Source organism: Anomaloglossus baeobatrachus (genome assembly GCF_048569485.1).
Source record: "Anomaloglossus baeobatrachus isolate aAnoBae1 chromosome 3 unlocalized genomic scaffold, aAnoBae1.hap1 SUPER_3_unloc_1, whole genome shotgun sequence".
NCBI classification, from domain to species: Eukaryota; Metazoa; Chordata; class Amphibia; order Anura; family Aromobatidae; genus Anomaloglossus; species Anomaloglossus baeobatrachus.
Genome location: NW_027441780.1, coordinates 120,397 through 264,575, shown reverse-complemented (window position 1 = coordinate 264,575; position 144,179 = coordinate 120,397). Strand labels below are relative to the sequence as shown.

At 46.8% G+C, this 144,179-nt stretch overlaps 1 pseudogene; it reads right to left on the bottom strand.

Moving 5' to 3' along the window:
- Positions 1 to 44,379: 44,379 nt before the first annotated feature.
- LOC142258693 (uncharacterized) lies at positions 44,380 to 143,037 on the bottom strand (annotated as a pseudogene).
- Positions 143,038 to 144,179: the final 1,142 nt, after the last annotated feature.

The window sequence follows — 144,179 nt, the reverse complement described above, 5'->3', positions numbered from 1 at the left end:
GGGACTAGAATGGAGGTGATATTGTGAGGTGACTGCAGTCTCCAGTGTAGACGGCTCTGTACTGAGGAGACTAGAATGGAGGTGATATTGTGAGGTGACTGCAGTCTCCAGTGTAGACGGCTCTGTACTGAGGGGACTAGAATGGAGGTGATATTGTGAGGTGACTGCAGTCTCCAGTGTAGACGGCTCTGTACTGAGGGGACTAGAATGGAGGTGATATTGTGAGGTGACTGCAGTCTCCAGTGTAGACGGCTCTGTACTGAGGGGACTAGAATGGAGGTGATATTGTGAGGTGACTGCAGCCTCCAGTGTAGACGGCTCTGTACTGAGGAGACTAGAATGGAGGTGATATTGTGAGGTGACTGCAGTCTCCAGTGTAGACGGCTCTGTACTGAGGGGACTAGAATGGAGGTGATATTGTGAGGTGACTGCAGTCTCCAGTGTAGACGGCTCTGTACTGAGGGGACTAGAATGGAGGTGATATTGTGAGGTGACTGCAGCCTCCAGTGTAGACGGCTCTGTACTGAGGGGACTAGAATGGAGGTGATATTGTGAGGTGACTGCAGTCTCCAGTGTAGACGGCTCTGTACTGAGGGGACTAGAATGGAAGTGATATTGTGAGGTGACTGCAGCCTCCAGTGTAGACTGCTCTGTACTGAGGAGACTAGAATGGAGGTGATATTGTGAGGTGACTGCAGCCTCCAGTGTAGACGGCTCTGTACTGAGGGGACTAGAATGGAGGTGATATTGTGAGGTGACTGCAGTCTCCAGTGTAGACGGCTCTGTACTGAGGGGACTAGAATGGAGGTGATAGTGTGAGGTGACTGCAGCCTCCAGTGTAGACGGCTCTGTACTGAGGGGACTAGAATGGAGGTGATATTGTGAGGTGACTGCAGCCTCCAGTGTAGACGGCTCTGTACTGAGGGGACTAGAATGGAGGTGATATTGTGAGGTGACTGCAGCCTCCAGTGTAGACGGCTCTGTACTGAGGGGACTAGAATGGAGGTGATATTGTGAGGTGACTGCAGTCTCCAGTGTAGACGGCTCTGTACTGAGGGGACTAGAATGGAGGTGATATTGTAAGGTGACTGCAGTCTCCAGTGTAGACGGCTCTGTACTGAGGGGACTAGAATGGAGGTGATATTGTGAGGTGACTGCAGTCTCCAGTGTAGACGGCTCTGTACTGAGGGGACTAGAATGGAGGTGATATTGTGAGGTGACTGCAGCCTCCAGTGTAGACGGCTCTGTACTGAGGGGACTAGAATGGAGGTGATATTGTGAGGTGACTGCAGTCTCCAGTGTAGACGGCTCTGTACTGAGGGGACTAGAATGGAGGTGATATTGTGAGGTGACTGTAGTCTCCAGTGTAGACGGCTCTGTACTGAGGGGACTAGAATGGAGGTGATATTGTGAGGTGACTGCAGCCTCCAGTGTAGACGGATCTGTACTGAGGGGACTAGAATGGAGGTGATATTGTGAGGTGACTGCAGTCTCCAGTGTAGACGGCTCTGTACTGAGGGGACTAGAATGGAGGTGATATTGTGAGGTGACTGTAGTCTCCAGTGTAGACGGCTCTGTACTGAGGGGACTAGAATGGAGGTGATATTGTGAGGTGACTGCAGCCTCCAGTGTAGACGGCTCTGTACTGAGGGGACTAGAATGGAGGTGATATTGTGAGGTGACTGCAGCCTCCAGTGTAGACGGCTCTGTACTGAGGGGACTAGAATGGAGGTGATATTGTGAGGTGACTGCAGCCTCCAGTGTAGACGGCTCTGTACTGAGGGGACTAGAATGGAGGTGATATTGTGAGGTGACTGTAGTCTCCAGTGTAGACGGCTCTGTACTGAGGGGACTAGAATGGAGGTGATATTGTGAGGTGACTGCAGTCTCCAGTGTAGACGGCTCTGTACTGAGGGGACTAGAATGGAGGTGATATTGTGAGGAGACTGCAGCCTCCAGTGTAGACGGCTCTGTACTGAGGGGACTAGAATGGAGGTGATATTGTGAGGTGACTGCAGTCTCCAGTGTAGATGGCTCTGTACTGAGGGGACTAGAATGGAGGTGATATTGTGAGGTGACTGCAGTCTCTAGTGTAGACGGCTCTGTACTGAGGGGACTAGAATGGAGGTGATAGTGTGAGGTGACTGCAGTCTCCAGTGTAGACGGCTCTGTACTGAGGGGACTAGAATGGAGGTGATATTGTGAGGTGACTGCAGTCTCCAGTGTAGACGGCTCTGTACTGAGGGGACTAGAATGGAGGTGATATTGTGAGGTGACTGCAGCCTCCAGTGTAGACGGCTCTGTACTGAGGGGACTAGAATGGAGGTGATATATTGAGGATCTCCCTCCATCAAAGCATCACCTCCAATCTAGACAGCGCCTCATAGACACCACTAGAGTGGGGCTGAATTCAGGAGAGATATACACACATACATATATATTATATATATATATATATATATATATAATTGCCTTATTCTGTCTGTCTGTCTGTCTTGCTCCAAAATTGTGTCCTTACGATGACACAAAGCGGATTGGCCGCTGGGCTCGCCATGGCCCCGCTCCCCCGCACCGATTGGCTGCTCGCCCAGGCTCCACCCCCCACTCAGATTGGCCTCTCGCCCTGGCACCCTGCACGTATTGGCAACTCTGCCCCGCCCCCCGCACGCATTCCCCGAAGCGACACGGAGCCATGACTCCCAGGTGAGTACTGTACCCCCGGGAGCCCACATGAGCGTACGCCGCTAACCCAGCCGACACATACCCTCGCATTGCTGGGGTTGCCGCCGTATGCTGGTGTGGGCTCCCATGCGACCGGGGGACGGGATACGCTGGTAACCATGGTAGCATAGTTACCAGCGCATCAAGGTCCTGCAGCGGCGGAACATACACACACGCACACACATAACAGCACACACACACGCACACACATAACAGCACACACACACGCACACACATAACAGCGCGCACACACACACACATCAGATCAGATCACACTCACACACATCACATCGCATCCACACACTCACAACATCCTGGGATATCGCTTGCTTCTCGGCGGCGATACTGTGCAGTGAGCTTCCAGGACCTGCCGGAGGATCACATGGCCAGAAGCATGTGGTATCTCCGGATGTTGTGAGTGTGAGCGCATATGTGCAATATTGTCAGTGTGTGTGAGTGTATGCGATCGGGTGTGTGTGTGTGTGTGTGTGTGTGTGTATGCGATCGGATCTGTGAGTGTCGGCAGAGGAGCACGGCGTGCTGGAGGAGGCTGGGAGGAGAGAGGCTGATCCTGGGGAAGGCTGATGCTGGGGGAGGCTGGGAGTAGAGAGGCTGATGCTGGGGGAGGCTGATGCTGGGGGAGGCTGGGAGGAGAGAGGCTGATCCTGGGGAAGGCTGATGCTAAGGGAGGCTGGGAGGAGAGAGGCTGATGCTGGAGGAGGCTGGGAGGAGAGAGGCTTATGCTGGGGGAGGCTGGGAGGAGAGAGGCTGATGCTGGGGGAGGCTGGGAGGCGGAGGCTGATGCTGGGGGAGGCTGGGAGGCGGACGCTGATGCTAGGGGAGGCTGGGAGGGGGAGGCTGATGCTGGGGGAGGCTGGGAGGAGGGAGGCTGATGACGGGGACAGAGAGGCTGATGCTGGGGACAGAGAGGAGAGGCTGATGCTGGGAGGAGAGAGGCTGATGCTGGGAGGAGAGAGGCTGATGCTGGGAGGAGAGAGGCTGATGCTGGGGGCAGAGAGGCTGATGCTGGTGCAGCATGGGGGATGGAGCACGATGGGGGGGTGCGCAGCATGGGGGATGGAGCACGATGGGAAGTGCGCAGCATGGGGGATGGAGCACGTTTGGGAGTGCGCAGCATGGGGGATGGAGCACGATGGGGAATGCGCAGCATGGGGGATGGAGCACGATGGGGAGTGCGCAGCATGGGGGATGGAGCACGATGGGGGGTGCGCAGCATAGGGGATGGAGCACGTTTGGGAGTGCGCAGCTTGGGGGATGGAGCACGTTTGGGAGTGCGCAGCTTGGGGGATACAGCACGATGGGGAGTGCGCAGCATGGGGGATGGAGCACGATGGGGAGTGCGCAGCATGGGGGATGGAGCATGATGGGGAGTGCGCAGCATGGGGGATGGAGCACGTTTGGGAGTGCGCAGCATGGCGGATGGAGCACGATGGGGAATGCGCAGCATAGGGGATGGAGCACGATGGGGAGTGCGCAGCATGGGGGATGGAGCACGATGGGAGGTGCACACCTCCCCCCAACACACACACGCACGCACGCGCGCACTACACAACACAACACACCACACACACACTGGCAACCACAAACACCGCCCTACACAGACACCCACACACACAGACAACGCTGCACACACACAACACCCAACACACAAACACCGCGGCATACACAAATATACGCACATACCGCACAACACACACATTGCACAAAACATACCCCCCCAAAACACACACACGCACCCCACACCCACACAAACCGCGCAACACACACACAACGCTACAGACACACAGCGCTCCACAAACAACGCAACACACATACAACACCGCTCTAACCCCCCGCCACACCCAGACAACACCCAGAACATGTACAGCCCCTACACAAACACTTAGTAACTACACACAACAACATATATATATATATATATATATATATATATATATATAACAAAAATCATACATTAACTACACAATACGTAAATTCTAGAATACCCGATGCGTAGAATCGGGCCACCTTCTAGTGTATATATATATATATAGGGTGGGAAAGGCAATAGGGCAATTCGTGCAGATGCCAGATGGGCCGGTGCCTGTAGTGGCCGGGCAGCATTATCTGCCATGCGCACAGTAGCTGCAGCAGGACCAGGAGGCTGTGCTGTGCCGCCCCTGCTGTGTGATGGTGTGCCCGGCATGCACACACTGCAGAGGAGTGCGGCGGTGGCGGTGACCGCAGCTTCCTCCTTCCTATTCAAATGTATTTGCAGCTCTCTACATTAGAACAGTGTGTAGTGCCATGACTGGGCCCCGCCCCTGACATGCAGCAGCATGATGAGATCAGCACCTTTCTGACGTCATCATAGTGCTGCGGGAGACACAGACACATCAGGCAGTGGTAAGCGCTCCATGGAAGTGCCGAAGATGACAGGTTTAATTAATGGGGATGAGTGGGGAGAAGCCGAGGACACATAATGGGGGAGCATTTGTGAAGGAACACAGCTTTGTGACAGGCAGAGGGGGAGTACTGTATTAAGAGGGAGGGAGGAGGGTGTGTGTGTGTGGTGATGGGGGGTGCATTGTATGTGGGGTAATGGGGGGTATATTGTATTTGTGTGTGCTGATGGGGGGTGCATATTTTGTGTGTGTGTGGTGATGAGGGGTACATTGCATTGTGTGTGTGTGTGTGTGTGCGCGCGCATATGTGTGTAGGAGTGATGGGGGCTGCATTGGGTGTGTGGGTGGAGTGGGTGATGGGGGGGTGATTTGTAGTGTGTGTATGTGGCAAGAGGGGTGATGGGGGTGTATTGTGTGTGTTTGTGGAGGGGGTGATGGGGGGTGCATTGTATAGCGTGTGTGGAGGAGGTGATGGGGGTGCATTGTATTGTGTGTGGAGGGGTAATGGGGGGTGCATTATATTGTGTGTGTGTGTGTGTGTGTGTGTGTGTGTGTGTGTGTGTGTGTGTGGGGAGGGGGTGTATTGTATTGTGCATCTGTGTGGGGCTTACAAAAGAGCAGTTAGGGGGGAATATTTTGGAGAGGGGCAATATGGGGGAATATTATGGAGAGAAGCTGTGTATGGGGACATTCTGGAAAGAGGCAGCGTGGGGGTATATTAAGGAGAGAGGCAGTGTGGGAGGTATTTTGGATAAGGGCAGTGTGGGGGGATACTTTGTGAAGGAAGCACAGTGATTATTTATTCAGGGGCACAGCATGGGAGATATTTATATTTATGGCGCAGTATAATACTTTTATTTTTAGAGGTGCTGTGTGGGGAAGTGCTGCTGAAGAATAAAGAGGGAGATCTTCAGAGACGAGCGGTGGGCACGAAACCTCATCATGGCGTCTGTACTGCGTGGAGACAAAAGGGATGGGAATGAATTATCACCAGTGACAACAGCAGCTTCCCTGATCCCCTCTCTGTAGAATAGGTCATCAGTATTAGGTCAGGGGGATGTGATTGTGTATCCCTGCACATCAGCTATGTGACCGCAGCATTATGTGACCGCAGCATTATGTGACCGCAGCATTATGTGGAGCGCAGCGTCCTCTTCATTATCTGCGAGACCCTGCTCTGTATATACAGCACAGACCACCAGTGATGAGAATGCACGTGTGTGTGATGGAGCCTACAATGTATAGACTCCTGGTGGTCTGTGTGTGTGTGTGTGTGTATATATAATATATATATATACAGTACAGACCAAAAGTTTAGACACACCTCATTCAAAGAATTTCCTTCATTTTCATGACTCTGAAAATTGTAGATTCACATTGAAGGAATCAAAACTATGAATTAACACATGTGGAATGAAATACTTAACAAAAAAGTGTGAAACAACTGAAAATATGTCTTATATTCTAGGTTCTTCAAAGTAGCCACCATTTGCTTTGATTACTGCTTTGCACACTCTTGGCATTCTCACTCATCACTAGTTACGAGTACTGAGCACCCGAGCATGGTAGTGCCCGCTCATCACTAGTTACAAGTACCGAGCACCCGAGCATGGTAGTGCCCGCTCATCACTAGTTACGAGTACAGAGTACCCGAGCATGGTAGTGCCCGCTCATCACTAGTTACCAGTACTGAGCACCCGAGCATGGTAGTGCCCACTCATCACTAGTTACCAGTACTGAGCACCCGAGCATGGTAGTGCCCGCTCATCACTAGTTACCAGTACTGAGCACCCGAGCATGGTAGTGCCCGCTCATCACTAGTTACCAGTACTGAGCACCCGAGCATGGTAGTGCCCGCTCATCACTAGTTACCAGTACTGAGCACCCGAGCATGGTAGTGCCCGCTCATCACTAGTTACCAGTACTGAGCACCCGAGCATGGTAGTGCCCGCTCATCACTAGTTACCAGTACTGAGCACCCGAGCATGGTAGTGCCCACTCATCACTAGTTACCAGTACTGAGCACCCGAGCATGGTAGTGCCCGCTCATCACTAGTTACCAGTACTGAGCACCCGAGCATGGTAGTGCCCGCTCATCACTAGTTACCAGTACTGAGCACCTGAGCATGGTAGTGCCTGCTCATCACTAGTTACCAGTACTGAGCATGGTAGTGCCTGCTCATCACTAGTTACGAGTACTGAGCACCCGAGCATGGTAGTGCCCGCTCATCACTAGTTACGAGTACAGAGCACCCGAGCATGGTAGTGCCCGCTCATCACTAGTTACGAGTACAGAGCACCCGAGCATGGTAGTGCCCGCTCATCACTAGTTACCAGTACTGAGCACCCGAGCATGGTAGTGCCCGCTCATCACTAGTTACGAGTACTGAGCACCCGAGCATGGTAGTGCCCGCTCATCACTAGTTACGAGTACTGAGCACCCGAGCATGGTAGTGCCTGCTCATCACTAGTTACCAGTACAGAGCACCTGAGCATGGTAGTGCCCGCTCATCACTAGTTACGAGTACTGAGCACCCGAGCATGGTAGTGCCCGCTCATCACTAGTTACGAGTACCAATCACCAGAGCATGGTAGTGCCCGCTCATCACTAGTTAAAAATATCTAAAGACCACTTTTTTTTTTTTATTATTATTATTTCCCAATATGTAAAACATGGAATTGAAAGAAAGAGGGTGTACTTAGTTTTCTTATGAAAATATACAGTATATAAATTCCTCCATATCTTCATTAAAAGTCACTGCTAGGTGGCGCTATAGCGTAATATCTTCTTTATTAATAAATGTTCCTCTTGTAGGGAAGAAGTAAATAAAGCCTTTAAGGCAGTGGTGAATGCCCGGACAGCGTTATTAAAGAACATAAAATAGATATCGTCCTATCCCCTGACACACCCAGCACTAAAAGATTGTATCGGGGGTATGTGACACCCCCTTGTGGACAGTACACCGCCATATTTATGATACAGTATCGGCTGCATGCAGACACAGTGTGAACGCTTCCATGGTGACAGCTATGCACAGGCGGAGCCTGGATCGCTCCTCGGGGGCGGTTCTAGCCGTATAAGCACAATCAGGTTTCGTCGCCCCGATTTTACCTTCGTTATTTCCCTTTTGTTTTAGTCGTCGTGGAGGAAGGAGCAGAGTCAGGAGCGTAATCGGTGCAGATCGGATGAAGTTTATTGTGTTCATCCCCTATAGGACAGCATAATATCTAGAATGGACACCTATAGATTTTGGATTGTTTATTGCACTGGGGTATTCAGAGGCTTCTATAAGATCCCGAGAACTGCATGGAAAAATATACTGTGTGTAGAATATGGAGCGCCACTAGGTGTGGATGGACAGGAGCACCCAAAAAGAAAAATGTTGGTGTTTCACTTATTATATTTAAAGGGAATGTCCCATAAATAATAGATATCCACAGGATAGATGATAAATTCACCATCTCTGGGGGGTCTGACTGCTCGGATATTTAGGATGAGGCTCCCAAAGTGCCCTGTGTGAATGGAGCTGTACTGAGCATGTGCGACCACATATGTGTTTCCTGCCTTTAGGAGCGGTGGTCGCACAGACTCAGTGGCCTCTATAATGTATGGGGGCCTCCCGACTCTCCCCCTATTGAGGGAGCGATAAGGATCAGACAATTGAATAGCAACATACCTAATCCTTTTGTTCTTGGGGGAGATAAGTGGATGAAGAAGAAACGCATGCTCAATTGAGCTGAGCATGCACGTGTGAGGAGGGCGGGAGGGAAAGCTGTTGGCTTCACGAGTGTTCAGCCGTCATTGTGGGATCAATAATATACAAACCAGTATCATATTTAAAGAAGATAAAAGCACGGACCCCAGAGGCTTAGTTTTCGGGCTTCAGTTTGCCCCCCAGTAGGTTATATGCACAGGGGTAGACCAATATACATGATTGTCTCTACCCTCACCTGTCTACGGTTTATAGGTGGCAGTGAGGCTCAGCTTCTATTCTTTAATGGAGTTGAACTGTAATACCATTCATAACCTAAAGGCAAGGGTGGCGCTGTAGGTATCATTTACAACCCACTTTGACAAAGGCAGTTTTATGCATATTACTTCCTCTAGGGGGCACTAAATTGCTGACAAGGTTTATAGATTGCATGTCCTGCTTCTGTAACATTGAAGTTCTAGTATAGGAAACAGTCAGCATGACTGTCAGCAGACTCGCCCCTAATATCTCATCTCCCTGTGTCCCGCCTGCTCAGTGTCTGTATAGCGCTCACTCTGGTGATGTTATATTATGTGAAATGTTATCCTAGCTGTCCCCGCATTATAGGAGCTCATTTAAAGGGGTTGTCCACTACTTGGATGCCCTCTTTTGTTTTAATAACATCCCCCCCATTGCAAAATAAAAACATCCAGAGATGCCAGACCTCCTTTTATATCCCAAATTACTGGACCTAACACTGTACAGACCCTGAGCAAGGGGGACGCTGTGAGATTTCAGCTCTGAAGCCTGCAGAATTGTTAATTCAGCTCTGGAATATAACACTGGATTACTCAATAAGTATTTGGAGTGGGAGGGATCCCTATTCTGGGAACAACATTATCAGGACCCCCCCACTTCCCATCAGACTTCCTCGTTGTGCCAATCACAGATGTGGCCCCTGAGGACGTTCATTGAGCGTTTTGTTATATACAACCACTGGCAAAAATTATGCACTCACCTGGCTCTGAGGATGTCCATTCAGTTGTTTACTTTTGTTTAATAAAAGCCGATCACAGACGACACAAAACTAAAGTCATTTCAAATGGAACCTTTCTGGCTTTAAGAAACACTAAAAAAATCATGAAAACATAATTTGCAGCCAGTAACGGTTACTATTCATGACCAAACAGGGGGAAAAGTTATGGAATCACTCAATTATGAGGAAAAAATATTGGAATCACCCTGTAAATTTTCAGTCCCAAAACTAACACCTGCATCAAATAAGATCTGCTCGTTAATCTGCATCTAAAAAGGAGTGATCACACCTTGGAGAGCTGTTGCACCAAGTTTGACTGACATGAATCATGGCTCCAACACGAGAGATGTCAATTGAAACAAAGGAGAGGATTATCAAACTCTTAAAAGAGGGTAAATCATCACGCAATGTTGCAAAAGATGTTGGTTGTTCACAGTCATCTGTGTCTAAAATTTGGACCAAATACAAACAACATGGGAAGGTTGTTAAAGGCAAACATACTGGTAGACCAAGGAAGACATCAAAGCGTCGAGACAGAAAAGTTAAAGCAATAGATCTCCAAAACAGGAAATGCACAACAAAACAAATGAGGAATGAATGGGAGGAAACTGGAGTCAATGTCTGTGACTGAACTGTAAGAAACCGCCTAAAGGAAATGGGATTTACATACAGAAAAGCTAAACAATAAAAAAGATGACTGCCTTAAGAGAACATGTAAATCTCCACAGTCATTGATATGGGGCCGCATGTCAGGTAAAGGCACTGGGGAGATGGCTGTCATTACAACTTCAATAAATGCCCAAGTTTACATTGAAATTTTGGACACTTTTCTTATTTAATCAATTGAAAGGATGTTTGGGGATGATGAAATCATTTATCAAGATGATAATGCATCCTGCCATAGAGAAAAAACTGTGAAATCATTCCTTGAAAGAAGACATATAAGGTCAATGTCATGGCCTGCAAATAGTCAGGATTTCAATCCAATGGAAAATCTTTGGTGGAAGTTGAATAAAATGGTCCATGACAAGGCTCCAACCTGCAAAGCTGATCTGGCAACAGCAAATCAGAGAAAGTTGGAGCCAAATTGATGAAGAGTTCTGTTTGTCACTCATTAAGTCCATGCCTGCAAGCTGTTATAAAAGCCAGAAGTGGTGCAACAAAATACTAGTGATGTATTATAGGAGGGTTCTTTTGTTTGTTTTTCATGATTCCATAATTTTCGCCCCGGTTTGTTACTTTTCAAGACCAGTTACTGGCTGCACATTATGTTTTCATAATTTTTTTAGTGTTTCTTAAAGCCAGAAAGTTTCCATTTGAAATGACTTTAGTTTTGTGTCGTCTGTGATCGGCTTTTATTATACAAAAGTAAACAACTAAATGAACATCCTCAGAGCCAGGGGAGTCCAGAATTATTGTCAGGGGTCGTATAATGTATTGGATACTATATTGTGATATTTACCCCTCTGCACTTACACCTCACACGTCCTCATGAAATATAATGAGCTTTTGCCCTTTTTTCCCCATATCTTCTTATGTGGAAACCATCAGCAAGCAGGATATTCGCTTTCTTTTTACTCTGCTTTTGACTTGGATGAATGGACCCTGCAGCTCATTTTGTTGAATAATGTTTTATCTGACTTGCTTGAAATGTCAATTAAAGTCCTCCAGCAAAGGCCGGTGTGGGTGGGGATGGAGGGGTGGGGTGGTTGGTGGGGTGTGGGGTATCACCCACTATTGTTCTAAAAATCATCTTTTGCTGGAAAACCCCTGAAATTAGAATCACATCCCATTCACAGTATTAATCTCTACAATGAGGCCAAGTAAATGATCCTTCAGAATGAGCTGCCTACTTGTTGATGGTTTCCACACAGCAAAAAGATATTTCTTATTTTTAGATACCTGCAGATTCGTACAGCGATTCAATCGCACATACAGAAAATTGGAGTGAGGAAATGGATATCATCACTTCCTATGATAGGTATTCTAAAATCACAAGGACCTCGAGGCCTCATCTCAGCTATATATACTTACCTGTTGTCGGTGGGGGTGGAGTCGGACCCCTTGGCAGCCCAGGATAGATGGAAATCTCTAATTCCCTCTCTACAGGGAGAGGAATGGAAAACACCAATAAATGGGCAAAATCATATATTAGCTAACTCTAAAATAAGAACAATAACCTATAAAGAACAGAGTGAATAGCCAAAAGGTAGAATCAAATAATATCTTTATTGAAAAAATTAATCAGCAAGGTAAAAAAACTAACAAACAAAAAAAGGGGGAGGGGGAGGGGGATGAGCCATGAAAATTATTTCCATCCATAAGCAACCCAAAGGCACAATTGTATCACCAATACATAATGGATAAATATATATATATATGTATTTTGACCACTAGGGGTCCTCAATATAAGGTTAAATATTGCACTCCTCTCCAGTCAGTACATAAAGCAATAAATCAGATATGTGGGACAAATCCACCTGTGCAAATAAGGCAAGAAGTAGATAAAATGCACTATATGGGCTGTGTTGCAATAACGAACTAGAAAAGTATAAATGGCACTGCCAATGTATAATATATTGCACCAACCCAAAGATGATAAATAGCAGCAGAAAGATAATAGTTATTGCACTGACCCAAAGCACCGAAAACCAGCGGTTTTAGCAGCAACAGGACAAGTAATATTGCATTAGCCCGAGGTTCAAAGATGCAGCCATGAAAGCATGAGGAGGCCAAGGGATACAAAAGCAGCCATACGAACCAGTGTCAGGCTGCCAGAATAAAGTGCATGGAGCTTGGAGAAAATAAATACCCTAACGCACGTTTCGCCAGGTGCTTCTTCGTGAGGGTGAATATAGGGTGTATGTACTGGGTTTTTATAGTACTCACCATGCAGTGAAGTTAGCGCTGGCGTCCGTGACCCCAAACCGGAAGTTCATGACGCGGCGTCCAACGTCACTTCCCCCCGCTCTCAATGGAGAGGGGAGGGAGGTGAGTGTCAGGACGCGTTGTCATGGCAACCGGTACGTGAGTAACAAGACTCAGCGCACACTGCCGGATGTAACGGTGAACAATGATTCATAGCGTCCCTCCAAAGGGAGGGAGACAAGGAACCAGATATCACCAAGACAACCATATAAACAGTCAAAGATTACTTAAAGGAGGTTTAAAAAAAGTGGAGTCAAGCACTTAAAAAGAGGACAATGTACCAAGGAAAACATAACATTTAGATATCAATGCATAATATATATGACAAGTACATGTGAAAAATAATAATAACATAAACTAATAATACAAGGAGGTTTATATAAGGATATGGAAAGATAATAAAAAAATATATACATACACATACATATATATACACATATATGTATACATATACACACACACACATACACACACACACACACACACACACACACACATATATACACACGCATACATACATACTTAAAAAAACAAGTGTGTGAATAAATAAAAATAAATAGTGCAATAATAATATATGAGTGATAGTGTATAAATAATGAATTAATTATAATAGAAAAATATATCTTTAGTTTGAAATATATATTGAAAACCAACCAGTATAAAGTGAACAACTGGTGTGTGTGATTATAGATGCAAAAAAATCCAATAGTGAACAATTCTATTGTATCAATAAAAAGTGTATAAATATATGTGCATACATATGTATACACATATATCTGTATTTAGAGAACATATTTAATGTGTAAAAAATCGATACTATCCTAAATATTAGTGAAAATAAAATGTATCTATCCATACCTAAAGTGAAACAGAAAAATCACATAGTTTTTCAAATTGTATAAATAGGATCATATATCAAAAAAAAAAAATATATATATATATAGACATTGCTCCAAAAGTAGTTCTTCTTTTATTTCTCTCTTCTTTCTCATTCTTGGAAAAGTGCCTGGTCCTCCAACCGACAAATATTCCTCCTTGGAAAAAACATTTTCTAAGGGAAAAAAAGGTGAAATTGAATCCTAAAAAATTTTTTTTTAAAATTTTATTTTTAAAAAAAACTATAAAAGATATATAAAAAAATTAAAAAATGTAAAAACACACCCCTATAAGTGGTTTACAAGAAAGGGGCAAAGCTGAGTACTTCATTGAGGCCTTTAGGTTGAACACTATCAATAGTCATAATCCATCGTGATTCCAATTGTGATAACCTTTTCTTCATGTCACCGCCACGTTGATCTATAGGAATACAGTCGATCCCAAAAGCTTTCAAAAGATTCCCATTACATGCATGTGCTAATTTAAAATGCCTTGCCAAAGGTTTGAGAACTGAAATATCTGATATGTCAACAGCATGATTAATATCTCTGACATGTTCCCGTATGCGGACTTTGAGAGGTCGAGAAGTCAAACCCACATATACCTTGTTGCATGGACAATATGCGAAATAAACCACATGTGTGGTATTGCATGTTATATGCCTTGTGATCTTAAATTCCCGAAGGCCGTCCGTTGATGTAAACATAGTATTTTTCTCCATATTGGGACATGCAATGCACATACCGCATGGAAAGAAACCCCATTTGGGCCCTTTGGACCCAAATGTCAAAGAAGGTTTGGGTCCTGCATAATTGCTATGGGTCAGCAAATCCTTGAGGTTACTCGACCTCCTATATGTGATGGTAGGTCTACTTTTAATATATTTTGACAGAGTATTATCAGCTTGAATAATAGGCCAAAATTTATTGATAGCATTCGACACTTCCTTCCATCTACAATTAAAGGTGGAAATAAACCTCACCTCTTGTGTCGATTTCTCTCGTTGTCTAGGGCATAAAAGTTCTTCTCTTCTGCTCTTAACCGCCTATTGATATCCTCTTTTTATGCATCTTCCAGAGTATCCCCTTTCAGAAAAACGAGTGGCCAGCTCCGCAGCTTGTCTATGAAAAGTAGACCCGGAGGAACAAATCCGGCGTGTTCTCAGAAATTGACCTGTTGGGATATTCCGTATAAGTGCCTGTGGGTGAGAGGAAGACGCATGCAATAACGAATTTACTGCTGTGCTCTTTCTGAACACTTCCGTTTGTAGAATCCCATAGTCATCCTTGTCCACACGTACATCCAAAAAGTCAATGGTAGTTTGACTGTAGTGGGAAGTCAGCTTCACATTAATTTGATTATTATTAAGTTGTCCTATAAAGATCAACAAATCGTCTTCACTGCCTTGCCAAATCATGAATATATCATCGATATATCTTGTCCACATAAGGACACATTCAGCCAACTGTGTTGGATGGGACTGGAAAACTTCCCTTTCCCACAGCCCAAGGAACAAATTAGCATATGAGGGCGCAAAAGCTGCCCCCATAGCTGTTCCCTGGAGCTGTAGGTAGGGAACATCCTTGAACAAAAAGAAATTATGTCTGAGGGAGAAGTCAAGCAATGAAATCAGAAATGACTTGAAGGAAGATTCCATATTTGTGGTGTTCAAAAAGAACTGGACTGCTCCAATTCCATCATCATGACGAATTGACGTGTATAAGGATTCTACGTCCAGTACCACCAGCCACATACTATTATCTATTTGGATATTGGAAACTTTGTTCAAAAATTCATTTGTATCCTTCAAAAAAGAAGGTAAAGTTTCTACCAAGGGCTTTAAATGAAAGTCCGAGGAACTTACCCATAGTTTCACACAGACTGCCATTGCCAGAAACGATAGGCCGACCAGGAGGTGTCTTTGAATTCTTATGGATTTTAGGCAGTAAATACAGACACGCTGTCCGTGGACACTTGGGTAAAAGTCCTTCCTTGGTCTTCACATCGATTATTCCATCTTGAAGGGCAGTATCCAAAATTTCATGTAGTTCAATCTGAAAGGCAGAAGTGGGATTAAAAGTAAGCCTCCTATAGCAGTTCCCATCTTTTAGTTGTCTGAAGGCCTCTTTTTCGTAAAGATGGGTAGGCCACAAGACAACATTCCCACCTTTATCGGATGGTTTAATCACGACATTCTTAAGCTGTTTCAATTCTTTAAGGGCTTGTCTCTGGTCCAACGTAAGATTATCACCTCTGATTGATGTGGAAATTTTCTCCAATTCTTTAGTTACCAATTGGACAAACAGTTCTATATTAGGATACAATTTGAGAGGTGGGAATTTTTTAACCTTAGGAAAAATATATTTACCTGAAGGTGACACACTCTCTTGTTCGTCACATAGTTCTTCCAAAATATCTAAAGCCTCTTTTTCTTTTACAGTCCAAGTTAGGTCATCAGGTTTTTCATGAATCTTCTTTAGAACAAGCTTGCGGGCAAACAAATATAAGTCTTTCACTGTGGAGAAAAGGTTAAAACCAGAGGTTGGAGAAAAGGTAAGACCAAAACTGAGTACCTCAATCTGTGCAGGGGTTAGTTGGATATCAGAAAGATTAACCACCTGTAAGTTGGAATTAGGGGGGTTCCTTTTCTTCTTATAGGACCAATTATGATTTTTTGCCTTCCTCTTTCCAAGTCTGTTTGGATTGTCCGGTCTCCAATCCGAGGATTCTGAATCTTCCTCAGTGGAAGAGGCAGATGTAGGGATGTTATTTTTGTTATTGATCATATTTTTCTGTTGACGTGGTTGATGCCACCTATAAACACGTTGTTGTTCATAGTCTTGTATGTCCCTCTGGAATTTACCAGTTTTATGGTCTTTAAGTTCCTTTTCCCACACCCCATGTTGTAGTTCAATGTCATTCTTAAGAGTTTCCATAGAAGAAGTAGACAAACCTTCATTGAGTTTCCTTTTACTTTCCTCTATCTCAATTTCCACACTCTCAATTGTCTTAGTGTTAATTTCAATTAATAACTGTATTAGAGATCTGGAACAATTATTACAAACATCTTCCCACCTAGAGCGAAAAGTGGAATCTTCAACAGGAAAGGATGGTAAGATTTCGACACGTAAGCCTCTTGGGATTAAATTTTTGGCTAGATAGTTCTCAAGGAATGCTTTGCTCCACCAGATACGGAGCAGTTTCTTTAATAAGTACTTAAAAGTACTTTTGACCTCACCAATGCGTCCATTACCACTGATCGTATTCATGGCATTATCCCCATTAAAAATGGAGTCAATACTAGACTTCCATACATCTTCTCTGGACTTGATGTCCATACTGGCCTTGGATACTGTAAAAATACAGAAAACAGGAAAACACCAATAAATGGGCAAAATCATATATTAGCTAACTCTAAAATAAGAACAATAACCTATAAAGAACAGAGTGAATAGCCAAAAGGTAGAATCAAATAATATCTTTATTGAAAAAATTAATCAGCAAGGTAAAAAACACTAACAAACAAAAAAAGGGGGAGGGGGATGAGCCATGAAAATTATTTCCATCCATAAGCAACCCAAAGGCACAATTGTATCACCAATACATAATGGATAAATATATATATATATATATATATATATATATATATATATATATATGTATTTTGACCACTAGGGGTCCTCAATATAAGGTTAAATATTGCACTCCTCTCCAGTCAGTACATAAAGCAATAAATCAGATATGTGGGACAAATCCACCTGTGCAAATAAGGCAAGAAGTAGATAAAATGCACTATATGGGCTGTGTTGCAATAACGAACTAGAAAAGTATAAATGGCACTGCCAATGTATAATATATTGCACCAACCCAAAGATGATAAATAGCAGCAGAAAGATAATAGTTATTGCACTGACCCAAAGCACCGAAAACCAGCGGTTTTAGCAGCAACAGGACAAGTAATATTGCATTAGCCCGAGGTTCAAAGATGCAGCCATGAAAGCATGAGGAGGCCAAGGGATACAAAAGCAGCCATACGAACCAGTGTCAGGCTGCCAGAATAAAGTGCATGGAGCTTGGAAAAAATAAATACCCTAACGCGCGTTTCGCCAGGTGCTTCTTCGTGAGGGTGAATATAGGGTGTATGTACTGGGTTTTTATAGTACTCACCATGCAGTGAAGTTAGCGCTGGCGTCCGTGACCCCAAACCGGAAGTTCATGACGCAGCATCCAACGTCACTTCCCCCCGTTCTCAATGGAGAGGGGAGGGAGGTGAGTGTCAGGACGCGTTGTCATGGCAACCGGTACGTGACTTGGATGAATGGACCCTGCAGCTCATTTTGTTGAATAATGTTTTATCTGACTTGCTTGAAATGTCAATTAAAGTCCTCCAGCAAAGGCCGGTGTGGGTGGGGATGGAGGGGTGGGGTGGGGGGTGGGGTATCACCCACTATTGTTCTAAAAATCATCTTTTGCTGGAAAACCCCTGAAATTAGAATCACATCCCATTCACAGCATTAATCTCTACAATGAGGCCAAGTAAATGATCCTTCAGAATGAGCTGCCTACTTGTTGATGGTTTCCACACAGCAAAAAGATATTTCTTATTTTTAGATACCTGCAGATTCGTACAGCGATTCAATCCCACATACAGAAAATTGGAGTGAGGAAATTGATATCATCACTTCCTATGATAGGTATTCTAAAATCACAAGGACCTCGAGGCCTCATCTCAGCTATATATACTTGCCTGTTGTCGGTGGGGGTGGAGTCGGACCCCTTGGCAGCCCAGGATAGATGGAAATCTCTAATTCCCTCTCTCTACAGGGAGAGGAATGGGAAGAGATATTGCAATCTCCGACTGCGGTATCCCCGTCGGTTAATAATAAGTTGATTCAATGCTACATTGTCCACCAGGCATACCTTACTCCAACTCGATTATTTAGTATGGGCCGTTCTCGTACATCGGAGTGCCCGAGGTGTCATCTCTCAGGGGCAAATTTCATACATATGATCTGGAGCGGTCCTAATATATCCTCGTACTGGCGGGGAGTGACATCTCTGCTGACATCGATTGTGTCGATTCTTGTTTTGTGTGACCCTTTGATATGCCTGTTTGGGGTGGTGGAGGAAGAATCCTGGGATCATTACATGACAATATTCCTCAGAGAGGCATGGTTTCTGGCTAGGAAATTGCTAGCTCTGAGGTGGATGGGAGATTCGAATCCAACTGTGCGGTCCTGGGTTAAACTAGTCAATGCAACCATAGTCTATGAGCGGGTGGTATATTATAATAGGGGGTGCCCGGGAATATTTAACAAAATCTGGGGTTTGTGGAATTCTTCTCCAGACACACTTGCGGAGGTTTGAGGGAGATTATGTGGATAATGGTGGTTTCCGTTAGATGTTGGGATATGAAACACTGTCCAATGGTATATTGAGGTATAATAATGCAATGTGGCTGCTGTTCTTTCTTCCTTTTTCTATTCCTCTTTCTATCTTGTTTTCAAAATATGGTCATGCTGATAGTTAGAGCTGTTTTTATGCTCAATATAAAATTATATATATATATGCAAATGATAAGAAGTGTGGATAATAACATTGTTCTATCTTAAGTGCTAAAGATATTATGGACTTTATATGACTGTTCATTGTTATATTAAAATATTACTATCTATATACTGAGCTATCTTTATATGGCAAATGTCAGTTGTACCATGTTTGAAATTGTTAATAAAACGAAGTTAAAAAAAAATAATTCCAATGGTACACTAGGTAGAAAAAGAGCAAGCACTCACCGGTTTTTGCTGTGTGAATCAATGGACCTTTAATCGTGCATGGAAGTTACATGTGGCAAGCGGGGAGGGGGTGAGACAGGACAGCACATTTAGACGTCGGCCGTTTCTCACTCTATAGTAGTGCTTCAACGGGTCTAACAAATTCTGACATCACATCCTGCATATTTAAATCAGCGGTTCACGCTAACATCAGAAGGGAATTAAAAATCTTAATTAAAAACAACCATTACCAAAGCGGTGATGCATATCAAAAAAGAGTGCGATGTAGGGCGGGCAACGGATTTATATGTTCTGAATATGTTTTAATATATATTATATTACTAACCCAAAAAAAACAATTAGATCATTTTTATCATTAAAGCCGATTTGGCTCATAGCATTATATTTAATGATGTAATGGGCTTCTCTGCGTAACAGTAATCTATGTGTATCACCTCCTCCTGCTGGTGGTTCAACCAATTCCAGCCCAGCAAAGGTTAATAAATTACAGTCAGCATTGTGTGCCATTTTCATATGATTGATTAATTTATTGGCACCAATCCCTTAAGTTATGGATTTGCGATGTTCTCTGAATCGTATAAACAGTGGTTTAATTGTTTTACCGATGTAAAATAGCCCACATAGGCAAAAAACAATATAGACCACCATTTTGGTGCGGCATGTGATTAATTGTTTTGTTACATGCCATACATCGCCCACTTTGAAAGATTTTTCAGTATGAAACTTACAGAATGAACAAGATCCACATTTGTGGTGATATAGAAGGGTTAATAGTTTCTCTATTTCTTTATTAAAGATATTTTATTGTTCCATTAGTAAGTATATCTGATGGTAGTTCATAGTCATTATGGAGCCTTCGGAATTAGGGTACCTTCACACTTTAGCGACACAGCAGCGATCCCACCAGCGATCTGACCTGGTCAGGATCGCTGCTGCATCGCTACATGGTCGCTGGTGAGCTGTCAAACAGGCAGATCTCACCAGCGACCAGTGACCAGCCCCCAGCCAACAGCGACGTGCAAGCGACGCTGCGCTTGCACGGAGCCGGCGTCTGGAAGCTGCGGACACTGGTAACTAAGGTAAACATCGGGTATGGTTACCCGATGTTTACCTTAGTTACCAGCGCACACCGCTTAGCGTGTGCAGGGAGCCGGCACTGGCAGCGTGAGAGCTGCGGAGGCTGGTAACAAAGGTAAATATCGGGTAACCACTTTGGTTACCCGATGTTTACCTTGGTTACAGCTTACCGCAGGCTGTCAGACGCCGGCTCCTGGTCCCTGCACATTCAGGATTGTTGCTCTCTCGCTGTCACACACAGCGATGTGTGCTTATCAGCGGGAGAGCAACAATAAAAAAACGAACCAGGGCTGTGTGTAACGAGCAGCGATCTCACAGCAGGGGCCAGATCGCTGCTCAGTGTCACACACAGCGAGATCGCTAATTAGGTCACTGCTGCGTCACAAAAACCGTGACTCAACAGCGATCTCAGTAGCGATCTCGCTGTGTGTGAAGCACCCCTTAGAGACAAGCTCAAGGATTATTATTGTCTCTAAATGTTCTTCTTATCTTCTTCATATCTCATATGCATGACTCTACATTTCTGTTTTGCTAAAACTTAAAGGTCATATGAGCAACTTGTAAAGTCCAGCTAGAAGCCTTTTTTGCAATATCACATTGATCTGTAAATGGTATAAATAAACTGTACCTTAGCTGATTAAACGGAAAATTGATCATGCTCACATGAATGCAGGTCTTTTCTCCGAGCGCTCGATCTTGATTAGGTCTGAAGAGGCCTAATTCAGAGGACCTCACTGGTGATCCCATAAGCTGACTTGTGACAAAACAGAACAGCTACAACAGTGGTTACCCACAGGACCAAGATGATGAAGCCAGGTACGATGGGGGACATAGCGTTTTCTCACTAGAATATCTCCTATATTTTTGGTGCGCCTGTAAGTGATTAACGGTCTATTTTTAGCAATATCTGCTAGCTCTTTTTTCTTTTTCAATAATATGCCAGTTTTTATTTATGACTGATCTAATGATTCTGTCCATTGGACCATATTTAAAGTTAAATAGAAACCGTTCTGGCGCCTTTGTGTTTTTTCTGATCACTTTTGTTATATAGGCGTTTCTGTTCTCTGTTATCTAGAGAAGTTCTTTCCCTCGCCTGTTCCTGTGCCAACAAAATCTCTGCCTGTGGGTAGCCACGTTCCAGAAATCTTGGCTTTAGATCGACAATTTGTTCATCCAGTTTTTCTGGGTCATTGTTGATTCTGTATACCCGCAAAAACTGGCTGAATGGAATAGATTTAAGGACATGCATTGGATGAGCACTTTTGTGATGTAGCAGTGTATTTACCGCTGTGGGTTTTCTATATAATTCGCGCTTAATTGTTCCCTCCATAACAGATAACCTTACATCTAGGAATTCAATGCTTTGATCGCCTTTTGTATGAGTAAAAAACATATTATATTTGTTTTTATTCAAATAACTCACAAATGCTTCTAGATCACTACTGCTGCCATCCCATATAATTAATACATCATCCACAAATCGTAGGTATTTTTTGATGTATTTTATATAAGGATTTGTGATACTGTAAAGTTCTTCTTCTACTGTAGCTAGAAATAAATTCGCTAATGTACAGGCGACTGGTGTCCCCATAGCTACTCCGCTATGTTGGAGGAACCAGGAATTCCCGAATTTGAAGGCGTTATGAGCAAGTATAAACAGTAAAGCCTCTTCATTAAATTTGGTTTGAGCTGGATTTTTCCCTATTTTATTGAGTCTGTCTATGATTACCTCTACACCAAGTTGTTGTGGAATTCTGGTAAACAGGCTTTCAACATCCAGGGAGACCCATTTAAAGGAGGTTTGCCACTCAAAATGTTCCAATTGTTGCACTAAATGGCCTGTATCCCTTACAAAAGAGGGGTTACAGGCTAGAAGTGGGTGTAATAACCAATCTAGGTATTTTGATAGTGGTTCTGTGAGTGAGCCCACCCCCGAAACAATGGGTCTCCCTGGTGGTGTTGTTAAAGATTTATGTATTTTGGGGACTGAATACCAGTGAGGTTTGTTTGGGAACGGAGGCAGCAGTTTTTCTGCTCTATTCTTCGTTAGAAAACCTGATGAAACCTGTCTATTTAACATGGCACGCAGTTTTTCTTTAAATTTTATTGTGGGGTCGCTACTTAGAGCTCTATATACCGTATTTTTCGGACCATAAGACGCACTTTTTTCCCCCCAAATGTTGGGGGAAAGTGGGGGGTGCGTCTTATGGTCTGAATGTGGCTGCAGGGAATGTGGGTGCTGCAGTGGAGAGGGTCATCGGGGGTACGAGCAGGCTGTAGCAGCCTGCCGTGACCACGTGGACCCGCTCATTTAATATGCACGCCCATCCCCCGCCCATCATCCCTCAGCGCTGAAACAGGCACTGACAGGTGGGCCAGATGATGGTTGGGGGATCCGCGCATAACTAACAGCCGGCCCGCATGATCACCCCTGGCAACTACGGCCTAGAGTGATCATGTGCGGCTGTATTCACTGCTCCCCGCGCATCATCATCAGCGCAGGGAGCAGTGAATCAGTGTACAGTACTCACCGTTCCCCTGCAGCATCGCTTGTCCTCCCGTCTGTGCCAGCGGCAGCGCCGCTGAGTGGAGCCGTCCCCGTTACCCTGCTGCATTGCGATCATCTCCTGTGTCTGTGACGGCGGCTGGGTGGAGACTAGCGGTGCGCACAGCGATGACGTCATTGCTGTGCGCACGCGTCCACACGCACCCGCCGGCACAGACACAGGAGATGATCATGATGCAGCAGGGTAACGGGGACGGCTCCACTCAGCGGCGCTGACACAGACGGGAGGACGAGCGATGCTGCAGGGAGTGAGGTAAGGTGAGGTGAGTATGAACGTTTATTTTTTTTATATGCCACAGGATGCAGCCATACACCAGGATGGGGGTATATTATGAGCAGGATGGGGTCATGTGAGCAGGATGGGGTCATGTGAGCAGGATGGGGTCATGTGAGCAGGATGGGGTCATGTGAGCAGGATGGGGTCATGTGAGCAGGATGGGGTCATGTGAGCAGGATGGGGTCATGTGAGCAGGATGGAGTCATATAAGCAGGATGGAGTCATATAAGCAGGATGGGGTCATATAAGCAGGATGGAGTCATATAAGCAGGATGGGGTCATATGAGCAGGATGGGGTCATGTGAGCAGGATGGGGTCATATGAGCAGGATGGGGGTATATTGCAGGATTCGGCCATATGCCATGATGGGTTATATAGCAGGATGCGGCCATATGCCAGTATATAGCAGGATGCGGCCATATGGCAGGATGACGGTATATAGCAGGATGAGGGACATATACTGTATATACAAGGCAGGAGGATCATTACCAGGATGCGGCACCTTAGTAGAGAATTTGGGGACATTACCCCCATAATAGTGTCAACAGATCCTCGCCCCATAACAGTGTGTCATGACCACATTTTTTGCTTAAAATTTTATTTTCCTCCTCTAAAACCAGGGTGCGTCTTATGGTCCGCTGCGTCTTATAGTCCGAAAAATACGGTACATCTCTGTTTAACTGTGATAACGCTTCCTTCAGGTAACAATCTGTATTCAACAACACAGTAGCACCCCCTTTATCTGCTCTTCTGACCGTGAGGTTTTTTAGAGACTGTATTTTTTTAAGAGCATTTTTTTCAGCTGGTGACAAGTTATCTGGTAGGGAGGGATACTTAATAGAGCGAATTTCTCGTAGTACAATCTCCTGGAACAGGTCAATATTATTGCCCCTCCAGCAAAAAAAGAAGAAGAGGAAAGAGTCTCATTAGAAATTTCTGTGTCGGTGCGGTCAGTCGAAAGGTCTATGTTATCATCTGTTAAACTTAGCAATAAGGCTAGGTTCGCACACTGCGTCTTTTTGACGCTGCGTTTTTGGCCGCTAAAAACGCACAAAAACGCACCTGGGTCGAAAAAACGCATGAAAAAACGCATGCGTTTTTGCCGCGATTTGGTGCGTTTTTGGCTGCATTTTGCTGCGTTTTTGATCTCTGCGTTTTGCTGCGTTTTTCCAAGGCATTGCATGGGGGGAAAACGCAGAAAAACGCAGGAAAGAACTGACATATCCATTTTTTTTTTTTACTCAAAAACGCAGGTAAAAAAACCAGATGTGTGCGGACAGCAAAAATGAAAACTCATAGACTTTGCTGGGGAAGCCTGCAGTTTTGAGGCCAAAAACGCACCCGAAAAACGCCGCGAAAAACGCACTGTGCGCACATAGCCTTACATTGTTTCCGATTTTAAGATTTTTGATTCTGTATTAGGGTAAGTTCACACAGTGCGTTTTTCGCGGCGTTTTTGCGCAGTTTTCGGGTGCGTTTTTGCTCAGAAAACTGCATGACTTTGCTTCCCCAGCAAAGTCTATGAGTTTTCATTTTTGCTGTCTGCACACAGCGTTTTTTTTCAGCTGCGTTTTTGTGGTGCCACAAAAACGCAGCATGTCAATTATTCCCGCGTTTTTCACTGCGCTTTTCATCCATTGAGTGCAATGGGATGTTGAAAGACGCAATGAGAAACGCAAATAGCTGCGTTTTGGTGCGTTTCTAAGACCAAAAACGCAGCTATAAACGCAGGAGGTGGGTAGTAAAGTGACATGTACAGGAAGAGGATTCCTTCTGTCAGTAAACACAGAAGCGTGAATCCTCCCGGTACCGTCACCGCCGCGTCCACCTCCAGTCCTGTGCATGTATGCTGCCATGCGGCGCCATGTCTGGGCGGGAGGTGGAAGCGGCTGCGAAAACAAAAGTTAACAGTAGAAAAAAATAAAAAAGTTATACTCACCTGTCTGCAGACTCCCGGTGCCATGCCCGCTCCCATCTCCTCTTACGGTATCGCCGCCCCCGCTCCGGCTGTGTGCAGACGGCTGGGACACCTCCGATAGATGCAGGACCTGGCGATGGATCACCTGATGCAGTCACCTGACGCATCAGGTGATCATAAGTATCGCGGTGACGCGGGCACCCGGCCGGTTTAAGCTATCAGCGGATGCGTCAGGAGACTTCATCCCTGATTACCGGCAGCTGCTGCAGCGATCGGACAGGATCAGACTCCCACCCCATCGCTCCAGGAGCTGCCGGTAATCAGCACATAAGTGAGTATTTTTTTTTTGCACCGATGCATCTGCTGATTGTATAAACGGCTTTTATACAATCAGCTGATGTGTGATGTGCTTCAACCCCTAGAACCTGACACATCATCTGATCGCTTTGCCTTCCAGCAAACCGATCAGATGATATTGGATCCGGATTGGACGGCGCGGGACCCTTGACCCAGGATTACTGCGGAGGGGGGTTCTTTATTTCAATAAAGATGGAGTCACTAATTGTGTTGTGTTTTATTTCTAATAAAAATATTTTTCTGTGTTGTGTTTTTTTTATCTTTACTAGAAATTCATGGTGGCCATGTCTAATATTGGCGTGACACCATGAATTTCGGGCTTAGGGCCAGCTATACAGGTAGCCCTAACCCCATTATTACCCAGCGAGCCACCCGGCATCAGGGCAGCTGGAAGAGTTGGATACAGCGCCAGAAGATGGCGCTTCTATGAAAGCGCCATTTTTTGGGGTCGCTGCGGGACTGCAATTCACAGCGGGGGTGCCCAGAAAGCATGGGCACCCTGCACTGTGGATTCCAATCCCCAGCTGCCTAGTTGTACCCGGCTGGACTCAAAAATTGGGCGAAGCTCACATCATTTTTTTTTTAAAATTATTTCATGAAATTCATGAAATAATTTAAAAAAAAGGGCTTCCCTATATTTTTGGTTCCCAGCCGGGTACAAATAGGCAGCTGGGGGTTGGGGGCAGCCCGTACCTGCCTGCTGTACCCGGCTAGCATACAAAAATATGGCAAAGCCCACGTCATTCTTTTTGTTTGGGGGGGCAAAGAAATCCTGCATACAGTCCTGGAAGGAGGATGCTGAGCCTTGTAGTTCGACAGCTGCTGTCTGCTCTCCTGCATACGCTATTGGATGGAGGATGCTGAGCCTTGTAGTTCGACAGCTGCTGTCTGCTCTCCTGCATACACTATTGGATGGAGGATGCTGAGCCTTGTAGGTCTGCTCCCCCTGACTCTCCCTCAAGCATACAGTCTTGGGTGGAGCATGCTGAGCCTTGTAGTTCTGCAGCTGCTGTCTGCTCTCCTGCATACACTATTGGATGGAGGATGCTGAGCCTTGTAGTTCTGCAGCTGTCTGCTCTTCTGCATACACTAGTGGAGAATGAAGAACACATTGAAGAAGGAAATGACATCAGACCTTTTTTTTTTGTTCACTGATAAAAAACGCATAAAGACGCAGTGAGCAAAAACGCAGCAAAACGCAGCAAAAAAACGCACCAAATCACGGCAAAACGCGTGCGTTTTTTGCCGCGGGTGCGTTTTTGGGCGCAAAAAACGCAGCGTCAAAAAAACGCAGTGTGTGAACCTAGCCTTATTGTAACAGAAACCTATAGGGTCACTGCTACATTGCCTTTCTCTTGACCGCACTGGAATAACATCTCTTTTCCTTTCTGTTTCCTTGGAGGAAAAAAACTTTTTTAGATGGAGTTTACGACAAGCTTTATAAAGATCAATCTCGAAGTCCACCACATCGAAGGGTTCAGGGACGCAAAAATTGAGACCCTTTTCCAGTACCGCCATCATGTCATTGTCCAAGATATGGTTGGTTAGGTTGTAAACTTTGTTTTATCGGTACCGTCAGGCTCTCCAAGCCACTTTCTTTCTCTTCCCTGCCAAGGGGATGCTTGTGCTTGCCCTGGCATCTTCTCGTGCATTTTCTAAAGGGTGCATTTGTTCTTTAGTTGCGGCATCTTCACTGAATCTTTTTTTGCGGTGGTGGTTCATCAGGGCCACTTGAATCTGAGTCCGTTGTCCAAGCTGTTTTTTTGTAAGCATTTTTTTGTGGAAAATTTAGAAAACCTCTTCCTAGATTTATTTTTCCTCAGAAAAGATGCATTGTCCGGATTTCTATTCCAGGTAAAAATATTGTTGGTCTCAGTCGGCCTTATCTCGCAAAAAATTCTCCTTTTTGCGTTCTTTAACCACTGTTTGAAAGGGAATTAATTTTTTATCCTAGTTGCTCAGGAACAAGCTCCATTGTTCTTTTATAATTCTGGACTCTAGTTCCTGCCTGAGCCTATGAGCTCAGCTGTAACCGCTTCATGCTCATGTTCATTCTTCTGCAGGACTATATCCAGGAATTGTAAGGAGCTGTTTGCACTTGTTCCCAGAGCTTTTTAAAATTCATATCTTCCTGATAAAAAGAAATTGCCTTCATAACTCTCAGTCCCCGGGGCACTCGATTGCATTGATGAGCACTAAAGCTCTGGAACAGAAAATCACCAACCTTGCAGAAAAGGAAATTTCTTTATTCTGGTCAGCACAATCCCTCCGGGCATATAAAGAATGCAAATAAAATACCCCCGAGGGGGCGACTTCAGTTGTAATGTCAGCCCTTTTGCAATGATCCGTAGAATCCATGGGCTGGAGGAAATCTTTTCCCATGCAGGAAGGAAGAGGGAGAGCCTCCCCCCCCTTCACTGGGATGGTAGCGTCATTGAGGGCCTTGTGGCAGGGTAGAGGATGGTGGACCAAACATAATCCTGAGGACCTCTTCCCTCTATCCTTCCAGGAGTCCTGGTCTCTGGGAGGCTCCTTATGGAAAATTGCTTCCTCCGAAACTGACAACTACGAGGGAATGGAGTTCTTACATCTGGAAATCCTTGTTTCTTGTTAGCTGCTTTGGACAGAAGGTCATCCAGCTGTGATCCAAACAAAAAGTCTCCTTCACAAGGTATCCCGCATTGTCTGTTCCTGGACTGTATGTCTCCCTTCCAGCATTGCAACTAGAGGGCCCATCTGGCTGTATTGGAAAGAGCTGCTACCTTTGCAGATAATTTGAGCGAGTCGATGGAAGCATCCGCTAGAAGTCTGCCGCCCCCTGTATACGTGGAATTGAGTAAATAATGTCCTTACTAGACACGGTACCTTTAAGTTAGTCTTCTAATTGTTGGACCCAGACCATTATGGACCTTGTTACACATGTACCTGCCACCGCCGGGCGAAGAGCTCCTGCTGCAGCCTTCCAGGTACCACGGACCTGCAATCCAAGCCTCCAACATGAGGTCTTGTGTGGATTCAGGATCTTTATCATCCACCAGCCCCATAGTGGAGTGGACAGCTTTCACTAGGGGTGTCACCTCAGAGGATGGGAAGCATAGTCTGCCGTCCACGTCTGAGGAAGATGAGGAGTGCAAGGATGAGGAAGATGAGGCAGGTGACAATTTTCTGGAACCCCGTTCAGAGACGCCTGATTTATCTGAAGTTCCCCCATCTTACCTAGTAGATTGTTTATGTTTCCCTGACTTCAGCACGGATAATATATCTCAACTCAGCCCTGAGGCTTGGGGCGTCCGTACATAAACCAAGACCAGAGAAGAGGAATAGATGCAGTTTCCTTCTACTAAGATTACCCTGGGGGGGTTTTTTGCTCAGCTTGTATGGCTGATAATAGAGAACAATAGGTGTTAGTTTCCATATTACAATAGCTTCCTTCCTAGCCTGCTAAGGGTGACAATACAGAATAGTGGATGTGGTTCCCCCATATTATAACAGCCTTTTCTTGGTTAGAAATAGCTGACAACAGAGAATAAAAGCAGTAGTAATCCCACATTATAACAGTTATTCTATGACTTGTAAAGATTGACAACAAAGGATAGTAGTTGCAGCCTTTCTATACCAATAACAGTTGTTTATAATGGCTGACAACAGAGAACAATAGAAGCAGTCTTTCTGGTGCTGAGGGATTCGCTTATTTACACTTGACAACATCTGGAATGATATCATTATAAACTATGTATTTTTGTTCACACCTAGAGTGTCAAAATTGTATACTAAGCCCTTCGTGGTAAAATTTATTTTATTTTAATTTTATTTTTTTTTAACAGTGCCTGTAATTTGCTTTGGGATTGTTTGGCCAGGCACCCCCCATCCTCAGTCAGCTGCTTCCACTCAGCCTTTTGAAGAGGACGGTAACCACCTGATCCACACAGCCCAGTCTGGACCAGAACTGAGAATCACAAGTGATACAACAGTCCAAGCCTTCCACTATAGCCAGGGTTACAGGTGCACCACAACACCCAGCAGCCCCTTTTGTTTTTTTGCTCTGTCTTGTCTTAATGAACAATCAGTCTACAACAGATGTTCTCACTTGGACACTGATTCCCTGAGACATGTTCATGTTTCCTCTTATAAATTGAGCATACATATTTGTCCATGTTGCCTAAGAATAAGGACCCTGTTCTAGAGTCCGAAACATGTCAGGATTTGGTCATATTTTTTAATTTTGTATATAATTTCGACATTATGATCTAAATAAAACAGAACTATTTGATACAGGTGGGACAAGGCCCCCTTGGTAATCTGAGGATAGACTGTCCTTGTAAACCCCACAATTCCAATGATTCCTCTTAGAGGTACTTCCTGAAGAAAGAAGGGAACATAGGGGGGAGACTTTTAAAATAATGAAATGCTGCAGCACACACTCACCCCCCCAAGATGGCGGATCTGGTACCGGTTGCGGAGGCAGTTTATGACTTCCAGATTTGGATTTCTCAGACCCCCCGAAATGTCGACTTGCCGGACTGAACGGACTAGCCCTGCCGGAGGAGCGCTCCCCTTGCTGCCCTGGGATCTGTATGCTGGTCCAGCACATCCTGCTCTGGTGGAGAGTTATCTTCCATCCTGAATAGGGGAGAAGTCATAGTCACCAGAATGCAGCGAAGGTAACTCCTCATACCTCATTGGTTAAAATTTCCCGCCCGAAATCCGTTCACTGGGCGCCGCCATCTTGGAACACCTTGCGCATGCGAGGTGATGAACTTCCGGTGCCGCGTCGCTTCCTCTTCACTCCGGCGTTCCGTCAGCAGGGCGCCCATCTCGCACTCTCCGTGTGAGGATCACATAGCCTGGGGCGACGCAGAGCCGAGCTCCTGCTCCAGGCCCGCGCCCCACCACCGCAGACAGCCGAAGCCCTGGGGAGGTGCATCCAGGCCCGAATGCCGGCTTTTGGTAAGAAACCAAACTTCCACACCGGATCAGACCTGGGAGATTCCGTGGGTTGTCCCATCAGGACAGGAAACCAAACTGATGCAGAGGAGAGGTAGCCTTTTTATCAGTGGGTTTCCTGTACTGATGTGGGCGGAACCTATCTCTCAGGTGGTGCTGTCATAGGCGAAAGGGAAAATAGACCTTTTTGACAAAATAAAGAACAGTTTATTTACAGACAGCAAAATGAAGCTTAGAAGGAATAGAACACCCTACACCCTACCAACAGTAAAGCATGGTGGAGGATCAATAATGCTATGGGGTTGCTTTGCTGTGTTTGGTACTGGAGGCCTTGACCGTACCACAGGATCTTGAAATCAGATAATTATCAAGAGATTTTAAAGCAAAATTTACTACCCAGTGTAAGGGGTGCTTCACACACAGCGAGATCGCTGCTGAGATCGCTGCTGAGTCACGTTTTTTGTGACGCAGCAGTGACCTAATTAGCGATCTCGCTGTGTGTGACACTGAGCAGCGATCTGGCCCCTGCTGTGAGATCGCTGCTCGTTACACACAGCCCTGGTTCGTTTTTTTATTGTTGCTCTCCCGCTGATAAGCACACATCGCTGTGTGTGACAGCGAGAGAGCAACAATCCTGAATGTGCAGGGAGCAGGAGCCGGCATCTGACAGCCTGCGGTAAGCTGTAACCAAGGTAAACATCGGGTAACCAAGGTGGTTACCCGATATTTACCTTCGTTACCAGCCTCCGCCGCTCTCACGCTGCCAGTGCCGGCTCCCTGCTCATGTGGCTGCAGTACACATCGGGTAATTAACCCGATGTGTACTGTAGCTAGGAGAGCATGGAGCCAGCGCTCAGTGTGCGCGGCTTCCTGCTCTCTGCACATGTTGCAGCACAGCGACGCGTGTCGTTATGATCGCTGCTTCGGCTGCTGTGTTTGACAGCTAAGCAGCGATCATAACAGCGACTTACAAGGTCGCTGTTATGTCACAGAAAATGGTGATGTAACAGCAACGTCGTTGTCGCTGTCGCTTAGTGTGAACCCAGCTTAAGAAAACTTTGAGTTGAAGATCATGGGTAAGACAATCACCCAAAGCACACATCCAAAAGCACACAGGAATGGTTAAAAAAGAAAAACTGTACTGTTTTAAAATGGCCAGCAATGAGTCCTGACATCAATCCCATTAAAAATCCCTGGGGTGAGCTGAAACCTGCCATTGGGAAAAAGAACCCAGCTTCAACAAACTGCAAAGGAAGAGTGGGAGAAAATACCAGTGGACAAGTGCAAGAGGCTTATATATCGCTACAAAAAACATCTGGAGGCTGTCATCAATGGCAAAAGGTGTGCAACTAAGTCTTAATTAGGGGTACAACTAAGTGTTAATTAGGGGGGCCTTTATTCGGTTTCTTCTTTGAAATTGCAACATGTAAGTTGACGAAACAATGTTTTATTGTTGTATTACTTTGGACCACTAATTCTTATTATTTATTATTATAGCGCCATTTATTCCATGGCGTTTTACAAGTGAAAAGAGTATAAACATAAAAACAAGTACAACAATTATCAACAGTACAAAACACACTGGTATAGGAGGAGAGAAGACCCTGCCCTCGAGGGCTCACAGTCTACAGGGAATGGGTGAGGGTACAATAGGTGAGGACAGAGCTGGTTGCGCAGTGGTGTACTGGACTGAGGGCTATTGTAGGTTGTAGGCTTGTTGGAAGAGGTGGGTCTTCAGGTTCCTCTTCAAGCTTTTCATGGTAGGAGAGAATCTGATGTGCTGGGGTAGAGCGTACAATACCTGGAGAAGGTGCTTACAGAACTCAAGGTGGAATATTTCTGTTAGGCTGGAATGCCACCGTGACCAGTCTGGGTAAGCATGAGGGCCTCGGACTGCTCTGATGTACAGAAGGACCGGGGTGATGATGAAATGGAACATTTTAGCCAGACCCTCCCTAATAGCTTCAGATTATAGTTTCTTTTGGATGGCATAGAAGGTTTTGCAAGCCTTATCTTTCAGGGTCTCTATTGCTTGTTTGAAGCTCCCTGACTGGTGAATTTCCAGGCCCAGATAAGTATATTTGTCCATTCCTGTAAAGCTGGGTTTACACACTGAAACTTTCTAGCGATCCCACCAGCGATCCCAACCTGGCCGAGATCGCTACAAAGTCTCTGGTGAGCTGTCAAACAGGCAAACCTGGCCAACGACGCAACAGCGATCCGGACCTGCAGAGCGACCTAGCTGGTTGTTGGGGACGTTGTAAAGCAGCTTTTTGAAAGGGAAATCGCTGTAAAGTCCCCTTTACACACTGAAACTTTCTAGCGATCATGCTGCACAGCGGGAAACAAAGGACCTAAGAATGGTCCTGAACAATTTGTAGCGATCACAACTTCACAGCAGGAGCCAGGTCGCTGATAGGTTTCACACACTGCAATGTCGCTGGGGAGGTCGCCGTAACGTCACAAAACCGGTGACGTTACAGCGATGTCGTTTGCGATGTTGCAGTGTGTAAAGCCACCTTTCGAGCGCAGTTGTTTAAGACAAATAAAGGGTGCTGGTTCATTCTTCTCTTTCTCCTCTGGAACACCTTGATGTTGGTTTTCTTTAGGTTAATTGGTAGTGCCCATGTGGCGCGGAATTTCTCCTAGATTTGTAGGTTGTTTTGGAGGCCTTTCTGTTTTGGTGACAGTAGCAATAGGTCATCTGAATAAAGCAAAAATTTAACCTGGGTATCATGGAGTGCGAGACCTGGAGCTTTTGAAAATTTCAGTTCAGTGGCTGCTCATTGATGTAAATATTGAACAGCATTGGCTTTAGGCTGTAGCCACTTTTTGACTGGAGCTCTGTTAGAAATAAGCCGTTCATCTACCGTTCACACGAACTCTGCAAAGGTTCTGGGTGTAGGAGTGTCATGCGATCTTCGGCTCTGCACCTACTGGCATGACGTCATCTGACTGTGTTCACACCACAGAGTCTGACAAGCAACCTCAGGCTTCTGGATTGTTCAGCCAGAGTCGGGCGTCTGCTGGTTCATAGTCACAGGTCTTCAGCTCTGCAGTAGTTAATTCCTGCAGACTGTTGAGCAGGACCTAAGAGCTCATGTTGCTAGTTGCCACATGCAGCTGTCTCCTCTCTATTTCGAGCATGGCTTCCCTCCAGTTTGTGCCAATTATAGCTTCCGCATAAGTTCCAGTGATCCCGGTCTTGGTGGTTATCCTGCTATTGGTGATCCGTGTTGCGTTTTTGAGTGGTGCGAGTGTTCCCCTGTTGTGCATTACTTCCTTCCCTTATGCATTATTCCCCTGTACACATTGTCTCTCCTGTGTGTTTTGAGTGCAGTGTGTACAAATTTTCATTCTCCCTTTTCGGTGTCGTTTTGTGGGACTTTGTCATTGTGTTTTCTGGTCTGCCCCTTGGGTGTGGGAGAGAGGGAGTAAGATCAGGTCTCAACCAGGAGTCAGGGTCACGCTGGGGCCTCGGACCTGGCTACCATGAAGCCTACCTCCGAGATAAGGGACAGTGTAGGGAGGGTCTCGAGTTGAAGGACTAGCCTAGGGGCTAAACATGGATTAGTCCTTCTTTTGGGATGGCTTTGTAGAGGTCTCTAAAGAACTAGAGCCAGATGTTGCCTTTTTGGATTTGGATGTGGTGTTTCTTGCGGCCAACCAGCTAAATAGCCAGATAATTACTCAGAACAGGAGACACCTGGACGAAACTCAGCACACCCCTGCCCTGATTGGGCTACTGAACTGTCTCTCACATTACTGACAGATCAGCATGCAACAGTTAGGACAGTCGAGCTGTAACTAACAAAACTGACAGCTCGGCACAACTCTGAATCTGAAAGTATCTGAACATCGCCTGAGCTGTTACTCACTAAGTGGTGAAATCGTGACATGAAGAGGTACAATAGGGAAAATAAGTATTTGATACACTGCTGATATGAAACGTTTTCCAACCTACACAAATGGAGAAGTGAAATTTTTGTTGTAGGTAACTTCAACTGTGACAGAATAAAAACAATCCAGAAAATCACATTGTATGATTTTTAAATTAAGAATTTACATTTTATTGCATGAAATGGGTATTTAATCATCTACCAACCAGCAAGAATTCACGCTTACATAGACCTGCTATTTTTTCTATAAGAACACCTTGTACTCTGCACTCATTATCTGTTTTAATTGCACCTGTTTGAACATCTTACCTGTATAAAAGACACCTGTCCACACACTCAATCACACTCCAACCTCTCCACTACATCCAAGACCAAAGAGCTATCTAAGCACACCAGAGAAAAAAAAAATATACACCTTCACAAGCAGGCCCGGACTGACCATATGGCAATTCTAGCAAATGCCAGATGGGCCGGTGCCTGTAGTGGGCTGCTGTATCTGCAGTCACCGCCGCGCTCCTCAGCAGTATGTGCATATCGCGCACACTAGCTGCAGCAGGACCAGGAGGCAGCAGGCTGTGCCGGCTCTGCTGTGTGATAGTGTGCCCGGCCTGCACACACTGCTGAGGAGCGCGGCGGTGCCGATGCCAGTGACCGCAGTTTCCTCCTTCCTATTCAAATGTATTTACGTAAATACATTTGAACAGTGCGCCGGGACTAGGCCCCGTCCGACGTGCAGCAACGTGATGAGATCAGTACCTTGCTGACGTCATCACAGTACTACGGGCGCCACACAGGATACATCAGGCAGTGGTATGTGCTCCGTGGGGGAGATGAAGAGACAGGTTTAATTAATGGGAATGAGTGGGGAGGGGCTGAGGACACAACGGGGAACATTTGTGAAGGAACACAGCAGAGAGGGAATACGAGTGTGTAGTGATGGGGTAGTGTATTATGTCTGGGAGGGGTTAATGGAGGGTGCATTGTATTGTATGTGGGGGAGGGGTAATGGGGGGGTGCATTGTATTTGTGTGTAGGGGGTAATGGGGGGTGCATTGTATGTGTGTGTGTGTGTGTGGGAGGTAATGGGGGTGAATTGTATTGTGTGTGTGTGTATGGGTAATGGGGGTGCATTGTATTGTGTGGTGTGGGGGAGGGGTAATGGAGGGTGCATTGTATTGTATGTGGGGGAGGGGTAATGGGGGGTGCATTGTATTTGTGTGTAGGGGGGAATGGGGGGTGGATTGTATGGGTAATGGGGGTGCATTGTATTGTGTGTGTGTGGGGGGGAGGGGTAATGGAGGGTGCATTGTATTGTGTGTGGGGAGGGGTAATGGGGGTGCATTGTATTGTGTGTGGAGGGGGAGGGGAAATGGAGAGTGCATTGTATGTGTGTGGGGGGGTGGATTAAAAATAGCAGTTTGGGGGGAATATATAAATAAAGGGGCAATATGGGGGGATATTATGGAGAAAGGCAGTGTGGGGGTATATTATAAACAGTAGTGTGGAGGGGACATTATGGAGAGAAGCTGTGTATGGGGACACTATGGAAAGAGGAAGCATGGGGGTATATTAAGGAGAGAGACAGTGTAGGAGGTATTTTGGATAAGGGCAGTGTGGGGGGATATTTTCTGAAGGAAGCATAGCGATTATTTATTCAGGGGCACAGCATGTGAGATATTTATATTTATGGGGCACTATAATGATACTTTTATTTGTAAAGGTGCTGTGTAGAGAAGTGCTGCTGGAGAATAAATAGGGATGTCTTCAGAGACGAGCGGTGGGCACGAAACCTCATCATGGAGTCTGTACTGCGTGCAGACAAAAAGGATGGGAACAACTCAGAAGAGGTCACCTATAAAAAGTACCTGGATGTAGATGATTATTTATGATATTGCCTGCGTGTTATCAGTATTGTGGTTCCTGTATGGTCCGGAGTCTGATAAAAACAACTCCCAGCATCTCCTTACCATTGTTAAGGACAAGCTGGGAGTTGTAGATTCCGGCATCTTCTGAGCCTTCCCATTGATCTGCAGTGTAAAATACAGAATGTTTTCCGAGTGGAAAACACCAGAAAAATGGAGCGGTCACTTCTTTTCATTACTTGGTGGTTTTAGAAACCTGAAGTTGGTAAAAGATGCTGAAAATCCTGAACCTGTGCACAGCGAGGAGATGCAGATGGTCATTTGTGGATTTTTTCATAGTGCTTTTCATGGTGGGATCTGCCCCCAAAAAATGTCATTGCACATACCCTAAGTGGTATGTGTCCAAAAGACGAAATTACTTACCGGTAATGGGATTTTCCAGAGTCCACGACAGCACCCACGAGAGAGAGGGATACGCCCCCTTCAGGACAGGAAACCTACAGATAAAAAGGGGCGGTCCCCCTCCCCATCAGTTGGTTGCAGAGAACGCGAGAGGAACCGCCATGGATTAGTAACAAGAAAAAGAAAACCACCAATGACACCAAAGAGTGAAAACAAAAAGAAGGGTAGGGGTGTAAAGGGTGCTGTCGTGGACTCTGGAAAATCCCATTACCGGTAAGTAATTTAGTCTTTTCCTGTCGCCACAACAGCACCCACGAGAGACTTAGAGAGAATATACACTTAGGGTGGGACAACCGTTTGAAGGACCGATCTCCCGAACGTAAGGTCAGAGGAACAGGAGAGGTCCAGCCTGTAGTGTTTGTAAAAGGTAGAAAGGGAGGACCAGGTGGCAGCCTTACAAATACTGTCGATGGAGACATCCGCCATGGCAGCCCAAGAGGAGGCCATCGCCCTAGTAGAATGAGCCTGTACAGGGGAAGGCAGGGGTACTTGCTTCACCGTATATGCCATGGAAATAGCATCCTTCATCCATCGAGCTAAGGTATGCTTCGTCACTTGGTGACCTCGCCTGGAACCCTGAAAGGCAATAAACAAAGCCCTATCCTGTCTCCAAGGGGCCGTCCTAGCGATATAGGCGAGAACAGTTTCTCTGACGTCTAGGGTGTGAAAACTACTCTCTTCCGGTGTGGCATTGGCAGGAAAGAAGGAAGGGAGGATGATCTCTTGACTGCGGTGGAACTGTGACGCCACCTTAGGCAAATAAGCCGGGTCCGTCTTGAGAACGATCCTGTCCGGAAATATTCTAAGGAAGGGGGGGGATCTACGGACAGGGCCTGAAGGTCACTAACACGCCGGGCAGAAGTAAGGGCGACTAAAAGGCAGGTCTTTAGGGACAGTAATTTATCAGATGCTGAGGAGAGGGGTTCGAAGGGTGCAAGGGTCAGGGCATCCAGAACCAGAGAAAGATCCCAGGGAGGAGTACTGGTCATACGGACTGGCTGGCTGTGGTCACACGCTTTAATAAAACGCATGACCCACAGATTACCTGCAATATTGGAATTGCAGAGGGCGCCCAGGGCAGAAACATGGACCTTGAGGGTACTGACCGAGAGACCCATATCTCGTCCAGACTGGAGAAACTCCAGAATAGAGGAGATCAGGACCACCGCAGGCGAGGAACGAGGAAAAGAGGCAAGAAAGAGTTTCCAGATCCGACCATACTGTTGGGTGGTGATCGGTTTTCTACTCTGTAGCAGGGTATCGATAAGACGGCTGGAAAACCCGTGGGATTCTAGTAACGCCCTTTCAAATTCCACGCCGTCAAGTGGAGTCCCTTGACGCGGGGATGAAGGAAAGGACCCTGTGACAGGAGGTCTGGCCGGGATGGGAGAACCCAGGGGTCTGTGACCGACATGGGACACAGGAGGGAGAACCAGCGACGTCTGGGCCAGAAGGGAGCAATAAGGATTATCTGGGCCCCTTCCTCCCTGATCTTTCGGAGGACCGCAGACAGGAGAATCAGTGGAGGAAAGGCAAAGGCCAGACTGTACTGCCAAGGGACCTGAAGGGCATCTAGGATCGTTGGCCGATCCGTCCTGTTCAGGGAGCCAAACTGTTTCAACTGCCTGTTGCCTCTGGTAGCAAACAAGTCTATAACCGGTAGGCCCCAGCACTGGACTATCTGAGCGAAAACCTCCGGATGTAACACCCATTCCCCTTGACGGAGAGTGTGACGGCTGAGAAAGTCTGCCTTCACGTTGTCCACCCCCCGGATGTGCACGGCAGAGAGGGACAAAAGATGTGATTTGGTGAGTTCCAGGACTTTAACCGCCGTCTTCATGAGGGAACACGACCGCGTCCCCCCTTGGTGGTTGATGTAGGCGACCACCGTCCGATTGTCCGTACAGAGCCGTACATGAGTGCCCCTGAGGAGGGGAAGGAAGGACACTAGGGCCCGACTGACCGCCATGAGTTCTTTCAGGTTGGAGGAACTTTCCGTCTCCCGACTGGACCAGAGACCTTGGGCCATAGCATCCCCCAGGTGAGCCCCCCACCCCCAGGGGCTGGCGTCGGTCGTGATGAGACTGGTGGGGAGAACATGCCACTACTTTCCACAGGTCAGGTTTGTGTCCGACAGCCACCAGTTGAGGGAAGCACGGGTGGCGCTTGTCAAGGTCAGAGGATAATCGAGCGACCCGTGATGGGACCTCGCAGCCGCAAGGACCTTCAACTGTAGTTGCGTGGTGTGCAGTTGGGCCCACGGTACAGCGGGGATACAGGAAGTCAGTGACCCTAGCAGAGACATGGCGGAGCAGAGAGAGAGTGAGCTGTGACTTTGCACGTGACGGATGACCCTCTGAATCTTTACCGTCTGGCAGAAGAAAACAACGCTGTTGTCGGGAATCCAGGAGCATGCCTAGGAAAGACTGAAAGGTGGAAGGCGTGAGTCTAGACTTCTGTAGATTCAAAAGCCACCGAGACATCCCAGGGTCAACATAGCATGACTGAGGCGAAGTGAACATTGCGCTGCCGTGCTACCCACAACCAGGAGGTCATCTAAATATGGGACGATGAAGGTCTGGCATTCGCGAAGATGAGCAGTAACCTCAGCCATGACCTTGGTGAAAACCCGCGGGGCGAGGGAAACGCCGAGGGGCATGGCCGCGAATTGAAAATGGTGAACGGAGTTGTGAATCATAAGTGCCACCCGGAGGTATTGCTGATAACGCCGGTGTACCAGGATGTGGTAATACGCATCTTTCAGATCGAGGACCGCCATGTAACAATCGGGAAAGAGCAGTTTCATAGTGGACAGCAGGGATTCCATTTTGAACGGCCGGTATTTCAGGAAGAGGTTTAGTTTCTTCAGATTAATAATGGTCCGGAAGGACCCATCCGGTTTGGGGACCACGAAAAGGGGGGGGTGGAGTAAAACCCTTGGCCTCTCTGATGTAACGGAACCGGTGCCAGGACCTGCTTATCCACAAGAGTGAGAACTTCGGTCACCAATGCGTGATGTTGTACCGCCGATCTCCTGGTGGGTGTAACACAAAAAAATGGAGGAGGAAGGGACGTGAATTCCAGTTGGAGACCCTGCGAGATTAGGTCCAGAATAAAGGAGCTGGAAGTGATGGACTGCCACACGTCCCCGAAAAAACGGAGTCTGCCTCCAACTGGAAAACCTCATTACTGTTTGGGGTACTTCCGACGGAAGGAAGGGTTGCCAAACAGGGCTCACTTGGACCCTGAAGCGGGATTGTCTGACCTGTCTCTGCAGTCTGGTCTGGTGGGCTGGAAGCAGCGTTTGTGAAACGGGTGCCTAGAGGGAGGAGGAAACGCGTTAGTTAACCCTTTCTTACTATCCCCCGCCTTGGTGAGGATGTCATCCAGCTGGGGCCCAAACAGGAACTCACCCTGACAGGGAAGCACACACAGCCTTGATTTAGAGGAAGTGTCCCCCTTCCATTATTTCAACCAGAGGGCTCTTCGGGCTGCATTAGAGGACCCTGCTGATCGGGCCGCTAGGCGGACAGAATCGGTGGAGGCATCAGCCAGGTAATTAGCCGCATCCTTGAGCAGAGGGAGAGATGAAATGATTTTTTCCCGAGAGGAATCGGATTTAAGTTGTTTCTCCAGGTGGTCCAGCCAAACCGAAAGGGATCTGGCTGTGCATGTAGCAGAAATGGCCGGTTTCAGTGCCCCAGCAGAGGCTTCCCAGGTTTTCCACAGGAAGGCATCCGATTTGCGATCCAGAGGATCTCTCAGGAATCCCGCATCCTCAATGGGGAGTGCAGACTTCTTTGAAGATTTCGCCACGGCTACATCCACCTTCGGTACTTTGCACCAGTGTGTGAGGTCCTCGTCATCAAAGGGATACTGCCGTTTTGAAGAAGGAAGGAAGGAACCCACGGTGATCTTGTCTCTGCCATTCCCTACGCACAAGGGATTTAAGGGCCTCATTCACAGGGAAGGATTTCCGCTTCTTCTGAGTGAGACCAGCGAACAGGGTGTGATCCGCAGACTTGGGAGTTTTCTCTTCTGCTACTCCCATGGTCGAGCGTACGGCTTTTACTAAGCCGTCCGTTCTGTCCAAGGAAAAGCACGCTTTCCCCGCCTCGTCAGAAGAAGACGAAGAAGCAGCTGAGTCACTGTGGCTACAGTCCGAGTCAGATGACAGGGGAGAATCAGGCTGTGCTTGAGATTTATTCTGCTTCTTAGATCCCTGAAGGGATTTAAGAGAGGCCTGAATCTCTGAGCGGATCAGTTCCCGTAGATCCGGAGGGGGGGCAGTTGAAGCCGGAGCTTCCCCACGTATAGCCTGGATGCAGGGCCCACAAAGGCGCTGTTTGTACTCTTGAGAGGGGACAGGCGCACAGGGGGCATTCTTTATTATTCAATTTAGCAGCACATTTCCTAGGGGCCTAGAACAGAACCGGAAGGGAACATCAGTATGGGGTGACATTCACGTAGTTCACTCACCCATACCAGGAAAAGACGGATACCGGCTTTGGAGGTGGAGATGAGGGCTTCATCAGGCGACCTTTAGAGGATGCAGTCGGTGCAGTCCTCCTTCCTCTTGCGACCCGCCAAATCTCTGGAGTCCTTGCGTCCAGTATCCCTGGACGGAGAAGGGTCCCGGGATGGAGAGGTGCGAGGGCTTCCCATTATGGAGAGGGCCGGAGCACGCTCCTGCAGGCTCCGCTCTCCTTTTTGCAGTCATGCTTCACCTCGTCCACCTCCCCCCCCGGAAGGGCTCCTGTGCACTTCCGGGTATCGCAGCGGGGATGAGCGCTGATGCGGCAGGCTCCGGCCACGCCCCCTCCTGCGTGCACATACCCTGCGACCCGGAAGTCGCAGGCACACGGCACAGAGAGCCTCCGGCCCCACCGCATGCAGCAGCTCCTGCTGGCGTCTGCGTTCTCAGGTGGGAGAGAGAGATCCACGGGCTTCTCCAGGGCACCTCCCCCGGTCCGTTCCCCCCGGAAGTGTTCCTTTGCACTTCTGGGTCACTGCAGTGCAGAGCGTGCGCTGACGCGGCAGGCCCCGGACACGCCCCCCCACCATGCAACATAGGAAGCAGGCACATGGCACAGGGAGAGCCTCCGGCCCCACCGCGCCCAGCCTACTCACCAGCACGCTCCAGCAGGCGTCATTTCCCTAGCGGACAAGCCCGACCGAGGGAAAGAGGACGAGGTGCATCAGGAGGATGGAGTCCACGAGGGGAGCTCCACCAACCGTGCTTCTGGATCCTGAGCTCCACCGTTTTCCCAGAAAACTGCATGGACGCTACCGGACCCAGGTACTGTAGGTTCCGATCCGTTCAGGACAGGAAACCAACTGATGGGGGAGGGGGACCACCCTTTTTTATCTGTAGGTTTCCTGTCCTGAAGGGGGCGGATCCCTCTCTCTCGTGGGTGCTGTCGTGGCGACAGGAAAATTACCACCAGTTACAACAGCTTCCCTGATCACCTATCTGTAGAATAGGTCATCAATATTAGTTCAGGGGGATGTGATTTTGTATCCCTGTCCATCAGCTATGTGACCGCAGCATTATGTGGAGAGCAGCATCCTCTTCATTATCTGCGAGACCCAGCTCTATAGGGAAAATAGCGGCTTCACCAGATCCTGCTACTAAGAGCAATAAATAGGCCTGAGCTGTAATACTGGATGCAGCCGTGACTACATGTTATATGGTCATGTTACACAATCTACAAGTGCACAGAGATATTACACATTCACCACGCGACAAGTGGGCCTGTGCACCCCCAAATGCCAGGGCTTAATTTTAGTCCCAGTCCGGCCCTGTTCACAAAGCTGGGATAGGGTACAGGACAATAGGCAAGCAGCTTGGTGAAAAGGCAACAACTGTTGTCGCAGTTAGTGGAAAATGGAAGAAATAGAACAGGATTGTCAATCTTACTTTGTCTGGGGCTCTATGCAAGATGGGGTTAAGTATAATTTTGAGAAAGGTCAAGAATCAGCCCAGAATTACACGGGAGGACCTGGTCAATGACCTGAACAGAGCTGGGACCACATTCTCAAATATTGCCGTGACACACTATGCCGTCATGAATTAAAATTCTGCAGGGCACACAAGGTCCCCCCTGCTTATGCTAGCACATCCAGGCTCATTTGAATCTTGCCAGTGACTATCTGGATGATCCAGGCATGAGAGAAGGTCATGTGGTCAAGAGAGCCCAAAATAGAACTTTTTGGTATTAGAGCATTGAAGATGGGTCGTGGCTGGGTCTTCCAGCATGACAATGACCCGAAACACACAGACAGGGCAACTAAGGAGCGGCTTCATATAAAACATTTCCAAATAGAAAATCTTTGGATGTAACTGAAACTCAATGCAGCCCAGTGACAGCCCAGAAACCTGAAATATCTGGAGATCTATATGGAGAAGTGAACCAAAATCCCTGCTGCAGTGTGTGCAAACTGGGTCAAGAACTGTAGGAAACTTCTGACCTCTGTAACTGCAAACAAAGGTTTCTGTACCAAATGCTAAGTTTTATATTTCCATTGTATCAAATACTTATTTCACGTAATAAAATGTAAATTCATTATTTAAAAATCATGCAATGTAATTTATTTTTATATTCTCTCACAGTTGAAGTTACCTACAATAAAAATTACTGCCCTCTCAATTTTTTTGCAGGTGGGAAAATTAGCAAAATCGGCAGTGTATCAAATTCAAATATTGTCAGAATAAGCTTCTTACAGCTTGAGTTGCCTTTCTGAGGAAGACAAGGTGGTCGGAACAGCGGTTCTCAGGCATAGTGGGTCGCTGTTCAGGCACCTGGTTTTGCTGTCGCCATTCAGCATGGGACATATAAGATAGTGTGTGAGTGTGTGTGTTCCTAATTAAATTAAATTATAGAGATCCACGTATGTATGTAAAAACGCCGCCGCTTTGAGACAATAAAGTATCAGAAGTAGCCCTCTCTTTGTCTCCAACAAAAAAAAAAAGTATTTCATCGTCACTCATTTACATAGGACTATATAAACTTTTTAATTTTTTTTTCTTCTTTCTACAATTGAAACCATTGCCTTGGACGTTCCGTGCAGGATCAGGTGTGTGCTGATTTCTGGACTGCTATAATAGCGGAGTGCTGGAGTTTCTTATTTCAATATAAACTTTTTAGTTTCACGTTCCTAAACTTCACTTTTAACAAAGAAACTGTAACTATACAAGTCCTTATCTAAAGTAAGCAGAGGTCTCTGCTGCATTACACCAGGGGAGACACGGTACAGACTCTACAAAGACAAAATGAAGTGTAGATTTAAAAAAATGGATTTTGCTCTCATTCAAGCAATACACAAATGGACGAATAAAGAATACATCTTGGCTATATATTAAAAAAAAAAAAAAAAAAAAACAACCCAGAAAAGTTTTCTCCCAATCAAAAGATAGAAAACAAAAGTGTAAAAAACTGAATAGTTTGTAAATGATCCATCATAAAAAGTACACAACCGTAATGACCCATGAAATAAAATGAAGTATTTATTAACAAATATTGAAAGTTTTTAATATTTACTAAAACAGACATTCTATTGATGACTATGGGTTCACTCCTGTGTGAATTCTCTCATGTGTAATAAGATGTGATTTCTGAGCAAAACATTCCCTACATTCTGAACATGAATATGGCTTCTCTCCTGTGTGAATTCGCTCATGTGTAATGAGATTTGATTTGTCAGCAAAACATTTCCCACATTCTGAACATGAATATGGCTTCCCGCCTGTGTGAATTCTCTCATGAATAATGAGATGTGATTTCCGAGCAAAACATTTCTCACATTGTGAACATGAATATGACTTCTCTCCTGTGTGAATTCTCTCATGTGTAATGAGATGTGATTTCTGAGCAAAACATTTCTCACATTGTGAACATGAATATGGCTTCTCTCCTGTGTGAATTCTCTCATGTGTAATGAGATGTGATTTCTGAGCAAAACATTTCTCACATTGTGAACATGAATATGGCTTCCCTGTGTGAATTCTCTCATGTATAATAAGATGTGATTTGTCAGCAAAACATTTCTCACATTCTGAACATGAATATGGCTTCACTCCTGTGTGAATGCTCTCATGTATAATAAGATGTGATTTGTCAGCAAAACATTTCTCACATTCTGAACATGAATATGGCTTCACTCCTGTGTGAATTCTCTCATGTATAATGAGATGTGATTTCCGAGCAAAAAATTTCTCACATTCTGAACATGAATATGGCTTCACTCCTGTGTGAATTCTCGCATGTTTAACAAGAACTGATTTCTGAGCAAAACATTTCCCACATTCTGAACATGAATATGGCTTCACTCCTGTGTGAATTCTCTCATGTATAATGAGATGTGATTTCCGAGCAAAACATTTCCCACATTCTGAACAAGAATATGGCTTCTCTCCTTTGTGACTTTCACTTCCCTTAGCATTCTGTGTTGAACTCCTGGTACCATCATCTGTCATAAATAAAATTGTTGATTGATGTTATAAGCTTTTAAAAATGTAACCTCAAACGTACACATAAGACACACATAAAGCCATACAAATTCCAAAATAAATATGTAGCAAAGTTCTACTTTATAAGGCCTATGTGACAGAAGATACCCAAAAAACGGATTTTTGTGTACTCACCGTAAAATCGTTTTCTCTTAGCCATCATTGGGGGACACAGGACCATGGGTGTTATGCTGCCTATCCATAGGAGGACACTAAGTAGATGCAAAAGCGTAGCTCCTCTTTTGCAGTATACACCCCCTGGCCGGGCCAGGCAGTCTCAGTTTTAGTACACAAGCAGTAGGAGAAAAAAGCAGTAAAAAACTTCTCAACAGAGGAACTTGAGAAAAGAAGAATTCAAAACCAAATAAGGTACTGAGAGAACCAAGGCCCCACAGGGCAACAGGGTGGGTGCTGTGTCCCCCAATGATGGCTAAGAGAAAACGATTTTACGGTGAGTACACAAAAATACGTTTTTCGACGCCTCATTGGGGGACACAGGACCATGGGACGTCCTAAAGCAGTCCATGGGTGGGAAACATAAAAGAAGACAACACAACCCAAGGACTAGGAAGCAGTCCCAGACAGCCTGGAGCGCCTACTGAGAGAGGTGCTCTACTACCGTTTGCAGAATTTTCCTACCCAAATTTGCCTCAGTTGAAACCTGGGTATGGACTCTGTAATGCTTTGAAAAAGTATGTAGGCTAGACCAGGTCGCAGCCTTACACACCTGTTCCACTGAAGCCTGATGCCGAATGGCCCACGAAGCGCCAACTGCTCGCGTGGAATGAACCCGCAGCCCACTAGGAATGGGCTTGAGTTGCAGGCAGTAGACTTCCTGGATCGCAGAGCGAATCCAGCGAGCCAGAGTTGCCTTTGAAGCTGCCTGTCCCTTCTTAGGCCCCTCAGGAATGACGAACAAAGAGTCCGTTTTCCTAAAGGGGGCTGTCCTGGATATGTAATATCTGAAATCTCTGACGAGGTCTAACGAATGCAGAGTCCTTTCCACCCTATGAACTGGGTGTGGACAAAATGAAGGCAGAACAATGTCCTCGTTCAAATGAAACGGGGTAAGAACCTTTGGAAGGAAATGGAAGGGGGCGCAGAACCACCTTGTCCTGGTAAAAGATCAGGAAAGGCTCGCGGCAAGAGAGTGCTGCTAGCTCCGAAACCCGTCTGATGGACGTAATTGCCACCAGGAATGTTACCTTCCAGGACAGAAGACCAAGGGAGGATTCCTTGAGGGGTTCAAAGGGAGACCTCTGGAGACCGTCCAGAACAATGTTGAGGTCCCATGGGTCCAGCGGCCGTTTGTATGGGGGAACTAGATGGGAAACGCCCTGGAGGAAGGTCTTGACTTGCGGTTTTTGAGCCAGGCGGCATTGGTAGAAGATTGAGAGTGCTGAGACCTGCCCTTTAAGGGAACTGAGAGCCAACCCCGCTTGCAAGCCAGACTGTAGAAAGTCGAGAATTCTGGGGATGGCCAGAGGCATAGGCTGGACATTAGTTTCTCTGCACCATGAAAGGAAGACTTTCCACGTACGGTGGTAAATGCGGGATGAAGCAGGCTTTCGGGCGCTGATCATGGTGGAAATAACCGTGGGGGAGAATCCCGCTCTTGTTAATACCCAGGTCTCAATGGCCATGCCGTCAGCTTCAGGGCTCTGGAGTTCTGATGGGAAATGGGCCCTTGGGTCAGCAAGTCTGGGATGTCTGGAAGGCGCCACGGTGCGTCTGTGAGCATTTGTACTAATTCGTTGCACCAGGCGTGCCTGGGCCAGTCCGGTGCTATCAGTATCACCGGGACTCCCTCTGCCTTGATCTTCCTGATCACCCGCGGCAGCAGGGGTAGAGGTGGAAATATGTAAGGCAGGCGGAAGTGGTGCCAGGAGCAGACTAGAGCATCCGCGCCGATGGACTGCGGGTCGCGTGACCTGGCTATGAACTCGGGTACCTTTGCGTTCAACCTTGAGGCCATTAGGTCCACGTCTGGTGTGCCCCAGCGAGTGCAGATGTGTGGAAACACATCTGGGTGGAGAGACCATTCTCCGGCGGCCAGGCCTTGGAGACTTAGAAAGTCTGCTGCCCAGTTCTCTACCCCCGGTATGTGTACCGCTGATATCACTGATCCCGTCGATTCGGCCCAGCTGAGGATCTTGTGGGCCTCGAGATAAGCCGCTTTGCTGCGGGTGCCCCCCTGCCGATTGATATAGGCTACAGCTGTCGCATTGTCCAATTGGACTCGAATCTGACGACCCGCTAGCAGAGAGCAGAACGCTCTGAGCGCGAGGAAGATCGTGCGGAGTTCCAGGGTGTTTATGGGTAGGGAAGACTCCTGGGGCATCCAACGTCCTTGAGCAGTGTGGTGCCGGTACACTGCTCCCCAGCCTAGGAGGCTGGCGTCCGTGGTCAGGACCAGCCAGTTCACTGGGAGAAAGGATCTCCCCTTCGATAGGGATGAGGACCGAAGCCACCAGCGGAGTGCGTACCTGACTGAAGGCGTCAGGTGAAGATGTCTGTCCAGGGAGAAGGGGCTCTTGTCCCAGGCCGCTAGAAGGGCTAGCTGCAGTGGGTGGAGGTGCAGTTGAGCAAAGGGTACTGCTTCCATAGCCACCACCATCCTGCCGAGCACTTTCATGCTGAATCGAATGGAGTGAGACGGAGAGGACGTAGAAGGCAGCGTACCGCTCGTTGAAGAGCGATCGCCTTGTCCTAAGGGAGAAGGATCAAGCCCCGACGGGTGTCCAGGGACATGCCCAGGAAGGTGATGGATCGTGATGGGACCGGGGATGATTTGTCCAGATTCACTAGCCACCCTAAGCGGGATAGAGTGTCCACAGTGATCTGTATGCTGGTTGAGCAGTCGCGGAAGGAGGGGGCCTTGATGAGGAGGTCATCCAAGTAAGGGAGAATGACCACTCCCCTGGCGTGAAGGACGCTCATGGCGGCCGCCATGACTTTGGTGAAGACCCTTGGTGCGGTGGCAAGGCCGAAGGGTAGAGATACGAATTGAAAGTGGGAGCCCTGAATTGCAAAGCGGAGGAACTTTTGGTGATCTGGGGCGATGAGTATGTGCAGGTACGCGTCCTTGATGTCTATGGATACGAGGAATTCCCCTTCAACCATGGATGCAATAATGGACCTTAGGGACTCCATTCTGAATGTCCGTACGTGCACATGCTTGTTTAGGTGTTTGAGGTCCAGGATGGGTCGAACTGACCCATCCTTTTTGTGGACCACAAAGAGGTTGAAATAAAAAACCCCGAACTTCTTGTCGTCTGGGACAGGTATTATCACTCCTGCTGTTTGGAGCGAGTGGATTGCTGAGAAAAAAGCTTTGCATCGTTTTCGAGTCTTTGGGGGGTTTGAGAGAAAGAACCGACTCGGGGGTCGGGTCCGAAATTCTATGTGGTAACCGGAAGACACAAGGTCTCGCACCCATTTGTCGTCTGAGGTGGCAGCCTAGATGTGTTGAAAGAGCCGCAGTCGACCTCCTACAATGAGTGTGTCTTCCGGGGCGCCGAAGGAGTCATTGGGGGGGGGGAAACGTCGTGGCCGAGTCTCCCTAGCCCTGGACTGTTTCGGTCTAGGCTGCCATGATGAAGTAGGTTTCGGGGAGAGCTGAGAAGGTCGGTCCCTGCGTAGTCCGCGGCTGGTGGCGTGGACAGCACGGGGTGTCGACCAACCAAATGAGTTCCGAAATGAGCGGAACGAGGACTGTGAACGTCTGGTGAAGGACGTCCTGGACTTCAGCTGGGGGAGGGAGGTACTCTTTCCTCCCGTGGCGTCAGAAATGAGCTTGTCCAGACGTTCGCCAAACAAAATCGGTCTGGAAAAAAGGGAAGGTCCGTGAAAGACTTCTTGGAGGCAGAGTCCGCTCGCCATTGTCGGAGCCAGAGAGCTCTACAGATGGCTATGGTATTTGAGGCGGCAAACGCTGCGCAGGTAGCAGCGTCCATGGAGGCCTGCATGACGTACTCCGCCGCAGTGGCAATTTGAGCTGTTACCTCTGTGAAGGTATGAGTGAACTGGGATTCCTCAAGCGAAGCATTAAGGGATTCTGCCCAGACTGAGATCGCCTTAGCGACCCACACAGAGGCAAAGGAGGGCGAGAGGGAGGAACCCGCAGCCTCAAAAGCAGAGCGGGCGAGGTGCTCCACCTGTCTGTCTGTCGGGTCATTGATGCAGGAACCATCGGGTAAAGACAGGAGCGTCTTTGTGGTAAGGCGGGAGACCGGGGGGGGGTCGACCGAGGGCGGATCGGCCCAGCCCTTAGGGGCAGGTGAGGCAAAAGGGTATCGGGACTCCATGAGTTTTCGGTTACCGAAGCGCCTGTCAGGCTTCTCCCTTTGCTTTGTGAGTAAATCCTGAAACTCAGGGTGATCAGCGAAAACCTTTTGGGGTTTCCTTGCCCTCTTAAAGGAGACCGCATGGTCAGTGGTAGTGGATGGGGGATCCTCCACATGCAGAGTTTGGTTGATTGTTGCTATAAGGGAGTCTATTGCAGTTTGATCACCTGGGGAGGCTGAAACCAAGGAATCCTCCTGGTACAAACAGCATTCTCCCTCCTCCAGCTCTTCAGACACCGTGGAGCGTGTGGGAGAGCCTGCCCTGTGTGCTCCCGAGGGAGAGCCCACTGGAGACACCCGGCCGTGTGCTCTTTTCCTGATTCTTGCAACCGGTGAAGCATGTGCCCGGATTACCTCAGAAGGATCCTCCATAGGGGTATCCTCAGGCTGCGTTCCGTCCAGGGACACAGAAGGGTGTGGAGGACGACATTGCATAGCCAGCACCAGGTTCTGTGACAGTTTTTCCATGGATTGGGACAGAAACTGTGCCCATTCCGGTGGGCTGGGAGCCCTAGGCTCTGGGCTGACGGGTCTTGGCGGGCTATAGGGGCACAGGATTCACAGAGAGAAGAGGTGTGTTTACGTGGTAGCTCAACGTGGCAGGCAGTGCAGGCTGAATAATAGACTATGTGACCCTTAAGCCTCTTAGTGCCTTTTGAATTCTGCATGTTCCTGATAGGAGTATGCTAGAAGGGGGAGCAATGCTCAGCAGAGCTACAGTGAGCAGCACCTTACCAGAATCAGCCGATGGCTGGAGATCTTCCCACGCTTTCCTGGGGGGGCGGGGCTTAGCGCTAAAAGAGCGTGAAGTAGTCAGTGTGCCCCCCGCTGTGGGTAGTAAAAACCGGCGGGAAAGGAGCTTCTGATAGTTTTCCTCCCTCTAGTCAGTGTGTCACTGGTGGTTATCAGCCGGCTTTTCTGCTAGATCAAATAAACAGAGCAGATAATAAACAGCATGAGTCCCTGAGCTCTGTGATTCTCTAGCCACCCCCTCCCCCCTGCCACCGGGAAATTATCTGTGCAGGAGTTTGCAAACAGGAGGGACTTCCCCACCCCTCCTCCAGCCAGCAAGCTAGGGAAAAGTTAACACTGTGTGTTCAGGATTCCTGGGGCTCTCTTCCTTGCATTAGCCAGGGACTTTCTCATAAATACTGTATATTCAGCCCTGGGAGCCTTTCCTGCACAGCCTTTTCTACCTTTATCTGGGAAACCAGTCAGGGGTGATCTCGCCTTAAACACTGCTTCAATCCAGGCAGTGACAATAGCAGTCAGCTTGCTGTATACGGTCACAACGGTGCCATATTCAACTCAGAGCCTGCAAAGAGGGGCTGAGGAATTGATGCCATATTCAACTCAGAGCCTGCAGAGAGGGGCTGAGGAATTGTGCCTCTGCCCTGGGCTTTGGAAAATCGGTGTCTATGGAACCCGTCGTCCAGCCCAGGATCCAGCGTCGCGGGAGGGGGTACGTGTAGGCAACACTTCACGTTCCCGCCCGTTAATGGTAGTGGGAGATCGGTCCCAAAAGGAAACCGTCGCCCTCAAAAAATAACAAACCTTGAAAGGAAGTGCCTCCTACAGACACTAAGCTAAAACTGAGACTGCCTGGCCCGGCCAGGGGGTGTATACTGCAGAGGAGGAGCTATGCTTTTGCATCTACTTCGTGTCCTCCTATGGATAGGCAGCATAGCACCCATGGTCCTGTGTCCCCCAATGAGGCGTCAGAGAAATGACATTTTAAAAACTGCACCCTTCGAAGTGCTCAAAACGACATTCAATAAAACATATCTACAAAAGCATATCCAGTGGCACTCAATTATATAAGGATACCGGCATTACTGCTGTAGAAATATTAGAAAAAAGGGATTCATACATAGAGAAAAATGGGTAATACAACATAGGTATTGCATTACTGCTTTAGGCCTCTTTCACACATCCGTCAAAACCATGTACGTCTTGCACGGACGTGTAAAAGGTGCGTATGACCCTCTAGGTGTCGTGGTTTCGGCACACAAATGCTCTCTGTGTGTTATCTGTGATACAGGAATTTTACGCTCACCTGTCCCTAGCGCTGCTGTCTCCCGCACTGTTGCTTCCAGTCCTCGGTGTAATGAATATACAATGAGCATAATGAGCAGGGGTCGGAAGCAAGTGACAGCAGCAGCAGAGACATCAGTGATGGAGGAGGTGAGTGTAGAAATTAATTTTATTTTAAAGAAACGTGTTTTTCTCCAGTACGTGTCACACTGATGTCATACGGAGCACATCCGGCGGTTTGTGTGACACCTGTGCTGCTGGAGTAAAATGGACATGTCAACGTGTGGAGCACATGGACACACGTATGCGCCACACGGACACATGGTCCATGTTAAAACCGCCCGAGTGCGCAAACCCATTGATTATAATGGGTCTACATGTGTCAGTCTCTCCGGGAACGTGTGAAAACGGACCTCACATGTACCGAACACACGGATGTGTGACGGAGGCCTTAGAGATATTTACAAAGTCAGATTCTTAGCTTATGTATTGATCAATCCATGTGAGCCCGATAACCTTAACAAGCACCTGACCAAGGACTCTGCCCTATAGCCAGGGTGTCTGCACCATCTTATTTAGCCAGGAACCTATCTGTCCAGACATGGAGATTTTTAATCACAGATTGAGGCATTTAAGGTTAGGTTCCCAATATAATGAGATCACCTTGGGCTCACATGGATTGGCCAATACATAAGCTAAGAATCTCTCTGAAAATATTTCTAAAGCAGTAATGCAATGCCTATATCTTTACTCATCTTTAACATTAGCTGTGTATTTATCCCTTTTTTGTAATATTCCTACAGCTGTAATTCAATGCCAAAGTACTAGAATTAAGTACCGCTCACCCCAGAGACCACTCCGAATGTCTGCATAAGGAAGCACGGGATCCCGCTTCGGCTCAGCGTTAGGCACAGATAAATAAGATAAGTGATCCGGCTTCCATGTGGCTTTGAATAAAACTCCAACGTTAAATGAAAAATTCTTTTAAAAGCAAAATTCAAGTACAAAATAGAATATGATACAGCAGGTCCAAAGAATTGTCTGACCACCTAAGCCAGATCACTAATTTCCTTCATCAATGTCAAAGTACACTTAAGATGCGTCACAGGACTTAAAGCAATCTGGAAGGAAACAATAAAGATTTATATTTTTCCTACAAAAGTGTTGCTTTAACCACAAATTTTCATCTTCCCAAAGGTAAGATGAGAAATTGTACCACATAATTCTGTTGTGCAATTTCTCGTGTCTACGCCGATACCCCATATGTGATGGGAAAAACTGCTGCTTGGGTCCACGGCAGGGCTCGGAAGGGAAGGAGCAACATTTGACTTTTGGAGAACAAAATTGGCTGAAATCAATAGAGGATGCCATGTCGCATTTGTAAAGCCCTTGATGTGCCTAAACAGTGGAAACCCCCCACAAATTCTCATTTTTGAAATTACACCACTGAAGGAATAGCTAGAGGTGTGGATATCATAGGAGTACCGTTATATAGGGCAAGGAGTCTTTAGCAGATCCCTAGCAATTATGGCGACCCATCTGCAGCCAACGATAACGTTGCTGGGGGCGTTGGATATGTGGAACATTGTACCCCATAAGCTGCGTGCTGCGAATGCTGCTGTCAAAGATTGAAAAGTTAACAGCAGTGGGTGAAGCTTACCTCCACTGAATAACTCAGATATCATAAGCTGGCAATAATAGAGACTCAGCTTCTGAGCCCGCAAGTAGTAATAGGATGTTATAATACATTCCATATTGAGAAGGGATTAAAGAAAACCTGGCAGCTACAAAAACACTATTTACCTTCAGATATAGTGGTAATCTGAGTACCTAGAATTTAAATGATATCTATTTGGTTTATTGGAACAGTGCGTGACGCTAGTCACTGCATGGACAAGCCGTGAGGCAGGGTTATAGAATGTTCTGGGGTCAGATACAAAGAGAACATGCCGTGAACTAAGGGGAAAGTCAAAGGCGTAGTCAGGTCTGGGGTCAGAATACCAGGAGGATAGTGGATCAGGGAAAATGGAGGCCCTGTGTTATGTGGTGTTCAGGCCCACATTCGCGGGGTGCCGCCGCGGCGGACTCTGTTCACAGGCAACCTGATCTTAGTTGCTCAGCCTCAGCTGAGTCTTTTCAACTGCTTTCCAGTCCTGCAGGAGTTAATTCTTGTGGAGTGGTGTGTGGCTCCTTGAGACTCAGGGGGCTAATTTCTATTCATCGGTCTTCTCCGTATTTAAGGTTTGTGAGTCTGTTTGTTACTGCAGATGATACCTTCAGCTTATGCTCCTGTGATTCCGGTCTTTGTGGCGATCCTATTCTTGGTGACCAGTAGTTTACTGTTTTGAGTGGTGTGGAAGTTCCCCCGTTGTTCATTTACTTCCTTCCTTATACTTTATTCCCTCCCATACATGTATTGTCTCTGCTTTGTGTGCAGTGTGTATGAGTTTTGTTTTTTTTCCTGTGCCTGTGGTATTTGTGGTGTTTGCATCTCCACTCTCGATGAGGGGGAGAGGGGGTGTTAGATCAGGGTTTGGAAAGGAGTTAGGGAGTTAGGGTTTTGCTGGCGGTCCAGACCTGGATACCATCAAACCTACCTCTGGGATAAGAGAGAGCAAGAGGTCCCTAGTCTGAGGACCAGTTTCTGGGGTCCCTGCTCCAGTTACCCCAACACCTCCGTGATACCCTGGTTTTGAGACCAACTACTCAGCTAAGTAACTGATCAATCACTCAGAACAGGGAACCCCTGAAGATAGCAAGCACCTCCCAGTTTCAGATTGGACAGCTGAGCTGTCGCTCAATAAACTAACAGCTTGGCATGGCCCTGATTCCATAGGGAGGCAAAATTGTCACTCACTGCGTCTAAGACAGCGGAGAGATTGTTAGTCAGAAAAAAGACTGACTGGAACACCTATATGTGTGAATTAGGTGCTAGCTCAGAAATACATGACTATAATAAAGATAATAAGCTGCACACTAACCACTATAAAAATGTAAACATGAAAATGGTAAAGCATTACTACTATAGGGATACTATGAAGAGTGAAAAATACATTTAGCTATCTGGAAACAATGAAATACATGAAAAATGGTATTGCAAAACTGCTATGAATATTTGAAAGTAGGAGAGATGTTTAGCAAGTGTATTGATCAATGCAAGTGAGCCCGAAACCAACGTCAAGGTAATCTCTAATTTTTCGGGAACCTAACTTCAATGCCTCTCTATGTGCTATTAAAATCTGCAAGTATGGGCAGACAGGGTCCTGGCTATATAGGATCATGAATAGAGTCTGGTAATAGGGCAGGGTTCTCAGTCAGAAGAAACTGCATGCTAATCAGAAAAAAGACTGACTGGAACACCTATGAGTGTGAATTAGGCACTAGCTCAAAAATACATGACTATAATACTATAATGCACATATAGGTGTTCCAGTCAGTCTTTTTTCTGATTAGCATGCAGTTTCTTCTGACTGAGAACCCTGCCCTACTACAAGATTAGGTTGCCGAAAAATTAGAGATTACCTTGTCGTTGGTTTTCGGGCTCATTTGCATTGATCAATACATTTGCTAAACATCTCTACTACTTTCAAATACTCATAGCAGTTTTGCAATACCATTTTTCATGTATTTCATTTTTTCCAGATAGCTAAAGGTATTTTTCATTGTTCATAGTATCCCTATAGCAGTAATGCTTTACCATTTTCATGTTTATACTTTTATAGTGGTTAGTGTGCAGCTTATTATCTTTATTATAGTGGAGAGATTGTGACACAGTAACTGCAAGGAGAAAATGCAGTTACTTTCTCCCAGCAGCTGCTCACTTCCAGTCACCAGCACAGTGGGAGAGGCAGAAACAGTCACCACTTACTAGATCGTAAGTGCACAGTAATCAACCCTCTTGTTCCTTGGCTGACAGCCTGTGAGTGGTGTTACTGTTCCCGCACTGCATCGGTGACTGTATACGAGTAACTTCATTTTCTCCTTGCAGCTGGGAGTGTGACTGTTCTCCTTGTTATTTAATGGTGACGCTTCACTGAGGAGGGTTACCTGTGGAAAGGTCTCTACTCCGTTCATCATCCCGCACATCCATTTCTCCTTTATCCATTGTGTCTGCAGCGTTCTGCATATCTTTTCCCTGAATTTCAAATCTGTAAAATAAATAATGTAAAAGTCACGGACAGAAGGAAAAGTCATGTGGAAGGTTCTAGATGGACGCTTCTGCTACCAGAGCCGTGTGGCCCCTGAGACCAATCCATGCATGGCCTCTACGCCTCCTATATCGCCCGTGCTGCCCCAGAGTCAGTTCAGCAGGGATAGAAGCAGACGTGGCAGGATCCACTTAGGCTATGTGCGCACTGGGAAATGGAATTTTCTTGAGAAAATTCCGCATGTTCTCAAAGATTACCGCACCCGCGGGCAATAATAGAGCATGGAACTTTTGCTCTGTTACAGGATTGAACTGTAACGGGGGCAATGTGACGCCGAAACAATTCAATGCGGTGGTCGCAGAAGATTCAGGGCTACAGCTACATATAGCAATATACAGGACAAACCTATCTTATACATGACACATACAGACAGCACATAATACATGATTCACATTATACTCACCTCCTTCCTGACCTCCTGGAGTTCAGAGGGTCTTTAGAAGCAGCTTCTCCAGCTGCAGCAGTGCAGACGGCTCTACTCCCCCTCTCTGGTGAAGACGGGAGAAGACAGGACGCAGAGCGAACAGGAGGGGAGGGCGCCCTCTGCTGGAGCCTGTGCACCGCAGGAGCAGCAAATGAAAGTGAATTGCTGCTCCCTCAGGCGCCCCTGTAATGCCTGCCGGCTGGCGCTCTATTTGCCCGCACCAGTCGCACAAAGCTAAAGCCGGCCATGAATGCAACCCCCATATTCCTTTATATATATATAATAAATAAATATATATATATCATAATATAATATATATATAAAAAAATAACCCCCCCATAGCTCTCCAGTTAGTATGATGGGCTTCACATTGCCTTCCACATATTACTATATAATATAATGCACCCCATAGTCCTCCATATATTATAATACATACCCATATTCCTTCATATATTGTAATACACCCCATAGTCCTCGATATAGTATACTTTAGCCCTCATAGTCCTCCATATACTACAATGCACTTTCCATATATTTTAATGCATCCCTATAGTCCTCCATATAATGTAATGAAACCTCCATATCGTGTAATACAACCACCATAGTCCTCCATATGGTATAATGAAGAGCCCATAGGCCTCCATATAATATAATGCACACCATATAGTCATCCATATACTAAAATGCACCCACCAAAGTCCTTCATATTGTATAATGCACCCCAATAGTCCTCCATATAGCATAGTGCACACCCCATAGTCCTCCATATATTATGATGCACCCCATAGTCCTCCACATAGTATTATGGCCATTGGCCACCAGTGTACATTGGTGCGTGCTCTGCAGCTCTGCACATCTCGGCACAGCGGGCACACAGTAGTGACGTCATCGCGCCCCCCTGTGCTGAGACGCCAGATCTCAGATGCAGAAGGAGAACGATGGAGGAGGAAGCAGAGAGCTCCATCTTTCATCATTGCTTTCAACTGTGGCGACATCTGCAATGCTGAGCAGGGGAAAGAATGGTGCCAGCGCTGACACTCCCCCCCCCCCCCCCCCGGATCTCTGCTTTATGTTTTATCTTACACCACACTGGGTGGCTGCAAAAACATCAAAAACCTGTTTCACATGTATAATTTTTTATATTCTCTTTGGATTTTTTGTATGAAACATTTTTTTGATTTATAGAAAACCTCTTTGATCTTCTTATTCACTTTCTTTTCTCCCAGTTTGGGGTGTTGAGTAGAGATGAGCGAACCTGTGACAGTTCGGTTCGGCGGCAGCAGTCGTACCTCCTCTAAGTGGAAATTAACCCGAATCCCAATGGAAGTCACTGATTGGCAGTTTGAGTCTCCTTCCACATACAGCCATAAGCAGAATACTTCCGTGAGAGGGTGGGCGGAGTTTTTTCTTTTCTTTTTGGGGGGGTGGGTTGCATATTACATGTGATCATGCTGTTGTTACCCCCAGTGTGAGCAGTTTAATCACTGCAATGGGCTCGCACCGGGCTGAGCACCGAGCGTACCTGAGCACAGCGATGCTGGCGCCATTGCTCAGCTTCCATAAAGCATCCGAACTCTGTTTTTTTGAAAGTCGGCATTTGGCTCAAAAAAAAACGAACACTGAACATCGGGTTCGCTCATCTCTAGTCCTGAGATCCTCTGCTCGCTGATATAATACACTGGGCTCTGTATTGTGATTATTTGTCCATCAGTGTAGACCTCGTATGTGCACACACCGCTTCATAGACTCCGGCGAGTGCGACCATGCTCCGGTGCTTGGAACAAGCATTTTGACGTTAGGGCGGGATCAACTTGTTTACTGAGTATAATGGAAGTCAATAGACAGATATAATAGATAGATATATAGATAGACAGGTAATAGTGATAAATAGATAATAGATAGATATGTGATAGATAATACAGACAGATAATAGATAGATCACTGCACTGACCCTTCCTCCTGTGTTCTGCGCTGATCTTCGGCCTCGTCCTCCTCACGGATTTATACCAGCTGTCTGATAGATAAATTAGATGGAGAGTTAATAGTGATAGATAGATTTGGATAGAAAATATACAGATAATTAGATAATAGTTAATAGAGATAGACAGATCGATGATGGATATGTGATAGATAATACAGATAGATATATAAAAGATAATATATATTTATTCATTGATATGGCGCTATTAATTCCATAGCGCTTTACATACATCAGCAACACTGTCCCCATTGGGGCTCACAATCTAAATTCCCTATCAGAATGTCTTTGGAGTGTGGGAAGAAACCAGAGAACGCAGAGGAAACCCACACAAACACGGGGAGAACATACAAACTCCTTGCAGATGTTGCAGTCAGACGCGCCCCCAGCCTGTGTAACCGTGTGTCTGACTGCAACCAGAGGCGCTGTGTGTGCGTCTCTATTGCTGTAAAAATATAAAAATAAAAAAAAATATTGGTGTAGCATCCCCCCGTATTATGAAACCCAGCACAGATAAATCATACAGCTACAGGCTGCAGCCCCCAGTCGTACCCTTACCTTGGTTGTGTATCAAAAAATAAGAACCGCATGTAGCTCTTTTAAAATTATATAATTTTAGAAAAACTGCGTGCACCCCACCTCAATTTTGATACCCAGCCATGATAAAGCTAGCAGCTGGTATTCTAAGGCTGGGGAGACTCATAGTTATTGGGCTCGCTTGGTCTAAATATAGCCTGTAGCCGCCTGGAATTGCTGCATGAATTAGATGCTCTAGTCCCAGCACTTTACCCATGTTATCCCGATTGCACCGGTGTGGTGACAATCGAGGTAATAAGGAGTTAATGGCAGCACAGAGCTGCCAATAAGCCCCAGATTACTAACGGGGAGGTGTTTATGAGACCCCTCATTAATAATATGTAGGTGAAAATAAAACACAAACACCAAAAATCCTTTATCTGAAATAAAATACTAAAAGGCACCCCTTTATTAACCCCCAAAACACCCAGGACCGACGTAATCCACACAATGTCCCACGACGATTGCAGCTCTGCTCCATCTGAAATCACAGCGTGTGGCCATAGAACATGGCTTCAGGCTGGAGTCACACTTGCGTATGACTCGCACGAGTGCAATGTGAGAAAATCTCGCATTGGCCTCAAAACAAAGTTAATCAATGAGGCAGCTCCGATCTGCGTTTTTTTCTTAGCTCCAATCGGACTGATGAAAAAAATAAATTAAAAATAAAATAAATAAATCACAGAACGCTGCGACTGCACAGGTATCTCGCGCAAGACTTGCCAATGCAAGTCTATGGGTTTGAGAAAAAAAGGACCTTCCTAGTGACATACGTTTTTATGGATACAATTCTATCTTGTAGCAGAAAACACTGCCCTGTGCGCACTAGAAAATGGAATTCTCTTAAGAAAATTCCGCACCCTCTGAAGGATTACCGCATTTGCGGTAAAAAAAAACACAGCAAACCGCAACCGAAAACCGCATGTGGTTTAACCGCGGTTTGGCTGCGAATTTTCCGCAGATTGTTCTCTGCTTTTTTTACCATTATCTATGGCAAAAACCGCAGGTACCTGCGGAAAAGGAGTGACATGCACATTCTTTTTGCTGCAGAAATTCTGCAGCAGAACCTGAAGGGGAAAAAACGCAGTGTGCGCACAAGGCCTTAATGCTCCTGTAAAAGGTCCTGTAAATGACTAAAAGCTGCTAAAAAAAACAAAAAACAAAACAGATTGCACACGGACAGCACAAGGATGACAAGTGACAAAAAAATCGTCCTAATGTCTGGCATGATAATTGGACCGATTTTTCATACGCAAGTGTGACTCCAGCCTCAGGCAGAGAATGACTGAGCTGTGATGACATCGCTCAGGTTACAGCTCCCACAATCCTCCACCGGTGATTGCAGGTAACCTCATTGAGCTGAGTGACCTGGCAGAAAACCACAGTCAGCAATAAAATATAAAGAGGCTCCCAACAGGCCCGAAATCCAAGAGATGCTCCATAACTTCTACAGCTACAAGTCTAACCCAGAAGGAGTGAGTTAGGCTACAAAAGACCTCATCAAAACATTCTACACCATGGCCAAATTGTCCAACCTTACACAAGTCAACTACAAGAGACCAAAAGAAGAGCAGATCAATGGTTGGTTTGATAGAGAATGTAAAGCCGTACAAAAGACCCTGAAAACAGCCTCAAACAATAAACACAGAGACCCCAACCACCCGGGCCTGAGGGAAGCCTATGACACCATACAAAGGCAATACAAAACCATCCTCAGGAGAAAGAAGCAGAGCTACATCTCTACCAAACTTAGCCAACGCCAAGACGCCCTCCAAGACAACTCCTTCTGGGAACTATGGAGTCACATGGACACAAAAAGCAAGACCAACATCCATATACAAAATGGTAACATCTGTCTCCAGTACTTCAGAGACCTCTACAAAGACATCCCAAAAGAAGGACTAAGCCAAGAACAGGAAAACAGAACATCAAAACTAAAGGCGATGGAGGAGAAAGTAAAAAAATTCCTAAAACCCTCTGGATACACCAATTACATTAGAGGAAGTTGCAGAGAATCTCTTCCATAAGGTGTAAAAAAGCCAGTGGTCCGGATGGAATCCCCCAGACATGCTGAAATAAAGCCCACCGGAAATACAAGCTGGAATGGTTAAATTGTTTAATATTGTGCTGAGTGCCAGCTACTTCTCTCGTACCTGGAAGCAAGGGCCCATCACACCCATCCACAAGAGCGGGGACAGGTATGACCAACTACAGAGGAAGACGTGTCAGCAGGAACCTGGGAAAACTGTTCACCAGCCTCCTGAACAACAGGATCCTCAGTTTCTTCACCGAGCACAATGTCCTCAGCAAGAGCCAACCAGGGTTCCTGCCAAACCATTGCACCACGGATCACATCTACACCCTGCACAGTCTCATTCGGAGCCACATCCACAAAACAAAGTACATAAAGATATACGCCTGTTTTGTGGACTTTAAAAAGGCTTTTGACTCCGTGTGGCACCCGGGCTTGTTCTTGAAATTTCTGGAGAGCGGAATAGTAGGAAAGCCCTACGATGTCATCAAAAGCTCCTAAACCGAGAACCTCTGCAGTGTGAACAACAGAAGAATGGCTTATTTCCAGCAGAGCCGAGGAGTCAGATAGGGCTACAACCTAAAGGCCGCTTTACACGCTACAACATCGCTAAAGCAATGTTTTTGGGGTCACGGAATTTGTGACGCACATCCGGCCGCATTAGCGATGTTGTTGCGTGTGACACCTATTAGCGATTTTGAATCGTCGCAAAAACGTTCAAAATCGCTAAAATGCCCCCCTAATCTCGATTATCGCTGCTGCTGCCGCCGCTACGATGTAGTTCGTCGTTCCTGCGGCAGCACACATCGCTATGTGTGACACCGCAGGAACGAGGAACCTCACCTTACCTGTGACCCAGCCACAATGAGGAAGGAAGGAGGTGGGCGGGATGTTATGTGCCGCTCATCTGCGCCCCTCCGCTTCTATTGGGCGACCGCTTAGTGACGTTGCTGTGACGCCGAATGAACCGGACCCTTAGAAAGGAGGAGGTTCGCCGGTCACAGCGACGTCGCTAGGCAGGTAAGTCCGTGTGATGGCTCCGCGCGATTTTGTGCACCACGGGCAGCGATTTGCCCGTGACGTACAAACGATGGGGGCGGGTGGGCACGCTAGCGATATTGGTCATGATATCACAGCGTGTAAAGCGGCCTTAAGTCTAATGCACGCTTCACACGGTACGATCTATCGTGCGATTGCACGAGCAATTGTACCCGCCCCCATCGTTTGTGTGTCACGGGTAATTAGTTGCCCGTGGCGCACAAAGTCGTTAAACCACCATCACACGTACTTACCTGCTGAGCGACCTCGCTTTGGGCGGCGAACATCCACTTCCTGAAGGGGGAGGGACGTCTGGTGTCACAGTGACGTCACACAGCGCCCAACCAATAGAAGCGGAGTGGCGAAGATGAGCGGGACGTAAACATCCTGCCCACCTCCTTCCTTCCGCATTGCCGGCGGGAGCCGCGGGACGTAGGTAAGCTGTGTTCATCGTTCCCGGGGTGTCACACGGAGCGATGTGTGCTACCCCGGGTACGATGAACAACCGGCGCTAAGTAGAATAAACGATTTTTTAAAAATGAGCGACTTGTTTACAGACGCTCATAGGTGTCACACGGGACGACGTCGCAAACGATGACGGATGTGCGTCACGAAAACCGTGACCCCGACGATATATCGCACAGTAGATCGTCCCGTGTGACGCCCGCATAACTCTCTTTAATATCTCCAGCAATGAGCGGCCACTGCTCTGGAATGTTCCACAGCTCCAGGTCTCACACTCCATGACACCCAGGTGAAATTCTCTCTATGCAGGTGACCTCCTGCTGCTGACACCAACTGAGAAAGGCCTCCAAGACAACCTACAAATCTTGGAGAAATTCAGCTCTACGTGTGCGCCACTGATCAACCTAAAAGGAAGCCAACATCATAGAGTTCCAGAAGAGAAAAATGAAGATTGGACCAGCACCTTCATTTGTCTTAGGCCTCCTTCACACGTCCGTGTCTCCGGTACGAGTTTGATCCGTTTCCTCACGTGCCGGAGACACGGACACACGTAGACCCATTAAAATCAATGGGTCTGCGCTCAGGTGCGTGTTTTGCCATGAACCGTGTGGAGCACACATGTGCCCGTGTGCTCCACACGTAGACATGTCTGTTTTTCTCCGGCATCATGGGTGTCACACGGGCCGCACAAATGTGATCCATGTGACACGCACCAGAGAAAACACACGTGTCTGTGAATTAAAAGGGATTTCTACACTCACCTTCTCCAGCGCTGCTGTCTCTGCCGCTGCTGGCACTTGCTTCCGGCCCCCACTCATTATGCTCTTCGCATATTCACTGCATTTCGGGGCAGTACCAGCAACAGGGAGTCGGCAGAGCCGAAGACCGTAGATCAGCACCACGGACAGCAGGGACAGGTGAGCAGAAAGTTCCTGTTCTCCGTGTGTTATCGCAGATAGCACACGGAGAACAGACGTGTGCCATAAGCACGGCACACGGAGGGTTATACGCACCTTTAAACATGTCTGTGAAATAAGGGCGTGATTTTGACGGACGTGTGAAAGAGACCTTAAACAACTGCGCTCATACAGGAAAGGACACATACACCTACCTGGGCCTGGAAATTCACCAGTCAGGGAGGGACAAATGAGCAATAGAGATTGCTATGCCATCCGAAGGAAACCATCATCTGAAGCCACCAGTGAGGGTCTGGCTAAAAAGCTTCAATTCCATCATCACCGAAATCCTCCTGTACGGCAGTGAAGTCTGGGGCCCTCACACTTACCCAGATTGGTCAAGGTGAGATTCCAGCCCAACATAAATATTACACCTTGAATTTTATAAGTGTGCCGCCCCCGTGCAAGCAGCCGGCCCTGCTCGGATCCGGGCCTTCATGGGTGGTGGCTTGGGGGTCTCTGGACCCGACGAATAAATGGGGGGACATAGATGTACGGGCTAGACCGTAGTAAGTTTGTGACGCCACCCACGTTGCGTGGTGAGGTGGAACACTACCGCTGCTGTTATGGGGCACCCGGGGGAGATGTTGTGCAGCAAGTTGTTAACCCCTCCGTGGACAGGGATGGTGGCCCCGGGACCCGGTGGCTCAGTGCAGGGTATAGCAACCGCAGGGGGTGCTGATGTACTCACTGTTAGTAAAACACACAAGTCTCTGGTAAACCAAGGTGATGGTGGCCGGTGCCGTGGCCGGTTGCGTTTGGGTCCCCCACCCGGCTGGTGGTCTCTATTCTTTTCCTGCACTGCTTTGTGTAAGGTGGACTTGTAGTGCCCCTGAGACTGGGTGCTACAGGGTATTGTATTTTATATATGTATTCTTATGTATCTTATAATATCTGTCCAGACAGGCAGAGGTTAACTTTGTAAGTTTTGTTTTTGCTCAAACAGCCTCACACACACTGGCAGGAAGGAGTTAAAAAGCTTTTCAGCAGTAGCTGAGCCTGCATGTCTCATCTCCTAATGAGCGGGTGCTTCACATAGGCCAGTTCCCATGACAACCTGAAGGGAGGGGGGACCTGAATGTGAAGAGCAGACTGAGGTTAGTCAGAACGCCTTGGGACAGCAGAGAGAGTGGAAGCAGTGACGCACACAGCCTTAGTCAGAACGCCTTGGGACAGCAGAGAGAGTGGAAGCAGTGACACACACAGCCTTAGTCAGAACGCCTTGGGACAGCAGAGAGAGTGGAAGCAGTGACGCACACAGCCTTAGTCAGAACGCCTTGGGACAGCAGAGAGAGTGGAAGCAGTGACACACACAGCCTTAGTCAGAACGCCTTGGGACAGCAGAGAGAGTGGAAGCAGTGACGCACACAGCCTTAGTCAGAACGCCTTGGGACAGCAGAGAGAGTGGAAGCAGTGACACACACAGCCTTAGTCAGAACGCCTTGGGACAGCAGAGAGAGTGGAAGCAGTGACACACACAGCCTTAGTCAGAACGCCTTGGGACAGCAGAGAGAGAGTGGAAGCAGTGACACACACAGCCTTAGTCAGAACGCCTTGGGACAGCAGAGAGAGTGGAAGCAGTGACACACACAGCCTTAGTCAGAACGCCTTGGGACAGCAGAGAGAGTGGAAGCAGTGACACACACAGCCTTAGTCAGAACGCCTTGGGACAGCAGAGAGAGTGGAAGCAGTGACACACACAGCCTTAGTCAGAACGCCTTGGGACAGCAGAGAGAGTGGAAGCAGTGACGCACACAGCCTTAGTCAGAACGCCTTGGGACAGCAGAGAGAGTGGAAGCAGTGACACACACAGCCTTAGTCAGAACGCCTTGGGACAGCAGAGAGAGTGGAAGCAGTGACGCACACAGCCTTAGTCAGAACGCCTTGGGACAGCAGAGAGAGTGGAAGCAGTGACGCACACAGCCTTAGTCAGAACGCCTTGGGACAGCAGAGAGAGTGGAAGCAGTGACGCACACAGCCTTAGTCAGAACGCCTTGGGACAGCAGAGAGAGTGGAAGCAGTGACACACACAGCCTTAGTCAGAACGCCTTGGGACAGCAGAGAGAGTGGAAGCAGTGACGCACACAGCCTTAGTCAGAACGCCTTGGGACAGCAGAGAGAGTGGAAGCAGTGACGCACACAGCCTTAGTCAGAACGCCTTGGGACAGCAGAGAGAGTGGAAGCAGTGACGCACACAGCCTTAGTCAGAACGCCTTGGGACAGCAGAGAGAGTGGAAGCAGTGACGCACACAGCCTTAGTCAGAACGCCTTGGGACAGCAGAGAGAGTGGAAGCAGTGACGCACACAGCCTTAGTCAGAACGCCTTGGGACAGCAGAGAGAGTGGAAGCAGTGACGCACACAGCCTTAGTCAGAACGCCTTGGGACAGCAGAGAGAGTGGAAGCAGTGACACACACAGCCTTAGTCAGAACGCCTTGGGACAGCAGAGAGAGTGGAAGCAGTGACGCACACAGCCTTAGTTAGAACGCCTTGGGACAGCAGAGAGAGTGGAAGCAGTGACACACACAGCCTTAGTCAGAACGCCTTGGGACAGCAGAGAGAGTGGAAGCAGTGACGCACACAGCCTTAGTCAGAACGCCTTGGGACAGCAGAGAGAGTGGAAGCAGTGACACACACAGCCTTAGTCAGAACGCCTTGGGACAGCAGAGAGAGTGGAAGCAGTGACACACACAGCCTTAGTCAGAACGCCTTGGGACAGCAGAGAGAGTGGAAGCAGTGACGCACACTTTTGCAGCTCCCCATGAGGGCTCTCCCTCTCAGGGAGGCAGACAGAGGAACCACCAAGTCCAGACCGGTTCATACACACTTTCCTTACCTGGGTCTGGGCGAGTGGATGGCTGAGGACCCCTAAGCTGAGAGAGCAGACAGCACCAGTTAGGAGGCTCCAGGTCCATTAGCCGGCAGAGCCCTGGAATGGGAGAGGTGGCTAGCCGGGATGAAGTACAGAGCCCTGCATCTTCGGGTGGCAGAGTAATGGGTCCCAAGAGTTCCAGTCAGAGGAGGGGACCACCTCACGAGCGCACAGGGGGAGAAGGCCCACAGGCTGCTCTGCAGGACTTAAAGAAGTTGTCCAGTTACCAAAACTGATTTTTTTTTTTCTGATAAATCTTGCTAATATGTGCCCCTCAACACATCTATTATGTTTTTTCAGCAAAATTACCTTTCTTTGTGCACTAGCAGCACATGCTCATTGCTGGCTCCAGTTCTGATGGGGTTAATCTCTCCTCTGACTTCCTGTGTTCAGTTCCTACAAGTCCCAGAATTCTTTGTGGCTCTAGGGCGGTGTCTAGCTTATCTAACACACCCATTGTGTCTAATACACCCACTCTGCTCCCACCCAAACCCTCCTCCCTGCCTCTTCCCAGTGGATGTGCACTGAGATCAATTACACAGAGACAGCAGCAGCTCTACTCTACACAGCCAGGGGAAGAAAGTGTGTGCGCGTGTATATACAGTGTGTGTGTGTATATACAGTGTGTGTGTGTATACAGTGTTTGTGTATATACAGTGTGTATGTATACAGTGTGTGTGTGTGTGTGTGTATATATATATACAGTGTGTGTGTGTATATACAGTGTGTGAGTGAGTGTGTATGTCATACTCACCTGTCTGCAGGGTCCCGGTGCCATGCCCGCTCCCAGCCCCTGTCTCGGTACCGCCGCTCTGGCTGTGTGCAGTCTCCCCGGTGCATGCACGAAGCTTGCAGGACCTGGCCGTGGATCACCTGATGCAGTCACCTGACGCATCAGCTGATCGATTCTCGTGGTGTCGCCGGCTTTTTCGCGCCCGGCCGGCTATCAGCTGATCCTGCCGTCAGGGGACTTCATCAGCTGATTACCAGCAGCTCCTGCAGTGATGGGCCAGGATCAGACTCCGCTCCAGGAGCTGCTGGTAATCAGCACAGACGTGAGTATTTATTTTTCTTTTTTTTTTTTTTTTTGCACTGATGCATCAGCTGATTGTATAATCGGCTTTTATACAATCAGCTGATGTGTGATGTGATTCACGTAGTTTATCCTGACACATCATCTGATCGCTTTGCCTTCCAGCAAACCCATCAGATGATATTGGATCCGGATTGGACGGCGCGGGACCCTAACCCAGGATTACTGCGGAGGGGGGTTTATTTCAATAAAGATGGAGTCACTAATTGTGTTGTGTTTTATTTCTAATAAAAATATTTTTCTGTGTGTTGTGTTTTTTGTTTTTTTTTATCATTACTAGAAATTCATGGTGGCCATGTCTAATATTGGCGTGACACCATGAATTTCGGGCTTAGGGCCAGCTGATAATATACAGCTAGCCCAAACTCCATTATTACCCGGCTAGCCACCCGGCATCAGGGCAGCTGGAAGAGTTGGATACAGCGCCAGAAGATGGCGCTTCTATGGAAGCGCCATTTTCTGGGGTGGCTGCGGACTGCAATTCGCAGTGGGGGTGCCCAGAAAGCATGGGCACCCTTCACTGTGGATTCCAATCCCCAGCTGCCTAGTTGTACCCGGCTGGACACCAAAATTAGGCGAAGCTCACGTCATTTTTTTTTAAAATTATTTCATGAAATAATTAAAAAAAAAAAAGGGCTTCACTATATTTTTGGTTCCCAGCCAGGTACAACTAGGCAGCTGGGGGTTGGGGGCAGCCCGTACCTGCCTGCTGTACCCGGCTAGCATACAAAAATATGGCGAAGCCCACGTCATTTTTTTTTTCTTTTTGGGTAAAAAACTGCATAGTTCTGGATGGAGGATGCTGAGCCTTGTAGTTCTGCAGCTGCTGTCTGCTCTCCTGCATACAATGAACATTTTGAATAAGGAAATGACATCAGACCTTTTTTATTTTTTTCATCAACAATCTTTAACGGCATTGTGCACTGATTAAAAACGCAGTGAGCAAAAACGCAGCAAAAAAGGCACCAAATCGCGGCAAAAACGTGACATGCAGCACCGCAGGTGACAGAGCAGAGCAAGTTGGTGACATGCTCTGCTCTGACACATAGTGTGCTGCATGTCACAGTATCCACTCTGGGACTTGTTGTGCAGGTGACCGGATGATACATGTCACTAACTTGCTCCACTGTGACTTCTGCTGCATTGTTCCAACTGTATACACTCTCACCTGCACAACAAGTCCCATAGTGGAGACAGTTAGTGACATGTAGCATCCGGTCACCTGCACAACAAGTGCCAGAGTGGAGAAAGATAGTGACATGCAGCACACTATGTGTCAGAGCAGAGCATGTCACTGTCTCCACTCCGCTGACCTCACAGCCCGTACACGCTGCGATAGATGCAGGGAGACACAGAACAAGTAATCGGCCGACACTGGAGTCATCTGATTACTTGGGATGAATTGAGCAGTAAAATGCTCTGGTGCTCGATGGGCGAAGCCCATGCCGTTTTTTTTTAAAAAAAAATCATTAAAAATAAAAAAAAATAAAAAATCACATTGTTTGTGGGCTCCCGCTGCATTTTCTGTTGCTAAGGGTAACCAAAGCAGCTACTGGCTGCTAGCCCCCGCTGCTTGGTGTTACTTTCACTGGCAATAGAAATGCAGGGAAGCATTTTTTTTTTTTAATAAAGGTTTTTCCCTGAAAACGTTTTTAAGAAAATGACGTGGGCTTCGCCATATTTTTGTATGCTAGCCAGGTACAGCAGGCAGCTACGGGCTGCCCCCAACCCCCAGCTGCCTAGTTGTACCCGGCTGGGAACCAAAAATATAGAGAAGCCCTTTTTTTTTTTTTTATTTCATGAATTTCATGAAATAATTAAAAAAAAAAATGACATGGGCTTCGCCGAATTTTTGAGTCCAGCCAGGTACAACTAGGCAGCTGGGGATTGGAATCCGCAGTGAAGGGTGCCCAAACTTTCTGGGCCCCCCGCTGCGAATTGCAGTCCACAGCCGCCCCAGAAAATGGCGCTTTTATAGAAGCGCCATCTTCTGGCGCTGTATCCAACTCTTCCAGTGGCCCTGGTGGCAGGTGGCACGCTGGGTAATAAGGGGTTAATACCAGCTATGTTTTACCAGCTGGTATAAAGCCCGAGATTCTAAATGTCAGGCCAAGGTTGACCTGGCCATTAAGAATCTCCAATAAAGGGTTTAAAAAAAAAGACCACACAGAGAAAAATACTTTATTAAAAATAAATACACAGACACAGTAGGGACTCCATGTTTATTACTCCCTCTCACCCCTCCACGATGGAGAGATTTCTGTACTGACCATGCCAGGAGAGAGCGAGGGAAAAGAGAGCGAGCGAGGGGGGAGAGGAAAAGAAAGCGAGCGGGGGGGGGAGGAAAAGAGAGCGAGCGGGGGGGAAAGAGAGCGAGCGGGGGGGAGAACAGAGCGAGGGGGGGAGAAGAGAGCGAGGGGGGAGGAAAAGAGAGCGAGGGGGGAGGAAAAGAGAGCGAGGGGGGAGGAAAAGAGAGCGAGGGGGGAGGAAAAGAGAGCGAGGGGGGAGGAAAAGAGAGCGAGGGGGGAGGAAAAGAGAGCGAGGGGGGAGGAAAAGAGAGCGAGGGGGGAGGAAAAGAGAGCGAGGGGGGAGGAAAAGAGAGCGCAGGGGGGAGGAAAAGAGAGCGCAGGGGGGAGGAAAAGAGAGCGCGGGGGGAGGAAAAGAGAGCGCAGGGGGGAGGAAAAGAGAGCGCAGGGGGGAGGAAAAGAGAGCGCAGGGGGGAGGAAAAGAGAGCGCAGGGGGGAGGAAAAGAGAGCGCAGGGGGGAGGAAAAGAGAGCGCAGGGGGGAGGAAAAGAGAGCGCAGGGGGGAGGAAAAGAGAGCGCAGGGGGGAGGAAAAGAGAGCGCAGGGGGGAGGAAAAGAGAGCGCAGGGGGGAGGAAAAGAGAGCGCAGGGGGGAGGAAAAGAGAGCGCAGGGGGGAGGAAAAGAGAGCGCAGGGGGGAGGAAAAGAGAGCGAGGGGGGAGGAAAAGAGAGCGAGGGGGGAGGAAAAGAGAGCGAGGGGGGAGGAAAAGAGAGCGCGGGGGGAGGAAAAGAGAGCGCAGGGGGGAGGAAAAGAGAGCGCAGGGGGGAGGAAAAGAGAGCGCAGGGGGGAGGAAAAGAGAGCGAGGGGGGAGGAAAAGAGAGCGAGGGGGGAGGAAAAGAGAGCGCAGGGGGGAGGAAAAGAGAGCGCAGGGGGGAGGAAAAGAGAGCGCAGGGGGGAGGAAAAGAGAGCGCAGGGGGGAGGAAAAGAGAGCGCAGGGGGGAGGAAAAGAGAGCGCAGGGGGGAGGAAAAGAGAGCGCAGGGGGGAGGAAAAGAGAGCGCAGGGGGGAGGAAAAGAGAGCGCAGGGGGGAGGAAAAGAGAGCGAGGGGGGAGGAAAAGAGAGCGCGGGGGGAGGAAAAGAGAGCGCGGGGGGAGGAAAAGAGAGCGCGGGGGGAGGAAAAGAGAACGCAGGGGGGAGGAAAAGAGAACGCAGGTGGGAGGAAAAGAGAACGCAGGGGGGAGGAAAAGAGAGCGAGGGGGGAGGAAAAGAGCGCGGGGGGAGGAAAAGAGAGCGCGGGGGGAGGAAAAGAGAGCGCAGGGGGGAGGAAAAGAGAGCGCAGGGGGGAGGAAAAGAGAGCGCAGGGGGGAGGAAAAGAGAGCGCAGGGGGGAGGAAAAGAGAGCGCAGGGGGGAGGAAAAGAGAGCGCAGGGGGGAGGAAAAGAGAGCGCAGGGGGGAGGAAAAGAGAGCGCAGGGGGGAGGAAAAGAGAGCGAGGGGGGAAGAGAGCGAGGGAAAAGAGAGGGGAGAGGGATAAGAGGGGGGCAGAGAAGAGGGGGAAGAGGGGAGGGGGAGAAGAGTGGGGGGAGAGAAGAGAGTGGGGAAAGAACAGGGGGGGGGGGCAGAGGTGCTCTGTCACCAACTGTCTCCACTCTGTGACTTGTGGTGCAGGTGACAGAGTGCAGACAGTTGGTCCATGCAGCAGGACAGATGGCAGAGCACAGCGGTGACATGCCTGCCAGTGTCTTGCTGCTGGGAGGAGCACACGATCACACTGCCCGACACCGGCCGCTCTCCTGACATCGCAGCAGAGCGGGCGGGTGGACAGTGTGAGCACATACTTACGTGCAGGGGGGGATTCAGCTGAAGAACCCTCCCCCTGTACTGCACACTGGCGCCCCGTGCCTCAGCCTCTCTGCAGGACGCCGGCTCCACACAAACGTCCTCCGGATCCTCCCCTCGATGCTGAGCTGTGACGTGCGGTAGTCACCGCCCACAGCCCTGTCACTCAATCTGAGTGGCGCCGGCATCCTGTGACGTACCCGTCTTGTTTGAGAGCCCGGAAATGCCGGGACGTCAGAGGATGCCGGCGGCCACAGCTCCAGGGGGTCATGTGACAGGCACTGAGCGTGCAGGATAGCGCCGCTCAGTGCCAGAACTGGAAACAGAAGCCAATGGAGAAGACGCCTAGAAAGGTAAGTAGAGCTCATACAGAAAATAAAAAAAATGGGTGAACCACCCCTTTAACCTCTGCCCTGCCTGGGAACGAACGGAGTCATTGCAGAATATGAAAGAACTGAGAGTAAACAAGATCTGAAACCCGCAACCCAGTGACTCTGACTCTGTTTTTCATCGCCTTGTGATCTGGCGATTTCCAGTTCCCCGTTCTCCCTCCCGGGGGCTGCTCCACCTGTGGGGAGCAATATCATCCTGGCTGCACCCCAACATCTCCCCCGGCGAGGTACCCTGCAGCGGCGGCCTTATCCCTGGCTGCACTCCACAGGTGGCGTAGTCGACATCATCCGTTCCACTCCCGGAGGAGGAAAGGTCGGAGGAAGGGTCCACAGCAGAGGAGGCCGGGGTCCCAGTCACCACCGTAACCGGTGACTACATCTCCAGGACAATCCTTGCAAGCCCCCCCCCGCCTTTTACTGTGCACCACGGGGCCACGGGTCAGGCCACGACTTCTACAAACCACTGGCCCGGCGACGAGTAAACAAGGAGGTAAGCTCCTATCTTGAGCTCCGTGGGGTGTCACAGACTTTCCTAGTGTGAAACTCAGGAGTCCGCTCCCGGCTGGATGTGGCCTAAGGAGCCGTGCCCACAGACGCTGGCCCGTGGGATCTATGGGCCCTGGCGGTGACCTCTTATCCCTAATCGATGGGCTGTTGTCTTCTATGAGGGACTTTGGGTGGGACAGGACCTCTAGTCCTGGCCTCAATCTGTTAATTAACCAGTTCCACTCTGTTCTGGTCCTGGCTTCAGGGTCCGAGTACCCCCATTTGTGCTCCGGTTTCCGTGTTGGTGCCGGCGGGCTACAACCAGTGAAGTCTGGGGCCCTCACACTTAACCAATTGGTCAAGGTGGGATTCCAGCCCAACAGAAATATTCAACCTGGAATTTAGCGCCTTCTACAGGTCCATCAAAGCACCTCAAACTGTGCCTGTCAGGCTAAGCTGGGCAGATTGCCTCTACACCTAGCAGTTCTGAAGAGGGCACTGTCATGTCGGTCTCACCTACAGAATAACAATCCACGCTCCCATCATCATAAATCCCTGATACATATAGGTGGTCCAGATGGACCAGGACCCCTGGCACAGCTCTCCCAAACCCAACTGGACAAAATGACCAATCACAGCAGCCTGACAAAATCCAGAATCAGGAAGATGGTAGACGAGGGCTAGAAAAGGTACATCAGTGACTGAAGGACTAATAGCAATACCTCACAGAAACGGACCACGTACCAGAGACTACAGACTGGCCCCATATCTGGAGAAACTCCCGGATCCCAGAGACCGCAGGACTATGAGCCAATATAGACTCAGTGCCCACAGTCTAGCCATCAATTCCCACACAAGCAGAGCTACAAGCCCAGGGAGGACAGACTGTGCCAACACTGACCTGGAGGCCAAGGAAGGATGAAACCCACCTCCTGCTACACTGCACCAAATACTCAGCAGTGAGGAACACTCAGTAGTGAGGGATTTCAGCTCCATGAAGGGGGAAGAAAAAACATACAGTATATCCTATTATAAAGGAGAAGAAAAGGAGTATTAAATGGCCAATCACATAATCAATAAAAGTCAAAACCATTGCCTTTACGGTATCAAAACCTAAATGAGTTTATTAAGCATAAATTCAGACAATGGTAAAATCACAATGGTACAAAAAAGGGGGGGGGGTTTTGTTAGGCAGGAAATCAGTCCCAGAAAAACATTCCCAAACAAGGGGACATCAGCCCTATAAGGTAATAGTAATGGTATACACAAAAATGAGCAAGCAGCAACCTGAAAGTGTAGTAGAGGAAAATTCATCATACTACAGATACAAAAGAGTAGATACATAACAGAGCTGCTTACCCATTAAAAAGTGCAAGGTGCTAGGTCAGTGCCAGGGCAGAGGTCCAAATATCAGTGGGAGAAGCCCCAACGCGTTTCGCTGCGTTGCTTCTTCGGGGGGCAATGCATACATCCCATGTGGCCAAATGCCCCTAAATACCGCTGTGTAATAACAAAAATCGCCGCCACCTGTGCCGCATGTGTCGCGTCAGCGCTTCCCGTCCGTCCATCACTTCCGGGTCTCCCCGGCGGAAGTGACGCCACACAGCGTCACCTCCCACCGCATCCGAGCTCCTCAGCGTGGGCGGAAGTGGGGAGCGGCACGACACATGCGCCGCGGCCATCTTGTGTGTGGGCAGGAGAAAGGGCGTCCCATCTAATCTAAAAGCCTACCATCTAATCCACCCATGACAGCTAGAAGGGCCTCTAATCTACGTGATTCATTGGTTAATAGCCATTATGTGGCTAAGGTGCCTCGTCTCTTTGGTGTTGGTGAGCCACGACGTGGCTTTTTTCCTTGTGGCAATTGTATTGCCTGCCGTAACATGATAAGAGCAACTACATTCTCTTCTGCTGACGGCAGTCGTGAATATGAGATCCGCCACCACATTACTTGTCGTACAAGCAATGTGGTTTACTATGCCACTTGTGGGTGCAATTTAGTTTATATAGGACTTACCACACGTGAATTGCGCCTACGTACACGTGAACATGTTAGGAATATCTCTGCGGCATCTGAGTTGGACTTGGATGACCCTTGTCTCACCACACTGCCCCGCCATCACAAGGTGGAGCACGGATGTGACCCAACCCAATTTAGGGTAAGGGGCATAGATGTGGTCCATCTTGGGATGAGGGGTGGTGACTATGGCAAAATTCTGGCACAGAGAGAATGTGCTTGGATTGTTCGCCTTGGTACCATGACACCCAAGGGTCTCAACGAGAAACTCAGCTTCTCTCCATTCTTACAATAATATTGTCATGGACTTTCTGTCTCTCTGGGGGCATTTCATATAGGTGTCCATATATGTTTTGTTTTTGTTTTTAACTGATTTTAATTACCTCCCTCTATTTTTCTATTCTTTCTCAGTGCTTATATGTCTTTTTGTGGCCTACATGATGGACTTTTTGTGACACAGGAATGAAGCTTTCAAGAATATGTCGTATATTATGCATTGTCACTGATGTAATTGTTTTATGATGTGTCTTCTATATCCGAATGTATTCTTCAACTCTGTGTTGATCACTGTCATCTCTCTGTCCCCCCATGCTCCTATTAATATAGTGGTACCCCTGCTGGTCCTATACATACAGTCTTACATCAGGTTACACCTTATGCCATTATATTGAATTATTCTTACAACGGCATTTTAGTCTTTTTCCCCGATGATGAATCATTGTGTGGAACGGACCTGCGGCGCTACCACGTGATACTGCGCATTGTGCGGCATAGTGAGTTTGGGGACGCCCTTTCTCCTGCCCACACACAAGATGGCCGTGGCGCATGTGTCGTGCCGCTCCCCACTTCCGCCCACGCTGAGGAGCTCGGATGCGGTGGGAGGTGACGCTGTGTGGCATCACTTCCGCCGGGGAGACCCGGAAGTGATGGACGGACGGGAAGTGCTGACGCGACACATGCGGCACAGGTGGCGGCGATTTTTGTTATTACACAGCGGTATTTAGGGGCATTTGGCCACATGGGATGTATGCATTGCCCCCCGAAGAAGCAACGCAGCGAAACGCGTTGGGGCTTCTCCCACTGATATTTGGACCTCTGCCCTGGCACTGACCTAGCACCTTGCACTTTTTAATGGGTAAGCAGCTCTGTTATGTATTATTATTATTATTATTTATTATTATAGCGCCATTTATTCCATGGCACTTTACAAGTGAAAGAGGGTATACGTACAACAATCATTAACAGTACAAGACAGACTGGTATAGGAGGAGAGAGGACCCTGCCCGCGAGGGCTCACAGTCTACAGGGAATGGGTGATGGTACAATAGGTGAGGACAGAGCTGGTTGCGCAGTGGTCTACTGGGCTGAGGGCTATTGTAGGTTGTAGGCTTGTTGGAAGAGGTGGGTCTTGAGGTTCCTCTTGAAGCTTTCCACGGTAGTGGAGAGTCTGATGTGCTGAGGTAGAGCGTTCCAGAGTATGGGGGATGCACGGGAGAAATCTTGCATCTACTCTTTTGTATCTGTAGTATGATGAATTTTCCTCTACTACACTTTCAGGTTGCTGCTTGCTCATTTTTGTGTATACCATTACTATTACCTTATAGGGCTGATGTCCCCTTGTTTGGGAATGTTTTTCTGGGACTGATTTCCTGCCTAACAAAACCCTCCCCCCTTTTTTGTACCATTGTGATTTTACCATTGTCTGAATTTATGCTTAATAAACTCATTTAGGTTTTGATACCGTAAAGGCAATGGTTTTGACTTTTATTGATTATGTGATTGGCCATTTAATACTCCTTTTCTTCTCCTTTATAATGATATATTTGTGGAGTGGCCGTAATTCATTATTATTGCACACTCCATCTGTTACCCAGAAATTCTTGATTATACAGTATATCCTACTGCGGGACAAAGAGACTGCAGTGGAGATAGCAGCGCGGTGTGTGAGCGAATGTCAGAGACCGAGAAAGAGAAATAAAATATGATAAGCCATGGACTTCTATACCCCATCCATCCTCCCTACACTCCCCACCGCGGATGTGCCCCATCAAGCAGCATCGCCCAGTGTAAGCCCCCCACAACGTACTGCATTGCCCAGTGTAAGCCCCCCAATATGCAGCATCATCCAGTGTAATCCCCCCAATATGCAGCATCGCCCAGTGTAAGCCCCCCACAACGTACTGCATTGCCCAGTGTAATCCCCCCAATATGCAGCATCGCCCAGTGTAAGCCCCCAATATGCAGCATCGCCCCCTGCCCTGTGTAGCCCCCCATATCCCCCTTCCTTATGGAAGCCTCCACAGCCCTGTGCTGCAGCTTCAGCCCCTTCCCTGTGATATATACACGAGCTGCAGCCCCCAGTAGTGACAGGAGACACTTTTATTTCTTACCCCAAAATCCAGTGTGACCTCAGCTCTATAACTAATGAGGAAAAGCTGAATCTTCCCCACCTCAGGGTCAGGATCCGTCCGCTCTGCACAGGGGAGATGCTAGAATGTACGGGCTCCTGACAGGTATGACGTCACTGGTCATGTGATGGGGCGTGGTCACAATGCAGCCTGATGTGTCCAGCCCGAACTTTCCAGACAGAAAAGCAATGTTTATTCTGAGGCTATGTGCGCACGTTGCGCTCTGTCCCTGCAGAAATTTCTGCAGTGATTTGAACAGTACACGTGCGCTTCAAATCGCTGCAGAAAGAGTCCGTAGTGGAAAAAAAAAGCCGATTCCATGCGCTCTGACTGCAGCCCCTCCCATAGACAGAGCGGGGGATGCATGCAGAGCGCACGGAATAAGTGACATGTCACTTCTTAGAACGCACGCTTCGGGCAGCAGCCGAAGAGCTGCGCTCTAATACGCCACGTGCGCACATCTCCTGCATAATCTTCATAGATTATGCTGGAGACGCAGGACGCATGCAGTTATGCTGCGGTGCAGATCGCAACGTAACTGCATGCAAATACACAAAATGCGCACGTAGCCTAAGGCTACATGCGTACGCTGCACATTTTTCTGCACACAAACTGCAGCCAAAACTGCACCTTGTCAGAGAGAGCCAATGTCCCAAAAAACGCTTGTAATGTAGGTGCGTTTTTGGTGCGTTTTTGTCATTGCGTTTTTTTAAAGGAGAAACAAAATATGATAGGAAAGGATAATGGATAGATAGCTAGAATACATCATAGATGGAAAAAATAGAAAGAATAGCTAGATGGATAGATGGATAGATGGATAGATGGATGGATGGATGGATGGATGGATAATAAGAACATATAGATTAGATAATAAGAAAGAACAAAAAGAATTCATAGAAAGAAATAACAGAATAGCTTGATAGAGGGATAGCCAGCTTGGTTAGCTTTTTTTTATTTTTTTGGGGTAAAAAAAATAACATGAGGTCCCCCCATTTTTCATATCCAGCACAGGAACAGCAGAAGCTGCAACCCTCAGCTCTCTGCTGTACCTTGGCTGGTTATGAAAAATAGAGGGGATCCCACACTTTTTTTTTAATTATTTGATTTATTTAAGAAAAAAAATGACGTGGGATCCCCACATTTTTCTAATACCAGCCAAGGTGCAGCAGACAACTGAGGACTGATATTATTAGGGTGGGAAGGGCCATAGTTATTTGGCCCTTTCCAGCCTAACAATAGCAGCCCACAGCCGTCCCAGAAGTGGCGCATCCATAAGATGCTCCAATTCTGGCGCTGGACCCGGCTCTTCCCGTTGCCCTGGTGCGATGGCAATCGGAGTAATAAGGAGTTAATGGCAGCAACCCATAGCTGCCACTAAGCCCTAGGTTAGTGATGTCATTCGTCTATGAGACACCCCACATCACTAATCTGTAAGTGAAAGTAAATAACCACAAACAGCCAAGAAAATCCTTTTATTTGAAATAAAATAAAAAGCCCCCTCTTTCACCACTTTATTAACCCCCAAAACACCCCTCCAGGTCCGAAGTAATCCACACAAGGTCACAGACGCTTAGAGCTTTGCTACATCCCTGTCCTGTCACAGCCAGCGGTCATACAGCATGGCTGCCAGCTATGAGTGTGTACAGAGCCGAAGCGATTAAACTAGGGTGAACCCCTGAAGTCACAGCTACTGGTCCCGCAGTACGGCGAGTGTCGCAGCAATGACGTCATGGCCGGGTTCACTGTGGTTCAGGCCGCTACTGAAGTGAGCCTCGCGTTCGGCCGTGCCGTCACTCACGTGAGTCCTCCAGCTGCGGCTCACTTCAGTCGCGGCCTGATGTGCGCTCACAGGTGGAGGACTCGAGCTGTGACAGCAAACACCTGAGTGACGGCACCGCCGATCCCACTGCTCACTTCAGTCACTCAGGTGGTTTGCTGTGACAGCTGGAGGACTCTACCGCTGATAGAGCGACTCTCTTCAGCGCTCTACGATTTAGACACGCCCACCGGCGTCTGTGATTGGTTGCAAATCAAGAAGGCCTGCGGAGACACCATCACATGTCTCAACGCTGGCAGGAAACTAGCCAGGTCTTTCACCGGGAAGGAACAACCATGGGAAGAGCAGTCTCCAGTCAAGGAGACCACCTATACAGAAAAAGCCACAGCCACACCATTATTTATCAAACACATATATGAGCAGTGAAGATCATATTATGAATAGGAAACTGGATGGGGACTGAGGATAAGTCGTAGAATTATTAGAGAACAAGAGAAAACACACGACCAGTGTCCAAGGTGCAAAAAAGTGGACTCTTTATTGACATAGGGGTAGGTGCGGGGCGGCACAGAACAAGTGAGGACACGGAACATCTATCAATGACCAAAACACAAACAATTGTCAAAATGATAGATATATTAGTCCATCCATAATATACTGCAATCAATCATTTTTTACATGTAAAAACATATCAAGATGAAGTATATAGTAGATATAAGGACACAAATGTCAACAACCACAAATACATATCTCTCACATTGTTGGCAGGGAACAATTTCCCATCCATCCCATCCATATAGGTCCCCAATGAAACTGAGAAATACCAAATCTAGAATAGTTAAGTTAGGGTGATATATTAAAGGATGGTGGATACACTTGCATAATCACACACTTGTGAGCTGACATTCCCTGTCCATATACAACATAAGACAGTCATATACCAACAATCATCTATTGCAGTTAATGGATGTAAGACATAAAGATACAAGTATCTACCAGGCTGGGCTAAAACGCTGTATAATGGGAGAGGAAATTTTTCCCATGTCCCATCCACATGGGTCCCTAGATTTGGATCTAGTAGCCTATATCATAGCCAATATATAACCATAGTGGCCCGTTAGAAAAAAGAAGGGGGAGAGGGAACTCCAAAACTATATGGTTAGATAGTCTGATAGTACACCATACCTGGGAATTTGGTGGTCAGAGGGCAATGTCCGTGTCCTTCCCGACGGCCGTTTCGGCGGAGAAGCCTTCGTCAGGGGTCGTGGTATCTACTATATACTTCATATTGATATGTTTTTACATGTAAAAAATGATTGATTGCAGTATATTATGGATGGACTAATATATCTATCATTTTGACAATTGTTTGTGTTTTGGTCATTGATAGATGTTCCGTGTCCTCACTTGTTCTGTGCCGCCCCGCACCTACCCCTATGTCAATAAAGATTCCACTTTTTTGCACCTTGGATACTGGTCGTGTGTTTTCTCTTGTTCTCTAAGGAGACCACCTATGCCAAACATGGTATCCATCCACAGACAGCCGTTTCGGGGTATTTGCCCCTCATCAGTGTGGAGTAGGAATCTGGCTAGTGGGAGCATTGCCTAGTAAAAGACTATGTGAGCAAGGATGGTTGATCTTAGGGAGATCAACATCCACCACTGCGGAGACACCATCACGTGTTTCTCAACGCAGTGATTCTAGAGCAATGCCCCCTGGGTAATATTCAAATCAAGAAGGCCTGCGGAGACACCATCACATGTCTCAACGCTGGCAGGAAACTAGCCAGGTCTTTCACCGGGAAGGAACAACCACGGGAAGAGCACTCACGGACTTGAGTATGGGCACCACACTGACACAGGCACCACACAGACACTGACACGGCACCGACACACGGACACGACGCACAAACACCGGAATGTCAAAATCACTCCAACATTGATTTTGTCATTCTGGAACTAAGTTGGTGAGCTGCATTTTTGTTGACAAAACCGCAGGTAAAACGCATGCAAAACGCACCAATTTGATAGCATGCATTTTTCCTTGCCTTTTTGATGCCCTCATTGACTTCAATGGGTAACAAATGTTGACAAAAACGCAAGAAAGAATGAACATGCGGCATCTTTTTTGTCACAAACTTTTGACAAAAAAACGCTGACAAATAAACTGCAAGGTGGACATTACAAATCTGACTTCTCATAGACTTTGCTGGGAAGTCAGATGTCAGAAAGTTCTGACAACAAAACTGCACCAAAAAACGCAGCAAAAAATGCAGCGTGCGCATGTAGCCTAAGTCCACGTGGGCACAGAGGTGATTATAATAGAGGCGGGGTCTGGGGGTAACAGCTTCAGATGGGGGGGTGCAGGGGGTGGAGCCTGCAGGATTATGGTGCACAGGAAAACACGCCCATGACCTGACTGCAGCCCGTACATTCTAGGCTCAACCCTCTGCAAAGGAGACCAAGCACACAGCTGCTTCCTGCTCACAGAACTGCCCTGCTCCGAGGAAGCTCCGTCTTTTCCGGTGACATCATTTCCTCCAAAAAATCAACTCCATTCTAGACGCTACCCTCTGGCTACTGGGATATTACATGCTAGAATGTACGGGCTCCTTCACCTATGACATGTGTTAGGGGCGTGGCCTGATTTCAAAAGGCGCGAGGCGACGGTTGAGTCTAGAATGGAGTTGATTCCAGGAGCTCCTCTCATATATACAGTACACACACACACTATACTGTGTGTGTGTATAAATATATATATATGTATATATATATATATATATTTTGGATTGGAGTGGATTTTTTGAGGACCTCATTTTAGCAACTCCATTCTAGTGAGCTGGCTAGCTTGGAGTGGATTTTTTGATGACCTCCCTGTAGCCTCCAGCAGTGGCATACCACCAATAGATGCAGGCCATACAACCGCTATGGGGCCCATGAGTAAGGGGGGGGCCCGATGCCAGCGCTGGCACCAGCCCCCCTCCCCTTCCACAGGCCCCCCTCACCTTCCACACGTCCCCTGCCGAGGATCCCACTTACATTTATATCGTCATCACAGATGCCAATACAATTGAAAGTAATGATGAGAGGAGCAGAGCACTCCCTTTCTCATCATTCTCCCGCTGTGTGTCTGTGACACTCTGATGTGTCAGCACAGAGGAGCGCGGTGACGTCACTACTGCGCACCGCTGTGCTAAAATGTCAGAGCGGCAGAACAGTGGACACACGCTGAGGAGACCGGACAGTGGGGTAATGAGGAGAAGTGAGTGTATTTGTGTATTTAATCAGGATATCCAGAGGACTATGAGGGTGCATACTACTATATGGAGATTGCAAAAAAGTACATGGGGGCTGCATATAACTATATGTTGGCGCACAATACTATATTGGGGTGCACAATATGGTGGTGTAGTATATGAGGGATGCATACTAGTATATGGCGGAATATAAGGGGTGCATACTAGTATATGGCGGAATATAAGGGGTGTATAATACGATATGGAGGAATATAAGGGGTGTATATGTGGGGTCCCTGTGGCTTCAGGCGCCACAGGGTACTACGCCTCAGCCGAGGTGCAGTATTCATTCCGTGTAAAAAGGAGGTCACTCACCGGTGTACATCATAATATATACAACACTCAGTACAGGAGCCCTCACACTGGGACTGGGCTAGAGTAGGTGCTGGGGGGTGGCCATCATGAGGTATGGGACCTCCTGCCCATGAGTTCAGCAACCTGGGAGGAAGTTAGTGGCCATCACACACTCAAGTCAGTCAAGTTGGGACCTCCACTCCAAGCAACAGCAGACAACAGGAGAGGGCACACAGCAAGGGATCTGTGGTCTGGAGCTGGAGTGCTCTACCCAGGCTCTTAGGAAGAAGGGGGATCCCAGCGATCGTGGGGAGTGCAGCGGACACCCGTGACCCATTCCACAGCCCAGGAGCTGGGGTGGAGGGAATACCGCAAGAAAGGACACACAGAAGGGAACACCAGTCTTGACCTCCAAACTATCCGGGATCAACTGGAGCCCATAACAGCGGAGCTCGGCACTCCAAATGCGGTGACATCTCAGTGAGTAAAGAATTTTAACTGCAACCACTGTGTCGTCCAATCACTGCCGGGGTTGTTGCCATCGCGCTCCAGCGCATTACTGGGGCACAGCTCTGCCTGTGGAGAGCTGCACCAACTCTGCTGCATCACACCATCTGCCCCAGCGAGCACCTCCCACAGCAGCACCACATAGATGGCCGCATACCACAGGTGGCGTCACGAATAATCACTAAATCAACTGCATCCATCCTTTTTATTGCTATGGGGTTACCTTATACATGAACTATAGGGGTGCTACATGGAGGACTATGGGGCTGCATAATACAATATGAAGGACACCTTTTACATGGATTATAGGGTTACATTATACATTGAGGACTATGGGGTGCATAATACAATATGAAGAACTGTATTGCTGCATTATAATACCTATAGGAGTATGGGGGATGCATTGTATGAGGACTAATGAGGTTACCTTATACATGGACTATGGGGCTGCATTAGAATACATGGAGGACTATGGGGTGAATATTACAATATGAAGGACTATGAGGGCTGCATTATAATACATGCAGAACTGTGGATGCTGCAGTATAATACATGCAGGACTATGGGGGCTGCATTATAATATATGGAGGACTATTAGGGCTATCTTATACATGGACTATGGGAGTTCATTATAAAACATGGAGGACTATGGGACTGCATTATAATACATGGAGGACTATGGGGTGCATTCTAATAATATGAAGGGTTACGTGTGAACCTTTATTCTATATGGAAGGCTATGTGGGGGCCATTATAGTATTTGGAGAACTATATACGAGGGGGGACAAAGACACAAGCTTGGGATGGGAAAGTTTTGTGCTGAGTGAAAGAGGGTCTTTCCCTCAGCACCCAGCTTTTCCATGGTCTGATATGGGAAACCTGTGTGCTGAGGGAAAGATGTATAGCACAGCATGGGGAATTTGGGTACTGAGTACAAGATGGATATCAGAACATAGGAAAGCTGGGTGCTGAGGGAAAGAGCCAAATGTCAATGTCATTATACCGTACACTGAGCGTCAGCATCAATACCCCATATTCTGAGTGTCATTGTCATCCTGTACCCCGTGTGTCTGAGTTGGAGGCGGCCAGGTCCAAACTTTGCACTGGGGTCCATCAAACTCTAGTTACACTACTGCTTGGTATAGAGATGACTAGATCGCAGTTGTTACACTGAGGTTCATGATTTCTGGGCACTGTACTGTCTATAAGGCCAGAGTTACACTGGCGTATGACTCGAGAAAATCTCGCATTGTACTCGGCCTAATGTTAGACAATGATGCAGCTCAGATCTATGATTTTTTTCTTCAGCCCCAATTGAACTGAGGACAAAAGGCAGCATGCTGCGATTGCAGGGAGTCTCGACTCGCTTGCACCCATACAAGTCTATGGGTGCGTGTGAAACATCGCACTGCGCTCAGATGATATTTGGATATACGCAGAGACAAGCAATGGAGAAGATGGAGAGATTAATCCTTCCTTCTCTGCACCTGTGATCCGATCACTGGATTTGATCACTGTATAATGACACTCCACTCACACTCGCAGCAGAGCCTGATCCGAGTGCCATTAGCATATCGCATCTGATGCCTTATGCTAGTGTGGCTCTGGCCTAAGGAAAACCCTCTGTACAGAAACTCCATTCTAGCTGTCTCACCACAGAGGCTCTAGGTCAGAGTTGCTACTCTGAGGCTCATGTCTATAAGGAACGTCCTCTGTACAGTAACTCCATTCTATCTCACCACAGAGGTGACTAAATCGGAGTTGCTGCACTGAGGCTCATGATTTCTGAGCTTACTGTACTGTCTATAAGGACGTTCTGCGTACAGCAACTCCACTATAGATGTTTCAGGACAGAGATGACTAGATCAGAGTTGTTGCAACGAGGTCCATGATTTCTGGGTACTGTACTGTCTATAAGGACGTCTTCCCTGCAGCAACTCCATTCTAGCTGTCTCACTACAGGGATGACAAGATCGGAGTTGCTGCACTGAGGTTCATGATTTCAGAGCTCCCAGTATTGTCTATAAGGACGGCCTCAGCCAGTCCATGCATTGCGTTCCGAGACTGTACCGACGTGCATAGGTGTTTGAATAAGCCATTATACAGATTACATGAAGGCTCCCATAGACATAGGGCTAAAGTTGTCAGGATCAGACAACAATGTGATGAGTATGGGGGCTTCCTGACTTACCTCAAGAATGGATGTCAAGGGAGGGAAGGAACTGGCGTGTTGGACTGTTGCACTGTGGTGACGCATGCGCACTTGGCCTTTACTATGGCACTCACTTTCTTGTGAAACGACTGTTATTTCCTTGTCTCTTCTTTTCACGTTCACATAAAAACATTATGAATGGTGATTCTAACACACACTATTCTATTATGATACAAATATACATTTCATTGGCGCCTTGGGCATTTCTCAGTGTTTGCTTTCCCTTTACTCCATACCTTCTGGTGGAGGCTAATACTAATGGTGTACGTGATGATCTCCCACGTCGTCGTAGAGTTCTATCCCAATGACACATGTCTCGTTTATTTTTACTATTTACACCATTTAATTTTTATTCATTAATTTAATTGATTATTTTTCAATTTTCACTAATTCAGCAAACAGAACCGTTTCTTTACATTTGATTTCAACACACACTTTATTTAATTCTACTAAATTTCCTTTATACACGAGGTTTCACTTAAAATATCACCAACTAGGAATATTCTACATGAAAATTCTCAAGACAATGGGTAATGTGTTATTATAATTTTTCACATTAATTTTTTCTTAATTGCATTTTTATCGTTATACCCATAACTCGCAGGCACCTAATTCATATGCCACTATAGTGCCGCGTACTAACCTCCTTACTCGATATATATGCTCTACTCTATGATGCTAAGTTCTAGACCCGTTTATGACGTCTCCCAAGATCCATATATTTAAAATTTTCACAGCGATTTTCTCTTTAATTATTTATTCACAAATTTTTTCTCAATTTTGGTTATTAAATATTCACAAATGATGCATTTTTACATTTTATTTATTAAGGCGATTATACACTTTGTTTTGATGCATATGTTCTGTTATTTGTACATCCGTTATTGTAACTGTCAGAGATTCCGCCAGTATTTGAAATACAGCGGGCGGTCCTCTGGCGTGTATGTACTTATGTCATGATTCGCCTCCCTATCCACATGGCTAGGGGGCGGAGCCTTCTCTCGGGCCTCACTTCCGGCCCCTGGATGCCTTAAAAGCTGACACTTCCAGTGAACCAGCGCCGGCTATAAGCTTAGCTCTGCTTTGCCTGTGATTGCTGGTCCTGTGAGTGATATCCTGATCTGTCTGTTCCTGTGCCCCCGTGCCCTTGTTTGTGTTCTGTCCCCTGGTCGTTCCTCCTGTCCTGTGTCCCCCTCCTATTTCCCCACTCGGTTGCTTCCTCCGGTACTGACCTTAGCCTGACTTTGACTTCGCTTCTGCTCGCTCCTCTGGTCCTGCTTCTGCCTGTACAGTGTTTGACCCAGCCTGTCTGACTATTCCTCACATACCCTGCAGTTCTGCCTCTCAGCAGTGCTGATTAGGCACTGCATGAGAACGCTGTGCATTTCCTTCCTGGTTCTCATTGCTCTGTGTAGTGTCGTCTGCTGCAGAGCTCTGGCTCCCCCTGGTGGCAGCATTACAGTATAGCAGGCCCCAATAGGCTTTATCTCCCATAGGAAAAAAAAAAAAGCCATTTAATTCATGGTACTGGGATCCAACTTTGCAGGATAAAAGACTGTAATGGATCCACTCAGTACTTTGTGCGAGCAAGTAGCCAACCTTACGCAGCTGGTGCAGGATTTGGCTGCAGAGCATCGCACCCTGGTAGCTTCACACAACATTCTGCAGAGTGAGGTTTCTGCTTCTGCGAGGGCCACCTCAGTAGCAGTTACCTCACAAACCGTAGGACAGCATAGTCCCACTGATGTCCAACTGACCTCCCCCGAACCCACGGTGATGCTCCCCGATAAATTCTCGGGGGAGAAAAACCTATTTCGGACATTTACGGAGAGTTGCAGGCTTCTTTTCACTCTCCGGCCTCGGTCCTCGGGGAATGAGACCCATCGGGTGGGGATCATCATGTTGTTACTTAGAGGGGTCCCCAGACCTGGGCGTTTTCCCTACCCCCTTCGGCCCCGGAACGGCATTCGGTTGACCTCTTCTTTGACTCCCTCGGGGTGATATATCACAAACCAGACCGTGTACGGGTGGCTGAGGACAGGATCATGTGTCTCACTCAGGGAAACCACACTGCTGAGCTATATTGTTCTGAGTTTCGGCAGTGGTCCACTGCGGTACCGTGGAATGATTCTGCACTCAGGTGCCAATTCTGGAGAGGTCTTTCGGACTCCCTGAAAGACGCTTTGGCTCTGCACCCTCCTCCCAGCACCTTGGATGATGCGATGATGGAGGCAGTTCATATGGACCGCAGATTACGGGAAAGAAGGGGAACCATGCGTGAGATTCTGCCCCCTCTACCTAGGGCACCTTCTTTGCCGGCTATGGAACAGATGGAAGTTGGAGCCATCAGTCCAGATGAGAAGGAGAGGAGAAGACGCCGGGATCTCAAGCTGTGCTTCTATTGTGGACACCATGGACACTGGAGGAAAGACTGCCCGGCTTGCCCCTCCGCTAAACAGTCGTCGGGAAACTTCTAAGTCTGGGTAACAGTCGAGGAGGTTGCCCAGACTATCAGGTACCTTTCCTCTCCTCCAATAAGATACTTCTGAATGTCGACCTCCGGGTCAAGGAGTTGGTCTGGTCTGCTATTGCCTTTGTTGACTGTGGGTCCGCTATGAACTTCATTGACTCTGAGTTGGTCCAAAGATTAGAGTTAGGGACAGTGAGGTTAGAAGGACCCATTCAACTCCTGGCAATTGATAAAACACCGCTGCCTCAAAACCTCATTCGGTTTGCTACAGAAAAATTTACTCTGGTGATCAGGTCTCTGCATTCTGAAACTATTTCTTGTTTTGTAATGGCCAATCTCCCTGCTGGATTAGTGTTGGGGTATCCATGGTTAAGGTTACATAATCCCGTTATTGATTGGGAGTGTCATACCATAGTCAAATGGAGTTCTGCTTGTCATAAAAGGTGTTTACAATCTGTACCTGTGTTCTCCGTAAGTCCTGAGGGTCTTCCGGAATACCTGAGGGACTATGGAGACGTCTTCTCGGAAACAGAGGCCGAGGTTTTGCCGCCTCATCGCCCATATGACTGTGCCATCAATTTACTTCCCAATACCAAATTGCCCAAGGCCCGTTTATATCACCTCTCGGGTCCAGAAAGGGCTGCTATGAAATCATACATATCTGATAGTATACGTAAAGGGCATATCCGTCCTTCTTCTTCCCCTGTGGCTGCTGGGTTCTTTTTTGTAAAGAAAAAGGACGGAGGTTTAAGGCCATGTCTCGATTTCCGAGAATTAAACAAAATTACTGTGAAAAACACGTATCCGCTTCCACTCATCCCTGATCTCTACAACCAACTCTCTGAAGCCCAGTGGTTTACCAAACTAGATCTCAGGGGGGGCCTATAATCTTATCCGTATTAGAGAAGGGGATGAGTGGAAAACGGCCTTTCTGACGTCAGAGGGGTTATTCGAGAATTTGGTGATGCCTTTTGGTCTAACAAATGCCCCTGCGGTGTTTCAAAATTTCATCAATGATATCTTCTCTGATTTTCTTGGTCGTTTTGTGGTCATCTATCTCGATGACATTTTGATTTATTCTGCCGATAGAGATACGCATATTATGCATGTTCGCTCAGTATTACAGAGATTACGTGATAACCATCTGTTTGCCAAGCTTGAAAAATGTGTTTTCTCTGTTCAGGAAATAGCCTTTCTTGGGTTACTCCTTTCTCGTGATGGGTTTAAAATGGACCCAGGAAAGGTGCAGGCTATCGTGGATTGGGTACAACCCAGGGATATCAAGGCGCTACAACGCTTTTTGGGTTTCGCAAATTATTATCGAAGGTTCATTAAGGGATTTTCTCAAATTGCCAAGCCATTGACTGACCTTACACGGAAAGGGGCGGATCTGCAGAACTGGTCGCAAACGGCTGTCCAGGCCTTTCTTGAGTTAAAGGACCGGTTCATGTCCGCCCCAGTCCTGGTACAGCCTGACCTCGAGGCGCCGTTTGTTGTTGAGGTGGACGCCTCAGAGGTGGGGGTGGGAGCTGTTCTCTCTCAGGGCCCTGCTACTCTGACTAATCTGCGACCATGTGCGTTCTTCTCCAAGAAATTCACTCCAGCTAAGAGGAACTATGATGTGGGTAACCGTGAATTATTGGCGGTAAAGTTGGCATTCGAAGAATGGAGGCATTTTTTGGAGGGTGCTGTTCACCGTATTACTGTCACCACTGATCATAAAAACCTCGCATATATCGAGTCCGCCAAGAGATTGACGCCTCGACAAGCGAGGTGGGCTCTTTTCTTTTCTAGATTTCATTTTTGTATTACTTTTCGGCCGGGGTCTAAAAACGTGAGGGCAGATGCACTGTCTCGTAGTTTGGACCCGGTGTCACCTCCAGAGCCTCCTTCCTCCATTTTTCCACGAGGGGTGGTGGTCGCTGCCTTGTCGTCCGAGTTAGAGGCTGAGGTCAGGGAGGCCCAGTCCTCAGCGCCATCTTCCGCTCCAGACACTAAACTCTTTGTCCCTTTGCACCTCCGGTTACGAGTGCTTCAAGAGTTCCATGAGTCCGTACTTAGTGGCCATCCTGGAGTTACAGCCACTCGCAGGGCTGTTGCTCGACTGTTTTGGTGGCCGTCTCTTCACTCAGATGTTGCTCGGTTTGTGTCTGACTGTGCTACATGTGCCCGTGCTAAGGTATGTCGTAACCGGCCGGCCGGGGAACTGGTTCCATTACCTGTTCCTGAAAGACCATGGACCCACTTGTCCATGGATTTCATTATGGACCTCCCTGTCTCAAATGGTATGACTGTGATCTGGGTGGTGGTGGATCGTTTTAGTAAACAGGCACATTTTGTTCCCCTCTCCGGTCTACCTTCTGCTGTGGCCCTTGCCAACCACTTTATTGACCAGGTGGTTCGGTTACATGGGTTGCCCCTGAATATTGTGTCTGACAGGGGGGTACAATTCATTTCTCGGTTTTGGGGGGCCTTGTGCAGGCGATTGGGAATTGATTTGTCCTTCTCGTCCGCCTATCATACCAAGTCCAATGGGCAGACGGAAAGGATGAATCAGACCCTTGAGCAAATCCTGCGGTGCTTGGTTTCTGCTTAGCAGGAGGATTGGTGTACGTTTTTGCCCCTTGCGGAGTTTGCATTCAATAGCAGAGTCCATCAGTCTACGGGAACTTCTCCCTTCTTCTGTAATTACGGGTTTCACCCTCACTTCGGGACCTTCTCTAGAGTGGATTCGGGGTGTCCAGGGGCCAACTCCATCGTTCAGCATCTGGGGGAGGTGTGGAAGGAGGTACGGCGGTGCATCGTGACGGCTCAACAGTCCCAGAAACACCAAGCGGACAAACACCGTTCTCTGGGACCCCACTTTCAGGTGGGGGACAAAGTGTGGCTGTCCACTCAGAATATCAGGCTCAGGGTTCCGTCTGCTAAGTTGGGTCCTAAGTTTATAGGGCCCCATGAGATCATCGAAGTGATCAACCCGGTGGCCTTTCGGTTGCAACTGCCCCAGACCTTGCGTATTCCCAATGTATTTCATACCTCCTTGCTTAAGCCATTTGTCCCTTCGATGGTGGATTCTCAGACCCCTCCGGCTCCGATACTGGTGGACGGTGAGGAGGAGTACGAAATTCAGCGTATTATCGACTCTCGTTGGGTTCGTAGTTCCCTCCAGTATCTGATTCATTGGAAGGGTTACGGTCCGGAGGACCAGTCCTGGGTGCCGGCTCGCTCTCGCACTTCCAGTGAACCAGCGCCGGCTATAAGCTTAGCTCTGCTTTGCCTGTGATTGCTGGTCCTGTGAGTGATATCCTGATCTGTCTGTTCCTGTGCCCCCGTGCCCTTGTTTGTGTTCTGTCCCCTGGTCGTTCCTCCTGTCCTGTGTCCCCCTCCTATTTCCCCACTCGGTTGCTTCCTCCGGTACTGACCTTAGCCTGACTTTGACTTTGCTTCTGCTCGCTCCTCTGGTCCTGCTTCTGCCTGTACGGTGTTTGACCCAGCCTGTCTGACTATTCCTCACATACCCTGCAGTTCTGCCTCTCAGCTGTGCTGATTAGGCAGTGCATGAGAACGCTGTGCATTTCCTTCCTGGTTCTCATTGCTCTGTGTAGTGTCGTCTGCTGCAGAGCTCTGGCTCCCCCTGGTGGCAGCATTACACTTGTATATAAGGGTTCACCCCGGCCATACTTGAATGTTGATTTTTCTCTAATGTCCTGATGAAGGAGACTGTGATCTCTGAAATGTGTTGACCTGACCTGTGCATAGAATAAAGAGATGCTGTAATATCAACATCGTTTATCTCCTGGTGATAGCGCGGCAAAAAAATCCGATTCTTGTGTTTCACGCTCCTATTGATTACATCCAGGGCTGCGGATGTTCACCATTCTACTAAGATAATTCTAGGAGTTGTGACTTTCACAACCCTACCAGGTGAGTGTATACACCTGCACTCGCGGATTGTTTTACTGGATAAGACCGTATTGGCGCATTTTTCTCCAGTTTTCTTTCTCTCTGTATTTGTTTGGGTATTTTCCTGGCAGCCACATTGAGAATGAGTAGAGCAGTGGTTGGACATCCATCTTATTGTTCCATTCTGTAATGGATAAAAATTCCCCATTTTCCCAATCAGTGCAGGTCCTGGTGATCGGGCACTCTGATAAGCAAATTATCACCTAGCCCATGGAGAGGTGCCAACTTGTTTTCACTACACAAACCCTTTAAGGCCCATAAACAACCAATCCCCACAATTGTTTGACCAACAGCTCTCTTTTGACTATCACATACAGGAATGCTCAGCCAAATGTACTTGTGTTCTCTATTAGAGAGCAGATGTCAGCCTCCTCTGGTGGTGGATTATCTTTGAAGAGAACAAAAGGATCAACAAGTGGAATTCCAACACGCCAGTTCCTACCCTTCCTTGATAGGCAACCTGTTCGATGGAATCATCCACCCTTTCGGCCCAGGAAACCGACATTGATCGCGTGGAATGAGCGGTTAGGCGATCCGGAGGAAGGAGGCCCTGATTAGAGTATGCTTCTTTGATAGCGTTTTTTATCCAGTTGGATAACGTGCTTTTGGACGCTTTTTTCCCAGCATTCCGACCCACAATCTGGATAAAAAGATTGGAATCCTTCCTGAAGGATTCGGTCTTCTGTAGGTAGAGTACCTCCGTTCTACGCACATCGAGTGAATGGAATTCCATCTCTTTCTTGTTAGCCGGTTTCTGGCAAAAAAGATGGTAGGATAATGTCCTGGTTTCTATAAAAGTCTGACACCAATTTTGGAAGAAACGTAGGATCCAGACAGAAGACAATCCGATCATCAAGAATCTTCATATAAGATTCAAGTATGGAAAGAGCCTGAAGTTCACCCACACGCCTGGCCGTGGTGATTCCTATATGTTAATATCTTATACGTGTATGGTGTTATTTGATACGTTGTAAAACGTATCTCTGATCTAATTTGTCACTAACATTTATATACTCTCTATATACATGGTCCTTTATGACATTCTGTATATAGAATACAATTTTGACATCTATGCTGTATTTATTTTGATCTGCATAAATGTTTATATTTACATGGTGACATATTACATATTTATAACAGCTTACCTGTCTTATTATAGAACATAGTTACTTAGGTTGAAAAAAGACCTAGGTCCATCTGGTTCAACCTTCCTCCACCAGTTCTACATTTGGTCACTAAGTAATTTATAACAAACAATGTTTTGTGTACTGAGGAAATCATCCAGCCCTTTTTTAAAAGCTGTTATAGTATCTGCCATTACTACCTCTTGGGGTCGGCATTCCACAGTCTGACTGCTCTAACTGTAAACACCCTTTCCTATTTAGCTGTCGGAATCGCTTTTCTTCCACTCGCAGTCAGTGCCCCCTGGTCCTTAGTATTGTCTTTGGAAGAAATAAGTCATGTGCCAGTCCTTTATATTGACCACACATGTATTTATACATATAAAAGAGATCTCCTCTGAGACGTCTTTTTTTTAAGCTAAACATATCTAACTTTTTCAACCTGTCATCATATGGGAGGCCTCCATTACTCATCATACGGGAGGCCTCCATTACTCATCATACGGGCGGCCTCCATTACTCATCATACGGGCGGCCTCCATTCCTTGTAGTAGTCTAGTTGCCTGCCTTTGAACTGACTAACTGCTGAATGTCCTTTTTAAAATGTGGAGCCCAAAACTGGATCCCATATTCCAGATGTGGCCTTACAAGTGATTTATAGAGGGGTAACAATACGTTGGGATCACGGGATCTAATCTCTCTTTTTATACACCCTAGAATCTTGTTTGAGTGCTGCTGCTCAGCTTGTTTGTAATGAGAATACCCAAGTCCTTCTCCTGTTCTGTAGTCCCGAGTTTACTTCCATTTAATGTATACGCAGTTATAGGATTACTCCGTCCTAGGTGCATTACTTTACATTTATCAACATTAAATCTCATTTGCCCATTCTGACAACTTATCCAGATCTTTTTGTAATATTGTAGTATCAAGGTCAGTTTTTAATATCCTACATAGTTTGGTGTCATCAGCAAAGACTGACACTTTACTATCAATCCTATCCACAAGGTCATTAATAAAAAGATTAAAAAGAATCGGTCCTAGCACAGATCCCTGCGGCACCCCACTGCTGACTATAGCCCATTTAGAGAATGTACCATTTATGACTACTCTTTGTTTCCTATCTTTTAGCCAATTCCTTACCCAGTTGCATATAGTTTCCCCTAGTCCTTGCTTCTGGAGCTTTAGTAGAAGGCTATTATGTGGTACAGTATCAAATGCCTTTGCAAAGTCCAAATAAATCACATCAGCTATATTACCAATATCCAGGTTTGCACTTACCCCCTCATAGAACCCCAAAAGGTTGGTTAGACACGACTTATCTTTCATGAATCCATGCTGTGTGTCAGTTATTATATTATTTTCTGCAACATATTTTTGCATGTCATCCCTTAAAATGCCCTCAAAAACTTTGCATACTACTGATGTCAGGCTTACTGGACGGTAGTTGCCTGGATCTATCCTCTTACCTTTCTTAAATATCGGTACCACATCAGCAATCCTCCAATCCTGAGGCACTAACCCTGTTACAAGCGAGTCTAAAAAGATGAGATACAGCGGTCTGTCGATTATGGAGCTCGATTCCCTCAATATTCGTGGATGAATGCCATCTGGCCCTGGGGATTTGTCAATGTTTAATTTACTCAGACGTAGGCGTACTTCTTCTTGTGTTAAATTAATTATATCGGGTGGTGAACTTTGATTTTTCACTTGTTGAATGATCCCTGGTACAGTCAGTTCCTTGGTGAACACAGATGAGAAATGCCTATTTAATATCTCAGTCTTTTGTTTGTCCTCTATAACTAACTTGTTATTATATTTTAAGGGGCCAATACTATCCTTTGTTTTCCTTTTGGCATTAATGTATTTATAAAAGATTTTGGGATTTATTTTAATGTCATTGGCGATTTTTGTTTCAGTAGCTAGTTTTGCTTGTTTGATTTCTTTTTTGCATTTCCTATTGATATCTTTATACTCCTGAAATGCTATTTCTGTATTCTCAGCCTTCAAGATTTTAAACACCCTTTGTTTTTGTTTTACTATACTTTGTACAGTCTTATTTATCCATAGTGGTTTCTTTTTATTCCTGGACATTTTATTACCAGAGGGTATAAGTTTTTTACAGGACTCTAGCAGCATATCCTTAAACTTTCCCCATTTATGTTCAGTATCCCCAGTTACCATGACTTTGTCCCAATCTACACATTTAAGCTCTTCCCTTAATTTGTTGAAATCAGCTTTCCTAAAATTCTTTAAAGGTCATATGCCTTAACCCCTTCACGACCGCGGGCAGTAAAATTACGTCCTATTTTAACGTGACTTAACGACCAGGGACGTAATTTTACTGCCTAAACTTCATTTGATTGCCGTGGCCATAGCAACGGCTTTCAAATGATGTCCCCTGCTGTTTCTTACAGCAGGGGACCTTTGCTTGACCCCAGGGGGGGCGGCATCGCCACCCCCTATCGACGATCGATGTGATTGGCTGTTCAAATCTGAACCGCCAACCACATCGATCGCACTAATTTCGGCAAAAATAATGCCCGAATTAGTGCGATCCTGTGAGATCCAGCTATGAGATGCCGCAGCTGCTGCAGCATATCATAGGTGGACCTCAAACATGTCTCCCCCAGCCCCTGCAGCACTGATTGGAGCGATCGTTCTATGACGCGCAATCGCTCCAATCAGTGTGCAGTGGGGCGGTGTGATTTGCCGGTGGCCGCCCTCCCCAGGCCTGTGCTGGCCTGCGAGCCCTCCCCCAACATGTCTGCAGCGTGCAGTGGCTGGTACTTGTGGTACCACGCCACCGCCGCTGCTGCCGCCGCCGCCGCCCTAGCTGTCACCGCTGCTGCACGTGAGTACTGTGCTCACTTTGCAGCCAGCCCGTGCGCGCTCCCGTGGTGCCCCTGCGCGCTCCCGTGGTGCCCCTGCGCGCTGCCATGGTAGCCCCTGCCGCGCCCCCCCCCGCGATCTGCTCCCCCCAACCCCCCCCCCCCCCGACATCCCGATCTGCTCCCCCCGCGATCTGACTGCCTCCCCCATTATCTCTGTTCTGCAGCTCCCTCTCCGGTCTCCCCCTCTGCTCTACCCCCTCCCCCTCTGCTTCCCCCCCCCTCTCTGCTCTCACCCCCCCCTCTCCCCCTCTGCTCTCCCCCGACGTCCTCTTACCTGTCTTCACCGGCCTGATCACATCTGCGTCCATCGCTGGGTCCTTCCTGGGCATTCTGCTGATCTGCCTGCTGCTCCTGTAAAGCTGTCCATCTCTCTGCCATCTGTTCCTCTGCAGCTCTTCTGGTCAGTGATCCTCCTGCTAGTCCTCTGGGTACTGTGAGTATAACTTTTTTTTTCCGTATCCCCTGTCCATTTTTACACCTCATCTGTCCGTGCGTCCCGCCAAGCGCTGATCAGGGATGCAGATAACGGATCGGCATCCCTGCTCAATTTTTGGCGTGACTTTTTTTTTTCCGTATCCCCGATGCTTTTTGTATCGCATCCGTCCGTGCGTCCCGCCAAGCGCTGATCAGGGATGCAGATAACGGATCGGCATCCCTGCTCAATTTTTGGCGTGACTTTTTTTTCCGTATCCCCGACGCTTTTTGTATCGCATCCGTCTGTGCGTCCCGCCAAGCACTGATCAGGGATGCAAATAACGGATCGGCATCCCTGCTCAATTTTTGGCGTGACTTTTTTTTTCCGAATCCCCGACGCTTTTTGTATCACATCCATCCGTGCGTCCCGCCAAGCGCTGATCAGGGATGCACATAACGGATCGGCATCCATGGTCAATTTTTGGCGTGACTTTTTTCCATATTTGCGACGCTTTTTGTATCGCATCCGTCCGTGCGTCCCACCAAGCGCTGATCAGGGATGCACATAACGTATCTGCATCCATGGTCAATTTTTGGCGTGACTTTTTTTTTTTTACGTATCCCCGACGCTTTTTTTTATCGCATCCGACCATGCGTCCTGCAGCGGCCGATCAGTGCACTGCGTCTGTGCGTTTGAAAAGTCAAATGGCGCTCCTTCTCTTCTGAGCCCCGCCATGCGCTCAAACAATTTATTTCCACCACATATGAGGTATCTGCGTACTCAGGAGAAAATGCACAATACATTTTATGGTGCATTTTTTCCTGATAGCCTTGTGAAAAAAAAAGCTACCTAGTTGAAGCAACCGTTTTGTGGTAAAAAAAAAAATTTTTCTTTTCACGGCTCAACGCTATAAACTTCTGTGAAGCCCCCAGGTGTTCAAAGTGCACATCAAACATCTAGAAAAATTATTTGAGGGCTCTAGTTTCCAAAATGGTGTCACTTGTGGGGGAGCTCCACTGTTTAGGCACCATAGGGGGTCTCCAAACGTGACATGGCGTCCGCTAATGATTCCAACCAATTTTGCTGTCAAATGGCGCTCCTTCTCTTCTGAGCCCCGCCATGCGCCCAAACAATTACTTTCCACCACATATGAGGTATCTGCGTACTCAGGAGAAATTGCACAATACATTTTATGGTGCATTTTTTCCTGTTACCCTTGTGAAAAAAAAAGCTACCTAGTTGAAGCAACTGTTTTGTGGTAAAAAAAAATTTTTTTCTTTTCACGGCTCAACGCTATAAACTTCTGTGAAGCCCCCAGGTGTTCAAAGTGCACATCAAACATCTAGAAAAATTATTTGAGGGCTCTAGTTTCCAAAATGGTGTCACTTGTGGGGGAGCTCCACTGTTTAGGCACCATAGGGGGTCTCCAAACGTGACATGGCGTCCGCTAATGATTCCAACCAATTTTGCTGTCAAATGGCGCTCCTTCTCTTCTGAGCCCCGCCATGCGCCCAAACAATTACTTTCCACCACATATGAGGTATCTGCGTACTCAGGAGAAAATGCACAATACATTTTATGGTGCATTTTTTCCTGATAGCCTTGTGAAAAAAAAAGCTACCTAGTTGAAGCAACCGTTTTGTGGTAAAAAATTTTTTTTTTCTTTTCACGGCTCAACGCTATAAACTTCTGTGAAGCCCCCAGGTGTTCAAAGTGCTCACCAAACATCTAGAAAAATTATTTGAGGGCTCTAGTTTCCAAAATGGGGTCACTTGTGGGGGAGCTCCATTGTTTAGGCACCTCAGGGGGTCTTCATACCCCACATGGCGTCCGCTAATGAGTGCAGCTAATTTTGCATTCAAAAATTCAAATGGCGCTCCTTGCCTTCCGAGCACTGCCGTGTGTCCAAAGATTTGATTTCCACCACATATGAGGTATCTGCGTATTCAGGAGAAAATGCACAATACATTTTATGGTGCATTTTTTCCTGTTACCCTTGTGAAAAAAAAGCTACCTAGTTGAAGCAACCGTTTTGTTGTAAAAAAAATTTTTTTTCTTTTCACGGCTCAACGCTATAAACTTCTGTGAAGCCCCCAGGTGTTCAAAGTGCTCACCAAACATCTAGAATAATTATTTGAGGGCTCTAGTTTCCAAAATGGGGTCACTTGTGGGGGAGCTCCATTGTTTAGGCACCTCAGGGGGTCTTCAAACCCGACATGGCGTCCGCTAACAGGTGCAGCTAATTTTGCACTCAAAAATTCAAATGGCGCTCCTTGCCTTCCGAGCACTGCTGTGTGTCCAAACATTTGATTTCCACCACATATGAGGTATCTGCGTACTCAGGAGAAAATGCACAATACATTTTATGGTGCATTTTTTCCTGTTACCCTTGTGAAAAAAAAAGCTACCTAGTTGAAGCAACCGTTTTGTGGTAAAAAATTTTTTTTTTTCTTTTCACGGCTCAACGCTATAAACTTCTGTGAAGCCCCCAGGGGTTCAAAGTGCTCACCAAACATCTAGAAAAATTATTTGAGGGCTCTAGTTTCCAAAATGGGGTCACTTGTGGGGGAGCTCCATTGGTTAGGCACCTCAGGGGGTCTTCAAACCCGACATGGCGTCCGCTAATGAGTGCAGCTAATTTTCCGTTCAAAAATTCAAATGGCGCTCCTTCCCTTCCGACCTCTGCCGTGCGCCCAAACAATTGATTTTTACCACATATGGGGTATCAGCGTACTCAGGAGAACATGCACAATAAATTGTATTGTGTACTTTCTCTTTTCTCCCTTGTAAAAATGAAAATTGTATGGCTAAAGTAACATTTTTGTGTTAAAAAGTAAAATTTTCATTTTTTCCTTCCACATTGCTTTGGTTCCTGTGAAGCACCTAAAGGGTTAATAAACTTATTGGATGTGGTTTTGAGCAGTGTGAGGGGTGTAGTTTTTAGAATGGGGTCACTTTTGGGTATTTTCTGTCACCTAGGCCTCTCAAAGTCACCTCAAATGTGATGTGGTCCCTAAAAAAAATTATTTTGTAAATTTTGTTGGAAAAATGAGAATTTGCTGATGACCTTTGACCCCTTCTAACTTCCTAACGGAAAAAAAATTTGTTTCGAAAATTGCGCTGATGTAAAGTACACAAGTGGGAAATGTTATTTAGTAACTATTTTGTGTGACATATCTCTCAGATTTATGGGCATAAATTTTCAAAGTTTGAAAATTGCGAAATTTTCTAAATTTTCGCCAAATTTCCTAAATTTTCACAAATAAACGCAAAAAATATCGGCCTAAATTTACCACTGACATGAAGCACAATATGTCACGAAAAAACAATCTCAGAATCGCCAGGATCCGTTGAAGCGTTCCAGAGTTATAACCTGTCAAAGTGACACTGGTCAGAATTGCAAAAAATGGCCCGGTCATTAGGGTGTTTTAGTGGCCGGGGGTGAAGGGGTTAATAGTGACGACTCTATCAGCAATAGTTTCTATTGGTAATATATTTATGACACCACACATGGTGATCTTTACAATATAGTAAAATAACGAACTGTAATGGACCATATGAATATTGTGATATATATTAATATAAGCCTTTTGCTAAAAGCTCGATAGTTCGAGTAACGTTTGAGAACGGTTTGATCAACAAAAAGCCTAGCTAGTTACTAGCTGGCTTTCACTGTAATAGTGTGAGTCACTGTGAATCACACTATTATCAAAATTCAGCGTATAGTGTGCGGGGGGGGCGGGGTTTAGATCAGTGCTGCTGCTGAGTACTAAGAGAATGCCGATCGCCATTTTTTAAAAAGAATTTTTCACTAAACGCGCGTACAGTGTGGCGAGCCAGGCTGTCAGCAAATCACAGAGACACACACTGCAAAGTGGATTTTTGCCAGACAAGCAAGGGCATGTGTCATAGGCTGCGCATGTCACCTGTTCTTGCCTTATAAGACACGGCCATTTCCCCTGTTGCCGCCATTATCTCTGCTGCGTGTGGGTGACAGTCACCGCTCCCGCTGCTGTGTGCGCTATAGAGATACAGTGCAATCTACACAGCGCTTTAGGGATTAGGGACTACTGGTTATTTCAGCCCTTTTCAGGGCTGATTTACAGGCGTTCATAGCCATAGGTGCTAGGCAGGTACGTGCAAACGCTGTGCTGGGTTTTGTTGTCCTGCTACCTACAGCACCCGTGCATTCTACCCAGCTGCCCATTTTTGCCACGCTATTTTAATCCCCAAAGAGAGGACACTTTTTGTGGCACCCTAAAAGTGTTTGGAATACTAAGTTAGTGTTCCTTTGCTGTCCCCTGACCCACAGCACCCGTGAATTCTACCCACCTGCCCAGTTTTTGCTACGCAATTCTAATTGCAAACTGTGCTGCCACTGTTAGGGGCATACTAAAATTGAATGGGATAGTCAGTGTTGGTTCTTCAGCTGTCAATAACGTTAGACCACCTCTGCAATCTACACCACCTCTCCATTTTTGCTACCACATTTTAAGTGTCCAATCTTGTTGCTAACAAAATGAGTCGCAAAAGGACAGATGCTGGTGGAAAGGGGAACAGGCGTGTTGGAAAAGGGAAAAAAGTTTGTGTCTGTGGGGTAGGTGGGAAAGCTAAATTAACATCTGCTGAGGAAAGGCCATCTTCCAGCAAAAGTAAGATGTCTACTACTTTCCGTGGACAATCGGATGTGCTACCTTTTTTACTGAACCGAACAACTGTAACAAAGGTAGATGATGCACAAAAAAAGAACATGCTTGAATGGATCTCAAGTGCTCCAACAAGTGGCCTCTCCTCCACCTCAACTTCAACATCCAAAAAACAACAGTCCTCTGAGTTGTCACCCCAATGGCACTTGCAATTCTCCCAGCTCTCAAGTCTCCACCCGCCCTGCAGAGTATGGTGTAACAGAGATGGCTGAGTCTGCAGAGCTGTTCAGTCACACTATAGCCTGGGAATCAGAGGTCTGCTCCCAAGCTACAGTGAGTACAGACCAGGAAATGGTCTGCAGTGATGCCTAGAATCTTTGTAAGATTCATGCCCTGATGACCAAAGTTTCTGAGCATATTGTAGACCCTCATTCCCAAACTAACAACTTTTTGTGGAGACAATGAGGAACATACTGTTGACGATGAGACGCAGATACCTGATTGGGATGACAACTTAACTATTCAGTCAGGGCAGGAAGAGGTTAGGTCTGAGGGCGAGGGGAGTGCAAACACAACGCTTGATGATGAAGTTCTAGATCCCACTTACTGTCAACCCACAGTCAGGTACTCAAGGAGGTTACCAGAGGCGGTCGAGGAGGATGCGACTGACGACGAAGTTACCTTGCGCCTTCCTGGACTGAGTTGGAGTACTGGAAGCACGTCAATAACTGCATCCTCAGCCACAACTCTGCCTCTGAGTACAAGTCGGGGTGGCTCTGAAGGTCGCATGGGCTCTAAGCCTTGCCTAGCCTAGTCCTTTTTGACATCACAAAGGACCTCCCAAATCATGTGATCTGTAAGATTTGTTGCCAATCTATAAGTAGAGGCCAAAACCTCACTAGTTTGACAACTTCTTCCATGAATTGTCACATGAATAACAAGCATAAGTCCCAGTGGGAAGGTCACTGTGCTACAATGCGGCCTAGCGGAGCGGGTCAACCACCGTCTGCCCCTTCAAGTGCATACGCACGCTCTTCATCCTCTCTTACTGTGGGGACAGCTGTCACATGTTTTTCCACGCAAACCTTCCACCTCTTTAACCGCAACAGGCAGTTTGCTTGGCAGGTCGTCAGTTGTTTTGGAAGGGGAAACAAGTGCTGATGTAGAGCTCTCTCAGACATCAAGAGCACCAACTTTGGATGAAGGCAACATCATGTCTCTGCCTGCACTTTCCTCACAGACCTGCAGTTTTCCAGGGACACCCTACTCAACACCGTCTCCACACAGCAGCCAGATCTCGGTCCCTCAGATGTGGACAAATAAAAGGCCATTTCCTCCGAGCCATGACAAAGCTAAGAGGTGGACTTTCACCCTCTGTAAGCTCTTGGCTACCGAAATGCTGCCTTTCCGCCTGGCGGACACAGAGGATTTTCGAGACCTTATGTCAGTCGCAGTGCCCCAGTACTAGATACCCAGTCGCCACTACTTCTCCAAGAAAGGTGTGCCTGCGCTACACCAGCATGTCGCACACAACATCACCGCTTCCTTGAGAAACTCTGTGTGTGACAGGGTGCATTTCACCACCAATGCTTGGACCAGTAAGTATGGACAGGGGCGTTACATGTCGCAGACTGGGCACTGGGTAACTATGGTGAGAGATGGAGAAGGGTCTGCTGAACAAGTATTGCCGTCCCCACGACTTGTGCGTCAATCCTATTTATGTAGAAGTTCCTCCACTGCTTCTGCCACCTCAACCTAGTCTGGGTCCACCACCTCCGCCCCAAGCCTGCCTGGTCAGGCCACCAGTGTTGTAAAAGCGTGCAAGAAAACACGGACACCTCCTTACTATTCTGGCAGCAGAGCTCAACGGCATCAGGCGGTCATTAGCTTGAAATGTCTTGGAAATAAGAGTCACACAGCTGAGGAGTTGTGGTCAGCTCTTGCGAGCGAGTTTACTAAATGGTTGTCTCCACTCAACCTAAAGCCAGGGAAGGCTGTGTGCCACAATGCTACAAACCTGGGTGTGGCCCTACGCCGGGGCAAGGTGACACACGTGTCTTGTATGGCTCACATGTTTAACCTTGTTGTCCAGCAATTTTTAACCCACTATCCCGACCTAGATGGGCTTCTGCACAGGGCATGGTCACACTCTGCTCACTTCCGCTGTTCAACCGCCACAGCTGACCGACTTGCATAGCTCCAGAAGTCTTTCGGCCTGCCGGTCAATCCCCTGAAATGCGATGTGTCGACACGCTGGAATTCGACTCTCCACATGTTGCAGCGACTGTTGCAGCACCGCCGAGCCCTGGTGCAATACGTTATGACGTATAGCCTGGGCCAACGAGATGCAGAGGTGGGGAAGATCACACTCCTGGAGTGGTCTCAGATCAAGGACCTATGCACCCTTCTGCACAGTTTCGACATGGCGACGAATATGTTTAGCGCTGACAATGCCATTATCAGCATGACAATTCTAGTCATCTACATGCTGGAGCATACGCTAAACACTATTTGCAGTCAGGGGGCGGGACAAGAGGAAGGGGAGGAAGTACAGGAGGATTCATATGCGCAAGGGATACCAACATCTACAAGGTCCAGACGTTCAGCATCACCAAGGCGGCAGGCATGGGACGATGGGGGAGAGGGATTAACAAGGGCGCATGGTAGAAGCCAAAATATTGAGGAAGGTGCAAGAGATCAGGAAGAAATGGAGGACGAACTCTTGATGGGCATAGAAGACTCAACAGATGAGGGAGACCTTGGTCAAATTTCGGTTGAATGAGGTTAGGGGGAGATGTCAGAGGAAGAAAGCACGGTTATCACCTTGCCGCCAGAAACACAGAGAGGACTTGGTCCGCATGGATGCGCAAGACACATGAGCGCCTTCTTGCTGCACTACCTACAACATGATCCTCGGATTGTCCGAATTAGAAGTAATGATGACTACTGGGTTGCCACACTATTAGATCCCCGGTACAACTCTAAATTTGGTGAAATAATTCCAGCCATAGAAAGGCACGCACGTATGCAGGAGTATCAGCAGAAGCTGTTACTCAATCTTAGCTCGGCTTTTCCACCAAACACCAGTGGTGCACAGAGTGAGTCTCCCAGTTGTAACTTGGCAAGCATGGAACTGTGTCGTCATTATCAGTCAAACCGCACCAGCAACACCGTATCTGGTGCTGGTAACAGCAATTTTATGGAATCGTTTCATAATTTTTTTAGACCATCCAATGCAAGGCCACAAGAGACAAGAAGTCTGACACAGTCAACGGCTGGAGAGGATGATACAGGAGTATCTCCAAATGAACATCGATGCCATGACTTTGCAACTGGAGCCTTGCTCATTTTGGGCTTCAAATCTTGAAAAATGGCCTGAGCTTGCCACTTACGCCTTGGAGATCTTGTCGTGTCCCGCAGCCAGCGTTGTCTCTGAACGTGTCTTCAGTGCTGCTGGGTGTGTGCTGACAGATAAGCACACGCATCTGTCCAGTGACAATGTGGACAGACTAACGTTCATCAAGATGAACAAGTCATGGATCAGCAAGGACTTTGCTATTCCTGTGTCATCCTGGGGAGAGTAAAGGCTGGCGTATTTTTGACTGTGCTTGATGCAAATCTACCTGTCAAGTTTGCAACTGGGGCACAAGTGATGCCACTGAAGTGGTGTCTGTGGGGCCCAATTTTTGGATAAAAAGGGAGACTCTGCTTGGAGTACCCTTGATGTGTTTTTAAAAATGAGCCAAGATGAACAAGTCATGGATCAGCAAGGACTTTGCTACCTACCCCGGTGTCATCCTGGGGACAGTTAAGGCTGGCGTATTTTTGACTGTGCTTGATGCAAATCTACCTGTCAAGTTTGCAACTGGGGCACAAGTGATGTCACTGAAGTGGTGTCTGTGGGGTTCAATTTTTGGAAAAAAGGGAGACTCTGCTTGGAGAAACCTTGATGTGTTTTACATGATTTTAGAAGGGCATCACATGCCTATATCTGTGTCTCCTCCTCTTTTTCCTCATCCAGCTGTTTTGATTTCGCATGAGTTTATGTCCTTGTCACTTTCCCATGTGTTTGTGGTGTCTTGTGAGTTGTTTGTCACCTTTTGGACACCTTTGAAGGTGTTTTCTATGTGTTTTTGTGTGTTTGCCTCCCATTGTTTTCAATGGGGTTCAAGAGGTTCGTCGAACTGGGCCTCCGTTCGACGAACCGAACCGAGCCTTCAGAGGCTCGCTCATCTCTACTCATGAGTGTTGAGCAACCCTGGATGGTCCAGATGGATAGAGTAGTGGATGGTTGGTGGATGGCCACCATGTCCCAACAAGGCTGCGACGTCAGCAAGGAGGAGGAGGATTCATGTTTTGCGCCGGAATCAGGGGAAGACAGCTGGTAGGCCCTTTTAAGGTTCCAGAAGGTGTGAAAATGACCTCTGCAAAGTATATAAAATTTTTGATTGACAACTTTGTTCCATGGTACAAAAAGCAGAAACGTGCCTTCTGGAGCAAAATCATCTTCATGCATGACAATGCACCATCTCATGCTGCAAAGAATACCACTGTGTCATTGGCTGCTATGGGCATAAAAGGAGATAAACTCATGGTGTGGCCACCATCTTCCCCTGACCTCAACCCTATAGAGATCTTTTGTAGTATCATCAAGCAAAGATCTATGAGCGTGGGAGGCAGTTCACATCAAAACAGCAGCTCGGGGAGGCTATTCTGACATCATGCAAAGAAATTCAAACAGAAAGTCTCCAAAAACTCACAAATTCAATGGATGCAAGAATTGTGAAGGTGATATCAAAGAAAGGTTCCTATGTTAACATGTAACTTAGCCTGTTAGGATGTTTTGGAGTTAAATAGCTTTTATTTCAGTGAATGTTACCTAATAATGCTGCAAATTTCACAAAATAATTTGGGACAGTGCATTTTAAGTTGTTTTTTTTTTTAATTTTGAACATTATACAGTTATCATTGGGAGGTTTCTTCAATAAAATTGAACAGGTGATGACTTATTAGACGGACTGTCATTTGCATCGACCATTTAGAAAAATCAGAGGCAATATGAAGGGACCGTTCTGAGACAAGTTTGAGGGCCCCAAACCAGCTTCTCCTGAGCCATATTGGTGCGACCATTATGGTAGGGACTTTGTTATCTTTTGCAGAGTCCTTGCCAGTAGTAGTATTGGTGGAAAAGCATAGGCTAGTGGAAACCTCCAAGGGAGGGAGAAGGCATCCACTGCTAGAGCCTGATCGTTAAGATTCAGTAAAAAAAAGTCGATCGACTTTTGCGTTCTGCTTGTTCGCAAAGAGATCCACCTCTGGACAGCCCCACCTCAGGACTAAGATGTAGAATACGTCTGCCTTCAAAGACCATTCCCCAGGATGAATGTCCTTCCTGCTGAGATAATCCGCCTGGGTATTTGCGGAACCCTTCAGATGGACGGCAAACAGAGATAGGAGATGTCTTTCTGCCCAACAAAATATTTTTGCGGAAATCCTTTGAAGGCTCACGTGGCGTGTACTTCCTTGATGACGAAGGTGTGCCACAGACGTCATATTGTCCGAGTAGACTAAAGCTGGGTTTACACACTGCAACATCGCAAAGGACATCGCTGTAACGTCACCGGTTTGGTGACGCAATAGCGACCTCCCTAAGTCTCTGCTAAGTCTCTGGTGAGCGTTCAAACAGGCAAACCTGGCCAACAACTCAACAGTGATCCGGACCTGCAGAGCGACCTTGCTGGTTGTTGGGGACGTTGATAAGCAGCCTTTTGAAAGGGAAGTTGCTAACAAAGTCGCTGCAAAGTCTTCACACACTGAAACTTCATGCTGCACAGCGGGAAACAAAGGACCTAGGAATCGTCCTGAACGATTTGTAACGATTACAACTTCACAGCAGGGGCCGGGTCGCTGATAGGTTTCACACACTGCAACATCGCAAACAACATCGCTATTGCGTCACCAAACCGGTGACGTTACAGCGATGTCGTTTGAGATGTTGCAGTGTGTAAACCCAGCTTATCACGTGTGCCCCTTGGATCATGGGGGCTGCTGCTCTGACAGCTTCGTCCACAGCTTCTAGCTTTCGGTAAATTGTGTATCTGCAGTTGACCTCCTGGGACCAGAGACCTTGAAAGGGAACTTGAGGGACTGTCGCTCCCCAGCTTCTCTGGCTGGCATCCGTTGTATTCGTCATCAGTGATTCCCGATTCCAGCTGAGCTGGAATCATTCACCACAGGAAAGATGTTTTTACCGGACCTGGCAAAGATATCTTTTTGTTCAGGGACCTCTTAGGGGCACTTTGCACACTACGACATCGCAGGTGCGATGTCGGAGGGGTCATGTCGAAAATGTTGCACTTCTGGCGTCGCACCCGTCATCGTAGTGTGTAAATCCTAGATGATACAATTAAGAAGCGCAAAATCGTCGTAATCGTATCATCGGTGTAGTGTCAGGGAATTCCATAATTACACGACTGCGACAGGTACGATGTTGTTCCTCGTTCCTGCGGCAGCACACATCGCTGTGTGTGAATCCGCAGGAGCGAGGAACATCTCCTACCTGCGTCCTGCAGCTCACACCGGCTATGCGGAAGGACAGAGGTGGGCAGGATGTTTACGTCCCGCTCATCTCCGCCCCTCCACTTCTATTGGCCGCCTGCCGTGTGACGTCGCTATGACGCCACACGACCCGCACCCTTAATAAGGAGGCGGGTCGCCGGCCAGATCGACGTCGCAAGGCAGGTGAGTCCATGTGAAGCTGCCATAGCGATAATGTTCGCTACGGCTGCTATCACAAGATATCGCTACGGGGACGGGGACTATCGTGCTTGGCATCGCAAGCATCGGCTAGCAATGTCGTTGTGTGCAAAGTGCCCCTTAGGGTTATCCATCGCTGATGATGCAGGGCAAAAACGTTGTTTTTCACCCTCACTTGTTTGTCTATGGGTAGAAAGGACATTTGTTTGATGAAGCCCAGCATAACTCCGAGGAAGACATTCCTTGTAGAGGGAAGTAGGTCCGATTTTTTGAGGATTTATCACCAATCCCAATCTGTGTAGGATTTTGAGGGTCGTCAGTACCTGTTGTCGAGGTAAGGAATGACACAAATGTTCTGACTTTGTATGAACACCACCACCTCCCCCATTAGCTTGGTAGACACCCGAGGGGCTGAAAAGAGACCAAACAGGAGGGCGTTGAATTGGTAGTGACTGAGAAACACGTTGTGACGCACTGCGAAACGGAAGATTGTTTGTGAGCGTGACAGATTGGGATGTGATAATATGCATCCTTTAAATTGATAGCCATGAAAAACCCGTGACTGATAAAAGGTATGGTAGATTTGACGGACTCCATTTTAAAACGTCTTTAGACGATATGACAATTTAATGGTTTCAGATTTATAATCAGCCTGGGAGCGCCGTTGTTTTTTTTTTTTATCATGAACAGACCGGAATAGTGACCGTGACCCACCTCTGTCTCTGGTACGGAAGATATTACTCCTATCTTTTGGAGATTTTGAATGCTTAGCATAAGGGTGTCTCGTGATCCCTGAGGAGGGGGTGATCCTTAGACATTGTGGTAGGTATGTGGAAAATTCGTTTTTAGGCCAAAAACATATTCTCTCCGAAAGGGGATAGAGCATAACTTAACTTTAGAAGCCACTTTGCAGCTCCAAAGTTTAAGCCAAATGACTCGTCTTGCAGAATTTGAAAGAACCCCACTTCTTGCTGCCACCTGGACTGACTCGGCCGATGAATCTGCAAGAAATCCTGTCGCCATCTGTAGAGGTGGAAGGAAAGCCAGGAGATCTTCCTTTGGGGTGTCTTGGGCGAGATGCTCCTGAACAGTGATCTGGCTACACATGTAGAGGCCACCCCGGTCCTATGTAGTACTGCGGAGGTCTCCCAGGACTTCTTAAGAACGCTGTCAATTTTACGGTCCATGTGATCCTTAAATTGTGATGAATCCCCAAAGGGAATAGTCGTCCTTCTGCCCACTCTGGCTACTTGTACATCCACTTTAGGCACCTCCCAGCAGCAGGCAGGATTGTCTTCTAGCAGGAACCAGATCCTCAATTCCCGAGGAATGATAAGGCGCTTCTTTGGGGCTTCCCACTCCTGGAGAATCATATCTCTGATGATCTCATGCATCGGGAATCCTACTTTCTTTTGGGTTCTTACACCCCCAAACATTTCCTCCTGTACTGACCTGGCCGATTTCTTTTGCTCAACCCCCATAGTATCCCGCACTGCTCCCAGTAGTTCATCCATATTATCCATGGAGAAGAAATATTTGTTCTCGACTTTATCCACTGAAGAGTTACCTTCATTCTCCTCTATGACTTCATCTGGTAGACCCGCAACACACATCCGTTTAATTTGTACATGTGCGGCACGTATTTGCACGTACCGGAGACACGTACACACGGAGACCCATGTTATTCAATGGTAGATGGCACGCGCACGTAAAATCACACGGAACGTGTGTCCGTGTCGTAAGTACGTGTGTGCGCTTTTCTACATGGACGACATGTCCGTTTTTGGCCGGCAACACGCAGGCACGGACCCGCTTTAGTCTATGGGTCCGTGCCTGCACGGACCGCACACTGAGTATGTCCGTGTTCAGCACGTATCGTCCGTGTCCGTTTTTCATCACAAAATTTGAAAACACTTGTTACCAATCTATCAGGTCAATTGTAGGCCATTAATTCTGGCGCCAAACATACATTTCCTGTCTCATTTGCACGCCAGACAGCAGCTGGGCACCTGTCCTCTCACGGCAGGGGAACTTTGAGCACAGAGAACAACACAGGTACTGAGCATGGCGCCCAGAATCGATACAGAGAGGCTGATTGGAGAAGTAGAGAGGCATCCAGAGCTGTGGGACACACGTGTTGATGGCTACCATGACAGGTTAATGGTGGAACGAGCATGGATGTCTGTGGCAGAGATAGTCTACCCTAGGAATGGATGGTCTCAATGTACCCCTGGAAAGAAAAATAGATATGGTGAGTACAGATATTTGCATTGCTTCTGTCTTTACCTACATGTGCACATTCTGTAGGCAGAGTATAAACATATTTGTATAGTTTGTTTGGCCTGTATTAATGGGCCTGACTCATTTTGAGATACACTGAAGACTCACAAACAGGAGAGTGTATTTTTTTGGCCTATTGAAGTATTCATTGCAGTTTACTAGTAATGTCAGCATGTGTATATGTGGTCTGCAAAGCATTTTATGCATGTACAAAAGGCATTTCAGGGTGGTGAAGCCACTATTAAACATGTTTGTGGTTTTTTTTTTGGTTTGTATTTCTGTGCTTTTTCTAATTCAAATGTGCTGTGAAATGTCTCTACATTTTGAGTTGTATTTCTATGTTTGGGTTATTATGCATGTTCCTTGGTGTCACCATGTCTGGAATGGTAACAGTAATGTGTAGTGTCTAATGGAAAATCTATGTGGAACATATGGCACTTCATGGGTTAGTAGTCATTTTGTTTCTCATGGCTTTCTGTAGGAATTTTTTTTTTTTTTTTGGACATTTAAAAGGAGATAAATGATTATTCAGTGGTTTAAGATTTTTACTGGTGAACTTGTTTTCTTTCTCATGCTTATTGTCTTATTATGTCACTAGATGAGTGTTATGGGTTGTTGTTTTCATACACATGGATGTGTGTTCCTATTTTTTACAATTGCTGCAATACAAGACTAATGTCTAATTTTTTAAATCTACAATTGTTAGATTTTGTGACCTTATTTTACAATTACATATAGTTACATAGTTACTTAGGTTGAAAAAAGACCTAGGTCCATCTAGTTCAACCTTCCTCCACCAGTTCTACATTTAGTCACTAAGTCATTTATAACCAACAATGTTTTGTGTACTGAGGAAATCATCCAGCCCTTTTTTAAAAGCTGTTATAGTATCTGCCATTACTACCTCTTGTGGTAGGGCATTCCACAGTCTGACCGCTCTAACTGTAAAGAACCCTTTCCTATTTAGCTGTCGGAATCACTTTTCTTCCACTCGCAGTGAGTGCCCCCTGGTCCTTAGTACTGTCTTTGGAAGAAATAACTCATGTGCCAGTCCTTTATATTGACCACACATGTATTTATACATATAAATGAGATCTCCTCTGAGACGTCTTTTTTCTAAGCTAAACATATCTAACTTTTTCAACCTGTCATCATATGGGAGGCCTTCCATTCCTTGTAATAGTCTAGTTGCCTGTATTTTTTTTTTAAACAGTGGATCTTGTCAAACGACGATGGCGCTCAGCCCGTGACCAGTTCAGAAGAGAATATAACCCAGTGGCCACCACAGCTGCCGCAGCAAAAAAGAAAAAATATGTCCATTATGAAAAACTGAGCTTCCTTATGCCCATTATGGAAGTACCAAAGTAAGTTGAAACCATTACATCACATGGTGTTTTGTTTTTTTTTTAAAAGTCACACAATGTTTTTTTTTTGTCATCAAAGTACAGAGGATAATCTGGAAGATAGTGAGCAAGCCCAGTCAGCAGTATTAACAGCGACCTCTGCTTCTGAGATGGAGCCAACCTCATATCAACCACCAACAATCCCCAACACCAGCCAGCCAGACGCAGAAGAAATGTCCTCTGATTTGGGTTTGGGAACAAGTCAATCCACTAATGTAATTGCAGGCTAGTCTACAGGGCAACAAAGTGGCCCTTCACCAGTTCTTGCAGAGAGTAGTCCACAGCAACATGCAGGCACACAGCCAAGAATATCAACTAATACCATGCGCACAGTAGCACAATCTATCCGTGGTCGCCGACATAAGTGTTATGAAGATTTACGTTCCCTGCCAGATATCATTGATACCAGAATTATACACATGATGAATTCACTGATACCAGAGAGTGATGGAGAGAGATTTTGCCGCTCCCTTTCTCCCTCTCTTGCATTGGTTGCACCTGATAGGCAGGACAGATTGAGGGCGTCCTTAATAACACTAATATCTGCTACCCAACGTATGCCAGAACCCATTTATTGTTTTGAAGTGATAGAACAATGGAGAGCCAATCCACGTGGCCCACACACAAACACCACTCAACAAACTGTGGAAACCCAAACAGAAGAACATTTCTCTAATTTTCAACTTCATCCTGTAGTGCAACAAACACATATACAGTGTCCATCTTCTTCTATGGTAACTGATGTACAAATTAGGCCAACAGTTGTCCCACACCAAACAGGTACTTTAATGACAAAAAGGCCATCTCAACAGCCAGGGCCAGATTAAGGTTGGTGGGGGCCCCTGGGCAGAAAATCTGGTGGGGGCCCCATAACGTTAACATTTTTAGCCATAACAGTAAAGCGCGAACTGTAGCATTTAGATATAAATCCAATGAGCATGTGTCTTATCCTGTTCTGCCACATTCAGATTTACAGTATGTGAGACTGTGACCGGGGTTGTCTATGACGGCCGGTATGTCTCGCCCCGGTTGTGCTCACTCCATGATAGAAAGTACATCCACTTTAGGGTTAATGCTGTTTCCTTACAGGCTGAAGGAAGGGTTAAATGCAAACAGGAACAAGGGCAGGTGTGCCGGGTGTGAGGGAGTGAACACAACTCCCTGAGTTCTCTGCTGGAGAGGCACATGTATATTGGTGTGGACTTTTGTTTGGACATTAAAACCGTGTGCTGTGAACCTTAATGCCTGGATCCCGTGTCTTCTGCTGCGCAGCCGACCGTGCTACCTCACAAGTACTACAATACAGACACAGTCCAGGATCACTCACAGCTGTCCACTTACACACAGAAAGATCGAGGATCGCGCTGTTCCTTGCCGCCATCGGTGGCCCCTTGACACGATCACGGGAAGTCGATGGTTGCTATGGTAGCGGCGGGCCATGTAATGACCCCTGTTGCTATCATGACAGATTTTCTGTCATAGACGATAGAGCGCCGACTCACACAGGAATGCTGTATTTCTGCTAATCAGAGCTGTACAGCTCTGATCAACAGGGATGCACAAGCGATCAGACTGCTGATCCTTATAGCTCTCAAGGGGACAAGTAAAATAAATACAAAATGTAAAAAAATAAATAAAAAGTTCAAATCATGCCTCATTCGCGCCACTGAAAATAAAACAGTTAAAAAAATATACACATATTTGATATCTCAGGGTTCAGAAATGCCCAATCAATAAAAATATAAAATCAATTAATCAGATCTGTAAATGGTGTAGCGAGAAAAAAATCCAAATGCCAAAATTATGTTTTTGGGTCGCCACAAAATTTTTAAAAAGATCCAATAACGGGCGATCAAAAAGTAGCAACTTCATAAAAATTGTATAATTGAAAACACCAGCTCAAGACGCAAAAGAAATAGCAGTCACTGGGCCTCACATCCCAAAAAATTAGAACACTACGGGTTTCAAAAAATGGCACCAAAAGCACAATTTTTTTTTTAACAAACTTCTGAATTTTTTAACCCCTTAGATAAAAGTAAGAGTATACCTGTTTGGTATTTATGAACTCGGCATCATACTGACATGGTAGTTTTACAATATAGTGAACATGGTGAATAAAATATCCCAAAAACAATCGTGCAATTGCACTTTTTTTGCAATTTTATCGCACTTGGATTTTTTTCCCTGTTTCCTAGTACAATATATGGTAAAACTGATGATTTCACTCAAAAGTACAATTTGTCACACAAAAAATAAGCCCTTATATGGCAAGATTGATGGAAAAATAAAAAAAAGTTACGGCTCTCAGAAGAAGGGGAGAAAAAAACAAACAAAAAAAAACGGAAAATCAGGGTGAAGGAGTTAAATTTTGAGTACTATAATACTATGACAACATTTTATGAAGTCAATATGAATAACAAAACTGATAGCTCTCAGTGAATGGCACTCAGCAATACGTCTGGCACATGTACATGGAAAGAACACATTAAACTCCGGGGGGCATCATTTTACTGCAAGGGGTGTATGTAATTATACTCCAGGAGGCGGTTATATCACAATAAGTTAGTGTATGAATATACTATATATATAAAAGGGGATAATGATTATACAGTAGTCAAAGGGATGGGGGACATTATTCTATGATTATATTCCACTCTAGGGAGGGGGCGTTATTTTATGATTATACTCCATTAGTGAGGTGTTTTACTCTATTATATTCCAGGGGAAGGGGGGGCATTATTTTATGATTGCTCTCCAGGTGAGGGGAGTGTTATCCTATGATTATACTCCAGTGGGGGTGGGGGCATTATTATATGATTACAATCTAGTGGGGGAGGGGGCATTATTGTATGATTACAATCTAGTGGGGGAGGGGGCATTATTGTATGATTACAATCTAGTGGGGGAGGGGGGCATTATTGTATGATTACAATCTAGTGGGGGAGGGGGCATTATTGTATGATTACAATCTAGTGGGGGAGGGAGCATTATTGTATGATTATAATCTAGTGGGGGAGGGGGCATTATTGTATGATTACAATCAGTGGGGGAGGGGGCATTATTGTATGATTACAATCTAGTGGGGGAGGGAGCATTATTGTATGATTACAATCAGTGGGGGAGGGGGCATTATTGTATGATTACAATCTAGTGGGGGAGGGGGCATTATTGTATGATTACAATCTAGTGGGGGAGGGAGCATTATTGTATGATTATAATCTAGTGGGGGAGGGGGCATTATTGTATGATTACAATCTAGTGGGGGAGGGGGCATTATTGTATGATTACAATCTAGTGGGGGAGGGAGCATTATTGTATGATTATAATCTAGTGGGGGAGGGGGCATTATTGTATGATTACAATCTAGTGGGGGAGGGGGCATTATTGTATGATTACAATCTAGTGGGGGAGGGGGCATTATTGTATGATTACAATCTAGTGGGGGAGGGAGCATTATTGTATGATTATAATCTAGTGGGGGAGGGGGCATTATTGTATGATTACAATCTAGTGGGGGAGGGGGCATTATTGTATGATTACAATCTAGTGGGGGAGGGAGCATTATTGTATGATTATAATCTAGTGGGGGAGGGGGCATTATTGTATGATTACAATCTAGTGGGGGAGGGGGCATTATTGTATGATTACAATCTAGTGGGGGAGGGGGCATTATTGTATGATTACAATCTAGTGGGGGAGGGAGCATTATTGTATGATTACAATCTAGTGGGGGAGGGAGCATTATTGTATGATTATAATCTAGTGGGGGAGGGGGCATTATTGTATGATTACAATCTAGTGGGGGAGGGGGCATTATTGTATGATTACAATCTAGTGGGGGAGGGGGCATTATTGTATGATTACAATCTAGTGGGGGAGGGAGCATTATTGTATGATTATAATCTAGTGGGGGAGGGGGCATTATTGTATGATTACAATCTAGTGGGGGAGGGGGCATTATTGTATGATTACAATCTAGTGGGGGAGGGAGCATTATTGTATGATTATAATCTAGTGGGGGAGGGGGCATTATTGTATGATTACAATCTAGTGGGGGAGGGGGCATTATTGTATGATTACAATCTAGTGGGGGAGGGGGCATTATTGTATGATTACAATCTAGTGGGGGAGGGAGCATTATTGTATGATTACAATCTAGTGGGGGAGGGAGCATTATTGTATGATTATAATCTAGGGAAGGGGCTTAAATTCTGATTATATGAAAAGGGAATAGTGTAATTAAGGAGGTGTAGGTAGGTTGAAACAATGATGGGTGTCAGGGACTATACTGCAATGTAGCTCCTATGTAGGTCGTGCATACACACTTCACCTCTTGCAGTAAAATGACCCCCCCCAAACTCCAGGAACAAAATATACACCACTTGCAATAAAATGTCCCTGTCTCCACCTTTCATGCACAGCTATATGCAGTTATTCCCCCTTACTGATTGCTCTGTTTTGGAGTTACTTGGAGAGCACTGTAGCCCCCTCTACACCCCCCTCCCCCTGCCCTGCCGAGTGACCTTACTCTCACAGCTGACATCGTCCTTCTATCACAGCCTGCATCTCTCATGGACGGTTCAGGCTCTAGCTGCATCCACAGCAGCAGAATGGCCGGTGACACATCAGAGACGATGAATTTCCCGCCCCCACAATCCTCTCGGGCAGATAACAGCCGAGGCAGAGAGGAAACTGAAAATCAAAATGACATCTGTCTCCCTGCACCGCCCCCCTCTGGAGCCTGGTGGACGGCACACTGTGCAACTGCACTACTCACATATACAGTAGATAAAGCCAGCTATGATCATGGGGGCAGCCAACACAGGGAGCCGAAGACAGATGGTGGTGGGGGCCCCCTTGGAGGCTCTTGTGGTGGGGGCCCCTGGGCGGCAGCCCCGCCTGCCCTGCCTATAATCCGGCCCTGTCAACAGCCAACATTTGTCCCACAAGTACCCCAACAAACACCAATGCAAACCTCTTTTAACTATCCTAGTATTGTTAGTAATGTTCATAGACTACCTCAAATGTTTCAACAACCATCAGCCTACCATGTTCCTAATAATCCACAACAACAGTACTTTCAACAACAGACTTACCCAACTAACTTCACATACACACATACTCAGCCTCTTCCAACACATCAATATGTACCACCTACACTTGGTCTTCCATCTGCTCAAACAACTGCATCAATATTTGTTCCAAGTACAACAACTGTTACTAGTGGAAACACTGATCAGTCACTCACTACAACATCTACTGTTGTGCAGCAAACATACCGTGTTTTTCCAAAAATAAGACACTGTCTTATATTTTTTTTGCCCCCCAAAAAAGCACTAGGGCTTATTTTTGGAGGAGGGCTTATTCTTGGAGAAACACGGTTGGAGGTAAGTTTACCCCCCAAAAAAGCAGACCCCAACACTTCCCAGGAGACTCATACTCACCAGACCAGGACGTCTGCATAGTTCCAAGGTCCTCCTGTGATCTCCGCTCGGTGCTGCACGCCGTTCTCCCCTGCTGCTAGCTGACACACACAGCAGATCACACCCACAGCAGATCTCACACTCTCACACTCTCACACTCTCACACTCTCACACTCTCAAAGCAGATCACACACAGCAGATCGCAGGCACACACAGCCGATCACAGATACACACATCTGATCACAGGCACCAACACACAGCAGATCGCAGATATACACAGCCGATCACACACAGCAGATCGCAGGCACACACAGCAGATCACAAACACAGCAGATCTCTCTCACACACACACACACACACACATACATACAGAGCAGATCACACACAGCAGATCGCAGGCACACACAGCCGATCACAGATACACACAGCCGATCACAGATACACACAGCCGATCACAGATACACACATCTGATCACAGGCACCAACACACAGCAGATCGCAGATATACACAGCCGATCACACACAGCAGATCGCAGGCACACACAGCCATCACAGCTACACACATCGGATCGCAGGCACACACAGCCGATCACAGATACATACATCCGATCGCAGGCACACACAGCCGATCACAGATACACACATCCTATCACAGGCACACACAGCCAATCACAGATACACACATCCGATCGCAGGCACACACAGCCGATCACAGATACACACATCCTATCACAGGCACACACAGCCGATCAGATACACACATCCGATCGCAGGCACACACAGCCGATCACAGATACACACATCCTATCACAGGCACACACAGCCGATCACAGTACACACAGCCGAACGCAGACACACACAGCCGATCGCAGAAAAACACAGCCGATCGCAGACACACACAGCAGATCACACACACACACACACACACACATCACATCACATCCAGCACTTACGGCAGCAGGGAATGAGAGCAAGTCAAGTGTCCGGCCGCAGGTCCTGTTCGTCGCGCTGCACCACCTCTCAGGATTCTCCCGGCGAGAAGAAATCGGTGTCACTGGATGAGGTGAGTGTGTATGTATCCGATGTGTGTGCGATCCGATGTTTGTGTGTGAGATCTGGTGTGTGTGTGTGTGTGTGTGTGTGTGTGATCTGATTGTGTGTGTGTGTGTGTGTGTGTGTGTGAGAGCTGATGTGTGCGGGTGTGTGATCACTGCAGGTCCTCTGCTCGGCGTCTGGTAAGTGTGATTGCCAGGTGCCGCTGTGTATAATGAAGTGTCCTGCAGTATCTGTAACTTTTTTAGCTGCACGGACACTTCATTATTTCATTATTGATCTGGGACTAGGGCTTATTTTCGGGGGAGGGCTTATATTTAAGCCTTTCTCCGAAAATGCTGAAAATCCCCACTAGGGCTTATTTTTGGGGGAGGGCTTATTTTTGGAAAAACACGGTATTCTGTAGATATCAATGCAATGGAGCCTACACAGGAAAGCATCAGTAGCCTAGAGGATTTAGTTGACTCATAATGTGATATTGTATGTATTATTTTACATTTTGATATGTTTTCTAGGGTATTGCTGGTGGGAAAATATAACAAAATGTAACACATTACTTACTCTATATGCATGTAGTCATATTTATTTTTTCCTTTACAAAAATGCAATAGAAATTACTCTATCACTTCAAAAACAATACCTGCCTGTTAGAATGTTGCCTTGCTCTGGACATGTTGTTTGGACCATCCATTAGAATAAACTGGGTTTAGGGAAAAAATGCACGCACATAAACTACTACACTAACATTCAGACACCTTTATTATTAAAAATCCAGCCACTATGCAGTATCTGCATATGGTCTGGTCCCATACTTGTATTCCAATAGTGTCAAACAAATTATTTTTGCGTGACATTATTGCATAATAAAGTATGGTGTTTTGTATGGGCTAATGTCCCTGACAAAATTGTTTATAAAAAAAAAAAATACAGGGTGTATTGCAAAAGATAACATACATACATACATACATAAAATAATAATTCTGGACTAATTTGTTCAAAAACAATTTGCTATATTTTTATTAGTCATGTACATTCAGTAGTACTGTTTTTAGAATACCCAAAAATCCTGATGTTATAGCAATATAGTTATATCACAATAGCTTATGGGGACCACAAAAACAACCAACCAACAAAAAAACCCACAAATTATACCTATGTATGGTTATTTTCTCATTTGTATTACATATGTGTTTGTGATTATGTAACCAAGTGATAAAAAACTATAACAATGTCAAAACCTACTGTCTCCTCCCCAAAATCCTTTAGGATGTAAGCCCGCAAGGGCAGGGCCCTCTTCCCCCTGTGCTAGTCTGTCTATTGTAACGTGTACATGTATTCTGTATGTAACCCCCTCATGTACAGCACCATGGAATCAATGGTGCTCTATAAATAAACAATAATAATAATAATAATAATAAAAAATTATACATGACTATGGCGATTTAAACTAAAATAATCTTTAAACTGATTCCTTACTTGTAGACCAGAAGTGGACACAGTGGTTCTAACACTACCATTCTCTACAAATGGTGCATTTAAAGCTGGCAACTCCTCAATGTCTTCGTCATTGCTTTCATGTAATCTACAGTAATTATGTATCACTACTGTAGCTTTAATGACAGCCTTGACGGTGGTTGGTTGGAGTTGGATGGTGGTTTGATAAATGCGCCATCTTGAGGCCAAAATGCCAAAGGCACGTTCAACATAGCAACGTGCTCTGGCCAATTTGCTATTAAATAGGTCTTTTGATCTGTCCAGTCCCCTTCTGGGATATGAATGCATCAAATGCCTAGACAATGCAAACCCCTGATCTGCAACCATTACAAAAGGGACAATTGGGCCATTAGTACCAGGCAATGGTCTTGGTGCAGGCAAACTTAAACTATCAGACATTAATCGTCTTGCTAAACGTGAGCTTCTGAAAATGCGTGCATCTGAGGCACTGCCATAGGCACCAATATCCACAAATAAAAAGCAATAGTTTGTAGCTACCATGGCCAAAATAACTACAGAAAAAAAACTTATGATAATTAAAATATCTTGATGCAGAGTTTGGTGGTTTCTTCACTCTAATGTGTTTTCCGTCAATGGCACCAATACAATTAGGGAAAGCTGTTTTCTCCAAAAATTAATCTGAAATGTGCATCCATTCCTGTGTTGAAGGCAGCTGCATGATGCCTAAGGGTCTCCCAAAGCACAGTGCAGGTATGCAGGATAATCTTGCCAATTGTGGACCTTCCCAATAAGAATTTGAAATGTAGACTGCTGATGGATTGCCCAGTTGCTAGGTAACTGAAATAAAATAAAAACATGACATTACTTTGACTATTCATGTAATGTATATTTCACACCAATTATTTGTATCATCCAATGACTGGCGAGATACTGTGTATGTTTTTTTTATAATTTCTTTGGTTGGGAAAACATATGTGATCTTTACTTTCCATATTGGAAAAATATTTAATTTTGTGTTTAATAAACAAGCTTGTTTGAGTTAAGCCTCTTGTTTCTTTAATTTTAGTAGAGATAGAATGGTAGATGTGACTTCTCAGATCTTATTTTGAAATTGCACTGTGGTTAAGTGATCAATATAAGTTTTCTACAAAGACCATAATGTAAATTACATAATTTCTACAAAATTATGCCTTAGCGACTTAACATGTATTTCAATATAACAGATAAAGCATGAGTATACATGACAACACCTACCGTAAAGTCACCAACAGTCGTTCCTCAGGGGAGATGCTGAGGCGCATAGAGGTGTCCTGATGCTTCAAACGATGGTACACAAGGCCAAGGATGTTGTCAAATGAATTCATGGTGAGATGGCAGTAGGCTTGGAATTTAGGTGGAAATTTCCGCATTTCGCCATACAGTCATATGAAAAAGTTTGGGCACCCCTATTAATGTTAACCTTTTTTCTTTATAACAATTTGGGTTTTTGCAGCAGCTATTTCAGTTTCATATATCTAATAACTGATGGACTGAGTAATATTTCTGGATTGAAATGAGGTTTATTGTACTAACAGAAAATGTGCAATCCGCATTTAAACAAAATTTGACCGCTGCAAAAGTATGGGCACCCTTATCAATTTCTTGATTTGAACACTCCTAACTACTTTTTACTGACATACTAAAGCACTAAATTGGTTTTGTAACCTCATTGAGCTTTGAACTTCATAGGCAGGTGTATCCAATCATGAGAAAAGGTATTTAAGGTGGCCACTTGCAAGTTGTTCTCCTATTTGAATCTCCTATGAAGAGTGGCATCATGGGCTCCTCAAGACAACTCTCAAATGATCTGAAAACAAAGATTATTTAACATAGTTGTTCAGGGGAAGGAACAAAAAGTTGTCTCAGAGATTTAAACTGTCAGTTTCCACTGTGAGGAACATAGTAAGGAAATGGAAGAACACAGGTACAGTTCTTGTTACGCCCAGAAGTGGCAGGCCAAGAAAAATATCAGAAAGGCAGAGAAGAAGAATGGTGAGAACAGTCAAGGACAATCCACAGACCACCTCCAAAGACCTGCTGCTTCATCTTGCTGCAGATGGTGTCACTGTACATCGGTCAACAATACAGCGCATGTTGCACAAGGAGAATCTGTATGGGAGAGTGATGCGAAAGAAGCAGTTTCTGCAAGCACGCCACAAACCGTCGCCTGAGGTATGCAAAAGCACATTTGGACAAGCCAGTTACATTTTGGAAGAAGGTCCTGTGGACTGATGAAACAAAGATTGAGTTGTTTGGTCATACAAAAAGGCGTTATGCATGGAGGCAAAAAAACACGGCATTCCAAGAAAAGCACTTGCTACCCACAGTAAAATTTGGTGGAGGTTCCATCATGCTTTGGGGCTGTGTGGCCAATGCCGGCACCGGGAATCTTGTTAAAGTTGAGGGTCGCATGGATTCAACTCAGTATTAGCAGATTCTTGACAATAATGTGCAAGAATCAGTGACGAAGTTGAAGTTAATCAGGGGATGGATATTTCAGCAAGACAATGATCCAAAACACCACTCCAAATCTACTCAGGCATTCATGCAGAGGAACATCCCAGTCCCCAGACCTGAATATGATTGAAAATCTGTGGGATGACTTGCAGCGTGCTGTCCATGCTCGGCGACCATCAAAGTTAACTGAACTGGAATTGTTTTGTAAAGAGGAATGGTCAAATCTACCTTCATCCAGGATCCAGGAACTCATTAAAAGCTACAGGAAGCAACTAGAGGCTGTGATTTTTGCAAAAGGAGGATCTACAAAATATTAATGTCACTTTTATGTTTTGGTGCCCATACTTTTGCACTGGTCAAATTTTGTTTAAATGCGGATTGCACATTTTCTGTTAGTACAATAAACCTCATTTCAATCCAGAAATATTACTGAGTCCATCAGTTATTAGATATATGAAACTGAAATAGCTGCTGCAAAAACCCAAATTGTTATAAAGAAAAAAGGTTAACATTAATAGGGGTGCCCAAACTTTTTCATATGACTGTATAAAATATTAAAATGCCCATGTGTTTTCCTGAGCTTTACAAGGGGGTGAATCCACATCCTTTTCTCCAGTGGTGGCTCTTCTTCAATCATATGTCGCCTAACCCCAAATCTCCTAGATATCAACCAGAGCAAATACATGGTTGCTTCATTGGAGAGAGACATTTTGGAGTGTGTCTAATGTGAGAATGAGCTCAGAAGCAATGTTTTTTAAGGTTTTTTAAGCAAACTAACCAAGTTGGGTAGTTAATTGACCAATTTAACACACCAGGAGCACATTATGATGGGCTAACAAGGTTATGTGTGTGAAAATACGTATCTGAAAAAACGGACGGCACACGGACTGCACACGTACGTATTTTATGTCAATACGGACATTCCACACGCACACACAGCTCGCATACGCCATCACACAAATGCCATACTTACCGGAGAAACGCCCCAAAAATACGGAACACGGACCAAAAAAACGGACCGTGTCATACGGACGTTTTTTTTGCGGAAGTGTGTTTTAGGCCTCATATGGTGCGCTGATGGCTGAGGGACCTCTACCCAGAGAGGTATTGGCTCCGGACTGTTTGTCAGGGAGAAGGGAAGGCGAAGGCAAAGACCCCTCCCCAATCTCCCTGAGCCCATTCTGATACAGCGAGTGATGGCTGAGGGACATTCCTTTAAGACAGGGGTGGGGAACCTCCGGCCCGCGGGCCGTATGCGGCCCCTGGGCACATTCCAGGGGACCGCTGTGCTCTGGCGGCAGCCGTGCTTTTCCCGGTTGCTGGCCCTTTAAATCCCACTGCCTGATGCCCTGAGGGTAGATGCTAGAATGTACGGGCTTTATCCAGATCCTGACTTTCAAGACATGACTGCAGTCCATAAATTCTAGGCTTAACCCCGGCCTGTGCTAGTGTGTTCTGGTGGGCGGAATAAGCAGCACACTGCGATAAAGTCACAGAAGAGCTGCAGCAGATTTACCGACCATCCGGACCTGTGCTGTGTGTGACTCCTCCTTACCCACCCCAGTACTGTGAGTACTCAACCCATCTCTGCTCCCCCCCTCTCAGTGCTGTGTACCCCTAGTGCAGTGTGTACCCCCTAATGTTGTGTGTACCCCCCAGTGCTGTGTACCTCCTTGTACAGTGTGTATCCCCTAATGCTGTGTGTACCCCTAGAACAGTGTACCCCCCAGTGCTGTGTATCCCCTAGTACAGTGTGTACCCCCTAATGCTGTGTATACCCCTAGTGCAGTGTGTACCCACTGATGTGTGTACCCCCCAGTAGTGTGTACCCCCTAATGCTGTGTGTACCCCTAGAACTGTGTACCCCCTAGTACAGTGTGTACCCCCTAATGCAGTGTGTACCCGCCAGTGCTGTGTACCCCCTAGTGCAGTGTGTACCCTAGTGCTGTGTACCCCCTCAGCACTGTGTAACCCCCACTGCTGTCCGTGCCCCCCTAGTGCTGTCTGTACACCCTGGGTGATGTCTATGCTCCCCCAGTGCTGTCAGCACCACCTAATGCTGTCCATGCTGCCACCAGTGCTGTCCATGCCATGGTCAGTGCTGTCTGTGCCCCCCTTACGCAGTCCGTGCCCCCCAGTGCTGTGTTCCACCCCTCAGTACTGTGTACCCCCAGTGCTCTGTACTCGCCTCTGCTGTCTATGCCCCCCACCTCCTAGTGATATCTATGCTCCCCCAGTCCTGTCTGTGTCTCCCTAGTGATGCCACCTAGTGCAGTCCGTGCTGCCTCCTCGTGCAGTCCGTACTGCCAACTAGTGCTGTCCTTGTCCACAGTCATGTCTGTGCCACCGCCAGGGCTGTCCATGCCCCCCTAGTAATGTATATGCCCCAGCCCCTCCTGTGATGTGTAATCCCAGTGTCTCCTGCGATGTACAGTCATATGAAAAAGTTTGGGCACCCCTATTAATGTTAACCTTTTTCTTCATAACAATTTGGGTTTTTGCAACAGCTATTTCAGTTTCATATATCTAATAACTGATGGACTGAGTAATATTTCTGGATTGAAATGAGGTTTATTGTACTAACAGAAAATGTGCAATTCGCATTTAAACAAAATTTGACCGGTGCAAAAGTATGGGCACCTCAACATAAAAGTGACATTAATATTTTGTAGATCCTCCTTTTGCAAAAATAACAGCCTCTAGTCGTTTCCTGCAGCTTTTAATGAGTTCCTGGATGAAGGTATATTTGACCATTCCTGTTTACAAAACAATTCCAGTTCAGTTAAGTTTGATGGTCGTCGAGCATGAACAGCACGCTTCAAATCATCCCACAGATGTTCAATGATATTCAGGTCTGGGGACTGGGATGGCCATTCCAGAACATTGCAATTGTTCCTCTGCATGAATGCCTGAGTAGATTTGGAGCTGTGTTTTGGATCATTGTCTTGCTGAAATATCCATCCCCTGCGTAACTTCAACTTCATCACTGATTCTTGCACATTATTGTCAAGAATCTGCTGATACTGAGTTGAATCCATGTGACCCTCAACTTTAACAAGATTCCCAGTGCCGGCATTGGCCACACAGCCCCAAAGCATGATGGAACCTCCACCAAATTTTACTGTTGGTAGCAAGTGCTTTTCTTGGAATGCCGTGTTTTTTTGCCTCCATGCATAACGCCTTTATGTATGACCAAACAACTCAATCTTTGTTTCATCAGTCCACAGGACCTTCTTCCAAAATGTAACTGGCTTGTCTAAATGTGCTTTTGCATACCTCAGGTGACACGGTTTGTGGCGTGCTTGCAGAAACTGCTTCTTTCGCATCACTCTCCCATACAGCTTCTTGTGCAAAGTGCGCTGTATTGTTGACCGATGCACATTGACACCATCTGCAGCAAGATGATGCTGCAGGTCTTTGGAGGTGGTCTGTGGATTGTCCTTGACTGTTCTCACCATTCTTCTTCTCTGCCTTTCTGATATTTTTCTTGGCCTGCCACTTCTGGGCGTAACAAGAACTGTACCTGTGTTCTTCCATTTCCTTACTATGTTCCTCACAGTGGAAACTGACAGTTTAAATCTCTGAGGCACTTTTTGTATCCTTCCCCTGAACAACTATGTTGAATAATCTTTGTTTTCAGATCATTTGAGAGTTGTTTTGAGGAGCCCATGATGCCACTCTTCATAGGAGATTCAAATAGGAGAACAACTTACAAGTGGCCACCTTAAATACCTTTTCTCATGATTGGATACACCTGCCTATGAAGTTCAAAGCTCAATGGAGGTTACAAAACCAATTTAGTGCTTTAGTAAGTCAGTAAAAAGTAGTTATGAGTGTTCAAATCAAGAAATTGATAAGGCTGCCCATACTTTTGCACCGGTCAAATTTTGTTTAAATGCGGATTGCACCTTTTCTGTTAGTACAATAAACCTCATTTCAATCCAGAAATATTACTCAGTCCATCAGTTATTAGATATATGAAACTGAAATACGTAATTACTTACCGGTAATGTGTTTTTTCTGAACCCATGACGGCACCACGAGAGAGGGGATCCGCCCTTCAAGGACAGGAAACCTCCAGAATAAAAAGGGGCGGCACCTCTCCCCGCATCAGTTGATTACCGAGCATGACAGGACCTCCGAAACAAGGAACATCGTTAAAACATAACCCGCCACCATAACCGCCCAGTGAAGAGGAGCGAAAAAGGAAGCAAACCAGCAACACCTAAGTGCAGGGAGGGAATGTAAGGGTGCCGTCATGGGTTCAGAAAAAACACATTACCGGTAAGTAATTACGTATTTTTCCAGCACCCATGGCGGCACCACGAGAGAATTACAGAGATGAAGACCTAGGAAGGGACAACAGTTTGCAGAACCCGTCTCCCAAAGGTGACGTCGGTGAACGACAAATCAAGGCGATAGTGATTAAAAAAGGTGGACGGAGAAGAGCAGGTTGCCGCCTTACATATTTGCTCAATGGAGACCTCTGACCTCTCCGCCCAGGAAGATGCCATCGCTTGCGTGGAGTGCGCCTTCAGACCAGGAGGTACGGCTTCACCCCCGGCCGTGTAAGCAACAGAGATGGCATCCCTGATCCACCTGGCCAAGGTGGATTTAGAAGCCTTAAGCCCCTTCCTACAACCCTGGAAGACTACAAACAGAGACTTATCCCTCCTCCCTTCTGAAGTGACCAACAGATACTGTTGAAGACAACGCCTAATATCCAGGCAGTGCCATCCCATCTCCTCCGGAGTAGAAGGGTTGGCATAAAAAGAGGGCAGCACTATTTCTTGTGATCTATGGAAGTGGGAATGCACCTTCGGCAAATAGGCAGGGTCAGTTCTTAAAACCACCCTGTCGTCAAAAAACTGGGTATACGGAGGAGAAATGGATAAGGCCTGAAGGTCACTAACCCTACGGGCGGAAGTGAGTGCGACCAGGAGAATCGTTTTGAGGGACAGATGCTTGAGTGAGATAGAATCTAAGGGCTCAAACGGGGGTAGTGTTAAAGCTGAAAGGACGAAGTTAAGGTCCCAGGACGGCAGTGGCATGCTGCACCGAGGCCTAGACCTAGTACAGGACCTAACGAACCTAGACACCCAGGGATCTCCGGCCAGGGCATGGTTATACAAGGCGCTCAGTGTGGAGATTTGCACCTTTAGGGTACTAACCGACAGACCCAGTTCCCAACCCCTCTGGAGGAATTCTAGGACAAGCGGGACAGAGGGCGGCTTAGTAGGATCTGTACCCGTAGAGGCCAGGAATTTGGCCCAAATGCGCCCATAAATACGCGTAGTGACAGACTTTCAACACTGCATCAAGGTGGAGATCAGGCCCGGAGAAAACCCCTTGTCGCCTAACAGTGACCGCTCAAGCGCCACGCCGTCGGGTGTAACCTGGTGTTCTGCGGGTGGAAGGCTGGACTCTGGGATAGGAGATCCGGTAGGTCCGGGAGAACCCACGGATTGGCGATGGACAGATGCGTCAGCCAATAAAACCAAGGTCTCTTTGGCCAAAAGGGTGCTATGAGAATCACTGCTGCTCGATCCTCCCGTATCTTCCTGAGCACTGCAAGGAGGAGGATGATCGGAGGGAAGGCATATGTGAGGCGGAAGTCCCAGCTGAGCAATAGGGCGTCCACCGAGTGGGGATGATCCCTTGGATCCAGGGAACAGAATCGGGGAACCTTCCCGTTGGTTCGGGTCGCAAAGAGGTCTATCTCGGAAACCCCCCACATCTCCGTTATCCTGTCGAAAACGGACTGATTTAGAGACCATTCGCCTTGGTGAAACTGGGTGCGACTGAGAAAGTCCGCCAAAATGTTCTCCTTCCCTCGGATGTGCACTGCCGACAGGGAGCCCAGATGAGCTTCTGCCCGAGACATGATCCTGCTTGCGATGGACATGAGGTGCCTGGAGCGACTACCCCCCTGGTGGTTGAGATACGCTACTGTCGCTTGGTTGTCCGACAGAACTTTCACATGGCGACCCCGCAATAACGGCAGGAAACGACCTAACGCCTTTTCCACCGCCAGCAATTTCCTTGTATTCGAGGAAGTTTGAGCTTCTCCTCCAGACCATCGTCCCTGAATGAACTGAATGTCCAAGTGTGCACCCCAACCGTAGAGACTGGCGTCGGTGGTCACCACCATGGGCTCTGGCACCATCCAAGGCACCCCTCTGCCCAAGTGGACCGGATCTAGCCACCAATAGAGGAACTGAAATGTGCGATGGTCGAGAATGAGGAGTCTGTCCAGATGATCTCCGTGAGCGGTCTGATGCAGCAAGATATTCCACTGCAGGACCCTGGTGTGTGCCTGAGCCCATCGGACAGCCGGGATGGCCGCAGTCGGGGAGCCCAGAAGGGACATCGCACCCCGGAGAGACATGCGCTTGTGCCGCAGAGTTCGGTCTATCTGGGTCTGGAGGGCTTCCACTTTGGAAAGAGGCAAACGACATAGTTGAGTGTTGGAGTCCCAAGTGAGTCCCAGAAACAGCTGAACCTTGGATGGGATTAATCTGGGACTTCTCCTCGTTGATCAACCAGCCCAACTCCCGCAGGGAAGCTTGCACCTGCTGTAGAAGGGCCGCACAATGGCGAGCTGAGGCGCCCACAATCAAGAAGTCGTCCAGATAAGGAATCAGAAGGACCTCTCTCTGACGCAGATATGACGACATTTCTGCTATTATCTTTGTAAAAATTCTCGGGGCGATGGCCAGACCGAAGGGGAGGGCTTTGTATTGAAAGTGGCTGACCCGACCGCCCATGTGGAGGGCTATTCTGAGGAAGCATTGGAAGAGAGAGTGGATTGGGACATGATAATATGCATCGCGCAAGTCTATGACAGCCATGTGACAATGGGGATACAGATATTTCACGATGGACCGCACGGACTCCATCTTCAAGCTGTCTATTTGAAGGAACCGGTTGAGGGCTTTCAGGTTGATGATGGTTCCATAGGAACCGTCGGGCTTCCCCACCAGAAAGAGGGTGGAGTAGAATCCTTCTCCTTGTTCCCGTGCGGGAACTTCCATTAGAACCCCCTTGAAGAGGAGGTGACGGACCTCTGCTTCCAAAGCCAGCTGTTCCGCAGGAGAACGACGCAGAGGGGTAACCAGGAATCGGGGAGGAGGAAGGTGACGGAAGGGGAGCCGGAGGCCTGAGCGTATGAGGCCCAGGATCCATGCACTGGACGAAATCCTTTCTCAAGCCGGAAGGAACTGAGAGAGCCTCCCTCCGACCTGGGAAAGCGAGTCACTTGAACGACTTATGCTGATCTTTTGAGGGGCCCTTGAACATGAACCCCTTTCCCGGATTCTTTCTATCGGACCAGGTATTCCGATCCCGCGGCCGGGTGGGGCGAAAGGACCGCCGTGAAGAAGGAAATGACGGAAAGGGAAAACCACCTTTCTTGTCGCTAGCTTTCTCCAGGATGTCATCCAGGACCGGCCCGAACAGATATTCACCTTGACAGGGGATATTGCAAAGTTTAGACTTAGTTTGCAGATCCCCCGGCCAGCATTTCAGCCAGAGAGCTCTTCTAGCCGCATTGGAGAGGAACGCTGACTTTGCAGCCAACTTAGTGGAGTCCGCCGAGGCGTCCGCAAGGAAGGCCGCCGCCCCCCGCAATTTGGAGAGGGAGGAAGCAATCTCCTCCTTAGGTGTTCGTGATCTAAACTGGTCTTCCAGTTCGTCTATCCATATAGTCAGGGATCTAGCCGTACATGTAGCCGCAATGGCGGGTCTCAGTCCTCCGGCAGAAGCTTCCCAGGTATTCTTCAGGAAGTGATCAGCTTTCTTATCCAACGGGTCTTTCAAGGAGCCCATATACTCAAATGGCAATGCAAACTTTCTGGACGCCTTAGCGACAGCCACATCCAATTTTGGCGCCTTATCCCAGGTGGAGCAGGAGGCCTCCTCAAACGGATATTTTCTCTTAAAGGCGCCTGGAAGGGAACGTTTCTTATCAGGTCTCTTCCATTCCCGGGCAATCAAGGCCTGTACTTTATCCACCACCGGGAAGGAGCGTTGTTTTTTCTGCTCCATGCCCCCGAACATGCTATCCTGGATAGATTTTTCCGGTTTCTCATCCGGGATGCCCATAGTGGTCCGCACCGCCTTAACCAACTTCTTCATATTTTCGATTGGGAAGCACTGGCGACCCCCTGAGTCGCTATCTGAAGAGGAGCGGGAAGTAGAACCAGAGGAATCACATTCCCCATCAGACCTATCAGAGTCCTCGTGGTTAGGCGAAGGGGGCCTAGAACCCCCAGCACTCTGCGCCCCAGACAGGGATCGGAGGGAGTCCCTGACCTCTTCCCGTATGATGGACCGGAGATCGGAGGCAAATCCCGGCTGTTCCTCCGACAAAGTCTGCTGAATGCAGCCTCTGCACAGCCTCTTAGTCCAGGAACCAGATAGTTCCTTACAGCACAAGGCACATTCCTTATGTCTGGATTTAGATAAACACTTCTTAGGTTTACTGTCATCCTATAACAAACACAGACAAGACGACCGCCGGTTAGAAGCGGAACTCATGAGGTAGCACTCACCCACAGATGCAAGAGGCTATACCGGGTCAGCAGGGACATCATCTGACTTCCCTCCTTTAGAGGGCCTTTTTCTGTCAGGAGAGTCAGGGTCCTTCCGCTTGGAGGACCGGTCATCAGTCATCCCACGCTTGACACCCGAGCCGGTGACACTGTCATCCCTGCCACCTCTCTTCTGCCACTTCAGGGAGGCAGTATCATGATCAGAGGGAGGCTTTGGGGAGGAGGGAGGCGAAGGAGACGCAGCTGACTGCTTGTCAGCCATGGTAACCGAGCACAGGCACCATAGAGAAGATTGCCGCTCTGATATTTCAAAAAACCTTGGTAACTCCGCCCCCTATTTCCGGGAGATGACGACCCATCTGCGCGTCCAATAGGAAAGGGCGCACTGCGCATGCGCACTGCCCGGACATCCCCGCTGCCACACACAACATGGCGCTCCGTCACCCGAAGCGCCACAGCATCTTCAGCCACGAGGACACCCCGCAGGGAGCGCAGCAGCAGCCACCCTTCTCCCGGCCCCTGGCACCGGAACGCCATGGTAAGGAGAGGGGGGGGGCGGGAGTAGGGAGGGAAGGAACCCGCGCGCAGACAGGACCCCCGTGGGTATGCTGCGTCGGGAGAGCCCTGCGGCCGACCGGATCTTACCTGGTCCCCGCAGGCTCCTGGCGCTCCTAGAATCGGGCGCGCCGCACGCAATCCTGACCCCCGTGGGTCCGCTGCGGCAGCTCCACAGCACCTCGGCCGACCGTAGCAGGACCCGTGCCGCTGCCAAAGTCAGCCATCTGGGCGCCGGACTTGAATCTTCGGCCCATCAGGACCTTCTTGGATCCAGTGGATCCCTGGAGGCTCCCTGTTCAAGGACAGGAAACCAACTGATGCGGGGAGAGTTGCCGCCCCTTTTTATTCTGGAGGTTTCCTGTCCTTGAAGGGCGGATCCCCTCTCTCGTGGTGCCGTCATGGGTGCTGGAAAAATAGCTGTTGCAAAACCCCAAATTGTTATAAAGAAAAAAGGTTAACATTAATAGGGTGCCCAAACTTTTTCATATGACTGTATATATGCCCCTAGCATCTCCAGACCGAGACAAACCTGGAAAAGCAGTTGTGAGAAACAAGATGATCAACATCACCGAACATCACAGCCGCACCAAAGAGAAGCAGCTCCTGCCTCCACAGTAGGGGTGAGTTAATTAATCGTTTGACCAAATATAGCAGGGTTATTTTTCAAGTTGATAATGTGCAGCCCCCGAAGGTTAGCAGGAAATTCCAAATGGCCGACACAAAAAGGTTCCCCACCCCTGCTTTAGGAGGTTTCAGCACCGAGCCGCTTCACAGGGAGAAGGGGAAGGCAGAGACCCCCTTCCCCCCCAAACCCCCTGAGCCCATTCTGACACAACGAGTGGAGGCTGAGGGACATTCTTTCGAGATGTTTCAGCTCTGGGCCACTTCACAGGTAGAAGGGAAGGCCGTGACCCCCCCGATCCCATACTCACTAAATCCATATGATGAAATTCTAAAAGGATAAAATATCTCCAATTCAGGAGCAACTCTCATGCGACCGTCTCCTGTTGGGACAGGAAAAACACTGGAGGGTGGAGGTGGGGAGGGGCCTTTTAACCTCTCTGTGATCCTGTCCCTGTATAGGTCAAGGGGATTAACTCCTGTGGTGCTGTCCGGAGGGACGTCCTGGAAATTTTGACTTAAATATTGAGATGTTTCTAAAATGTTATTACATAACTTAATACTACATTTTACACAATTCTTTAAAATAATATAATTACATACCTTAATGTAAGTAAGAGACGCTCCTCTGCACAAATACTTTTCCTAAATCTAGTATTTTGGTTACTGATTAAAGGGTGAATTAAATTTAATATGAAATCAAATATTTCCAAACCTATTCTACAGCAGGCATGAAATTCATTTAGATTATCTCGTAATTTTTATATAAGCGATGGAAATGGCTCTAGTAGAGCGATGCTGGACGAATGGGTGAATCCAAAATCTGCGACGCCAACGAATAGTTGCATCTAGGTAGGTTTCACCAAATCTACGAGATAAAACCCAGTGAAGCAGAACACGCTCAGTGGTGTTTACGGTCAAATATGAATACATTACCTTGTTTTTGATAATGTAGTTGGTCAATGAAGCATGCAGTTCAGCAAAAACTTCACTAATGGCATCAAGTCCATTGAGGTACGTGGGGGCGTGCCCTTTTAAATAGACAGGTAACATATGTTGACTGATTTGAGACAATCGCATGAAGAAACAAGCATCGCATACAGATTACAAACGGATTGCACATGGACTACAATCACAAGAAAAATCACAGAATTGCAATACACACGGATTGACACAAGGACACAGCTCGTGCTACTCTCCTGCAAGAGAATCAGACCAATTTTGCAATTGCAAGTGTGACGCCGGCCTTAGGGCGGAAAGGTAACTTCCTTTGTGGTGTCGTGGAGGGTGACTTGAGAAAAATAAAATATTTGATATTTTCCACTCTTAAGCACTAGGGGGAGCAGATGCTGCGATCCTACTGTAGACCTATTGTATAACTAGCTAACATTACAAGTGCAAGAAAAGTGGGTGGAATCTGTTCATCTGTGTGATGTCCCCTCCTGTTCTGGGTGTTTCCAAAAGAATGAGAAGAGAGAATGAAGTTTAGGATCACAGAGTAGAGCCATTTTGTTGGTGAGCGCAAAGAGATCCTAATGTCTAAAGTGTCACCAAGGACAGCGGCATAGTGCTCCTTACATAGCAGCGCTCTCCACAACCAGTACCAGCAATGCTCTGCCTCACCCCCGCCCGCAATTCTCTGCTGCACGCACACCCCCCAATGCTTTGCCACACGCATGCCCCCCCAATGCTATGTCGCACACATGCCTCCTAATGCACTGCCGCATGCATGCATTACTCTGTCGCATGCAGGCCCCCAATACTTTGCAGCACACACACCTACAAATGCTCTGCTGCACGCACGCCCCTCAATGACTGTCATCTTACTCGGTTTGGGGCTCCATGCAAGATCTCGCCTCGTGAGGGTAAGTATAATTCTAAGAAAGGTCAAGAATCAGTCCAGAATTACACAGGAGGACCTGGTCAATGACCTCAACAGAACTGGGACCACAATCTCGAATATTACTGTAACACACTATGCCATCATGGATTAAAATTCTGAAGTGCACACATGGTCTCCCTGCTCATGCCTGCACATCCAGGCTCATTTAAATCTTGCCAGTAGCCACCTGGATGATCCAGAGAGGCATGGGAGAAAGTCATGTGGTCAAGTGAGACCAAAATAGAATTAGTATTAGAGCACTGAAAATGGGTCGTGGCTAGGTCTTAAGGGGGCTTTACACGCTACGATATCGTTAATGTTTTATCGTCGGGGTCAAGTTGTTAGTGACGCACATCCGGCGTCATTAACGATATCGCAGCGTGTAACACTGACCAGCGACCTTAAGCGACCTCAAAAATGGTGAATATCGTTCACCATGGAGAGGTCGCCCCAAACTCAAAAATCGGTAAGGGTTGTTGTTTTTTTTTCCAATTTAAGATTTTATTGATTTTTCAAAGAAATACAATATGAGAACATACATCCATGCTGTAACAAATGATGCGATTCAAAAATCAAAAGTCAATGCGACACCAAGCCTATAGGTGTATAGATGGTAGAAATAATACATGGATAATCATTTAAAACCTTAGATAATAGTAAAACAAGAAGAAGAGGTTAAGACGAGTGATAGTCACAGAATCCAAAGAAGGAGGGGTATTTCAGAGGAAGGAGAAGGGAGATAGAAGGGTTGTTTATCCAGGTGGTTCATCGCTCATGCGGCAGCACACATCGCTATGTGTGACACCGCAGGAGCGAGGAACCTCTCCTTACCTGCCGCCGGCCACAATGCGGAAGGAAGGAGGTGGGCGGGATGTTACGTCCTGCTCATCTCCGACCCTCTGCTTTGATTGGCCGGCCGCTTAGTGACGTTGTGGTGACGTCGTTGTAATGCCGAACGTCCCTACCCCTTGAAGGAGGGATTGTTCGGCAGTCACAGCGACGACGCCGGCCAGGTAAGTACGTGTGATGCTGCCGTAGTGATAATGTTCGCTACGGCAGCGATCACAAACAATCGCATGCGCGATGGGGGCGGGTGCTTACACGCTCGCTATCGCTACAAATTGCTAGCGATATCGCTACCGTGTAAAGCCCCCTTTACAGCATGACGATGATCCGAAACACACAGACAGGGCAACTAAGGGCCTGAGCCTAATAGAAAATCTTTGGAAGGAACTGAAACTCAATGCAGCTCAGTGACAGCCAAGAAAGTTGAAAGATCTGGAGAAGATCTATATGGAGGAGTGAACCAAAATCCCTGCTGCAGTGTGTGCAAACTGGGTCAAGAAATGTAGGAAACGTCTGACCTCTGTAACTGCAAACAAAGGTTTCTGTACCAAATGCTAAGTTCTGTATTTACATTGGAACAAATACTTATTTAACGCAATAAAATATAAATTCATTATTTAAAAATCATGCAATGTAATTTTCTGTATTTTTTTTATTCTGTCACAGTTAAAGTTACCTAAAATAAAAATTACAGCCCTCTCCATTCTCCATTCCAGGAAAATTTGCAAAATCGTCCGTTTATCAAATTCGAATATTTTAAGAATAAGCTTCTTACCTTTTGATACAGGTTGTGTTCCCTTTCTGAGGAAGGCAAGGTGGTTGGATCAGCGGCTCCCAGGAGGAGTGGGTCGCTGTTCAGGCACTAGATTTTGTTGTCGCCATTCAGCATGGGACATATAAGATTGTGTGTGTGGTCCTAATTAAGTTAAATTATAGACATCATGCATCATAGAGATCATGTATGTACCGTGTTTTTCCAAAAATAAGCCCTCCCCCAAAAATAAGCCCTAGCAGGGATTTTCACCATTTTCGGAGCAAGGCATAAATATAAGCCCTTCCCCGAAAATAAGCCCTAGTCGCAGATCAATAATGAAATATCTGTGCAGCTAAAAAACATACAGATACTGAAGGACACTTCATTATAGACAGTGGGCACCACGCAATCACTCACCTGATGCTGAGCGGCAGGACCTGCATTGATCGCCCCCTCTCACACATCTGATCTCACACATAATCAGATCGTACACACAAACATCGGATCACATGCAAACATCAAATCACACACAAACATCGGATCGCACACATACTCACCACATCCAAACACATCTCGCCGGCAGAATCCCGAGAGGAATTGCAGTGGAGCGCAAGGACCTGCAGAACAGGACCTGCGATCGGACATGTGACTTGCTCTCATTCCCTGCAGCTAGAAGCACTAGATGTGATGTGTGTGTGTGTGTGTGTATGCCAGCAACAGGGGAGGACTGCGTACAGCACTCACCGGAGACCACAGGAGGACCTGGGAGCCACGCAGACGTCCAGGTTTGGTGAGTACGAGTCTTCTGGGATGTAGGTGGGGGGAGGGTGGGGGTCTGCTTTTTTGGGGGTAAACTTACCTCCCAACCGTGTTTCTCCAAGAATAAGACCTCCTCCAAAAATAAGCCCTAGTGCTTTTTGGGGGTGGAAAAAAAAAAAAATATATAAAAGACAGGGTCTTATTTTTGGAAATACACGGTATGTATTCAAGACGCCCCTCTGAGACAATAAAGTATCAGAAGTAGCTCTCTCTTTGTCTCCAACAAAAAAAATTACATCATAGTCACTCATTTATATAAGACTATAGAAACATTTTAGTTTCACATTCCTAAGCTTTATTTTTAACAAAGAAACTGAAACTACACAAGTCCTTATCTAAAGTAAGCAGAGGTGTCTGCCGCATTACACCAGGGGAGATACAGTACAGGCTCTACAAAGACAAAATGGAGTGTAGATTTAACAAAATGGATTCTGCTCTCATTAAAGCAATACACAAATGGATGAGTAAAGAGTACAACTTGGCTATAATAAAAAAAAAAAAAAAAAAAAGATTTTTCTCCCCCTCAAAAATTAGAAAAAAAAAAGAAATATGTAAAAAGATTGTAAATGCTCCATCATTAAGAAGTACACAACCGTAATGACCCATGAAATGAACGCTATTAACAGATAGTAAAAGTCTATTAATATTTACTAACACAGACATTCTATTCATGACTATGGCTTCTCTCCTGTGTGAATTCTCTCATGTATAAAATGATGTGATTTCTGAGCAAACCATTTTCCACATTCTGGGCATAACAATGGCTTCTCTCCTGTGTGATTTCTCTCATGCGTAATAACATTTGATTTCTGAGCAAAACATTTCTGACATTCTGCACATGAATATGGCTTCACTCATGTATGAATTCTCTCATGTGTAATGAGATGTGATTTCTTAGCAAAACATTTCCCACATTCTGAACAGGAATACGACTTCTCTCCTGTATGAATTCTCTCATGTGTAATGAGATGTGATTGCTGAGAAAAACATTTCCCACATTCTGAACATGCATATGGCTTCTCTGTTGTGTGAATTCTCTCATGTGTAATGAGATGTGATTGCCGAGCAAAACATTTCCCACATTCTGAACATGAATATGACTTCTCTCCTGTGTGAATTCTCTCATGTCTAATGAGATGTGATTGCTGAGAAAAACATTTCCCACATTCTGAACATGAATATGGCTTCTCCCCTGTGTGAATTCTCTCATGTGTAATGAGATGTGATTGTTGAGAAAAACATTTCTCACATTCTGAACATGAATATGGCTTCTCTCCTGTGTGAATTATCTTATGTTTAAAAAGAACTGATTTCTCAGCAAAACATTTCCCACATTCTGAACATGAATATGGCTTCTCTCCTGTGTGAATTCTCTCATGTGTAATGAGATCTGTTTTGGTGGCAAAACATGTCTCACATTCTAAACATGAATATGGCTTCTCTCCTGTGTGATTTCTCTCATGTGTAATGAGATGTGATTTCTTAGCAAAACATTTCCCACATTCTGCACATGAATATGGCTTCACTCCCGTGTGAATTCTCTCATGTGTAATGAGATTTGATTTCTGAGCAAAACATTTCTCACATTCTGAACATGCATATGGCTTCTCTCCTTGGTGACTTTCACTTCCCTTAGCATTCTGTGTTGAACTCCTGGTACCGTCATCTGCCATAAACAAAATTGAAGGGTTAAGCTTTTAATAATATAACCTCAAACATACACATAGACACACATAAATCCATACAAATTTCAAAGTGTGTAGCAAAGTTCTACTTGAAAAAGCCTATGTGACAGAAAATACACAAAATGATATAATTTTAAAAACTGCACCATTAGAAGTGCTCAAAACGAAATTCAATAAAACGTATCTACAAAAGCATATCGAGGATACTTTAGCATTGCATTACTGCTGTAGAAAAATTAGAAAAAGGGATAAATACATAGGTAATGAGAAAAATGAGTAAAACATAGGCATTGCCTTACTGCTTTAGAGATATTTGGAAAGTGAGAGTCTTGGCTTATGTATTGGCTAATCCTTGTGAGCCCGATAATCTTGAAAAGCACCTGACCAAGCACTCTGCCCTATAGCCAGGATGTGTCCACCATCTTATTTTACCAGGAACCTATCTTCCCAGACATGCAGATTTTTAATCACACATAGAAAAATTTAAGGTTAGTTTTCCAATATAGCACACCTGGAAGAAAAAGACATGATTCCAACTTCCTAAAGTCATAATTTGATCTAAAGCTGCAAGCAGAAATTAAATACATGAACATGAGGTTCTTGGCTTAACATTCTGATCAGGCTCTATGAAGCCCCCTGCCTCGTCACGGCGAACCTCTGAGTGGGTCCTTATTCTATGCCTCAAAAGTGCAGCACCGTCCACCGCTACACCAACAGGGCAGGTGACCTGGTGCCTCACAACACCCATGCTGCAAGGCAGAGTCCCCATGACTCCAGGCCACACCGCCCCACCGACTCAAAACCACCACAACAATGGCCACCACACAACACCAGAACTCTGTGAAAGGAGCTGTACACTCACCTTCCAAAAGCTCCCAGTGTGTGAACTGATCAGAATGCAAAACCAAGAACCTCATGTTAAGGTATTTAATTTTTGCCTAGTGGCTTTAGATCAAGGTATTATTTTGGGATGTGCAAATGAGATTCATGTTTTTTTCTCCCAAGTGTGCTGTTAGGGTCCCAATATAATAAGATCACCTTGTCGAGGTTATCGGGCTCACATGGAATGGCCAATACATAAGCTAAGAATCTCTCTTTGCAAATATCTCTAAAGCAGTAATGCAATGCCTATCATTTTACTCATTTTTCATATTAGCTATGTATTTATCCCTTTTTTGTAATATTCCTACAGCAGTAATGGAATGCCAAAGTATACTTTAGATGCATCACAGGAATTAAAGCAATGTGGAAGAAAAAAATATGAAGAGTTTAATGTTTCCCACAAAAGTGTTGCTTTAACTACAAATTTTCATTTTTCCAAAAGTAAGATGAGAAAATGGACCATATAATTCTGTTGTGTGATTTCTCGAGTGTACGCCGATACCCCATATGTGGTGGAAAACTACTGTTTGGGTCCACGGCGGGGCTTGGAATGGAAAGAGCAACATTTGACTTTTGGAGAACAAAATTGGCTGAAATAGATAGCAGATGCCATGTCACATTTGTAAAACCCTTGATGTGCTTCAACAGTGGAAACCCCCAAGAAATCTCATTTTGGAAACTACACCACTGAAGGAATGTGTCGAGATCATAGGAGTATCCTTATAAAGGAGAAGAGGTCTTTACCAGACCCCCCAGCTATTATGGCGACACATCTGCACCTAACGATAACGTTGCTGGGGGTGTTGGATATGTCCAATGTTGTACCCGAAAGGCTGCGTGCTGCGATTGCTGCTATCAAAGACTGAAAAGTTAACAGCAGTGGGTGAAGTTTACCTCCACTGAATAAGTCAGACATCATCTGCTGGCAATAATGGAGACTCAGCTTCTGAGCCAATAAGAAGTAATAGGATGTAATATGTTACATATCGAGAAGGGGTTAAAGAAAACCTGGCAGCTACAAAAACACTATTTACCTGCAGATATAGTGGTAATCTGAGTACCTAGCATTTAAATGATATCTATCTCGTTTATTAGAACAGTGTGTGACGCTAGTCACTGCATGGACAAGCCGTGAGGCAGCATTATCAAATGTTCCGGAGTCAGATACAAAGGAAGCATGCCGTTAACTAAAGGGAAAGACAAAGGTTATGGTCTGAGGTCAGAATATCAGGAGGATAGCAGATCGGGGCAAATGGAAGGTCAGAGGAGGTCCAAGGTCTGGCAGCTATAGATCAGAGCACAGATAACCAAGGCCCCGTGTCATGTTGTGTTCAGGCCCACGTTCGTGGGGTGCCGCTGTGGCGTCAGACTCTGTTCACAGGCAACCTGATCTTAGTTGCTCAGCCTCAGCTGAGTCTTTTCCACTGCTTTCCAGTCCTGCAGGTGTTAATTCCTGTGGAGTGGTATGTGGCTCCTTGAGACTCAGAAGGCTAATTTCTATTCACCTGTCTTATCCCTATTTAAGGTTTGAGTCTGTTGCTGCAGATGATACCTCCAGCTTATGCTCCTGTGATTCCGGTCTTTCTGGTGATCCTATTCTTGGTGACGAGTATACTGCTGTTTGAGTGGTGTGGAAGTTTCCCCGTTGTACATTTACTTCCTTCCTTATACTTTATTCCCTCCAATACACGTACAGTGTCTCCTTTTTGTGTGCAGTGTGTATGAGTTTTTTTTTTTTTCCTGTGTCTGTGGTATTTGTAGGGTTTGCATCTCCACTCCAGCTGGGGGAGAGGGGTGTTAGATCAGGGTTTGGACAGGAGTTAGGGTTAAGCTGGCGGTCCAGACCTGGATACCATCAAGCCTACCTCTGGGATAAGGAACAGCACACGTACCCTAGTCTGCGGGCCATTTTTGCGGTCCCTGCTCCAGCTACCTTTGCACCTCCGTGATACCCTGTGTTTGGGACTCACTACTCAGCTAAGTAACTGATCATTTAGAACAGGGAACCCCTGAAGAAACCAAGGACCTCTCAGTTTCAGATTGAATTGAGCTGTTGCTCAACAATATAACAGCTTGGCGCGGCCCTCATTCCATAGGGAAGCAAAATTGTCACTCACTGCATCTAAGGCCGGAGTCACACTTGCGCGAGTCTCGTATCACATCACCCGGCATGGCCACACACTCTCGACAGGAGTGGATCGGCTGTTTGTATTTCTATGCAGCTGAGACACTCCTGTCCGGAGAGTGTGCGGCCATGCCAGGTGATGTGCTGCAAGACTCGCGTGAGTCTCTCGTAAGTGTGACTCTGGCCTAACACAGCGGTGAGATTGACACTGTAACTACAAGGAGAAAATGCAGGTACATTCTCCCAGCAGCTGCTCACTTCCAGTCACCAGCACAGTGGGAGAGGCTGAAACAGTCACCACTCACTACATAGTGAGTGCCCAGTAATCAACCATCTTGTTCCTTGGCTGACAGCCTGTGAGCGGTAAGTGTAAAGGGGACTTTACACGCTACGATATCGTTAGTTTTATCGTCGGGGTCACATTGTTTGTGACGCACATCCGGCGTCACTAACGATATCGTAGCGTGTAACAGTTATGTGCGACCTAAAACGATCGCAAAAGCAGCAAAAATCGTTTGCCGCGGAGAGGTCGTCCTAAAACAAAAAATCGTTTATCTCTCATTTGCGATGTTGTTCCTCGTTCCTGCGGCAACACACATCGCTGTGTGTGACACCGCAGGAGCGAGGAACATCTCCTTACCTGCCTCCACCGGCTATGCGGAAGGAAGGTTGGCGGAATGTTTATGTCCCGCTCATCTCCGCCCCTCCGCTTCTATTGGCCGCCTGCCGTTGCTGTGACGCCGCACGACCCACCCCCTTAGGAAGGAGGCGGGTCACTGGCCAGAGCGACGTCGCAGGGCAGGTAAGTGCGTTTGACTGGGGTAAGCGAGGTTGTGCGACACGGGCAGCGATATGCCAGCGTCGCTCAACCGACAGGGGCGGATACCATCGCTTGTGATCTCGCTAGCGAGATCGCAGCGTGTAAAGCGCCCTTTACTGTTTCCCACACTTCATAACTGTGTACGAGTGGCAGCAGGGAGAATGTAACTTCATTTTCTCCTTGCAGCTGGGAATGTGACTGTTCTCCTTGTTATTTAATGGTGACACTTCACTGAGGAGGGTTACCTGTGGAAAGGTCTCTACTCCGTTCATCACTCCGCACATCCATTTCTCCTTTTTCCATTGTGTCTGCAGCGTTCTGCATATCTTTTCCCTGAATTTCAAAGCTGTAAAATAAATAATGTAAAAGTCACGGACAGAAGGGAAAGTCATGTGGAAGGTTCTAGATGGACGCTTCTGCTACCAGAGCACCTGAGACCAATCTATGCATGGCCTCTACGCCTCCTATATCCCCCCGTGCGGCCCCAGAGTCAGTTCAGCAGGGATAGAAGCAGACGTGGCAGGGTCCACTTAGTGTGGTACATTATGACATTGGGATTTCCTTCATTGTTTTGTCTTCACAATTTGGACGCCCTAATGCTTATTTTTCCGTCATTTCAGAATTGTTTTGGTCAACAATGTTGTATTTTTGAAAGTCTTAGGCTATGTGCGCACGTAGCAGGTCACTGCAGAAATTTCTGCAGTGATTTGAACAGCACACATGCGCTTCAAATCGCTGCAGAAAGTCCGTAATGAGAAGAGAAAAAAAAGCCGATTTCATGGGCTCTGACTGAAGCCCCTCCCATAGACAGAGCGGGGGATGCATGCAGAGCGCACGAAAGAAGTGACATGTCACTTCTTAGAACGCGCGCTTCGGGCATCAGCCAAAGCGCTGCACTCTAATACGCCACGTGCGCACGGCTCCTGCATAATCTTCATAGATTATGCTGGGGACGCAGGACGCATGTAGTTACGCTGCGGTGCAGATCGCAGCGTAACTGCATGCAAATAATCAACGTGTGCACATAGCCTTATTAAGGAAAATTAGTTTTATTTAATTGTTTTTCTTTAAGAGGGTGGACAGAGGCATACATAGAAATCATAGGACCTCATAGCGGAAGTTCTAATTGGTACCCCCTCCCCAAAACATAAAAATGTAATTAATATTCAACTGGGTCATATAAGAACCTCTCACAACTTTACAGCCCTTACAAAGTAATTTTCCTCTTAAAGCCCAAAGATTTCCCTTTCACTGCCCCATAATGTATAATACAAGCACTGTATGATACCTCCACAGTGACGTCCTCCACACCAGGGCTGAGGCGTCGGTAAGACAAACGAGAAGTTTCCATCCACTCTATAAAAACACATCTGCAGGTTTTTCCCTCCGCTCTCTATACAGACACATCTGCAGGTTTTTCTCACTGACATCAAATCAGAATAAAGTGAAGAAATATATCCGGCACTCAAAATATACAAAATATTTTCAAATTTTTTTTGATTTTTTAAATCCATTGAATAAAGACCACAATGTGAGTCAATCAGTGACGTTTCGGTTCTTCCTTGGACCTTTATCAAACTCACACTATAAAGATACATAAGAAAAATACAAAGTGAATATTATGGGATATTGCAGCCGCTGGGGACGAGGCCATGATCCAATTGTGCCCATTTTCTGTTCTATAGATAAATCTTTTCTATGGATCTTTCCACAAGTAATATGTATGATGTTTGCTCTAATATTCATGCACCTTTCAGAGAATATTCACTTTGTATTTTTCTTATGGATCTTTATAGTGAGTTTAATAAAGGTCCAAGAAAGAACCGAAACGTCACTGATTGACGCACATTGTGGTCTTTATTCTCTGGAATTATAAACACTAGATGTGCCCCATCCTTCCTACAGCCCCCCCTAAAGTGCAGTCTCTCCCCTTGAGCCCGCAACGTGCAGCATCGCCCTGTGTAGCCCCTCAATATGCAGCATCGCCCAGTGTAAGCCCCCAATATGCAGCATCGTCCAGTGTAATCCCCCAATATGCAGCATCGCCCCCTGCCCTGTGTAGCCCCCCATATCCCCCTTCCTTATGGAAGCCTCCACAGCCCTGTGCTGCAGCTTCAGCCCCTTCCCTGTGATATATACACGAGCTGCAGCCCCCAGTAGTGACAGGAGACACTTTTATTTCTTACCCCAAAATCCAGTGTGACCTCAGCTCTATAACTAATGAGGAAAAGCTGAATCTTCCCCACCTCAGGGTCAGGATCCGTCCGCTCTGCACAGGGGAGATGCTAGAATGTACGGGCTCCTGACAGGTATGACGTCACTGGTCATGTGATGGGGCGTGGTCACAATGCAGCCTGATGTTTCCAGCCCGAACTTTCCAGACAGAAAAGCAATGTTAAGGGTATGTGCGCACGTTGCTTTTTACCTGCTTTTTTGCTGCTTTTTCTTCCGCGCTGTTTAATGCCAAAATTGATGTGTTCTTCTATTCAAGCAAAGTCTATGGGAATTTGGGTTTCTTGTTCACACTATGTTGTTCAAAATGCTGCCTTTTTGTGGCAGAACTTTGGTCAAAAACTCAGCTTTGCAGTGCAAAACCCAAATGGCAAAAACAATTGACATGTTGCTTCTTTGAAAAGCTGAGTTTTTGACCAAAGTTCTGCCACAAAAAGGCAGCATTTTGAACAACATAGTGTGAACAAGAAACCCAAATTCCCATAGACTTTGCTTGAATAGAAGAACACATCCATTTTGGCATTAAACAGCGCAGAAGAAAAAGCAGCAAAAAAGCAGCAAAAAAGCAGGTAAAAAGCAACGTGCGCACATACCCTTATTCTAAGTCCAGGGTGATTATAATAGAGGCGGGGTCTGGGGGTAACAGCTCCAGATGGGGGGTGCAGGGGGCGGAGCCTGCAGGATAATAGGGGACAGGAAAACAACGCCACGCCCATGACCTGACTGTAGCCCGTACATTCTAGGCTCAACCCCCTGCACAGGAGCCCGAGCACTGCTGCTTCCTGGTTAGCGTCTAGAGTGGAGTTGATTTTTTGAGGTACAGACGTCACCGGAAGGGGCGGGGCCTCCCCGGTGCGGTGCAGAGCTCTGAGGATTGTGTCTGTAGAATGGAGGTGATTTTTTGAGGACCTCATTATATCAACTCCGCACTAGACGGCTCTGTACTGAGGGGACTAGAATGGAGGTGATATTGTGAGGTGACTGCAGTCTCCAGTGTAGACGGCTCTGTACTGAGGGGACTAGAATGGAGGTGATATTGTGAGGTGACTGCAGTCTCCAGTGTAGACGGCTCTGTACTGAGGGGACTAGAATGGAGGTGATATTGTGAGGTGACTGCAGCCTCCAGTGTAGACGGCTCTGTACTGAGGGGACTAGAATGGAGGTGATATTGTGAGGTGACTGCAGCCTCCAGTGTAGACGGCTCTGTACTGAGGGGAC